Consider the following 144,179-nt stretch of genomic DNA (forward strand, 5'->3'; position numbering starts at 1 on the left):
CTCAACAAGCTTATGGGATGTGCTCCAAAAGTAATAGCTCTAGGGGATTATAACGCCAAACATCAAGTATGGGGTTGTAAAACATCTAACAAGAGTGGTCGCGTAATCCAAAAGTATACGAGTAGTAATCAACTAACTGTAGTAGCTCCACATCAATACACATTATATCCAACTAATGGCGGCCAAGCTAGTACAGTTGATTTCGCGATAGTAAAAAACTGTAATACAATCTCAAACATAGAAGCAATCAATGATCTTGACTCTGACCATCTACCTGTACACCTCGAACTAGGTACCACTAAAGACATAAGACACGAACCCAAATACATGATTGACTATAAAAACGCTGACTGGCAACTCTTCAAATCAACAATAAACGAAAAACTGACTGTTAACTATAGAATCAAAACAAAAGAGGAAGTTGACGATACTATTAACATGCTACAGACAATCATTATTAACGCAAAAAACCAAGCTATCCCTAATAAACTCCTACGTCCTGACAAAAGTGTACTACCAGACCATATACAAGAACTCATACGCAAGAGAAACAGGATAAGGAATATATATCAAAGAACAAAAGTAGACATATACAGACAACAGAAAAACAGCCTTTCTAATACAATAACCAGAGAAATACAAACGTGGAACAATGACAACTGGGAGAAAAAACTGCAAAATCTAAATGTTAAAGATAACTCAATCTGGAAAACAGCCAAATCTTTTACAAAAAAACTAGACAATAAAATCCCGACCTTACATGGACCAAACGGCTTAGTATTTACTGACACCGAAAAAGCTAACGTTTTAGCAGAAAACTTTGAGCAGGTACATCATTTGACTGAAAACGACGGCGACGTTGAGACAGAAACACTAATCAATAACACATACGAAGAAATTATAAACACATGCGTAGATAAAGACGACGTGAAGCTAACAACACCACATGAAATAGTTAAAGCCATTAAGAAAACAAAATCAAAAAAAGCACCGGGGCCGGATGGAATACAAAATATCTTGTTAAAAAACCTTCCTAAAAAAGCCATTGTACAGCTTATGTACGTCTTTAACACTTGTATGTTGATATCCTACTTTCCAAAAATATGGAAGAAAGCCAATATATTGGCCTTCCCCAAGCCTAACAAAGACAAGCTGTTCCCCCAAAACTATCGTCCTATTAGCTTGCTTCCTACTTTGAGCAAGATATTCGAAATAATTATTCTCAACAGAATTAAAAAATTTGAAGGAAATAATAATATCATGAGGGAGGAACAGTTTGGTTTTCGTGATAAAAGGAGCACAATCCATCAGCTTTCGAGAATTACTAATTACATAACAACTAATTTTAATCTCAATAAATCAACGGCTATGATCCTTCTCGATATCGAGAAGGCTTTCGATACGGTCTGGCATAGAGGTTTAATATATAAATTAAAGCTCATTGGAATGCCAATACACATAATTAAACTACTGCAAAGTTATCAGATAAAAAGAACTTTTAGCGTTGTAGTGAACGGTGCTGCATCAAAATTACAAACAGTTGTGGCAGGGGTGCCGCAAGGCTCTATCCTAGGGCCACAACTTTTCTCATATTATATCAATGATCTCCCCATAGATCCTAACACGAATACAGCACTGTTTGCTGAAGACACAGCAGTCTACATAGCTTCTTGGAATAAAAACAACGCAATCAAAAAGTTGCAAAAAACCCTCAATGGCTTCATGGAATATTATAATAAGTGGAAAATAAAAATAAATGCAGCCAAAACTGAAAGTATCATATTTAGTCACAAAAAGAAACTAAAAAGAGGGGAGAATGATCTCAATATTACAATTAACAATGAGGTAATTAAGCCTAAAAATAATGTAAAATACTTAGGAGTAACTCTAAGCAATAGGTTGAATCATAAACTACATATATCTAAAGCGTGCAATAAAGCATACGCCATGCGAAACCTCCTGTTTCCACTCATAAATAAAAAAAGCAAGTTATCTACAAAAAATAAAATTATACTGTACAAAGCATTAATTAAACCAATAATACTATATGCGGCACCCATATGGGGCAACGCCTCAAAAACATTAATATCAAAAATGCAAACTGTACAAAATAAAATACTAAGAGTGATAGCTAATGTGGGACCTGAAATATCTAATGTAAAAATAAAAAATAAGCTAAATATTAATGATATAACAAATGACATATATATGCAAACAAAAAAGTTCTATAAAACTAGTGTTAAGCAACATAAAATATTGAATGACATAGGGGCACTAAATAAGAACAACGCTCCGTTTCAAATAAAATACAAATTACCTTACAGCTTGCTGTGGGACAGCCCCTGTAAATAGTTTAGATATAAGTAGTTGTAAGATGTACATAGTAGTATGTAAGATAGTAAGTAAGAATAAAGAAATCTCATGGGCTTTTTTAATTTTTACCCTATCCAAATATATAAATACACAAGTATTATTACTTAATTACATAAAAATATAAACATTTAATGTAACAGAAAAATGTAACTGGTAAAACTGCGTAGGCAATAGGTACAGCCATAAAAATGTAAAACATACTCCTGTAAACTTGTAATGATAAATAAAAACAATACTTAAAATGCAAAAAAAAAAAATTCTGACACGAGCACTCCTCTGTTCTTTGATAGAGTGACAAGTGCCATTTTTGGTGGTAATATTTTATATCCTATATTACTTCATGACATAAAATCTAATTGTTAATATAGATTCAACGTAGATTTTAATATATTTGATTTTTTAATTTTTTACCATTTAATAATATATAAAATTATTTTTTTCCGGGAATCTTTTTCCGATGGACTTTTAATCAGTTTCAATCAGATTCAATCGGAAACTTCCGAATGATTCCGATTAAAACTGATTAAAAGTCCATCGGAAATTTTTGATTAACTTTCAATCGGAATCATTCGGAAGTTTCCGATTGAATCCGATTGAAACTGATTAAAAGTCAATCGAAAATTTCTCATTAACTTTCAATCAGAATCATTCGGAAGTTTCCGATTGAAACTGATTCAAAGTCAATCAGAAATTTCCAATTAAATCTGATAGGACGTTTTCAATCAGTTTCAATCGGAGTTTTTAATCAGGGCTCTTTGGATTTTAGTTATATTATTTTTGGTAGTATTGCTCCATATGGGGCTGGCATACATTAAAATAGATTTAATCATAGCTTTATATGATAATACTTTGTTTTTAACAGATAGTTTGCTTTTAGTTCTATTGAGCGGGTATAAAAGATTTTTAATTTGTTATGCTTTATTGCACGCCTTGATTATATGCTCATTATGTTTTAATTGAGTATCGAGGACCATGTCTAGATATTTAACTTGTTTTTTAGGTTTAATAGTTTTATAGTCTTTTCCAGGTTTTGGAAATGCTAGTACTTGTGCTTCTTTCCATTTAGCAGGGAAATACGAGGTTTTAAAACAGTTATTAAAAATATATGTTAGCTGGACCACTGCTTTTTTGGGTAAGTTTTTTAGGATAATATTCTGAATGCCATCTGGTCCGGGTGCCTTTGTAGATTCAGTATTTTTAATTGCTAATAGTATTTCAGCTGGAGAAGTTAGTTTCAAAGTGTTTTCATCTATGTGTTTATTTTTTATCGTAAAGGAAGCTTTTTTGATTGTCTTTTCAAAGTCTTCGTCACCGTCTGTATCGGTTAGAAAATGTACTCTCTCAAATGTATGGGCGAGGGCATCGGCTTTTTCCTTGTCGGAGAAAGCCAGTCCGTTTGGTCCGTGTAATGTGGGTATGTCCGAGTCATTTCTTTTCGCAAATCGTTTCGCTGTTATCCAAATTGAGTTGTCTTTGATTTTTAGGTTTTCTAGTTTTTTTTCCCACGTTTCGTTCAGGTGGCGGCTAATCTCACGATTGACTAGATTACTGAGTCTATTTTTCTCAATTTTGTATATGGACAGTAGAGTTCTTTGGTATTTACGTCTTACACTGTTTCTGGTTTGGATTAGTTGTTTTATATTATCTGGTAGTTGTGTCTCGCAGGATTTCATTTTGATTTTTGGTATGGCTTTTTCTTTTGCTTCGTTGATGATATCCGTTAGATTTTTAACACATTCGTCTATATCTGTCTTGGTGTTTATATTTTGATTGATTGTAAGCTTGTCGTTGATTATGTTTCTGAATTTTTTCCAGTTTGCCTTTATATAGTTTAGTATGTGCCGTATGTCATGTTGTATTTTGTCGTGGTTTCCTAGTTCAAGAAGTATAGGGAGATGGTCGGAGTTTAGATCGTTTATCGTTTCTACAGTTAAGGGAGTGCTGATGTTTTTAGCTATGGCAAAGTCTACAACACTGGGGAGTCCGTCGTTTGTGGGGTGTAGTGTAAAATTGTCTGGTGCTAATATAGCGTAACTATGGATGTAAACTATTTTGTGAATTATCTATCCGTTTTTGTTTGCTCTTTTACAGTTCCACGTTGAGTGTTTGGCGTTAAAATCTCCCATAACCAGCATTTTATTGGAGCTGCTTAGGATTTTTTCAAGTTCGGTAGGGTCAATAATGTTCGTTTTGTTGTCTTTAGTAGGTCTCACGTATATAGAATATACTGCAATTTGGTTACTTAATATGATACCTATTACTTCAATTGTTTGAAAGTCAAGATTAATGTTCGTTTCTTTATGTTTAATATCATTTTTAATTAAAATTAACAGGCCACCTCCCGGGTTAACGCCTGTCCTGTCTTTCCTATACGTTTTATACCCGCTCATAGCAAATTTTTTATCTTTTGGAAGTTTTGATTCATTGACTAGCATGATATCAATGTCTTTTTCAAATATAAAATTTTTTAATTCAGCCCACTTGTGCTGAAGCCCATTGGCATTCCAATAGGCTATTTTTAAATTATGAATAAAATTTGATCAAACGATTCTGGTGAAAAATAAAGTAATCTCTCTCAATGATCCGCGTAAAAGGGTTGGCTTTGTGTTCAGCGGTGGTGGCGCCACTATCTACTGACGTCAGTTTGTAGAAACTATTCTTACGTTTTTTTAAAGTATTAGTCACTCTAATATTCGTCAAGATGACTGAGACATCTGTATCTCCAGCTCCAGTTGAAGAGAAGGCTCCGGCCAAGGTCGATTCGCCTAAAAAAGCTGCTGCCAAAAAACCAGAACTCAAATAGCGTTATTTGCGGACGACACCGCTCTCTTCCTCGCCTCATGGTGTAAAACACTAGCAGTAGATTTAATATAAGAATATCTAAATGAAATAATTATATTTTTCAGTTAATGGAAAATCAAAATTAATGCTGGTAAAACAGAACTAATTATATTTAGTAAAAAAGTAAATAGCACTGACAAAAAGAAAATGAAAAATGTAGACTTACATATTAAAGTAAACAACGAAATAATTAGACCAAAAAATCACGTTAGATATCTAGGAGCGATTCTGAACAAAACATTAACATTTACGGAACTCTTCGAGCTCGAAAATGTTATCACATGCAATTGTTTTTTTATGATCTTTTCAAGCTCTAACAAGTTACCTGTTATGCTGAAGTTTAAAAATTTAAGAATCGAAAATCATCAATGAAGCGGTTTTTAAAATTTAGTTCCTGATTTTGTTCAGTAAAATAAGTGTATTGAGGCAGAAATCAATGTCGGGGATCAACCTCAAGATTTAAGTAAGTTTTGACTCATCTAAGAAACAATAAAATATGAAATATCCGATAAAAATATTAGAAACTACGTTTTATCGCTTTTTCTGTTGATAATATGATTTAAACTAAAAACCAAGTTCAATGACATTATATCATCAAAGGAAACCATAAAAAAGATGAGTTGGTATGATATCAGGCACATTTTAGTACGTTATATTATGATTTATCCGGAAAAAATAACATAAAATGTTATTTTTTTAACATTTCAACGCCGATATCTTTCGAAGTAATCAATCGATTTCGATAGTTGACGTAACAATCGGCGCGTTTTATTGAATTCTAGAGCTGATTAAAATTTGAAATCGATTGCGTCAGTCGTTTCGAAAATATTTAGAAAAAACCGTTTTTCACCTTTTTCTTTCTCCCGCGATAACTCTCGAACGAAATATCCGATTTTGATGTTTGAGGTGGCAATCGACGCGTTTTATCAAATTCTAGAGCTGATTGAATTTTGAAGTCGATCGTATAAGTCGTTTTCGAGAAATCAATAAAAAACTAAAAAAAAAAAAAATTTTTTTTTTCGTAATTGGCCAATATCTTCGAGTCTACTTGGTCAAATGATCTGAAATTTTCAGAAAAGTTGATGGCCAAAAAACTCTTTCGATTGCCGCCTTAACCATCCAAATCGGTTTAATAGTTAAAAAGTTATAAAGAGTTTACATACACACACACACACACACACACACACACACACACACACACACACACACACACACACACACACACACACATACAGACACTCGGACATCATTCTAAAAATAGTCAGAATAGCTTCCTAAGACCTCAAAACGTCGACATCTGATGAAAACTCGATTTTTGAAAATCGGGGCAAAAACGATAACTTCCCGAAATTTTTGAAAATCATCGATTTTCTAAGCGGGAAGTTAAAAAATATAAAACAAATAAACAATTGGTAAAGTCCCCCATCGGATAGGAACAATTAATAATTTATGTTAACATTTATGTATTACTAATTTCATAAATAAAGAGATTTTATAAACGTCAAACATAGATATCTCATTTAGTTCAAAGCACGAGCATAGTACCGCCGCGCTCATACTCACGTCTGAATGTTTTTGGTGTCTGGGAAATGTTTGGCCCTTATGATTGGTCTGGCTGAAAAAATATATGTTTAAAATAGTCCTTTAAATAACATATATAAGAACCAGACGTTAGAATTTAAATAAAGTTACTATATTTTAAACTTCCCGCTAAGAAAATCGACGATTTTCAAAAATTTCGGGAAGTTATTGTTTTCACCCCGATTTTCTAAAATCGAGTTTTCATCAGATGTCGACGTTTTGAGGTCCTAGGAAGCTATTCTGACTATTTTCAGAATGATGTCCGAGTGTGTGTATGTATGTGTGTGTGTGTGTGTATGTATGTAAACTCTTTGTAACTTTTGAACTAATGAATCGATTTGGATGGTTGAGGTGGCAATCGAAAGAGCTTGTTGGCCATCGACTTTCCTGAAAATTTCAGATTATTTGATAGAATAGACTCGAAAATATTGGCGAATTACGAAAAAAAAAAAAATTTTTTTTTTAGTTTTTTATTGATTTCTCAAAAACGACTTATACGATCAACTTCAAAATCTAATCAGCTCTAGTATTCAATAAAACGCGTCGATTCCCACCTCAAACATCAAGATAAGATAATTCGTTCGAGAGTTATCGCGGGAGAAAGAAATGGTGGAAAACGGTTTTTTCTAAATATTTTCGAAACGACTAAATAAAGTTACGATATTTTTTTAGAAGCTTTAAAGCGTCCAGTGAAGTTATGACCGACGGTAAGTGTCTGGCAACATTCAATATCATTTTATTATAATATATTATGTAACATGTATAAAAATCAACCATTAGAGTTAAAGTAAAGTTAGCCCTATTTTTAATAACCTTTCGCATCTGGTACCTAAGAATTAGCCGCCTAAACAACTTAGCAAATATACAGGTATTCAATGTACCTATAATCACTACTCAAATCTCTAGATTTTATCCTTTAAAAAATAAGTAGCGTCGAGGGGCACATTTGACAATAGGATTTATTGTACAGTCGAGTCACGTTATAAGTCCGGCTTGTATCTTTTCCTTTTAACCAGACTCGCGTTAATATGAGAGAGACACTAAAAGGACTTATAACGCGACTCGACTGTATTTATTTCAATTCACATCAACTTAAGTAAATTCAAGACATCAATAAATGATTGATTGTGTTATTAGCATTGCATTAAATTATATTATTATTCATAGAGTAAAGAGTCCATTAGCGGTATACCCACTTATATCCGGGCGATAATGACTTCTTCCGGTAAAATAAAAAAAATCAGAAGTTAAAATTTTTCAAACTTAACTAAAATTTTTTAAATTCTATATCTCAGTTTTTTATAACTTCCCAGATAGCAAAATGACGTCGTGATGAGTTCTAAATGAGTTCCTATTTATGATTTGGACGTCTCATCAACATCTTGAAGAAGTCTTTAAGAAGTTCTCAAGATGTCGAATGCCACCTAGCAAGCTCAGTAAGACGTCTTTAAAAAGAGTTCTCAAAGAGTTCTTTTTTCTGACTTCGTAAATAAGATTCCATTATGAATTTACCATGAGGTCTTTAAGGGGCTCCTAGTTTTCTTTTATCCTGGTTATCGGCAACTTCGTAACATCATTATCGTCGTTTCGTATTTCCCAGAGATGGTCTAGACCTACACTATTTTTCGCATTTAAACTTTTTTTATTCATTACATTTCTACAATATTCCCAGCTTGGTTCATTAGATTCGAAAGACAAATTTCTTAGAAATACATGCTCCTTGAGCACGAAAACATTGTTGTGAATACATTTTTGAGCTCTTCGAGCTGGAAAATACTCACGTATGCCATTGTTGTCGGAAGAAACTGTTTTTTTAGCATTTCTTTCTCCCACGATATCTTACGAATGAATTAACCGATTGAGATGGTTGTGGCGGCAATCAACGCGTTTTGTTAGATTCTTGTGCTGATTAGATTTTAGAACTGATCGATTGAGCTATTGCTGATAAATTCGAAAAAAACTAAAAAAAAAAATATTTTTTGTTTTACTTCTATATCTTAGAGTCCATTTGATCGATCGATTTGAAATTTTCAGAAAAGCTGACGGCCAACAAACTCTTTCGATTGTCACCTTAAATATTGTAATCAGCCACGTCATTAAAAAGATATTAAGAGTTTACATCTATACACACACACACACACACACACACAGACACACAAACATACATCAGTCGCGCATTTATAAATTTTATTATAAATTTATTATAACTATATCTTTAAATTTACATATTTTTATTATATTTTTTAAAATAATTATTTCGCCTAGACTTTATAATTTAAATTCATTTGCTTAAAATTATAGTCTAAATGTATGTTTAAAGATACACTTAAATTTTAGTTTTACTTAAGATTTTAAGCTGCTTATTTGTTTATTGCAGCCTTTGGCTTAAAAATTATATTGAGCTGTTACTAAATAACTGGATTTTTTCCCAGTCATTAAAATATTATAATTTTTAGAAAATATTCAAATATTTATACCAAAAGAGATGGGTATTCTCGCTTATCCTCTTATAGTCATAAAGTTTACATTTGGGCATTTTTTTTGTAATCTTTTAACAATCCTCCGGGTTTTTTGTAGTTTGCATATTATAAAATTCAGTAGACGTGCTAATATTTTTGGTAAACATTGCCATTAGGGTCCAGCCATGCCGTTACCTTAATTATCCTCAGGTATGTCGTTGGACCCAATGACGTCAAACTTTGCACCTGGCCTCTCCCGCCACCCACACCTTCCCAAAAACTGTCATCTTTTAATTACTTCTCCCTCTGGTCACCTGACCTACTTGCCATTCGTTGAAAACTCATCCTACTTCCTATTTGCCGATTCCCACTACTAAATATTGTAATGACCTCCGCCCTGGGTCAAGCTACCTTGGAACTTTGTAAATTTTTGTAATACTGGTAGCTTCAAATATATCATAGCGCACAGTCGCATAAAATAAACGACTGATTGACTTAAATTTTGAGTATATTTTTTTGATGCAAGATTTATTGCAAGTCTTGCACGTAACATTAATCACTTGCTATAAACCAACCGCGAGTCAATTCACCGATACACCCTCAAAATTTCAAGTAAATTGAAGAAAACCATAAAAGTAAGTCATTACTGCACATGCGAGTTAACCAACCAAGTAGTGGGAGAAAGCCCATTGACATACTATGTGAAGAACAGTCTATAATTTAATCTTCAAAGGAATGGGCTTTCTCCCACTACTTAGTTGGCTAACGCGCATGTGCAGTAATGACTTACCTATAAAGCAATGGTGGGAGAAAAGCCCATTCTTTTGCAGACTTAACTATACAGTATAACTATGCGGCCATATTTATCATTTCTTCGCGAAACTTGTTAACGTTTACATCGCAGTGTTAACTAATAAGCTCAAATATTTGTTGATATTGTGTAGATATTTTGGTTAAAGCTTTCACTTACTATGGTTGACTCAGCGTATTCATTTGTTTCAGTGCTTATCAATGATGAAGACATTGATATATCGAAACCACCACCAACTCCAGGGAAATCAATTGAACGGGATTTTCCTGATATCTACAAAAAATACGACCAGCCGACGAAGCCAATTGAATTGGAATCGACAGAGGTAAAACATTCTATACAGCATGTTAATCAAAAATATAATTTTAGTGTTTTAGATAAAAGAGGGAAAAAACAAGTCACGATCCGACAATTTCCAAACCAGAATAGGAGTCGTTGGATTGAGGAATTATATTCTACCAGTGGCTCCATGAATAGTGTGAGGAAAAATAGAAATGTGAAACGGGTTCAAAAACGAAAAGGGTGCTCGTTACAAGAAGATGCTCTTCCATACCAGAGTAAGAAGCACAAAAGTTCTTAATTGATAACAAAAAAAATTTACGTGATCGATATTTATTAGTTGTAGTTTATAAAGTTTCTTATGTTATATCACCTTTTTTGCATGTTCTTTAAGTAATTGAATTTTATATTCATTAATTAAAATTTTTCAGTTTATCGCATGTTAGTTTTAAGAAATAATGACAACCGGCCGGCTTGGCCACTGAAAATATTTTATTTTTTGAGATATATTTTATATTAATATGTTGCTAGAACACTGGGTTCTGAATATTTTTAAACACGCCAGTAGAAACTACTTCTGACTGCCAGTCCTAAGCCTGGGAAAAGTGTGAAGGGAAATATATTAAACCAAGTACACGTTCAAACACATATATATGTGTAAAGGGTCATAGCGCGAGTCTACTGTGTTTCTATATCGTAGACATAGTGGTATTTATCCTCTCATTTTCGAAAACTTTTTTAAAATAAAATTTTTTTTAAAAATTCTTTTTTTAGTCGAAAGATAATTAATTGTCCGTCTTAAAATGATAAAAATTTTCCCATTTTATATAGTTCTGAGCACTAATTTCAGTAAATAAATTTAGCTAGCATATACTATAGCACCCCCGATTTAGAAATATATATAAGCCAAATAAACTCAAGATTTAGATTCAACAGATTGAACTGCATAAAAATCATAATCGATCTATTAATCTAGCTCTATAAAATTTATTTTATCACAATAACTTCAATTTTTTGTTTTCTTTGTCAGATTTTGATAGTTTTTCAGTCTTGTAATTCTTTATTAAATGAAAATTTTAACAAGTTGTAAATTAATATAAATTTGAAGTTTATTTGGCCCGTTAGCCCTAAATTTTTTGCTATTTTCAGGGACTTTCTTGCAATTTACTTAGATTTTCAATGGCTTATAAACTTCAAATTTGGATACAGCGGACCAAAATACATAAAAATCATACTTAGTCTATAGTTCCATAATTTCTTTTCTTACCAAAACTGCTAATTTTTGGCAATTTTTATGGTTTTTTTCAATTGACTTGAAATTTTGAGAGTGTACGGGCAAAAATAACTTCAGATTCGGATTCAGCGCGTCGAAATACATTAAGATAGGTAGGTCCGGTCAAAAGTACAGACCACTTTTATATTTTGCAGGCCGGTTTTTATTTTATTCTAATGAAATGAAAACATTATTCCAGGATTAAAATGTAATCAACAGAAACTACATTTTTTAATACTGGTTAAATCCTTTTATATTCTAAAGAGATAATGAAATGAAACCATTATTTCAGGACTAAAAAGTATTTGACAGAAGCAAAAATTTTTAAGCACTGATTTAAATCTTTTCATGTCCTAAAAAGATTGAAAAAAAAAACATTATTCTAGTATTAAAAAGTATTCAGTAAAATCAGAAATTTCAAATACTACTTTAATTCTGTCATATCCTACTACTCCTTTCGATATCATTTTAGTATGAAAAAGTATTTAATATGATTAATCGTGAAATTCGAAACGGGATTTACAGTATTCAGCCGGATTTGAAAGCATTAACATTTGAATCCTTTTTAATCCTATCAAATACTTTTTGTCAATCAGGGGCACAGGTTTATGATTTTACAAATTATAATTGCATACTACTACTCTAATATATCCACTCTGCGCTCGGCTGATTAACCAAGCTCAATCGTACTACAAATATAATTTGTTATAATTTTTTTTCTGTAATTACTTAGTACAGAAATTCTCCAATCATATAATATTTATCGTTTATTGATAAATTTTGTTATGGAAATACAAATTTAAATAGTAAGAAATAAGTACTAGTTAAATGTGATATTTGTTTGTAAGACCCGAGTGTATACATTAAAAATATATGTAATGATGTATGCCATGATTGGTATGATATTTTTTTTAGCCTCGCCAAACATCGAGGCATCTTCCATAATTATTACTACAATGATTATGTTTATATTTTATTATTAATTTGAGTTGTTAAAGCGGTATTCATAGCTTCTAAACCCATAGTGCTCTGATAAAATACCAAATACACTTAATATATACTATCTTTTCAGTGAAATAAATTTTCGGAAATCACAATAAAACATTTTGTTAGAAGGAAAAAAAATATTTATTGTAAATTCAGAGAGATATATTTAAAAAAATGTAAATAAATCTGAGATTTGAACACCGTTGAGTAAAATTTAATCTTTTTTCGCTTTTGAAATTCTCTTTATTTATATCTTTTATAATAACATTACAAAAGTGTTGTACATTTATGTGCTAGTCATTAGGTTTCCATTTTCTATTGAAAATTTTACACATTTAGTTTGTTATGCCTTATTTATACTTATTTATGATAGCGTATTTATATTATTTATTAGTTATCTTTTGAGTAAAATTTTAAAAAATCTCATTAGTTTTTTAGGGTTTACCTTAAATTAAACTATATACTATACTTATAAGCTAAAGAATATATACAATATTTACAAAATTTACAAAGAGTATATCCATTATTTTTAATTTATCTTACAGTTAATATCTTAGTTTTATGTATTTAGTTATTTAGGAGTAGGCTATGAGGAAGTTTGTACTTTATTTTAAATGGTGCGGTGTCTTGAGTTAGAGTACCTACATCATTTAATATTTTATGCTGTTTGACTCTTATTTCATAAAATTTCTATGTTCTTTCAAAAATATCATCGTATAAATCAGTTACATTAAGTTTTTCTCTAATTTTTTTGTTAGTTATATTTAATACTTCATTATATATAAGTCTTAGCGTTTTATTTTGTACTCCCTGATTAAAAACTCCGATTGAATCCGATTGAAATGTTCGGGAGCGTTTGAGGCCTCCGATTGAATTTCAATCAGATTCAATCGGAAAAAAATATTTTTTATTTTCGATTATTTTCCGATTGAATCTGATTAAATCCGATTGAAATATCTCAATCAGTTTTAATCAGATTCAATCGAAAAATGATAATTTTTTTAAAATTATTTTCCGATTGAAACCGATTAAAACTGATTCAGAAAAATTCAATCAGATTCAATCGGAAAATAATAATTTTTTTTTAATTATTTTCCGATTGAAACCGATTAAAACTGATTGAAAAAAATTCAATCAGATTCAATCGGAAATTTTATCCCGATTGATCAATTTTTTATTTCTCCGTGTAGAATGTTCTAATTGATTTTAAACTATCTTCCTGATGAGCTAGATAAATAGCTAAAGTCCTTAGTAAAAATGAAACGAGGCACTGGCTAGCGTCGCTAGAATCAATGCTAACGGTAGATGACAAACGAGGCGGCCCTCGTTTATTTTTAATAGGGGTGTGCGTATTATCTATGAGATACGAGTAGTTTAACATTAGACAGTATGAAAATTGTCAGCTTAATATAGTATAATTTTTTTTTACTGTAGAATGTTCTACTGATTGTATCTTATAAACAGTGCACTCTAGCAAATCACCCTGTTTAGAAAATCTTATAGATTCTCATACATTCCCATAGAGATTTTATGAGAATGAATGAGTTCTATGAGAAGTGCTATATGGTTAAGTATAGGACCTTATACATACAGCTATAAGAATCTCTCGGATTTTTTTAGCAGGGAAGTATAATAAACAATTCCGTAGAGGACGAAATTTTCTAAAAAATGGGTGCTATGCATCTTTTTCGTACGATGAGCCGTTTTTTTTTTTACTATTAACAAAATTATATGAAACAAGTGAAAAATAGATTTTCGGAGCAGATAGAATCGACATAGATCGAGTTGGAGCAATTTGTTTTATAGACTTTCAAATTCAACAAATTCTCTGCAAATTAAAACTGGTTTCGAAAAGATAGCTTAAAATCTGGCTAAGTTATAGCAATTTAAAAAAAATGTTATTCAATTAATATACTTTTTAAATGGAAAAATGTGATACTCGAGAGAAAGTACTTTGAATTAAATTTAAGAGCTGAAATTTTCAGGGAATTTTTTTCTTAATATAAACAACAAAATTTTCTTGTGTCGGCTAGAAAAAAAAAATTTCGTTTCAAACGAAGCGGATTCAATTAGAAAATAATAATTCATCTATCGATTATTTTCCGATTGAATCCGATTAAATCCGACAGAAAATTTTCAATCAGTATCAATCGGATTCAATCGGAAAATAACAATTCAGATAGTATTGATAATTATTAAAATTTGGGCAGATATGAATTTCATTTATCACTAATTCAGCAGTTTTTTAAAAAACCGAGTATAGAATTTTATCTGTCTTTCCAATTTAATCAATTTTATAAAAAGTTAAAACAAGCATTTTTCAGGATTCTATAAAAACTTTTTTTAAAAAACTGTATTGATTGAGTTTAAAACTATCACGAAAATAAAAGGAAACATCAATAAAAAATTATATTATATATTAAGTTGGTTAAAAAAAAAATTTTTTTTTTTTTTGGTACCCAAAAATTGATAGTCTACCTAAAAATAAAAATTTCGGTACCAATCCAAGCTCTTAATAATAATACTACGGTTTGCGTCAATCAATTTTTCTATTTTCTATTTAAATAACACGGGAAAAAAACTTTTTATTTTTTAGAATTTTCTAACTTACAAGCCAATCAACGAATTATTATGCACGACAGATATTTTTGTAGGATATTGAATGCTCTACAACAAAAGTCTCATCATTTTTTGATAAATCTAACTGTTCAAAAGTTATTTGAGCTTAAACTCAAGTTTATAGAAAATTTTGAGATCTTCTTACTTTTCCGGCGAAACTATCAGTTTTATCAGAAAATCTCATAGAAACTTTTTTGTAGGTAATTTCATTTCTCAAAAATTATCATAAATAAAGTTTTTCAAAATTTCGTTTTTTTTTTCTAGTTATTTTCATTTCAATGTCAAGCTCTTAAAAAAATAGTTTTCTGATTGATTTTTTATAAATTCTAAAATATATTTTATGTATTTAAACTTATATTTTTTAAATAAATTTTTTTCATGGGGGTGTTTAACGCGAGGATTTTCGTATGCTCCAACTAATAGAAAAAAGAGTTGCTTGAACCAAGAGAAAAATTTCTTAGGAGAAAAGATATATGTAGAGGAGAGGAAATTCACCAGTCCTAGGCAATAGCAGTGGGAGTAGTTCGATGCTCGCCACTAGATAGGGCCTACCACTTGTGAAGTGTCCCTGGTAAGAAACGTAGTTCAGAAGTATTATATTCCAGACTTGAAAGCAATTCTGACACGAGCACTCCTCTGTTCTTTGATAGAGTGACAAGTGCCATTTTTGGTGGTAATATAGTATATCCTATATTACTTCATGACATAAAATCTAATTGTTAATATAGATTCAACGTAGATTTCAATATATTTGATATTTTAATTTTTTACCATTTAATAATATATAAAATTATTTTTTTCCGGGAATCGGTAATTTTTGATTAATTTACAATCGAAACCTTCCGGAAATCTGATTAAATCCGATTGAAACTGATTGAAAATCAAACAGAAATTTCCGATTGACTTTTAATCAGTTTCAATCAGATTCAATCGGAAACTTCCGAATGATTCCGATTAAAACTGATTAAAAGTCCATCGGAAATTTTTGATTAACTTTCAATCGGAATCATTCGGAAGTTTCCGATTGAATCCGATTGAAACTGATTAAAAGTCAATCGAAAATTTCTCATTAACTTTCAATCAGAATCATTCGGAAGTTTCCGATTGAAACTGATTGAAAGTCAATCAGAAATTTCCAATTAAATCTGATAGGACGTTTTCAATCAGTTTCAATCGGAGTTTTTAATCAGGGCTCTTTGGATTTTAGTTATATTATTTTTGGTAGTATTGCTCCATATGGGGCTGGCATACATTAAAATAGATTCAATCATAGCTTTATATGATAATACTTTGTTTCTAACAGATAGTTTGCTTTTAGTTCTATTGAGCGGGTATAAAAGATTTTTAATTTGGTATGCTTTATTGCACGCCTTGATTATATGCTCATTATGTTTTAATTGAGTATCGAGGACCATGCCTAGATATTTAACTTGTTTTTTAGGTTTAATAGTTTTATAGTCTTTTCCAGGTTTTGGAAATGCTAGTACTTGTGCTTCTTTCCATTTAGCAGGGAAATACGAGGTTTTAAAACAGTTATTAAAAATATATGTTAGCTGGACCACTGTTTTTTTGGGTAAGTTTTTTAGGATAATGTTCTGAATGCCATCTGGTCCGGGTGCCTTTGTAGATTCAGTATTTTTAATTGCTAATAGTATTTCAGCTGGAGAAGTTAGTTTCAAAGTGTTTTCATCTATGTGTTTATTTTTTATCGTAAAGGAAGCTTTTTTGATTGTCTTTTCAAAGTCTTCGTCACCGTCTGTATCGGTTAGAAAATGTACTCTCTCAAATGTATGGGCGAGGGCATCGGCTTTTTCCTTGTCGGAGAAAGCCAGTCCGTTTGGTCCGTGTAATGTGGGTATGTCCGAGTCATTTCTTTTCGCAAATCGTTTCGCTGTTATCCAAATTGAGTTGTCTTTGATTTTTAGGTTTTCTATTTTTTTTTCCCACGTTTCGTTCAGGTGGCGGCTAATCTCACGATTGACTAGATTACTGAGTCTATTTTTCTCAATTTTGTATATGGACAGTAGAGTTCTTTGGTATTTACGTCTTACACTGTTTCTGGTTTGGATTAGTTGTTTTATATTATCTGGTAGTTGTGTCTCGCAGGATTTCATTTTGATTTTTGGTATGGCTTTTTCTTTTGCTTCGTTGATGATATCCGTTAGATTTTTAACACATTCGTCTATATCTGTCTTGGTGTTTATATTTTGATTGATTGTAAGCTTGTCGTTGATTATGTTTCTGAATTTTTTCCAGTTTGCCTTTATATAGTTTAGTATGTGCCGTATGTCATGTTGTATTTTGTCGTGGTTTCCTAGTTCAAGAAGTATAGGGAGATGGTCGGAGTTTAGATCGTTTATCGTTTCTACAGTTAAGGGAGTGCTGATGTTTTTAGCTATGGCAAAGTCTACAACACTGGGGAGTCCGTCGTTTGTGGGGTGTAGTGTAAAATTGTCTGGTGCTAATATAGCGTAACTATGGATGTAAACTATTTTGTGAATTATCTATCCGTTTTTGTTTGCTCTTTTACAGTTCCACGTTGAGTGTTTGGCGTTAAAATCTCCCATAACCAGCATTTTATTGGAGCTGCTTAGGATTTTTTCAAGTTCGGTAGGGTCAATAATGTTCGTTTTGTTGTCTTTAGTAGGTCTCACGTATATAGAATATACTGCAATTTGGTTACTTAATATGATACCTATTACTTCAATTGTTTGAAAGTCAAGATTAATGTTCGTTTCTTTATGTTTAATATCATTTTTAATTAAAATTAACAGGCCACCTCCCGGGTTAACGCCTGTCCTGTCTTTCCTATACGTTTTATACCCGCTCATAGCAAATTTTTTATCTTTTGGAAGTTTTGATTCATTGACTAGCATGATATCAATGTCTTTTTCAAATATAAAATTTTTTAATTCAGCCCACTTGTGCTGAAGCCCATTGGCATTCCAATAGGCTATTTTTAAATTATGAATAAAATTTGATCAAACGATTCTGGTGAAAAATAAAGTAATCTCTCTCAATGATCCGCGTGAAAGGGTTGGCTTTGTGTTCAGCGGTGGTGGCGCCACTATCTACTGACGTCAGTTTGTAGAAACTATTCTTACGTTTTTTTAAAGTATTAGTCACTCTAATATTCGTCAAGATGACTGAGACATCTGTATCTCCAGCTCCAGTTAAAGAGAAGGCTCCGGCCAAGGTTGATTCGCCTAAAAAAGCTTCTCCATTTTTTTCGCGTTATTAAAAATTTGTTCATAAAAATAGATAATGTGAAAATAGATAGCTATCATATAGGGGAGGGTGGGGCAAAGTGGGTCCCTAATCGTTTGGGGACCCATTTTACCACCAAATCATTCGGGGAACTCAAAATTTTAGAGGACCCACTTTGCCCCACCCACTTCTATGATAGTATATAACTGCGCATTAAGAGTACCGGAATAGTTCGAACTTACGAATTATTTATTTCACATCGAATTAAGCTATTTATATTTGAAAATCATTCGAAACTTGTAGATGTTGTGTGCACCCTAAATTTTTGGAAATTATTATTGTTATTGTTAGTGATTGCCAAATTTGACCAAAAATTAGTTCACCTCATACCTTTTTCGTGAACTTTTAAAGATATCGAGCGTTCTTTAGCAATTTATATTTTGACTTTTAATTTTAGCAATTCGATTTCCCATTTATGTAACATGGGAAAATTCGTTTCGTATTTCAACTTGATTTTTTTGTGCTAGAAAAATTTTTTAGAAAAGAAGCATTCTAAACTTTTTGTTAAAAATTTTTATAAAAAATTTGTTTATCAAACAATAATCATCACCTATCAGCAGTGAAGGATATTCTAATTCAAATATTTTTAACTTCCCGCTAAGAAAATCGACGATTTTCAAAAATTTCGGGAAGTTATTGTATTCACCCCGATTTTCGAAAATCGAGTTTTCATCAGATGTCGACGTTTTGAGGTCCTAGGAAGCTATTCTGACTATTTTCAGAATGATGTCCGAGTGTGTGTATGTATGTGTGTGTGTGTGTATGTATGTAAACTCTTTGTAACTTTTGAACTAATGAATCGATTTGGATGGTTGAGGTGGCAATCGGAAGAGCTTGTTGGCCTTCAACTTTCCTGAAAATTTCAGATTATTTGATCTAATAGACTCGAAAATATTGGCGAATTACAAAAAAAAAAAATTTTTTTTTAGTTTTTTATTGATTTCTCAAAAACGACTGACGCGATCTATTTCAAATTTTAATCAGCTCTAGAACTCAATAAAACGCGCCGATTGCAACGTTAACTATCAAAATCGATTAATTAGTTCAAAAGATATCGGCGTTGAAAAGTTAAAAAAATAACATTTTATGTTATTTTTTCCGGATAAATCAGAATATAACGTACTAAAATGTGCCTGATATCATACCAACTCATCTTTTTTATGGTTTCTTTTGATCATATAATGTCATCGAACTTGGTTTTTAGTTTAAATCATAGTATCAACAAAAAAATCGATAAAACGTAGTTTTTAATATTTTTATCGGATATTTCATATTTTATTGTTTCTTACATGAGTCAAAACTTATTTAAATCTTGATTTTGACCCCCGATATTGATTTCTGCCTCAATACACTTATTTTACTGAACAAAATCAGGAACTAAATTTTAAAAACCGCTTCATTGATGATTTTCGATTCTTAAATTTTCAAACTTCAGCATAACAGGTAACTTGTTAGAGCTTGAAAAGATCATAAAAAAACAATTGCATGTGATAGCATTTTCGAGCTCTTTGAGGTCGAAAACAGCGGGAAGTTTTGGGGCTGGCCCGCAGGATCAACCGACAGACCGATTTTTTTTTTTGGTTTTTTGCGTATAACTTTGAAACCAGTTATTCGATTTGCTGAAAAATGTGATTAGTTTTAAGTCTTGTTAAGCCCTTTCGATTGCTACCAAGAACGTTCAAATCAGTTCGTGCGTTCAGAAGATATCGTCGGATATAAGTTATAATTTTTCAGTGAAGGCATGTTTTACCGGCCTAACAAATTTTTGAGCTCGAAGAGCTCAGAAAATCATAAGTCATAATGGTTCCGAGCTCCCTGAGCTCGGAAACAGCAAAAGTTTTGGGGCTGGCCTGCAGGGTCAGGCGGTTTTCAGATTTTTTTTTTCTGATGTCATCGACTGAGATCCTGGAATAGTATTATTTTATTTGATTATTTTCTAATTAAATCCGATGAAAACTTTTCTATCAGAATCAATCAAAAAAGTAATATTAATATTTAAATTTCAATCGTATTTGATTGGAGCATTAAATCAGAAAATGTAGTACAGATCATTATTTTCAATCGAAATTATTAAAAAAATGTTTTTAATTATTTAAATCAAATTTCAACGCGATGGAACGTATTTGAATTTTTTTTATTGAATTTTCTCGTCGGAACTGAAAAGCTGCGCCACGTGGTGAGCGAATTAAGATCTTGTAGATACAGTTTTTTTGTGATATTATTTTTTTACGATAGAGATGTTCCGAAACAGAATTTTTATTTAATTGAAAAATTTTTAGTGGACTCAAGCATGATACGAGATTATGCATAATTGAGATAATATAATAGACATTTATTTAAATACATAATTTCCAATTACTGAAATTTATTTGCCCATAGTTATAATTTTATATAAATATTATTTTAATGACATATTCCAAACGAGTTGTTCCATAATACAGTTGTATGACAATGATGATTTTTTTATAGAGAAATTTTTTATTGATATTACCTACCAATCGTTAAATAATTAATAGAGATCAATAAAAGTAAATAAATCAAATAGCAGAATTAATTTAATATTCATAAATTTCATTTTACTAACCTTATAAAATACTGTAGTGCATGAGTAGATTTATCAGATAATATTATTTTTGCATAATATAATTTTTTTCACAATAGAACAATTTAATATAGACAATAATTTTTACTCATATTTTCACCATACAGATGACTTCATGACAGCAAACATTTTATTCATTAGTTAATCAATAGAGATTTTCTCTTTTTCATTAATGAATAAAATCGAAATATGAAAAAATTGAAATTTATTTTTTCCACATTATTTTCATACATTTGTTTGATTTTACAGATAATTTATTTAACAGAAATTTAAATTGTGTCTTGTTTTAATAAATAGATTATCCTAGAGATATTAAATTTAGAATGAATTTATCAAATAAAAAACTAATTTGATACTAGAAGTATCTTTTATACAAATATTTTTATTACTGTTGTTTTGAAAGAGATGTACTGAAATAGAAAAGTTCATCAAGCCGGGGGCAACACAACCCGGGGCGAATTATTGTCGGCGATTGTACTTTAGAGGTTAGGATTCTTAATTATAAATGTGCAGTCATTTATTGGATTTTGATAAAATCAGAAGTTCCAATTGATGACCGAATGAATTTTTTACTGGGTAAATGATCTCTGACAGATCCAATACTTGACCGGTTTAAAAGTAATATTAAAATTTATAATTTTACTTCAACTATTTATAAAATTTGACATCTGATCATTAACTATAATACGATAACACAAAAATATTTAATATCTAATCAATTAATGTCATTAAATAAATAAATAAAATGCACTCACCTTTCAAGTGTACTCTAGTTATTTTTGACCGGTTTATGGTTAGATTCGTTGTAAATGAACACATAATTTTATTTGATTGCGGTTGTCAAGGCGTAATGCTCTCCGCAATTTTTTATTGTGAAGATCAAATACTACACTTTATATTTAAATTACATCTAAAACCAAAATACCTTTGTAAAATATTAATTACGTATTTTTTATACACATTGGTCAATTAACTGGTGTCCGGTCAATAATTGGTGCATTTACCCTATAAGTATTTTGAAATTAATACCTATGATTCGTAGAACGTAGAAAAGTTGAATAGTAGTTTAAAATATAAATTATTTGTCAAATTAAATATCAAATTCTTTCGCTTAGTCCAGAACAGCTCGTAAATTTAAATTTACTTAAGGTTTTGGTTAAGAATGACTGTATTTTCAAAAGCAAATTTCTTACTATTTTTTCATGTAATTATTATATTGTGAAATACTATAAGCTTGTAAAAGTCTAAAGAACTATGAAATTATTTGTTTATTCTGTATTTGATAAGTAATAACTTTAAAATATTGGGTGTCTATAGATAGAGCATTAATATTCTCCGGCATCAATTATTGACAGGTCAAAATGTGAGGTTGCCTAACCTCTCTTTGTATAAAAAAATTGTTTACATTTTACTATTTACATGCTGTTTAGTGTGTAGTAATCATAATATTATTTAGAATACTTTACATGAAGAAGTTGATGAATAATTATATAATTAATTACTAAATATTTTACAATAATAATATTTAAGTGCATATGTTAATGCAAAGTAAGTAATCAAATATCATTAATTCGTTGTAAATATATTTAAATTAGTTAATAATTAACCTCATCTAAGCAAATATTTAAATTTGATTTTAATTCATGACTAAAAAATTAAATAAATAAAATTGAGAATTAATCAAATGAATTCAGTTTCATAATATAAGGCATTTTGATGCGATAGATAACGTGACTAACGTTGATATTAAGATCAATGAAGTGGAATTAATTAATTTGATCGTATTTAAATGTTAGATTTTGAATTTAATTTTAATTTGCTGATGAAATTTAAAATGAATTCATTCTTAAAGCATATTTGATTGATTTTTATTCAATAAATTAATGCGCGTGCGCGCCAGACTTGACAATCATAGGATCAACAGCATGTCACTAATCGGGCCCGCAGGTTATTTGCGCTGTTAATAGTAGATGCAACTGAATGATTGGCTTCACATCATCATATTTATCATTAAATTTGAAAAAATTAACAATAAAAAATTATCTAAACGCAAACATCAATAGACGCAACAGACAAAAAATTATTTTAACTTTATGTGCGAAAAAAAAAATTAAAATGTTATCCACCTTCATTATAGTGAGTAATTCGGGCCTTTACTCTAACTCATATGGAAACGAAATATTCTTCGATTTATTTAAATATGATTGATATTAATATTTATTACAATAATAAATTAAACTGTTCAGGAGACATTACAAATTTTAGTACGTGGATAAGAATTATATTCACTATATATTATTATATTTGATGCTGGTAAAAATTTGTAATTGTAAAAATAGAATTTCAAGGAAGGAGTAGCATATTTGTTAATATAAGAATTTTATCTTGAATTGTCTTTCACGTATAAAAAATTTGGTGGCCCTGAAAAGGGCCGTTTTGTTTAATATTTGCTGAGTCGAATGATGAACTTAACCTCCAAAACCGTAAAGAGTACGGCCTTGACGTTTCAGAGCGTAGACAACGTCCATGGCGGTGACAGTCTTACGCTTGGCGTGCTCGGTGTAAGTAACTGCGTCACGAATAACGTTTTCAAGAAAGACCTTAAGAACTCCACGGGTTTCTTCGTAGATCAGACCGGAGATACGTTTGACTCCACCACGACGAGCCAGACGACGGATAGCTGGTTTAGTAATACCTTGGATGTTATCACGAAGAACTTTACGATGGCGCTTGGCTCCTCCTTTTCCCAATCCTTTTCCTCCCTTACCACGACCAGTCATGATTGCAAGTTAAGAACTTTAAACGAAGTGAACACTAACAAAGTTAGACTGAGATTGCTCCAGGACCGAATTTGATCCTGATTATAAACACATTCTTAGATTTACTCCCACTGCTCGAATTGGACGAATCAGAGCGGCGGTGCATTTTTCTCCCACTCTCAGAAATGAACCAATCGGTGTGATGCTAAATTACCCTTTCCACCGAGAAAACAAACGAATTACGCTCCAGCTGCTCTGCAAGTTGACAAAAAGGCGATTTTCGGCTCCGAAATTTCATTCCGCTCTAAGTTTCTGAACGTAATACTACGTTTATTCGGAGTTTAACTAGTTTATCATGGCTCGTACTAAGCAAACTGCGCGTAAGTCGACTGGTGGAAAGGCTCCGCGTAAACAACTGGCTACCAAGGCCGCCCGTAAGAGCGCGCCAGCCACTGGCGGAGTCAAGAAGCCACATCGTTACCGTCCCGGAACAGTCGCTCTTCGTGAGATCCGTCGTTACCAAAAAAGCACTGAGCTCCTCATCCGTAAATTACCATTCCAACGTCTGGTTCGTGAAATTGCTCAGGACTTCAAAACTGATCTCCGATTCCAGAGCTCAGCCGTGATGGCCCTCCAGGAAGCCAGCGAAGCCTACTTAGTTGGTCTCTTTGAAGACACCAATCTTTGTGCCATCCACGCCAAGCGTGTCACCATCATGCCTAAAGACATCCAGTTGGCCCGTCGTATCCGAGGAGAACGTGCTTAAGTTATTTCGACATCAATAACCAATAAACCAAACGGCCCTTTTCAGGGCCATCAAATTTATCACACTAAGAAAATTCAACAAGTCATTCTCCTGTTTATCACCTCTGATCAGTAAATAATTTTATTCCCCATACTAATACAAATTGCTTAGTAGATATTCTATTGAGAAAATCTAACAGAATCCAATAGATTCTCATAAATTCCCAAAGAGATTTTGTGAGAAATGCTATAGTTAAGTATAGACCTTATACATACAGCAATAAAAACCTATCGGATTTTTGAAACAGTTTACTTCAATCATCCCGATAGTAACATAGGATCCCATCTTCACTACTAAATAATTATTTACAATGAATAATATTTTTATATTGTAATTATTTACATCACTACCATTTAATAATGGAATGAACATTTTAATATATTAAAAACTAGCAGCTACTCCGATTGATTGAGTTCGATATTTAACAGAAGTGGTCCCTGTTTAAAATTAGTACTAAACTATGCCGATTAAATTATAACATTGCATGACGAATTGAGATATCACTACAGACTGCTTATCTATGTAGTTGAATTTCTTTTACCATTATTAAGGCTCATACACATTGCTTCTATATAAATGAATTTGTCAAATGATATGACTGACAAATTTGAAAGGTGTACTCTTATTAAAAACTCCATTTGATACTCAATTGGAAAATAATATATTACTTTTTATTATTTTCCAATCATATTCATTCTGAGTTTTTAGTCCGAGGCCAATAATGATCGGAACAGATTAAAAGTATATGATGTAAAAATCAATATTTACTGATCAAAGTATATTACAAAAGACTTGAAAAGAAAGAATTATTCTTTCATTTACACTAAAATATAAATGTTGAGAAACAAATTCATAATTAAAATTCACTTAAAATCTTGTAAGGCTTAATTGTGATAGATTATCACGATATATTCCCATGTATATGTGTAAGCATAAACACAAGCTTTACTGGTTTACAGTATTATTAAATGTAATTTTAAAAATGTGACCCAACTGTTACTTACATTATTGACAACAACAAACGGTGGTAATATGAAATAAAATATTTGAAATACTGAACCTAAATGATTATTTAGTGAAAATTATATAAACTTGAGATTATCTACGTAGTCCACTGACTTTACTCCTACCCGAGTTCGCAGCTAATTTATCACCTGATTATTATTAAAAAAAAAAAAAAGGATTTTGTTCTAAATTTTTTTATGCATAATATGACATGTCAAAATTAAATTATAGAACTTGATGGCATTGTTGTTAAAAAAAATGAATTCAAAATAAAAAATTGGTCATTGTTACAACAGGGGTTATCAGGTATATATGGTTGAGTGTTTCTCAGAAACAAAATCTCTTAATACAAACTATAGACTGCACATTAATGCACTAATACTGTCTAATTTAGCGGAATGCGCTTTTATCTTTTTGATAAGATTCGTTCTTTTAAGAGAGAAGCTTGGCCAAAGTTTCTGACGAGAGTGAGAGAAAAAAAAGAAAGAACGCCTGCTAAAATAGAAATAAAATTTAATAATTAGTGTTTTATTATTAATTTATTAATACTGTTTCGAAAGATTATAAATTAAGGAGTCAGAAAAGTCACTTAGACAATTTTAGAATACCCATTTGTTGATTGATTAATTTTTCAATAATTCTCAATTCTTATTTTTTCGCCTAACAGCTGATCAAGTTACCGACCGTGCATTTTTTTTACCTATGTCCAGTCTTTGTAGAGTATTAAAAATTCACCTTGCTTTGGAAAAACTGATTGGTAAACCAGGACTTTTCCCTGAAAAAAGACCCAACCTCTCTATTCTAGCAACTTAGCATTATAGAATATGTATGATACGTTTACTTTATAATATATTTTTATTCATCAGCTTTATATGTAACAATACATTGTTGTTTTATATTAACATTGCAGATCAGTGCTCCCGTAATAAAACATTGCACTGTGTTTATCTTTAATAGGATATATATTGTTTATACGTTTCCATATTTATTCATACAAGCATAGCTAGCTTTTTGAAGAACAAATTTGAAAACACCTCATTAGTTTCTATGTGTATGATGTGGTATGACGTATATGCCAAACAAACCAAGAAAAAAATGTCTCTTGCGCAGGCGTAAACAGTTCAGTTAATCACCGCTTGGATTACGCTTTCCAGTAGGCAACATCATTTTTGGTTTAAGTTTCTGCTACACATGCGCAATAATCGCCGAAAAGTATAGTAGGACTATTTATATTAAAGTAAAAGTTGCAATTAACTCTTCAGAGAGTATATCTAAATGTCGACTACTACAGCACTAAAAAAATATCACTATGAATACAGTCGAGTTTCCATTAGGTCCGAACTTCCCCTCAATCTTGTCTTTCAGAACGAGATGCTAAAGGGTGCGTTCTAATAAGCGTACACAACGCTCAAAATCCCATCTAAATACATGTGAGCGTGGCGTTGTGAACGTCAAGTGGAACGCACCCATAGTGTCGTATGTGTCAGTGGGTATCTGCATAATTCACATAGATGTAAAAGCGCGCATGCGTCTAGTGTACTCTTCAAAGAAGGAGCATTCAATAAGTTTGAATTTCTAGGAAATTTCTGTTCCTCTGTAGAACGACTATCAAAGTTAATGGAATTCGACTTTTTATAGAATTAATGACCTAGAATAGAATAATGGACGCGTCAGCAAAAAGACAGTTAGGATACTAAAGTTGAATATTATTTATCATTTTCATATCAACAATTGAAATTTTACGTAAGTAATATTTGCATCAAATGACGAGAATTTAATAACTAAAGAATTTCGTACGTTTTGAAAAATTTGGTGGCCCTGAAAAGGGCCGTTTTGTTTATGTAGAGATGGGATAGTAATTTAAGAACTGCTTTTTTCGGTTTTCTTGGGCAATAAGACAGCTTGGATGTTGGGCAGAACTCCACCTTGAGCGATGGTAACTCCAGAAAGAAGTTTATTTAACTCTTCATCGTTACGGATGGCCAGTTGGAGATGACGTGGGATGATACGAGTCTTCTTGTTGTCACGAGCAGCGTTACCTGCTAACTCGAGTACTTCAGCGGCAAGGTATTCCATAACAGCTGCTAAGTACACTGGAGCACCAGCACCAACACGTTCAGCGTAGTTGCCTTTGCGTAACATACGATGGATACGACCCACTGGGAATTGAAGACCAGCACGACTTGAACGGGTCTTTGACTTTCCCTTTACTTTACCACCTTTACCGCGACCAGACATAATTATAAGTTAGAGTGAACGGAACACGTATTTTACTCAAGAGCGTCAGAGACAAATTATGCTCTTCGCAGCAAAAGTCACTGTATTTCACAACTTTACGTTGGTTACTGCGAGCCACTCACAGTGAAGAAATTATCCCCTCCATCGATACTTTTTTTTGATTCGATCGCAGTTTCCGACGCAATTAATATTGTTATTATTTTGTTTCGGTACCTGCGATCCAATCGGATTACGGGTATCCCTTCCATCCGATAGTACGCAATATCATTGGTTCGGTCATACCAATGCGTCAGCTGTTAAAAACGAAACGAAAGGTTGGCCAATTCACATTTTGACTCCAGTCGTGTACTAGTGTTGAATCAGTTATCATCATGCCCCCTAAAACGAGCGGTAAAGCTGTGAAAAAGTCGGGCAAGGCCCAGAAGAACATCACCAAGTCCGATAAAAAAGGACGCAAGAAGAAGCGTAAGGAAAGTTACGCCATCTACATCTACAAAGTGTTGAAACAAGTTCATCCTGACACTGGAGTTTCCAGTAAAGCCATGAGCATCATGAACAGCTTTGTCAACGACATCTTTGAACGTATCGCAGCTGAGGCGTCCAGACTTGCGCACTACAATAAACGTTCGACCATCACCTCCCGGGAAATTCAAACTGCAGTGCGACTGTTATTACCCGGTGAATTGGCTAAGCACGCCGTCAGTGAAGGAACCAAGGCCGTCACCAAATACACCAGCTCTAAATAAACTTCCTAATCCCTCAATAAACCAAACGGCCCTTTTCAGGGCCACCAAATTTTTTAAAACGTACAAATGCTTCTCAATTTCGCTGTATCCTAGTTGAAATATTTATAATTACTTGATATATAATAGATCAACAATTTACGTGAAGGACTTGGAGTTTGCACTATATTTTACACCAGGATCGTTCTGGCTTAGATGCTAAAAAAGGCTATTTTTGTAAACTTTCCAAAAAATTAATTATGGGAGATATTGATATAAAATTCGTTCAACTTATTAAATGTACTCTCGAAATACATAACATAATTTTAGAAGTGATACTTCAGACACAGTAGGAAAAAATTTAAGTGGTACATTTGATGTCAAATGTAAGGTAGGTATGTATTTGTGTGTATGTATAAGCATGCATCAATGTCTGTCTGGATCTAATAGTTAAATGAGTAAATATATTCAAGTATTTATATTCACGGTCGAATAGGTAACTCGGAGCCTCAAAATCTAATCTAAGTATTTATACTTCAGGACTTCGTATATTATATAGTTTATGAGCATTCTCATATGATATACATATTGTGAATATATACTCATCTAAAATCACTCTGCATCCTTATAGTATAATTTAATCTTTTAAATCAATTAGCGTGTAAACAAGTAAAACTATATTCAACGATGTCTCGCAAGAAAAAAAATCTGGGCGTCGGTTGACCCTGCAGGCCAGACCCAAAACTTCCCGCTGTTTCCGACCTCAAAGAGCTCGAAAACATTAGTGTAGATATATTTTCGAGCTCGAAAATGCTATCACATGCAATTGTTTTTTTTATGATCTTTTCAAGCTCTAACAAGTTACCTGTTATGCTGAAGTTTGAAAATTTAAAAATCGAAAATCATCAATGAAGCGGTTTTTAAAATTTAGTTCCTGATTATGTTCAGTAAAATAAGTGTATTGAGGCAGAAATCAATATCGGGGGTCAAAATCAAGATTTAAATAAGTTTTGACTCATGTAAGAAACAATAAAATATGAAATATCCGATAAAAATATTAAAAACTACGTTTTATCGATTTTTTTGTTGATACTATGATTTAAACTAAAAACCAAGTTCGATGACATTATATGATCAAAAGAAACCATAAAAAAGATGAGTTGGTATGATATCAGGCACATTTTAGTACGTTATATTATGATTTATCCGGAAAAAATAACATAAAATGTTATTTTTTTAACTTTTCAACGCCGATATCTTTTGAACTAATCAATCGATTTTGATAGTTGATGTGGCAATCGGCGCGTTTTATTGAATTCTAGAGCTGATTAAAATTTGAAATCGATCGCGTCAGTCGTTTCGAAAATATTTCGAAAAAACCGTTTTTTACCATTTCTTTCTCCCGCGATAACTCTCGAACGAATTATCCGATTTTGATGTTTGAGGTGGCAATCGACGCGTTTTATTGAGTACTAGAGCTGATTAGATTTTGAAGTCGATCGTATAAGTCGTTTTTTGAGAAATCGATAAAAAAACTAAAAAAAAAATTTTTTTTTTTTTCGTAATTCGCCAATATTTTCGAGTCTGTTCGATCAAATAATCGGAAATTTTCAGGAAAGTTGATGGCCAACAAGCTCTTTCGATTGCCACCTCAATCATCCAAATCGATTCATTAGTTCAAAAGTTACAAAGAGTTTACATACATACATACATACATATACACACACACACACACACACACACACACACACACACACACACACACACACACACACACACACACACACACACACACATACACACACTCGGATATCATTCTGAAAATAGTCAGAATAGCTTCCTAGGACCTCAAAACGTCGACATCTGATGAAAACTCGATTTTCGAAAATCGGGGTGAAAACAATAACTTCCCGAAATTTTTGAAAATCGTCGATTTTCTTAGTGGGAAGTTAAAAAATCTATCTCGATAACTATACATATATATGTATACATATATACCTTAGGGTGCCTCAAAAAAAAACTTTAATTTTTTTTTTCTCTTACCCCCTGAAACGTTAATAGTTGCCGAAAAAAAAATCCTCCCAAAAGATGGGCTCTCTACCTCAACTCTAATAGCTCACTATTTTAATTTTAATTTCCCATATGATTAACATATAAAAATTTACTTCTTCATCAAAAGTGTAATTACTCGTAAGCTTCTCAATATTTTTCAAATTTATACACAGATCTTTAAAGCTGATTCCTCAAACTTTCCAAAACCCTATGATAAGTCAAAATTATCGCCAATGGAAGCTAACAGAAATAAAAATGAAAATAAAAAATTTCATTTTGAAATACAAAAACGATACATTTTAGATAACTTTAATTGGCGTTTCAATTATAAGAATTATGACTTATCGTCGGGTTTTTTAAGTTTGAGGAATCAGCTTTAGAGATCTATGCTTTAATTTTAAAAATATTGAGCAGCTTACAAGTATTTACAGTTTTAACGAAAAAATAAATTAATTCCATGTAAATCAGATGGGAAACTAAAGATAGCAGGCGTTTTGATCCCCGAACAAAATATTCCCGGACGAAATATCTCCAGAGAAAATATCACCAAGACAATATTTAAAAGTATAAATATAATAAATATATATATTAGGGTGTGTCAAAAAAATCGACTGTTTTTTTCGAATGGCCGTGGAATTCAGTCAGAGGATGTCAAAATAAAGTTTTTGTGAAAATATGAGCTCTTAATATTCATATTTAGAAGCCGCGAATCATAATTTTCTATTTTCTATATAAATAAATAAAAATTAAACGTTCGACAAAAAAAATCTCTTATCATTTTTTGATAAATCCGTCTGTTGAAAAGTTATTGGAGCTTGAAGTCGAATTTATAGTAAATTTCGAGTTCTTTTTAATTTTCCGGCGAAACTATCAGATTTATCACGAAATGTCATAGGATCTTTCTTGCAGAAAATTTGATTCCCGACAAATTATCTTGAATAAAATTTTCTTAAATTTCGCATAGATTCCTAGTTATTTACATTTTAATGTTAAGCTCTTAAAATCGATCAGAACACTATTTTTTTGGAAGCTTAGCATTAAAATGGAAATAACTAGAATAGAATGCAGAATTTAAAAAAAATTTATCAGACGTAATTTGTAGAAAATAAAAGTGTCTGCAAAAAAGATTGTATGACATTTTATGATTAGTCCGATAGTTTCGCCAGAAAAGTAAAAAGATGTCGAGATTTACTCTAACTTGACTTCAAGCTCCAATAACTTTTGAACAGATGGATTTATCAAAAAATAATAAGAGACTTTCTTTATAGAGCATTCAATTTCCTACAAAAAAATGTATTGAGAATTTTGGGATTCTCATTAGTTGCCATGGTATGAAATTCAGAACGAGCAAAAACAAGTTCTTCGAATTTTATCAAATTTTGACGTCGGATATCTTGTGAATAGTTGAATTTATGCAAAATTCATAAAATGCTTTTTTTTTAGATCAGTAAATTTGCTACAAAATGTGTGAGGAGAGATTTTTTGTATCTTGATTTTTTCAGAAGTTATGTATTTTTTACCATGTTACTAAATGAAAAACCGAAAATTATCAATAGCCACCTCTAAATATCAATATTAAGAGCTTAAATTTTAACTGTCACCATATTTTAAGATACCTTTTCGATTTTTCAATGTTCATTGAAAAAAAAAAAAAAAAAAAAATAGTCCCCTAATTTGAAACAGTTTAATATATATATTAGACTGAGCCAAAAAAATCGTCTATTTTTGCACGATTCATGATGCGAAGCATCAAAGAGTGCTTTACGATCGAAAAATTATTTTCGCCTCACTTCGGCAACTATTTTAATTATTATACCTTTGTTGATTCACGGAATTAAGATATGTTGCACACCATTTTGAAGATAATTTAATGGAGATTAATTCCATACTTTTCAAAAATTTATTTAGTTCAATAAAAACCGAAAAATCATCAAAATAGTTTAAAAAAAATTCCTGTGCGTCAAGTATGAATCTCGTATACACGATAACTTGCGAGAAAATCCAGTAATTGAATGAAATTTTTTTTTTTAAATTCTTTGAAAGATTTTTAGATCCCCTATTGAAAATGGCTAGGTAACTCAGTGTCGTTTAATCACAATTAATAAAAGAAGCAAAAGACTGTAAAACTATACATATGTATATATATCTATGTAAAATTAATATGGATGGTGATACATCTAGGGCGTGTTCAGAATTATACTCTGAAGGTGAAGAATTACCTATCCAGGTGTAATTGGTACCTTTGTAATGTTAAATCGCACCTCGGATTCGACTAAAGGATATTTCTGAACGCAGGATTTGAATATTTTCTCTTCCAGAGTGTGTTTCTGAACATGCCCCTATACATTATACGTACATTTATTCCACCAGGGGCGCTTGCACACTATTTACCGTCCTAGTACAGCTGTTTTTTTTGTGTTATTGCTAATTGGTAAGCCTGAATTTTTTCAATTCAATTTTTTTTTTAATTGATTTTATTTACATATATTTTTTTTTGTTATTAATCAAGATATTTTGAAAAAATTCTTTTATAATTTAAAAAAATTACTAATATAATTAAAAAAAAAAAAAAAAACAACAAATTTTAATGATAGAAAATTGTAAATATTTTAAATTTATTCGTACTTCCCGCCATTTTTTTATTTTTATTTTATTATTTCATAACAAATGAGCATTATGAGTCGTGCACTTTCGGATTTTTCAAATTTTGTTTTCTTTCGATACTGTGAAAATATTATTCCTGATGACCAAAAAAAATTATTGTGCAAGTTTGAGCCCTTAATATTGATATTAAGAGGTGTATCGTTACGACTATTCGTTTTTTGATAGAAATTTCATTTTTCACCTAAAACTCGTAAATCATCTATCTGAAAAATTTGAGCAATGTATATTCCTAAAGGAAATTGAATTCCCTACAAAAAATAGTAAATTTCGAGATCCTTTCACTTTTCCAGCGAAACTATCAGACTTATCGCAAAATGTCATCAGATCTTTTTTTGTACACGGAAAAAAAACTGTGGTTCTTCTAACCACAATATTGTACTAAAACATTCGGTTTTGGACTCTGTTCAATAAAAATCGTTAACTAGCTAATTATAAAAAAAAAAAAAAAAAAAAAAAATGGTCACTAAAAATATCCTAATCCTGTAATAATTAAATAAGATTTAATTTAATGAGACAAATAACTCTATCGACTAATAGTTTATGATTTGTCAAATAGTCATGCACGTAAAATAATTATTTGAATTGAATTCATAATTTAAATTGACGTTTTAAACATTGACATTCAGAGACTCAGTTTCTGACCTTCAGAATTTTTCAGGTCGCAGTTTCTGACCCTCAAACTTACACAAACCATGATTAAGTTATGAACTACTTACTAAGTTTCAATCAACTAAAATTATTATTAACATAAATGAATTCAATATTTATTATAACAAAAACATAGTTTTTCAATATTTAAAATATAAATAATTAAAGTCACTTTGGCTAGCGCTTGTTCTCATTATTTTCATCGTAACTCGTTGTCTTTTTTTTTTTAAACTCTTTAATAAAAAAACAATAAAAAAATTAATTTTGTCACAATAAATATGTTATTCAACCAAAAGAGTCATAACAATTTAATTACTATCGAAATTGACATTATTTTTACAATAATTTCATCACTCCAAGAATATGTGTTTTCAAAATCTAATTATGATCTTTTATTTTTAAAAATGAATATTAAATGTTAATTTATGACTGTATTATGAATAATAGTAGAAAATAATCTAAGAAAACTATAAATATTAATATTTTTACATTTTATAGACATGTAATTGAACAGATAAGCTCGCTCGCACAAGTTAGAATTATAGGGTCAACAACTCCATCATACTTTTAAAATTGAGTCTAGTTATTGGGCCTCAAATTTCAACAACAAAACTCATTTTAATATGTTCTATAAATGTGTAAAAATACATTTTAATTAAATATTCATTTATCCATCTATTTTTAGTTAAATATTTTTACTTACCTGATAATTAGTGCACGGATTCAATCGTCGTACCTCTTAACGTAAACTGTTTAGACTCTACTTAAAAAATGGATTCCTCAGCCACTTATGGCTAAAATATTTTTTTTTATTCAGTTGATATTTTCTAAATTGGCATTAATTAGGCTCAGAATAAATTACAATAAATAAAGAAAAAAATGATTTTTTTTTATGCACGCCTTAAACGCGAAGCGGAGAGGTTGTACTTTATAACGAACTTGTCACGGTCAAGCGATTTTCTCGCATTAAACTGTATGTATTATTTTCATATCACATTGACAGGTTAAAAAAATCACATTAATATAAAGAGGAAACACTAATTAATAAGACTGATACTTTCATTAAGTTGTCCGATACGTATTATAATAAATAAAATTCAATAAAAAATATGTATCGTGGACGTCAGTTAGTCCGTAGTCCAAAAAAAGTGTATGGCACAAATATCTCGTAAACGACTTGACAAAATAAGTTTATTTTTTTCACTGTCTTCAAAATTATGCAAAGAAGGTCCTTTTCGAAAATCACTACTGTAGTCCTTCTCGTTTTTTTATAACAAATCATTTCTGTTAAAACCGGCACCAAGTAAACAAATACACACTACATCCACTTTTTCATTTTATCGGAAATGTTTTTTTTTATCATCGAACTTTGCTGACATCATAAGGTTCTATCATAAGGTTCTACTTTACCATCAGATAATTTTTTTTATTGCTAACTGTCATAGAATTAAGAAAATTTGGTAGTCAAACCTCCAACAGTTAACCCTTACTTCAGTTTCAAAGATTATATTTTCAAGCCCTTAAAAACGAAAAACCAGAATTTTTTACCATACCGTTTAAGAAGTATAATTAATTACACTTTCGTAAAAATACAGGGCCTCTTATGGCTGTCTTTTATTCAACTTAACAGGAAGTTGATGATTTGTAAAAAAATGGCATAATTAATCTAGGCAAAAAGACTATTCAGTCTACGATATAATATCTAAAATATCTATCTACCAAATTTCGAAACAATTTACCTCATGGTTTTTTTTAAATTAATTTTTTTGTGTGACAGAAAGATTTCTGTCTTTGATTTGTAACTTATTCTGCGCCCCTCTTATTTATACTAGGGAAAGATGGTGGTTCTGCTGTGCGCGCAAAATTTAAATTATTGTTTACATTCAAAGAATAAACATATATTTATATGATGATCGTTAAATACTGGACTGGTAATAAATACAAACCAAAGAGTTAAATGAATAATAATCATGAATACTTATCATTAATAAGATAAGATGTGTAAAAATTACGGGAAAGTTCATATTTCAATTATTAAAATTAAACAAAAAATAATTAATGTTTTTTATAAATTAAAAAATTATTAGGTGTGAAGATTAGTACATTATTTATATTTATAAATAAAAATAAATATTTATTTGATGTATATGGGGTATTAGATTGATAAAAAAATACAAATTAAATAGTTGAAGAGGTAAACTATATATTAATAATTATCACTGTTCAAATGGTAACAATAAATTGTGTCAAATTAATTTTTTGTCATTAAAATAATAACAATTTATTAACTTGGCTGATCTGTGCCATACTATCACCGATTTCATTATTTATTTAACAATTTTTTTTCTTATTAAATTGTGTGTCAGTTACATTTACCGTATTATTATGAACTGTCAAAAATTTACCGGGATTATAAGGTATATTTACTACACATACACGTGATACACTTTAAACTGTCAAAGAAACTAGTGTAAACAGAAGTACCAATTTTCATAAAATAACAACTGTGGTACTGTTTAGTTGCAGTCGAAACAATTTATGTAATTAAAAAAAAATTATTACCATTTGTTTCTGCATATTAATTATAGCTTATAAAATATAATTATTAATTATCTTAAATTATTATGAACTTCATTGAATGATTGAAATCAAAAAAAAAAAAAATAATAATTTTGATACTGTTTTGACTTCGGAATGCGGCTACCAAATTACCTTAACTAAATTAAAAAAAAAAAAAAAAAAAAAAAAAAAAACAATTTTCTTGCTAGATGTTTATTAAAAAATTTTGTAATTAAAAATGAAAATTTATAATTTATAAATTTTATTGGAACATGAACGTTCGAGGCGTGCACTTATGGATTTTTCAAACTTTTTTTTTTTAATTATCGCTTTTTAAGTAAAAAAAAAAAAAATTGAAAAGGACAGTAACTGGGCCAGGGTCAATAACTGGGTCATTTACCTAAGTCGATTTTTTTGCGCCATTCTATTGTATTGGAAACTGACAAACTGGGTTACGCAGTCTAGTGGTCAAAAATGAAACTAATGATAGCTTACAACAGTCAAATAAATACACGGTAAATGCATACTGTTAACATCATCAATAAATTTTATACAACAAATTATTAAAAAATAACAATTTAAATAGAAGTTGGAATATTTAGAGAACGTAAAAAGTAAAAAAAAATTGAGTATTTTGTGCAATAAGAGATATCGAACTAAAGCAAATAAAAAATTTAAACGCGGTTTTCTATAAATTTCCGGAGGCTGGTGATCGTTCAGTGTCATAAGAAAATTTTTTTTTGATAATTTGGAAAAAGTTGATAAATAAAATGTTTGGAAGAAGTTATTGAAAATAAATTAAGTTACTCTTCAAATGAAAGTTTGCTCCGTACATTTAAAAAAGAACCGATTATATATTGTCAGATACGTTTGTAAAATTTAACTTAAAACTTAAAAACTAAAAATATTATTTTTGTTTTTTTAAGTAAATAAATATTAATTATAATAATAATTTAATATTCTTTAATTTTTGTAATTTTTGCAATAATATGATGGGGGTTTCTTTCACATGAAACATTTATACAAAAAGCGCGGTAAGTACGATTACATATTTATCATTCTTTTCGCTGATTATTCCTCATTTAACTAAATAGGCAACAAAAAAAATTCTTTCGGGATCATATATATTTTCTGGTTTAAGTTTTTACCGGTCCAAGATAATTTGTTTATGAAATTTAATAACTTTTCATTTGTTTACCCTACTATCACATGGGTTACGCATTTAAAAATGTAAGCTACTGTCCGACATGTTCAAGCAACGCCTCCGTGTCGGTTCCCAATACTACTATACATGCAGTTTGTTTATGTGTTTTTAAATCACATGAATTTCTCGGTTGAATCAACGTGTTCGTACTATTTAATTTAATAATCGTAAAAGTGTAGTAAAGTGGTTCATCAGTTCAAATTATAAAATTTTATTCTTATATTCAATGCATATGTGTAAATTATAAACATTAGCAGTGTAAGTTACTAGTTAAAAGATAAAAAACTATTTAGAGGAAAAAAATAACACATTGGTAAAATTTTAATTGATAGGTTATCTTAACCCATCAATATCATTGTTAGTATTCCTAAATTATAATTATTATATTGATATATACACACTGAAAGACTAATTTATCTTATACCAATAAGAATTAATCGTACTTAAAGTACCTAAACGTTTCTTGTAGTTTGAGTCTAATGTTATTTTACTATTCCCCGGCTAGCTCCATAAAAATCAGTTTTATAAAAAAAAATCTAGGAACCCTGCGGACCAGCCCTGGAACTTCCTACTATTTTCGAGCTCTTTGAACTCGAAAACATTATTGCCAATATATACTGGAGCTTGTATTTCTTAATATCTATAAGTATTTTTCTTTAAAGTATTAAATCAAATTTAAATTATTAGATTTTTTTAATCTATATTGTCGAATTGTAGGATTTCGGTTATTTACTTATCATCAATTTAATTATTTTATTTATTTTAATGACTTATTGGAAGATAAATATTTTTTCTTAACAGTATTTCAAGTTCAAGTTTCATAAAAAAGTATTATGATTAGACCCATATAGTTTAATATAATACACTTATGAATTTCCAGATTTTATGATGGCAGAATCTAGTGGAGATGCTATTCCAATCCAAAATTATCAGGAAGATGTTGTAGTTGTTCCAATCGATGTTCATCAACGTCATAATTGTCAAGTCAGTCAGATTTTTGATCCAGACAAGGCATTAAAAATTGCAGAAGCGCAGCCAAACAATCTTATTCCTAAAAAAACGCGAACTGAATATTTTCGAGAGTACAAAGCTCGGAAAAGAATTCGCATTCAATCCACTAGTGACACTCCTTCAATTGCCCTTAAAAAAGGTGATACTTTAAATGCTGGTGGTAATTTAAATAATCCGTTTGAATTTGTTGCATTACCTTGTCGAGACATCAATACGACACGTAGAAAAAACAATGCTGAGTATATGCGAGAGTACAGAGCCCGGCAAAAAATTCGCCGTCAATTAACTAATGGTACTTCTTCAGGTGTCCATCAAAAAGATAATGTTTTACAAGCTGATGACATTTTGAGTAATCCGTTTGAATTTGTCGGATTACCTTGTCGAAACGTCAGAGTGCAACGTAGAAAATCAACAGCTGAGTATATGCGAGTGTACAGAGCTCGGAAGAAAATTTGCATTCAATCCACTAGTGATACTCCTTCATTTGTCATTAAAGAAGATAGTATTTTACAAGCTGATAATGATTTAAATAATCCGATTGAAGGTGTCAAATCACCTTGTCAAGACATTAAAGCCCTACGTAGAAAAACACTGGCTATGTATATGCGAGAATACAGAGCCCGAAAAAAAAATCTTAATCAATCAACCAGTGATCCTTTAGTTATCCCTCAACAAGAAAATGATATTTTACAAGCTGATGATTCAAATAATGTACATAAATTTGTTGAATTACCTAAGCCCAACTCCAAAGTGACACGTAGGAAAATGCGAACTGAGTATATGCGAGGGTACAGAGCCCAGAAAAAAATTTGCATTCAACCCATGAGTGATACTTCTTCAGTTGCCCATCTTCAAGAAGATGATATTAGCTCTCAAACTTGTGATGACCCAAGTAATGCGCATGAATTAGTCGAATTATCTGACCAAGACATCAACGCAGTACGTCAGAAAAGAGCAACTGAGAGTATGCGAGAACACATTCCCGTTAAATTAGAACCATTTCAAGAATCGCAAAATCAAGTACCATATCTTGACGAGAGTGAAAATGCTACTCTGTTATTTAACAGCGATTTTCACCGTCATCAGCTTGCTCATGAAGAAATAAAAATGGAATTTGTGGAAAATCCATTTAATGGCGTTTGTTCAGCTTGTAACGGACTATGCTTTAAATATGATTTACAACCTCCATCTTCCGAACATGAAGATATTTTGAAAATTATAGTTCCACATCTTGATAAAGATGATATTTTAATATGTAATACATGCAGACAATCTTTGGACACGAAAAACATTCGAACCATGGCTGTTTATAACGGATTCGAATTTCCACGGAAACTTGAACATTTACCCTCGTTAGACTTAATTTCAGAAAGATTGATTTCTCCACGAATTCCATTCATGCAAATACGACGACTGAGGCAAGTTAATGGTCAATATGTCATTCATGGTCAAGTAATTAATGTTTCCGATTGTATCTATACGATGGTCAATAGTCTCCTTAAAAATATTGCTGATGATCACTGTATCAATGTGGATGTTAAACGAAAAAAAATTTATAAGTCGAGTTATTTACACGGTATAGTCAACAAAGGTACCATAAAACTTTGGTTGAAATTTTTAGTGAAATCTCCACGTTATACTACGTATTATATAAAAATTGATCAGTTTTCTTTCGATGGTGTTAACCTTGAACCAAAATCTTATAACTCATGCTGTAGATTTAAAAGATAGACCAATAACAATGATACTTTTTGTGAATGTATATAATAAAATAATTTTGAATCATGATTTAAAATAGGAATTTTGTTTATACTGATACCTTTTCGATTGTATCAATTTTTAATATACAGTTTAAAATAATAATAATAATAAATTAATAATAAATGTGTTACTCATATACAAGATTAATTTAAAATAAAAGTTTATTATAGCATTTAATAACTGCCAAAATAATCCACTTTTCTGCGTGTACACATTTAGCGATACCCGCACCGATTTTTTTTTATTTATTTCGGACTTTTTTTATACTCAAAAATAACTGGCAAATGTAACCCCTTGAAAAGTAGATATGTCGCTGGCAACGTTGATATCTCAATAACGGCTCACTTAAAATGAAAAAATAAAAAATACAAAGATAATTTTTTTTTTCACTGTTTATAGCAAAAAAAAATCGTAAAAATTAAAATTTTAATACGGTTACAGAATGCGCTGAAGCTATTACATGTAGAAGAAGTGGTTAAAATTGCATAGGAATCAGTTCAGTGGTTTCAGAGAAATCACCGTCGCCTACCCATAAAACGTTGTTTTGAAAATAGCCCGTTGAAAGGTTAATTTTTTTTAATGAAAATTTATGACTTTTACCTTAACCAGCGATACCTGCACCATATAAAATGCCTTATATCTCTTCGAAACCCGGGTCTAAAATAAAACTTTATTTAGACGTGGTTTACCAAGTCGAAATTTGGAGCTGTTTTTCACAAGACAAACTTGAATTTTTTTTTACGGAGACATGAAATGCAGTAAGTTTTTGCCTTGGTTTAGACTTAACTGGCTTACTTGGTCACGATTTCAGACGAAAAAGTCTAAATCAAGTCGAATTTGACTTGGTTTAGACTTATTCGACTTAAAATGTGAGGCAAAAAAGTCAAAATCTAGTCGAAACTGACTTGATGAAGACTTATTTGATTTAAATTATAAGGTGAAAAAGTCAAAACTAAGGTGAAAAAATTTGTATAGATTGAGGTGAAAGTAAGACGAATAAATAACTTTTTTTCAACTTGATTTAGCAAGTCAAAAGTAAGGTGAATGACTATCGTGCTCGAAGTAAAGACGAATAAGTTCAAACTAAGACCATAAAATACGAATGAGTTGAAATAAGTTGAAACTAATATGGAAAAAATTGAATTTAAGTCGAAAAAGTCGAGATATTATCGGAAAATCGTCAGCAAATCGAAAACTTCAAAAGAAAATAAGGCGAAGTGAGCCTGAATTAAGTATTATTTTTGACCCGGGAAATTTAATTTTTTTCACTGTAGCCTTCTTCTGAATTTTGTTCTGGCCTCTTTGAAGCAAGCAGCTGGTTAAATAAATAAAGGCAGAAAGGAAGGATTAAACAAAAGACAGGTTGGGTGAGCGCGCTCAGCTAGTAAAAGTCACGAAATAACATATTTAAACTGCTTCGATCGTTTTTACATTTTTGATACATTTACTGCCGAAAAATGTAAAAAAAAATCGATTTTTAAAAAGTTATAAACTATTATGATCCCTTACTTGTACAATTAACGAACTAATGCTATTATAATGTTAGTGTGAATTTTACGCAAGCGAAATGACAGCTCCAGCAATGAGCAGATTCGTTACTTTTCTTTGGACCTTTTGGGTATCTACGTATTTACACTCTTATTTATACGAACAAAATTTCTAGCCGATGCATCTGGAAGGATTGTTTTAATATTAATTTTCAATATCCAATCCCTGAGTATCATAATCTTCAAATCAATTTTCTGATGAGTACAAAAAAATTAAATACTACAGAATTTGATTTGAGTCTGATATAGATATGACCGTCGCGACTACGTTATTGAATAGTATTACTCAATCGGAGTTTCCGGCAATTATCAATGAGTCTAGTTTATTCAATACAACTGAAGAAAAGTCTCAGTCTGGCTCTTCAATCCTTTTTGAATTCGCTGACAATTCAAATGAGCCGGTTTCTATACAAATAATACAAATGTTCGGTATGATCTAGTGACGAGCACTGAACTACTTGCGCTGCTACTTAACACCTGTGTTTTTCTCCTCCTACATATATATCTTCTCCTAACAAATTTTTCTCTTATTGTCATTTACATTAAAAATTTAAGAAAATAAAAACCAAATTGACAAAATGTCGATACCTAATAAACGAATTTCCATCGTATCGTCCATCCATCGTCCAAAGACTTTATTTTTTTTTTTTGTTGTTAACTATAATGTTATAAACAAATCGATACGATGGAAATTCGTTTCAGAATAAATGCTGTCAATCAGTGGCTATGTATATGCGAGAATACAGAGCCCGAAAAAAAAATCTGAATCAATCAACCAGTCATCCTTTGGTTATCCCTCAACAAGAAAATGATATTTACAAGCTGGTGATGATTTAAATAATGTACATAAATTTGTTGAATTACCCAAGCCCAATACCTTTCTCATCGGTACTCTGGAGTTTGAAAAACCCCATTTGTTTCTAACATTAGTTAATGAAAAAAAAGGTCTTTGAACGATACGATAAAAATTCGATTGAAGAAAAATGCTGTCGATTCGACGTAAAAAGTAAAAAAAATTGAATATTTTGTGTAGGAAGAGATTGTTGGACTCAAGCAAATGAAAAATTTGAACGCGGTTTTCTATAAATTTCCGGAGGCTGGTGATCGTTCAGTGTCATAAGAAATTTTTTTTTGATAGTGTGAAAAAAGTTGATAAATTAAATGCTTGGAAGAAGTTATTGAAAATAAATTAAGTTACTTCTCTAATGAAAGTTTGCTCATCACCTTTGAAAAAAACCGATTCTATATTGCCAGATACGTTTCAAAAGTTACTTTAGCAAAAGTTTACATACAAAAGTTTCGTTGAGTTTTTCGTCAAATTTCCGTCAACTCCGGACTTTTCCATTTTTTACGACGATTTGTATGCAACTTACTATTGAATTTCACGTAAGTTTACGCGTAAACTACTGACTGAATTAGAATGCAAATTTACTTCAAAAGTTGACTAGAAAAAAGTTGTCATCAATTTTCAGGCAAATTTTATGCCGTTTTTTTGTTAATTTGACTTGAAAAATTGTGAAGTATCGTTTTATCGTCAAATTTTAGACATTTTCATGTATAAATTGAAGAAAAATTAATCGCAAATTTTTATTTTCAACTTTTACAGTCAAATTGTCGGAAAATTCGGACAGCAAATTTCGGGTGATTTCAACATCAATTTACCGTCAACTTCAAGCTAATGTGGCTATTAGGGTACAGCTTAGAGCATTAATGCCTGGTCACATTATTTCTCACTTGGAGTCAATCTATTGAAATGTATGGTAAGCGCTTGAAAAATAATGTTGGTTACTCTGGAGCGCAAGTAAAACGTGAATTTGGCATATTTGTGATGTTAATTAAAATGGCTAGTAGTGGAAGAATTTGACAGTTTTAGGTAAACAAATAAATATAAACAGTGGAAGAGGTTATCTTTAATGTGAATTAATTCGAATCAATAAAATTGTCGGATTTTATTTCATTAACATGTCGAATTTTTTTTTATAGATAATTCATTTAATTAATATTTAAGTTTTGAAATAAATTATAATTTTATAAATTATCAATTTATTTAGAATATTTTTCAACATATTCCTTCACAATGTCTAACATGTCCAGATTCACTTAAGCATCTGTCAATGTGAGCATTTAACGAATCACATGCTCCATATTACCCTGGATTTATTTCTCATGAGATTTATTTCTCATTAACAAGTATACTTGTTATCGGAAGGACACAGATTCCAAGCCCAGCAGATTAATTTTATAAATATTTATTTTGAAATCAAGTCTTTTGTGCAATTGTTTATTTATCTATATGTTTAAATATAGATAATTATATTCATCCAAATGTTTAAAAATTGGTGTTTTTTTTTACAATTATAAATTTATTCTTTTATTTATTTATCTATATTATATTTATTTTTATTTATATTTATCTGCAATTTTTTTTACTCAGGAAATTAATTATTTTTTTTTTTCATCTATATTTTTAATTATACTGAATTTTTTTTATCAATTTATATAATTATAAATTTTTGTTTTTGCAATTTTTTATAATTATTAGCTTAATCGAATAGATTAATGTATATTTATCTTTTTTTTTTATTTGTAAATTTTTTTTTTTTTTTTTAAATTAAATTATCCGTTTCTTTGTTCACCATATGTTTTTTTTTATTATGTATTTTTTATATAGTTTTTTTCATATATCAATATTTATAATTTTACAAATTTTTTGTTAGACGATTTTAAAAATGCGCGCAATTTTTTTTTTCTCAGTTTTAATTGGCTAATTTTTTTTTTAGAGTAGTTTTCATTTTTCTGTTATTTTTATTACCGATATATTTTTTTATCCATTTAAATTATTACCTAAGTATTTTTTTACTGTTTGTTTTTTTTTTTTATAAATTTTTTATATTATCTACTTTTTTATCTATTTAAATTTAATTTTCTAAATGTTTATTTATCTTTAGTTTATTTTACCGATTTGAACGTCACCCGTCGTGAATTTATGGCCAATATTGTACATTTCAATAGATTGACTACGAGTGAGAAATAATGTGACCAGGCATGAATGCTCCAAGCTGTACTATATCACATGGGTTACGCATTTAAAAATTTAAGCTACTGTCCGACATGTTCAAGCAACGCCTCCGTGTCAGTTCCCAATACTACTCTACATGCTGTTTATATGTTTTAAAATCGCATGAATGCCGCGGTCAAATCAACGTGTTTATAATATTCAATTTGATAATTGTAAAAGTGTAGTATAATGGTTCATCAGTTCAAATTATAAAATTATATTCTAATATTCAACGCATATTTGTAAATTATAAACGTTAGCAGTGTAAGTTACTAGTTAAAAGATAAAAAAACTATTTATAGTAAAAAAAACACGTCGGTTAAATTTTTATTTATAGGTTATCTTAACCCGTCAATATCATTGTAAGTATTCGTAAATTATAATTATCATAAGGTAAATGTCCCAATACCGGAACGACGAAGGGTATATGACTGATTTTTATCGTTTTAAAAATATTTAAATAAATTATAAACCAAAATAATTTATTACATCATATAGAATAGACATTTACCAATTCAAAAATAATCAAATTAGTTCATTTTTCTTAAATTTAATATAAAAAAAAATTTTTTTTCTATGACACCCAAAAGACCCAATACCGGAACCCTGAAATAACCTTGTCCCAATACGGGAATTCGGTTGTCCTAATACCGGAACAGTAAATAAAATGTTATTTTTTGCATTTATTCATGGTGAAAATATTAATGATTATTAAATAATATGAATGTAAAACGAGTATGAATGTAGCAGACATCAGAGAACTTTAAAATTATAAATAAATTAGATAAATAATTAAAAAAATAATATTTACACAAAAGCACTATTAATTTCAAAATTTTTTGAATTCGAATTTTTTTTAATTTTATATTATTAATTATTTACTCGATTTATTAATAATTTTAAATTTGTCTGATGTCTGCTATATCACACCCATAATGTAAAATGTATTCAAAATTTTAAAATGATTGAATATTCAATGAAAATAAATATTTTGAACTAAAGAATAGAAACAAAATAAATCATTTGAGGCTATACTAGAAAAATAATTGAAAAAAAAACTAAAAACAAAAATTTATTTTTTATGATTTAAATTAGAGTTTATCTATACTTAATCTATTTTTTATAACAATTATACATACTTGATTTAGCCAGTCAATAAAACTCACCGTTAATGTCTATCGATAACATTAATATGATTGGCTGTTCCGGTACTAGGCACGGGTTCATTTTGGTGTACCAATAGACGAACAGTAAAATTTATATAATAATACTATTTTTTTCATATTTTTAATATATTTTCTTGAATTTTATGTCATTCAAGATGCATATACAAAAAAAAGATTATTGAAAAGTAATTCTATGCATTTTCTATAAGCTTAAGACCATTGACTGATTTCTTAGCAAAACCATTAAGAGACCATGAAGCTTAAATAACTTTTGAACAGTGGGATTTATCGAAAAATGATAGGAGACGTTTTTGGTAGAGCGTTCAATATCCTACAAAAATATTTACTAGGCATAAAAATCCGTTGATTGGTTTGTAAGCTAGAAAATTATGAAAAAAAAAAAAAAAAAAAAAAATTTCCCTTGTTATTTAAATGAAAAATAGAAAAATGGATCGAGGCACCCCTTAATATCATTATTAAGAACCCGGATTGATACAAAAATTTTTATTTTTAGTTATACTTTCAATTTTTGGATACTACAAAAAAAAATTTGTTGTTTTTTTTAAACACCCTAATGTATATCTATATATTAGTCAATTCGAATTGTTTTAAATCATTTTAATTTGTTTTGAATTATTCCAAATCATTTTTTTAATCAGTGTTTCTTGTATTTTGAGAAAAATGTTATTTTACTATTTAATATGAACTAGTATTTTTTAAATGACTATATACTTGTTTTGATTATTGATATTAATGTCTTAGCATTAACCGTTTGTACATCGGTAAATATTCTTATTCTCCTGCACTTTTGTATAAAAAAAAATTACAAGTGGTAATAACGTAAGATAGAGTCAATTTTAGATACCCCGGCTAGCTCCATAAAAGTCAGTTTTATTAAAAAAAAAATCTGAAAACCCTGCAGACCAGCCCCGGAACTTTTCGCTTATATATATATATATATATATATATATATATATATATATATATATATATATATATATATATATATATATAGTTCACCACACATATTTTTATTAAACGTATTAAATTGAATTTAAATTATTAAATTTTTTTAATGTATATTGTCAAATTGTAGAATATCGGTTATTTACTTATCATCAATATAATTGTTTATTTATTTTAATGACTTATTTGAAAATAAAGATTTTTTCTTAACAGTATTTTAAGTTCAAGTTTCACAAAAAAGTATTATGATTAGACCCATATAATTTAATATAATACACTTATGAATTTCCAGATTTTATGATGGCAGAATCTAGTGGAGATGCTATTCCAATCCAAAATTATCAGGAAGATGTTGTAGTTGTTCCAATCGATGTTCATCAACGTCATAATTGTCAAGTCAGTCAGATTTTTGATCCAGACAAGGCATCAAAAATTGCAGAAGCACAGCCAAACAATGTTAAACCTAAAAAATCGCGAGCTGAGTATTTTCGAGAGTACAGAGCTCGGAAGAAAATTCGCCTTCAATCAACTAGTGGTACTTCTTCAATTATCCGTAAAGAAGGTAATATTTTAATAGCTGGTGGTAATTTAAATAATCCGTTTGAATTTATTGGATTACCTTCTCAAGACATCAAGACCACACGTAAAAAAAACAAGACTGAGTATATGCGAAAGTACAGAGCTCGGAAGAAAATTAGCATTCAATCCACTAGTGATACTTCTCCAATTGTCATTAAAGAAGATGGTATTTTACATGCTGATAATGATTCAAATGATCCGAATGAAGCTGTCGGATTACCTTGTCAAGACATGGACTCCGTACGCAGAAAAATACTAAATCAGTATACGCGAGAGTACAGAGCCCGAAAAAAAAATCTCAATCAATCAACCAGCGATCCTTTGGTTATCTCTCAACAAGGAAATGATATTTCACAAGATAGTGATGATTCAAACAATGTACATAAAGTTGTTGATTTACCTTACTCTGACTGGAAGGTAGCATGTAGGAAAATACGAGCTGAGTATATGCGAGGGTACAGAGCCCGGAAAAAAATTCACGTTCAATCAACTAGTGATACTTCTTCAGTTGTCCATCATCGTGGAGATGATATTAGCTTTCAAACTCATGATAATTCAAGTAATGCGAATGAATTAGTCAAATTATCTGACCAAGAGATCAACGCAATACGTCAAAAAAGAGCAACTGAGCGTACGCAAGAGCACATTTCCGTTAATTTAGAACCGGCTCAAGAATCGCAAAATCAAGCACCATATCTTGACGAAAGTGAAAATGCTACTTCGTTATTTAACAGCGATTTTCACCGTCATCAGCTTGCTCATAAAGAAATAAAAATGGAATTTGTGGAAAATCCATTTAGTAGCGTTTGTTCAGTTTGTGACGGACTATGCTATAAATATGATTTACAACCTCCATCTTCCGAACACGAAGATATTTTGAAAATTATAGTTCCACATGTCGATAAAGATGATATTTTAATATGTAATACATGCAGACAATCTTTGAACAAGAAAAACATTCGAACCATGGCTGTTTATAACGGATTGGAATTTCCCCGGAAACCTGAACATTTACCCTCAGTAGACTTAGTATCAGAAAGATTGATTACGCCACAAATTCCATTCATGCGAATACGACGACTGAGGCACGTTAGTATGTCATTCATGGTCAAGTAATTAATGTTCCAGATTGTATCTATCCGATGGTCAATAGTCTCCTCAGAAATATTGCTGATGATCACTGCATCAATGTGGATGTTAAACGAAAGAAAATTTATAATTCGAGTTATTTACACGGTATAGTTAACAAAGGTACCATAAAGTTTTGGTTGAAATTTTTAGTGAAATCTCCACGTTGTACTACGTATTATGTAAAAATTGATCAGTTTCCTTTCGATCTTGATAATCTAGAAGCAAAGTTTTATAACGCATACTCCAGATTCAAAAGATAGACCAGTAATAATGATACTTTTGTGAATGTGCATAATTAAATAATTTTAGATTACGATTTAAAATAAAAATTTTGTTTATATTGATACCTTTTTGATTCTATCAATATTTCAATATACAGTTTAAAATAATAATAATAATTTATTTTTATTTATTTAACGCTATCTGCAATTTACGATAGTTTAACATAATAATAATAATAATAATAATAATGTATAGTATATAACCGTAAAATTGCTCGATTATAATTATCTCAATGTGCTAATAACACAAAATACCAATTTCCATATTAGAGATCATTTAACATTTTGAAACTGCTTTTTTAACCCTTTAGAGTCAGAGGATCTTAAAACGTCTATGTGTGAGGCTAGTGGGGAGAACGCGAATCGTAGAGTCCCGTTGCGTTCATCGACAGAGCCGCAGTTAGTATTGTTGACGTGAGGAAATAGCCTCTGAAAGTAAGGTTAGAAAAATTTACAAAATTTCATACATTGCTATGTAATTGCAATATTACTTAACTATATTGATAATGAAGCTAAATGCTGTTCTTACTTTGAATTTAAGTCCTTTGATATTCATAATTTAATAAATTAAAAACAAAAAATAAAATTATTTTTTATTTCCCGCCCAGGTGAAATTTTTTCACTTGTAATACGGCCCTGTCACATTTGCTTCGCGCTCTTTCTAATTCTATCGGGCTCCGCCAGACCGAAGCGTGGGGTTTCAAGGTCAGGCTCTAAAGGGTTAATAAAATTGCATCTTATTTGATTTTCTTTCAAACGGTTGATAAGAAAAGAAAAAGAATCAATATTTATATTAGGTGAGCGACAAAAGTTAATAGTTAACAAATGTTTTTAGCCGATGCATCTGGAAGGATTGCTTTAATATTAATTTTCAATATCCAATCTCCAAGTATCAGAATTTTTAAATCATTTTTTTTATGAGTAAGGTAAAGTACCCAGTAGTTGAACAGGTTTCAAAGTAAAACGTATTTGACCTTACTTTTAATACATAAAGTTGTAATTATTAGTTCAAAGTGGTGATTTTCATGAAAATATAAAAAATTTTGAATCGATTAAAGCACAAAGTAACGCAGATAATTGAATATTTATATTTTGATAACGGTTTTAAGATAGACTATAAAAGGAGTAGTTCTTGAACAATCAACTCTGACAAGCCGCAGTAGTTGAACACTCCGGGAGTAGTAGTTGAACTAATAAAATATATGGCAACCAGGCACACCAAAATTTTTCAACGTTTTATTGAAATATTAAAAGAATTATAACATATTATTAAATAATATTAAAAATAATACTGTGAATACTTAATATGATCATTAAAAAATGAGAAATATTTGTATTAAATTATTTAATTACATTTTTTATTACTAATGAATTTATTTATTTAATATTTAACAAACTTGATTGTAAATTTTACCAATTGTAACTGATTATTTTTTATTAAAAAATAAATGTTACACGGAAAGAAAATTATGGGAAGTGTTCCTACGCATTATGGGATTAGTTCCCATAATGGTATAGGAACTGTAGCCATACTATTATAGGGATGGTTCCTATACATTATGGGAACCATCCCTATATTAGTCTGGGTACAATTCCCATACCATTATGGGAACCATTTCCATAATGGTATGGGAATAGTTCCTATACCAATATGGGAACCATTCCCATAATATTATAGGAATTATTCCCATAATGATATAGGAAATATTCCAATTGCATTATGGGAACCATTCCTATAATGTTATATGAATTGTTACTATAATTTATGGGAATGGATCGTATAATTTATAGGAATAGTTCCTATATATTATGGGAATGATTCCCATAATATTATAGGAAGTCTTCCTATAAGTTATAGAAACCATTCCTATAATTATAATGACCATTCCTATAATGGTATGGGTAGCATTCCCATAATTATAGGAACTATTTCTATAATTATGGGAAACATTCCTATAATAATAGGAACTGCTTTCATAATTTATGGTCGTAATTCCTATACTGGAATAGGAAAGAATTTCACATAATTATGGGAACCATCCCAATAATTTTCTTTCCATGTATTCATAATTTTCATCTTACCTATATGTTGTGAACTTTTTTTGGTTAGAAAATAATAAAAATTTATTTTGATGAGACAGATACGTTTTCACACGAAATCACTTAAAATTATTACACTAATTGTTGATGAATCACTCATACTTTATTTTCGTATATCTTTTTTAAAAAATAAATAATTAAATTTAATTATTTGTCATTGCACTAGAATACATTTCACGCTGTTCACCTACTGCTGCTATGAAAATTACATGGACCCAATACTTGAACATGTAATACCATCTTGTTCAAGTTTCGGGTACCGCTTTGAACATTGGGAGGTATAGTTAGACGCTAAAATTTAATATAAAAACTTTAGTTTATGTCTTTGCAAAAAATATATAGTATTTAGAAAAGACTATTTTATTGGGTGGTGCAATTTTGTTTACTTAAAATGATGATATGTCTTTTTTTTTACTGATTGTTCAGCTTACAGTATAGCATCTTTTTCATGCAAAAAATAGCATCTATCGGCTATTCTCGACATGGCAACTTCAAAGTTAAAAAATATATAATTTTTTTTATTTATAATTGGAACAACTTACAGAAATCAATTACTGTATCATTAAATAATTATAACATGCGCATATTACTCATAATATATATACGGATTTTGTACAATAACAATTCTAAAAGTCTGTTCAACTACTGGTCCCATTTTTAGAAGTGTTCAAGTACTGGGTACTTTACCTTACAAAAAAATTAAATACTACAGGATTAGATTTGACTTTGATATAGATATGACTTTCGCGACTACGTTATTAAATAAATTAAGCATAATCAATTGATGGCGTTTAAGTAAATTTTAAAAATACGTTGAACGCATTTCGGAATGCACCTAAAGTTATATGAACTTTAATAATGAAAAAATGAATTTTTTTTTCTTAATCATGAAAATTTTAAACAGCCACAACTTCTCAAGTAATTGCCCGATTCATCCCATCATAGAACTCAATCAAAGTAATAGCCTATAGAGAAAGTGTAGAAAATTTTATCGATCCGATAAGGATTGGAGGTGCTATTTTGGTGACAAAGCTGGTTGTTGTAATTACAACATTTGTTAACTATTAACTTTTGTCGCTCACCTAATATAAATATTGATTCTTTTTCTTTTCTTATCAACCGTTTGAAAGAAAATCAAATAAGATGCAATTTTATTAACCCTTTAGAGCCTGACCTTGAAACCCCACTCTTCGGTCTGGCGGAGCCCGATAGAATTAGAAAGAGCGCGAAGCAAATGTGACAGGGCCGTATTACAAGTGAAAAAATTTCACCTGGGCGGGAAATAAAAAATAATTTTATTTTTTGTTTTTAATTTATTAAATTATGAATATCAAAGAACTTAAATTCAAAGTAAGAACAGCATTTAGCTTCATTATCAATATAGTTAAGTAATATTGCAATTACATAGCAATGTATGAAATTTTGTAAATTTTTCTAACCTTACTTTCAGAGGCTATTTCCTCACGTCAACAATACTAACTGCGGCTCTGTCGATGAACGCAACGGGACTCTACGATTCGCGTTCTCCCCACTAGCCTCACACATAGACGTTTCAAGATCCTCTGACTCTAAAGGGTTAAATAGCCTGAACTGTATTAAGAAGTCTTATATGTATGCTGAGACCAAATTGTTATGAAATGAAACATTAAAACAGTTACTATAAAATTTTTAGCTTTTATGTAATAAGAATAGAGAATGTAAATTATATAGTTTGGAAACGACAATTAGTCGCGATAAAACAAATGATCTTAATCTATTCATTATATTCTTGATTTTGTAAACCATTTCAATAAAATCATATTTCTACAATTTAAATGTGAATCCTATACTTCCAGACTGAGATTATAGGAATTTAATATTAACAAGCCAGACAGTTATTATCAATAATTTAAATTTCTTTTCGACTTATCATTGTATTTACATTTTAGTATATCATAATCAAGTATAAAAATAAGATAAAATATCTTTTCAATACATTCGCAGACTCTTCAAATTAACGATTATATGTCACCTTTTACTGTGTACTGTCACTTTTAGTAAAATGGCGGGAAACAAGTGAAGTGCAGTTTTACCAAAACTAAAATTTTCCCAGTCAAAATTACTCTCCACATTGCAACTATAATTTTCATAAAAGCTACGATGCTCTATTGCAAAAGTGAAGTAATCTGTCGATTGTTTTTGGGTTGTCATTCAATTTGATTTCCAATTTATAAAATTTGTATTACTTAAATTTTGTTAATTATATATATATATATATATATATATATATATATATATATATATGTATATATTTACTACATGTACAGTTTTGGCGCTTTATATCTCCGGAAAACAGAACATTAAATGGCTGTTTACCCGCTGATGAAAAATATATAATTAATGAAAACACGATCAAAATGTTCCTATTATATACTAATCAATGCTATGAAATGGCTTAATACGTAACTTCTCTTTATCAGCAGTGAAGTCCCTTTTCAAAAGACCCCATAGAATCCACTCAAACGGATTAAAAACCGTATAGAAAACAATACAATCCTATTGCATTTTGCGGTTTTTGACCCATTTGAGTGGATTTTATGAGAACTTTTGGATAGGAATTCCAGTACCGAATATTTTTGCCATAGGACTAACGAATAAAACAGTAACTAGCTCCTCAAATCTTATTGCATTGCAAGTCTTACGTATTTTTTATGAAATAGTTGAAATTAAAATGAATAATTAATCTACTAAAATTTGATTGTAATGAAACGCGTCAACTAGACATGTGTTGAATTAAGTAAACGTGCTCAACACGCAGGCCAAATCATTATACCCATTAATTACAATGTTTTAGCACTCGTCTTCGGTGCAAACTAATTCCAATAGCCATCTTGACTTCAAGTTGACAGAACGATACGGTTGAAATTTGACGGTAAATTTAGTGCAAAGAGTTGATGTTCAAATTATAAGTTACGTTGTTTAGATTCTTTTCCATAACTTTTAAGCAACACTTTCTCTCACCTTATCTTGTTCAAAAAGCGAACATGGATTTACAACAACTTGCAGTTCATGTTATATACCCGAATCGTAGTCAAAAGTTGAAATAGCTCATAATCGGCAACAGCTCATTGTTAAATTGATAAAAATTTCTGTTGAACAAATGGGTATATCTGGGAAGCACTCACTGATGTTCGAAAATGTGCACCCTCAACTCATTAAAAACACTGTACTTGACAATTGATGACTAATTTAGCCTGCTTGAGTTATACGTCATAAAACTACTATACAGTAAAATAAGTTCATCTCGAAGTGACGATTTTTTTACCACAGTTTTACGAGCTTTCCGCCGTGGCCGAGAATTCGCAAGGGTATAGATGAAAAACCATAGTTCGCAAAATTTTAAGTATTTAACAACTAGTTATACATATAATGTATGAAAAAAAAACATTTCAATCTAAACTGTGATTTTGCATTTTAATTTTTATGATATTTATGACTTTGAAATTTAAAGTAATGTAAAAATAAAGTATGTAATATTTTTTTTATTGATTGTGAAGTCAATCACTTTTTTACTAAATACCTCGAAATATTAACTGAATGCGACGTAAAACTCATGTTTTAAATTACAAAAATATAAAAAAATGAAAATGCTCTTACATAATACACGTTTTGTAGTAATGTTATTTACAGAATTAGAGTAACGAAAATTTATACACCTAACAGTTTGCTTAAATTGACTAATGTTATGCATCACTTTTCCATAATTTTATAGTCTTATCATTATCCAGAGCAGCTGAAGCAATAATATTTTTCGTTGGATGGCATGCTGTACAAAGTACTACATCTGTATGACCCTGAAGTTTTTGAACTACTTCCTTTGTCTGTATATTCCAGATATATACCATATGATCTTCCGAACCAGAAACGATCCACTTTCCTCCTGTGATGGAAAAATTGGAGAATATGCAGTACTTTTCATTACGATGGCCTGTATAAGTTTTCAAACATTTTCCTTTACTGTAATCCCACAACTTAAAAGTGTTATTAAAAGTTGCTGCCAAAATATATTTGCCATTTGGAGAAAATTTAACGAATGATACAGGAGTATCATCATCAATAAGAGTTTTTAAGCATTGTCCAGACGCAGTATCCCATATGCGAAACAAACCATCATAACTGCTAGAAACAATTAAGGATCCATCCCTGTTGAAATGAACTGCACTTATAATGTCAGAGTGAGCTGGTAATATTCTCAAACACCTCCCTGTTATAACATCCCAAATTCTAACGCTCTCATCAAATGAGCCAGAAACGATAAGATTAGACTGAGGATTAAAATTGCAACAAAAAACATAATGACTATGGCCTCTCAAAGTTTTTAAACATTTACCCGAACTAAGCTCCCATATTTTGAGAGTTGTATCATCAGAAGCAGAAACTAGTAGCCTACTGTCACTTGACCATGCTACATCTGAAATTCCTAATTCATGCCCTTTAATAGTTTTTTCAAACTTTCCGTCATAAGATCCCCATATTTTAATGAGTTTATCGGCAGATGAACTTGCAAGCCATTCTCCATCAGGGCTAAATTTTACCGATGACACACCTTTAGTATGTCCGGTTAGTGTGTATTTCAAAGTATAGTTTGGTTTAACAGCAGAGCTTCCCCTAGCTGCAGTTGCTAGCGTTGAAGTAGTACTAGTTGATGGTTGATGAACTGGAGATAATCCGAGAGGTATCATTGTTGCCTATAAATGTAAAGTACACAAATTGTGACCAATGAAATAAATATTAATTTTGTTATAACAAAATATAATAACCTCACTTATTAGTTTCTGACTAGAAAATAATTATATTTTTCGATTAGAGTATTGTTGAGTTATTAAACACCTCGACTGTAAACAGTGTGAATGACTAACGTTTCCTGAGTATTCAAAAATTAAGTATATAAATAAGATAATATATTCCTGACTCATTTGGACTCGATACTAATTTTATGTAATTTGCTTTGTATTTGAAAGACATTTTGTGACACTTTATACAGTCGTCGAGTCGTTCCAACGAAAGTTTGGGATTTTGCCCTACCACAATTATTTCATATCTACCGCAACATTTGGATTCGCGCATGCGCAGAATATTTTTTCCAGAATATTATAATAGAGGGGGAAAGAATAATGGCGGGAAAAACCTGAGTTTTTTCCGGGACAACTACATAATATTTATGAGTACCATCCATGTAACACTATACATATATTTCAAAAAAGGAGTTATTAGTATTTTCAAATAAAATCGAAATCTTAACAACGACTGGACAAAAAAAAAGAAAAAAAAATTTGTTTTGAAACTGTCTGTTTTGGCGTTGAATGTTCCATAAAAATAAATAAATTTATGAAAAATCCTTAATAACAAAATTTTTTAAATAACTACTAACTTTCATCGCTTAGCTATACATTTTGAATTTTTTTTCTTCTGCAACATTTAAAAAAAATTAGTTGCGATTTCATTAAATAACATGAATTTTATATTATCGTCAATTGCTGTAATTAAAGTAAAGTATTAGAACTGTTACCAATACCTTTAACAAGTTGGTGAAGAATAAAGAATATAAACTAATTTAGAAAAGACAAAATTAGTCGGGCTTAAACATAATATCTTATTCTATTCATATTCTTGATTTTGTAAGCCATATTTTAATAATGTAAGATTTCTACAGCTTAAATAAAAATACTATGTCGATATTGAGGTTAGGAATTTAATACTAACATGCTAGACAGTTATTATCGATCACTTAATTTGGTTTTTTCGACGTATCATGGTATTTATTTTCAAATATACATCATTATTAAGTATAAAATAATAAGATAAATACCTTTACAATATATTCACAAACTCTTCAAAAAAAAAACGATTAAGGTTCTCCTTAAGAACAATAAGTCACCGTTGATTTTTATCCCGACTCTTTGAAAACCAGTCTAACCTCACACTCCATTACTACATTCCCTCGCGGTTTTGATTCACCCTGGAAACACCCCGGAAACACGATGGAATCACGGTGGATCCACGGCGGTTACACGGTGGGTTTTTTGTCATTTTGTCACCGTGATTACACGGTGTATTCACCGTGATTCCACGTACACCGCGTCATCACCGTGGATACACCGTGGAATCAGGGTGGGTACACCGTGTTACCATCGTGGAAACACCATGTAACCACCGTGTATACACGGTGATAAAATGGCACAAACCCACCCTGTAACCACCGTGATTCCACTGTGTTTCCACTCCCAGGGTGTTTCCAGGCTGATTTAAAACCGTCAGGGTTTCAAGATTAGTCTTCCTATAGAGTAAAAGTCGCCGTCGTTTCTTACCCCCATTATTAAAAAACAAGTCTAGTCTCACACCGTTACTGCACATTAACATTACAAACCGAAAATTCCCGATGGCGGATTGCTCTCTCTGGGAAGACTTATTAAGACTGGGCCGTACTAAACTAATTTTTGAATTTTACTTTTCTTTTAATTTATTAATCAATTGTTATTGTAGCAATGTTTATAGTTTGCTAAAAAATGTCTAAGACAAACTTTTTCAGAAGGTTTTCATCATTCGAGCAACGTAATAATTCAAAACTTAAATAGAAAAGTAAAATTCGAAAATTCGGTAAGTATACTGCCCATCCTCAAGACTGGGTGGGCTGGGCCTACCTAACGAATATTCGAATTTTACTTTTCTAATTACGTTTTGAATTACAAAATAAAATTGGCAAAAATATTAGGTTATAGTGTAGTGTACCTTATTTCTTAACAATATTAAAATAATTCCGAATAAATCAACATGCTGTACCTCGGAGAAAATTGGTCGTATATATAGAATATAAAAATATAAAAAGCAAGTTGTAGCTTCAAGTGTCTAGTTTTTAAATCTGGAGAATGTTTTATTATGCAAAGTTTCGGAGTAATCCTAAGAAAACCACTGCAGAAAAAAATTCCAAATTTTTGCTCGTCTTAAAAGCGGTCTAAAAGCTTCAATAAATTTTTTTTTGATAAATGTACCTCAAAATTTTTTAAATGATTTAATGCTTTTTAATTTGCCACCCTTAAAAAATCTGTAGGACGATTTGGCGAGGAGTTAACGTCGATCAAAGCAAAAAAGTCAATTTTGACTTGGACAATCAATAATTCGAGACCTATTGATTGTATAGAGAACGGAAGTAGGATTTTGAAAACTGCGAAATATTCTCTACTCTCAGAAAGTAAATTAGCGAAATTCACTAGCAAATAGTGAATAGTCACTAAATTCCACTAATTTAATTTTAAAGAGTAAAAGACAAAATTAGTGGCTTTTGATGAAAAAATTTTTTCGAAGCGATATTGTTGATTAAAAAAAAAGATATTTAAGGATATTTGGATAAATTGGTATAATTTTGGATATAATGGATGAACGAACGATATCATCGGTAATTTTCTCGAGTAAAAAAACAAATTGGATTTGATTTTCAAAGTTCTTAATGAGGTTTTTGAGGATCAATTTCGAATTTTAAGATTGACGACAATTATAGAAAGTTATCCTAGTTTAGTCCTCAAAGTAATAGTTACGACCCATTTTACAACTTTGAGGACTAAACTGGAATAACACAATCTGAATTAGAGCCTCAAAATACTTAGAACATACAGAAATAATTTTATCCACATTTGAACCTCAAAAGTCTCATTCGGTGTATTCTCTCCCCTCCCTTTTCTATATAAAATTTTTAAAAGCCCGAAGCATAACGTTTCATTCGTTGAGGATTTTAAGGTCTTTGTTTTGTAAAATCGATGAATTATTCGCATTTAGATCTGATGGTTTTCATTGAGGATTTTTAGAACTGAAGTAGAGTTACTTTCTGGGCGGCAAATAAAACATCAAAGGAATTGAGGCTTTTGAGAGCTAAAATAGAATTTGTTTTTTGACTCCCCGCACGAAAAAATATATATTTTGGCAAAATAGTATATATCCGGCTTATATCTTTAGTATCGTCGTATGTATGCTTTGTTGCTGGTATATATTCTCGGATATATCTTTTTCCGTGTGGGTCGTGCTTCATCATCGAAGTGTCCCAAAAAAATCCTGAAAATTTCAAGCCGCGATATTTTTTCTGAGTGCCCTGAAACTTTAAGTTTATCGTTTTCGCTAGAAATCGCGTAATAAGCAATTCTTTGGTATTTTTTTGGTTTTTCATTTTTTTCAATTTCAAAAGGATTTTTTTTAGTGATAATTTATATTTCTTCGATCAAAAACATTGATTAGTGACGAAAATGGATTTATTTTCATAATTTTTCTTCCTCATGTGTACAATTATTTTTTTTATAATCTTAAAGCATCCGGAACAATTTAAGGGAACAAAAAATTCGAAAACAAATCACTTCCTTATGATCCTGAAGCTCTTGAAGTTAGTAGACAATTAAAAATTTTCAGATTTTTTTTTTTTTTTTTTTGAATAAATCAATTGCAAAAAAGCATGCACTGGTAGAAAATTAAAAAAACTAGATGCAATTTCTTTTCAAATATTGTTTTTTATAATTTATCGTTTTGAAAAAAAAAAATCCAAAAATTATAAAACGTCGGCTAACTTCAGTATAATAATTTATTACACATTTTTTTAAAAGCTATAAGAATTGTTATAAGAGCAATCAGTTAATAAATTAAACGAAAAATGAAATTTCAAAATTTGAAATATTTCTTTTGAAACCGCCAATGAAAGTTTCATATTTTAATTTCATAGAAATCAGCCTTAAAACTAATAATCACAATAGTAACATAGACAACACAATAAATAAAAAAAAATGGCGGTAGTATTTGTTATTGTCAATATACACACGTGAGTGCTTGAAGGTGTGAATGAATTAACAAAACATTGTTATCTATACGTAGATTATGTATTGATGAATATAAGTAATCATTTGATCTTGAATTTTCTACAAAAAAAAAAAAAAAAAAAAAAAAAAAAAAAACAAATAATATCTGTTGATTCTCGAAGTTTATAGATATGTTTGTATTTTTAATACTCCTACACGATTAGTAATTCTCTTACATAAATAGTTCGATTTTATTGTCAGTTATCATTGGAATTAATTAGATAATTCAGTAAAAAAGGAAGTATAGTTAATTGACTTATATAAACTAACAATTTTCTAATACTGCGTAGTAAACGCAAGCAAATAATTTTAATAAACATTTGTGGTCTTGTAAAACCGAAATTATGGCGGGTTTTTTTGGCTCACATCAAAAAGTAAGTTAATTCATCTATTGAATAAATATAATTTTATTCTTTCTTTATATTGATAAAATAATTGATTTTAAATATTTAATTAATAAAACTTATTAACCAAAGTAACAATTTTTCGAGGTTAAAAATTCAAATTTTCTTAGTTACTTTTTTTTAAAGAACGATAATTTTTTGTCTGTATTTTGTTTTAATACTTGCATTCTAGTTTTATTTTTTTCCCGTACACAACCTGTGTATTATAAATAAAAATAAACATAGTAATTGTTTCGTAATGTTTAAAAATAAAATTTTTCATTGAACGCCTACTAGACATTATTTTTGATACATTTTATTGTGAAGTTAAAAATTTCAGAATTCACTGAACATTCTTTGTATTCATATTTTGTATTTTAATTGATTATTAATAATAATAATAATGAAGATAACTTGGAGGGATCGTGATCGAGTAATTTTTTTTATTTTAAAAAGTAAGTCTTTTTTTATTTTAATTATTAAATTATGTTTTTAGGATTTTTTGCAAACGTTGGAAGGTGGCGAGACGACATTTGCTTCATTATCACATGCATTAAGAGAGAACAAAGCTGATTTTTTCAAAGCAATACCGGGTTTCGAACATGAAGTTAATAACTACTCACAGGATATTGATTGTGATGAAGTTTATCCGAATATTTATATTGGAGATGCGTAAGTTTTTTACATATATAAAAAAAAAAATTTAACATGGAATTATTATTATTATTGAATTATCAAACGTATACCTCTAGAAAATTCTAGATTTCTTCAAAATATGAATAACTTTTAGTGACAATTACTCATTTGTAACTATTCTTATCTCAGGGCAATTTCAAAACAGTAAGAGCTAATTTAGCGCTTATTCAGTCTACGAAAGTTTTTGCATAGTATCTCTTTTTTTTTAATTGAACAATTTTTTACTAGAGCCTACACTGTAAAAAATTTGCAGAGTGATCACGGAGTAGATGACTTTTTATTTATTCACTCTCCTTCGGAATGAAATTCACTTCCAATGGGAGTCATCGATAGAGTGGATGATTTTTTATTTAATTAATTCCCTCGGGGTGAATTTTACTCCGAAGGAGAGTTTCGAAAAATATTAATTATAAAAAAAATTACCAATACATAGTGAGCTTAAGCCTTTGATATTTTGACATTTATATTGAGTACGGAAATAATTACGAGCTCTCTTTTCATATATTCACGTGAAATGATTCTTAAAAATTATAAGCAGCTGATAATTAAACTTTTACGACATAATTCCACTGATTCACGAACTGTTGTATGACTTACATCAACCATACTATGAAATAACATTTCATATTGTACCGAAGTATCAAATATTCCCATAAAAACTATGCCACTAAAGCTATTTAATAATTTAATATTTTCACTATGTATTATATATATGAAATTACAATTTAGTGAGTTGCTAAAAAATTTTATAAATTAAAAACATAATATTTTTAGTTTAATTACTAAAACCTAAATCAATTATTGATTGAAATATTTATGTTTCTAATTAAAAGCTGTCTCTATTAAATTAAAATGTATTTAAGTATTAAACTCTGGACCGGAGTGAATGTGGATTGAAATTAAATTCGCGTCACTCCGAAATCACTCCGCTGAAAAGACAAACTCATTATTTACTTCGTATGTGAAATAATTTTTTTTTAAACTCCGGAACTCCGAGTGACGGAATGAATTTAGATTAAAATAAAATCTATCTTCACTCCCGATTTTTTACAGTATAGCATGCAATTTTTTGTTGTAAGAAAATTTTAATATAAATATAGAATTAGCTCTTGTTTAATTGTGAAATTGAACAGTTGAATCATCGAGTTACAAATAAATATATATGAATCTTTATAAATATATTTACAAATTTTGTTAAATAAAATTTTGAAAGAAATATAATTTCATTATTTAGTAATTTCGTTGATTAGTTGAAAATTATGGGTACATATATTTATTGATTTTTGTTTTCATAATTTTAATTTTACAGAGCAACCGCAAAAAATAAACAATACCTACAAAAAATTGGTATAACACATGTTTTAAATGCTGCAGAAGGCAATCGCTTTGGACATGTCAACACAAATCAATATTATTATCGTGATACGGCGATTGAATATCTTGGAATACCAGTAACTGATTTACCAACGGTCGATATCAGTAAATACTTCAACGATGCCGCTAATTTTATTGATAATGCTTTGAAACGTAACGGTAAGTATCGTAGTATTTTTATTTAATAAAATAAATTAACTTTTGTGATTGAAATAAATGAAGTTCATAAACAAGATTTTGAAGGTATTTTCAATATCACTTTTGCTGCAAATTATAAATTTTTATGCATAATAATTTGTATTGATAACTTCAATAATAATCACTCATTTTTAAAAATACCCTGTACTGATATTTCGAAAATATTTTATAAAATTTTCTGAAAGTATAATAAATTAAAATAACGTTTGCAAAATACGTCTCTGGTCACCGCTCCTTTAAAAAAAAAAATTTGTTAAAAAAAGAAGTTGAAGAATCAATGGATTTTACGTTAAAACTTTCAATCGTTTGGAGGAGCGGGTAAGCTTTATTAAACTATAGGCTCAAACCTGGCAGGAATATTTTTTAACTTCTCGCTAAGAAAATTGGAAATTTTCAAAAATTCGGGAAGTTATTGGTTTCTTATCTGGATTTATTGAGTACGACGTACTGCTGGTATCGGGCGTCGCTGCATGGCGAATCCTCGGCGTATCTTACTGCTGGGCTGTTGATGGACTTGACACTGGGCAGATCACTCGGACAGAACTTCACAAAATATTTGGTTTTGTAAACCACTTTATAACAAAATTATTCACTAAGACGAATTTAGATTTTTTTCAATAGAACAATAGATTGGCTTAAGCATGACTGATTAGCCGAGCACTTGAACTTGAGTGAGTTCACTCGATCCTTGAACTTGAGTGTTGGACTCAATGACTAGATAGAACAAACTAATAGAGTAGATATCGTTAGGCCGACTCAAATAAATTGTTATGAGTCCTGGTGCTAGAGTGGGACCTCGCTAAGCGTCCTCAGTCCACTCTAGCTGATGGCCAGAGCCTAAGTCCTCGAGAAAGTGTTTGCTGGCCCTTTTATATCTTAATTTTGGAGGGGTGAAACTACCCCACTGTCGTCTAAGTTCAAATTCGATCTAGGTGGCCTCTGACATGGCCCCCAAGTGACTAAGGAAGTGTTAATTAAAATACAAATTATTCTAATAGATGGCCGTAGAATCAGTTAGACTTTGCGCTCGATTTTCAAATCGTAAATCCAAAACGCACGTTTACAATCTAAACACTTTTGGTTTCTATCCGGACTATTTTAATTATTTCATGCTATCACTAGATTACATTTGACGACGCATCCTCGGATAGAAACGTCTGTGAGTTTTGAGGGTGTTAGAACGTGCATTATACAGTAAGATTAGTTCGAGTATAAAAATTAAAAATGAGTGATTTCATAATAAATTGCTCATTACGTACTTTTTTAGAACTTCAATCGTTGTAAATTTTTTTTTCTAGGATTTTATATCGCGCTCTTCATAAATATTATGTCTTTTTGGCTTTCGAGTATCAAAAAGGCATATTGATTTTTTAAAATTTACCTGTCGCTTTGGAATCACGAAATTGATAAAAAATCAAAATTTTAAATATTAATTTCAAAACAGCCTATAATGGCATTAGAGCATCAAAATGCTTTTTTTTTTAATTGCCCATTGACCATTTTTTACTTGAATACAGCTCAAAAATCACCAAAAAATTTCAATGTCTTTTTTACTTCCATTTTTTCCAGAAGTGAATTTAAATTTGAATTATTAGAGAACTCTTAAGTTTTTGTTTACGATTATTCTTGATTAAACGCATACATTCATATGGAAATAAGTATAAGTAATTAAGATAAAAAGTATAAGGAGAATTGAAGTAGATTCTCATGTCAAAATATGAAATGTCCGTCAAAAATTTAAAAAACAATAATTTTTTGAATGTTTTGTTGATATTTTCTAAACTAACAAACCGATTACAATGAATTATGCACTGATAAAAAAATAACGTGAAGACAAGGATTTGGATAAATTTTTGTAATATTTAGTACATTACATTACGAGGTATCTAAAGAAAATAAGGTAAATTATTATTTTTGAAATTTTTGGTATCTATATCTCACGAATGAATTTTCCAGTTTTGATGTTTCGCCGGTTAATCAAGCAATCGACGCGTTTTGTCGAGTTTTAGAGCTGATGTATTTGAAAAAATTGCTTTTTATAATTTCTTTTTTCAACGATATCTCTCGAATGAACCAATTGATTGAGAAAGTTCTTACAGCAATCGACGCGTTCTGTTAAGTTCTAGAGCAGATTAGATTTTGGAATTGATCGATCAAGTCGTTTTTGAAAAATTAAAAAAAAAATGTTTATCTTTTGAATTTCCTAATTACCTCAGTATGTATTTGATCGAAAGATATGAAATTCACAGAAAAGTTAATAGCTGCACGGAAAGAAAAACATGGGAATTTTTCCAATTTTACTTAGGAGAAATTCCCTTGTTGACAAATTTTGCTTTATCGACATGATAAATTTTACCAAGGAAAAATGGAAATATAACCAAATTTTATAGGAATTTTACCCATATATTATAGGAATATCTTCCATGTTGCCATTGCAAAAATTTCCATGCAACATATCAATTTTTCCTATGCTGACATGGGAATTTTTCTCATGCCAAAATGGACATTTTTACCATGTCAGTATAGGAATTTTTCCCATGTTACTGGAGTAATTTCTTCCTTGTCAACATGGGAAAAATTCCCACGTCAACTTCATTATTGATATTTTTCAATGTTCCGTGCTATACTGCACCAAATGACATATTGTTCTTATTTTTCAATGTACTGACTCTTAAGTCAACCACCAAAACTCAAGGTATATGTCTATTGGCCATAATGTTTGTAGTTTCGTCCTAAGTACGTTAACGGACTCATCAGTAAGGCTATGTTAACGCACTCTTGCCTTAGATTACATCTCTTACTAGTACGCGCCGGCGTAAAACAGTGTTGTGGGCTTCAGCCAGACACTATACTAGCAAAAGGAGGCGGATACCGTCCAAACTACTTGTAAGAAAATGTTAGGTGAGCTGTTGTACACCTTAAAAATATTGAAATAACACAAATATGCTGATTTTCACTATTACAAGAGTTCAAAAATTATTTGTAACTCTTAGATAGACCTTCCTATCGCCACCGTCCATCTTACGGCTTTAAATAAATTTAATTATTATTATTAGAAAAAATTTTTATCTTTGAAAATCTACATGATTTTGTGTTATTTTTACCAATTTTGTACACATTAGTCACAAAGTTCGGATAGATATCACATGTTAGAGACAAAAACTCATACAGAAAATTTAATCCGCCATGTAGCTGAACACGTGGAAAAAATTTAATTATAGATATTTAAGGTATAAACACTTGAAACATTGAAAAATGTGGTGAGCCCTGAATATAGGCAATTACCAAAAGATTATATAATATCACATTATATAAATTAATATATTGTAAAAAATATATACTTGAATACATAGCAAGCATATGTATCTCCATGCAGATAATTTGGCTGCAATATAATGTCATATGTTTACTATATATTTTTCAATATATGGAAATTATATTGCTTTTTCATACGTAATAGTACAATAGCTATGATTAATAGGCACGAATCGATCAAAGATTTCAAAAAAGTTTTAAATATTCTAGATTATTCGAAAATTTATAAGTTGAATTAACATACAAATTATTTATTTTGCTAGTTTATAGTAAACAAATTTAAAAAATAAAATTAACAGCTTAGTATTGTAAATGCCTTCAATTTATTGATTTTTTTGTAAAAATTAATTGTTTATTACACAAACTTAATTTATTAGGTAAAGTATTTGTTCACTGCGTGATGGGTGTATCAAGAAGTGCAACATGCGTTATCGCATTTTTGATGATTAAACGTAATATGTTATGTGAAGATGCAATACGTTTGATTCGTAAAAGCCGTAGCATTCATCCTAATGACGGTTTTTTGCGTCAATTAGCGGCACTTGACAATCAATTACGCCGTCATCGCCTTTAATTTATTTCTAATAAAATATCCATTGTTGTTAGTCAATTAAAAAAACTAACAAAAAAAAAAATTAAATTGAAATATTAGTAAAGATAACAGAAAAAATTGAAAAACATTGATGGAAATTCCGTTTAGATATTAATCAACTTGTCCTATGAATTTTTACTATTAAAAATAGTAAAATAAATGTATTATTGATGATTTCAAAGCTTTTTAATTTTGAAGTTATGAAACATTTAAATTCAAATCATTTACTGTTATAACAAATCTTATATTTTCATAAATTTACAATCATTTGTTCGCGTAGTTAATTAATCGAATACAGTATTTTAACCATTTTTTTGTTTTTTGCTTTACAAATGTATTAATATACTTATTAAATCTATTAGTTAAACTATTTTTTTCAAATTATAAATTTTATATAAATTAATTAAACATAAGGAAATAAATAATTTATTTTTTATTTATTAGTAAAGCTAGTTAAAAAAAAATCTTACTTTTCTATTATTAAAAAATATAGCATTTTATTAAAATGTTTATTTACAAATAAAAATATTCACATTAAATTAATATGTTATATATAAACTTGATAACACTGGAGACCATAATTGCTTTTGTATGTGAATTCGAATAAACTAAAAAAATAAACAAATTTTTCATACGTATTTTTTTTTCTCCTACATAATAATTATTTTTTTAAATAAAAATATTAATCATAATTAAATAAACAACAAAATATTTATGGTTATTGCATAATTAGGTTTTTAAAAATTTTGTATGTCTAGATTTAAAAAAATTTTAATTCAGTTTTACAGCACTATCTTAATAGTGTGCAATTATTAAAATTTAAAAAAAATTTTCCCATTAAAAAAAGATTACGTACTTGCTAATAAAGGTCTGATTTATTGATATATAAACAACGTAAGCCTTCCGTTCGAATGTTCAATTTTCATTCTACAAGAAATCTTGTTGAATTTTTTTTTCTTTATCCGGTTATTGATAATATTCATAATCCAACCATTTAATAATAATAATAAAAAATAAAAAACATTAAATGTAAATTATTTTTATTTACAAATAAATTATTAATTTAAAAACTTAAGTAGCAAATATGTTAATAAATAAAAAAAAATGTAGTATAATAAAGATAGTGCGATCGTTTTACTAGGATGTTCTTTTTTATAATTAAAATTTCAGTACTTTCTCTTTTTTATAATACTAAATTCATATTTATATTTATACTATATTAAAAAATAATAAAGCTTCAAGCGTGATAGAACAGTCTATACAGACAGTGCGACCTTGAGAATGCCCGTACTTGAACATTTTAGCGTAACATCAATTAGCACTTTTTTTCATTTTGTAAAGATGATGATCGCAGTGAGAAGAACTGAAAAAAATATCAAAAGACTAATGTATATAAAAAAAAAAGAAATAGGTTAAATATAAAGATAATAATAACATTTTATGATGGTATTTAAAACTTTATATTATTATATACTTGTGCGTATATAAAATAAATAAATAAATAAATATTTAAAATTGTTGTACACAAGCCCTGACCTAACCTATTCTAGGCTATGTCTCTGTTTTTAAAGTACAGACAAAGCCTAGGAGAGGCTATATCAAGTGACTTTAATTTATATCCAGGTCACTTCAGTAAAACACTATTTTTTAATCTTTATCACCAACTCCGAATTTAGTAATATCTATTTTTAAAAATTTATGAGTCACAACTCGTTTCTTTTATGCTTTTTTTTTGTTTTCAATTCACATTTTTTTTTCTTTATTAATTTTTTAAAATTTAATTTTTAAACACTTCACTTCTATACCTAAATATTGCTTATGCAGTTTACTAATTGAACTCTCTCTCATTGAAGTCTCTTCATCACTTCCACTGACTTATTTTATTAAGGATAAATAATTATTTTAGTTATTATTATAAAAAATAAAATAAAATATATGGGGCATGTACACATCACGTGATTAAAAAAAAATTTTTTCTGGTTCTTTCGTATTTTTTTTTCTACTTTTCTTCTTCTTAGTAACAAGAAGGCAATAAAATTCGTATCACGCATTTGCTTCGTACAATATAAGAATCTAAAACAACAATAAAAAATATATACAAAAATATTATAATAAATTAAAAAATTTCTTGATAAATTTCAACTTCTGAAAGTTAATAATAATAATAACCATTTTATGAACGAAGATATAAAAACTAAATTTCAAAGCAATTGTGTTTAAAAGTTTATAAAAAATTTTTAAATATTTTCAAATAAAATAATCATATATATATATTTTTTTATTTATATAAATAATTAATAAATTTATTGATCAATTTTTAAATGAATTTAAACTGATTTTGAATTTATAAAAAGGGAATAATATCTATTATACGACCGAGGAATAAAAAAGTATAATAAAAATTTTAAACAAAATATGAAGTATACCTATAACGTTTCGCGTTTAAAATATGCAATGATAAATATAATTAAAATAAAATAACTTGGGATTTTAATTTAAAAAAATAATAAAAATCGACCTGTTGCACCGAGCACCCACTAACCACTGAACGCAACAACCGTGTCCGGAGATGGCCAAGGAGCCAATAAGCGAAGGTGCGCTCAAGAGACCATGGTAATATATGTATCTACATATATTAACCACGTGAGAGAACTTTCCGAACATACATATAGTATGACGACAACATCTCCACAGACCATAACTTGCTCTATACCTTTTATTTATATATAATATAAAGTAAGTAGTGGGGTTTATTAGTCATGCCGATTTTTGTCTCTTCAATTTTGTCTTTACTACAATTACTTCTTATCTTCACTTACAATTGCTTATCTTTGTAATTTAATCTTTATGTTCCTTATTAATTAAAAAAAAAAATAATAATAATAATGAAAATTACTTTTTCGCAATTAATATTTAAAAAAAAAAAATTTTTTCTTTTTTTCCATTTCACATCAACCAATTTACATTATTAAGTAAGTGCTCAATTGTAAGGATAATGTAAGCTATTTATAGTTGAGAATAAAATAAAGTAAGACTTTGGTATGCAATTTTTTATTTTGATCCCTGACCAGTTCTTACTAACGAGTAAACGAGTCACTCGTTGGCTTGTATCTTCTTTGGAGTCTGGACAATCGTTGGATCGACCGATCGCGGCTTTTTATGAAGGTCGCGGTCTAGTCTCGTGTTTGTCTCAGCTCTCTCATACTATCGTAATCATCATCATCATCATCAGCAACAAGCTCAGATGACTAAATAAAATAAATTACCGTTAATATGCGCGCATGCGTGAGCCCGCCATTCACGGATTTAATTTTTATTGTGAATCCCCTTATTTTCAGATCTTTATTGGATGAACTATAGATTGTAATCATTTATTTAGTAATTACAGCAAATTAATAATTAAAATGATAATGAATCGAGAAATTACTTTTAATGCGAATAGTTTGTTCTTTTTTATTCCTAACTGCACATTCTATTTTTTATTGGCTTTCATTACTTTTACTATGCTCAGATGAAATTTAGCTCAATTAAATTTATAAAGATTTTTTTCCCATAGAACTTCCTAGTCTTCTTGGTGCTTAAGTTTTGTAAAATAAGTGATTAAAAATGAAATGATTTTCTCATATTTAATCTTATTAATATATTGAACATATATTTTTGTAAATGAGCTGAAATATTTTAAATAATAAAATTAAAGTCATTTTTTGAATGAAATATTAAGAAATTTTTATTTCTTATAAAAAATTCATAGAATAAAATCAGGAAGTCTTTTAGATTTTTGTATAAAATTGAGAGAGCATATATTATTATCGAATGATCGTAGGTCGGTTATATTTGATGACCTAAAATAGGTCACAAATTTACGAATAGAGTAACAAGAAATAACATTGGAATTTTAAATTTGACACGTTTTTTTCTAGACAGCTTTCTCAACGATCTTAAAAAGTTCTACATCTACATACATGTTTACACTTATTTATTTAAAATTTTTCATTATTCATGTTATTTTTTTATTATATTTTTGCTACACTTTTAATAATGCACACCTGCAAAATATGCTTATCTCACTTTGTTTTTCTTTGTCGGTTTTCAATCTATTGTTCGATTTTGTAACACGAATGTGATAAAAATTATTTTAAGTTCGTGCGCTATCGCATTTACGTGATATATATGAATTTAATATGTATTATCGTACGTGTAATTTGGTGAAAGTAAAATGTCTAATAGAATATCGATTGCAATTTGTCATGCGTTATTAATTATACTCACGACAATTATAATCTATTAATTTTTTTATAGATATCGCTACAATTTCACTTTATTTTTATCATTTGTAATCTATAGTTATAAAATTAACTAACAATAAATTATTTTTCGTTATTACATGAAAATTAAGATCCAACTAGATGCAGACAAATTTTAAATGGCACTTTCTTTTTTATAGATTATAAGATATTTTTTTTTCTATTATATTAACAATATAATATATATTTTTACGAATTCGTAGTGTTTAAAAAATAACATAATTCATAGATCAAGCAAATTCTTAAAGATATTGACATTTATTTGGTATTTGTCTGAGAGTCTGACCGTGACATTTAAGTTGATGCATTTTGCATGCCAATATATATATATATATATATATATATATATATATATATATATATATATATATATATATATATATATATATATATATATATATATATATATACTTTAATACTTAGTTGAAAACAGATTTAAAATTTTAATTTGATTTATACCCTACATGTAAGAAGTTTTACGTAAATCAAGCTTTGTAGTGACGTTTGGAGTCTAACAAAATTATTTTATTTTAATTTTAAATTCGCAGATTCTACAGTTAGTTTTCTTCTGTGAAAAATTTGTCGTAAAATGAAGCCTTAATATTTTCTACTTTACTTTTCAATTTTAAGTAATTACGCCCTCAATTTGAATAAATAAAAATATATAAATTAAGATGATTTGAAATAAAAAAAATAAAACTTTATTTGTAAATAAATTTCTCTTAAGCATTGATACAAAGATACCGTTATATTTCCTTACCTTGTCTTCTCTGTCCTCTCTGTATCTTTCTTTTTCATTCTTGTTTTCTCTGTCTCGCTTTTTCAAGGCGTTCATACGCCAAAATAAGCGGGAAGGCTTCAAGGCATACTGAAAAGGTACGGTTAGAAGAGAAAAGAGGGCGAGAGTTAAGATTGGTTATGATCGTATGCGATCGTGCCGTGCTAAAAATAAATTCCACATGAATTTTTTTTATATTTGTGTCCTATATATGTCTGACAATCTTATTAAATAAAATAAATTCATTTATTTTATTAATTTAAGGCAATGTTAATGTATTCATTAAATGAATAATAAATTAGATATACTTATAAAAATGGTTAAATTATACTAATATATTGACTGCCTTTCAGATTCATTTTAATCTTCATTAACAAGGATATAATAAAAAATTTTCCGTTATAATTTAAACTTTTGTTGATTAAAAAAAAAAATGCATCTTTATTAAAAGTTAGATTGCGGTCATTATTCCTCGCTTTCAGTACTTAGTCGAAGTCTTGTAACACGTTTATCGGGATCAATGACACCCTCTGAAAGATTCTTATATGAGTATATCCTCATACGACCTACGCTTGCTATCATTGCAGTGAATTCCAACGATCTTTTTCTTCTTATTTCTTGGCTTCTTATTTGCCTTCTTCTTACTCGTCTTCAACTAATTTTTCTTCTTCTTATTCTTCGTCTACTTCTTCATCATGTTTTCTTCGTATTTTTTGTGTTATTTTATTATGCAGTTGAGAGCCAAACCCGCCAAGATCTACCGGTTTCTATTTATATACAGATTTCATATGTTCAAAAACCAAGATACGTTTGTAGTTTACCTGTGCATATATAATAACTTTAGAAGAAATTATTTTTTTTTTTTTAACGCAAGTTTTGACTTTAGTGTTCTGTAATATAACATTTACAAAATGACAAATATTTATAGGTTCCTAAGTAGCACACTTAGCTTTATGACATCCCGGGGAGAATTATCTATATAATAAATACTTGACGCGAGATACTACTATGTCTCCTGATTTTACTCGATAATTGTGAGTAAAACAGGGCCGGAATGAATAATTACTCTTCCTTTTTTGGATAGTGTTCAATTATGAGGTAAAAACACCAAATTTTGAGTAAATTTTAAATAAAAAAGAGTTAAATAAAAAATAAAAGGAATCTGTTTTATTCTTTCCGTATTTATTTTATTTTTGGCACAGGTTTATTCTTTATTGTAGGGTAAATTCTATCGAAAAATTCTCTCCATGTAAAGTAGAAGATTTTACGTTATTTTTTGATCTATCAATAAGGTACCAAAATGTTGACGTAACAATTAGAAATTCATATCACCGATAAAATATCTGTTAAAAAGACTTGACGACAAAAAGTAAATTACAAATACTGGTCAAATAAGTCGTCTAAACGATTTTTTAATTGAAATTACTTTTTTTTTAGGGCAGTAAAAAAAAAAACAAAAACTTCCTATGATTTCTAGGACCGACATCTGTATGTCTTATTTATATAAAAAAAACATGGCTTTGAGACAAAACAAACTTGTCTTGTCCTGGTACAAGGCATCTTTATGACATCTTAAAATTGTCTCTGTGCTATTTGGGTTTACAATAAACAAATGCGTCCGAGTCGAGATTCAAATCGTAGATTGAACGTATTAGACGTTAAAAACGGAAATAGCCGTAAAAACGTATTTTAGACGTAATTGACGTACGAAAACGTAAAGAAGACTTTCGTAATCGTAGATATAACCTTTCAAAACTTGCAATAAAAAAATTAAACTTTATCGGAAACATTTCGTTGCCAAAGAAAAAAAAAACTTATCTAGCAGCCAGAAGACGAGAAATATAAATTTTCAGCAGCTTTTGGAAAATATTTTGGGCCTTGCAAGAGATAATATAACTCTTTAAGACTCTATTCTCTTATTTAGCTTACGAGCCATCAGTAGTTATCTCTTACAAGGCTCAAAATATTTTTCAAAAGCTGCTGAAAATTTTTATTCCTTGTCTTCTGGCTGCTAGATAGGTTTTTTCGGGAACGACATATTTCTGATATAATTTAATTTTTTTATTGCAAGTTTTGAAAAGTTGTATCTACGATTACGAAAGTCTTATTTACGTTTTTAAACGTCAACTACTTACGGTTATTTACGTTTTAAAAGTTGGAATTTATGTGTTCAACGTCTAGTACGATCAATCTACGATTTAAATTTCGATTCGGGCGGTTCTGATAGGAACGAAATGAAATCAGAAAATAATTTAAGGCCAAAAACTCATAAGATTCTTCACTAGGGCAGAAGCTGATAAGTTTCTACCCGATAAATCACGTTGATTTAAAATTGGCTTGTTTCGATTGGGAAAACAGGCAATATTAAAGCTCGCAGTTTCAATGCAAGTGTTATGAAAAATGATTTTGTCGAATATCAACTTTGGTTTGTTTATTAGGGTGTATAGACGAAAACAATATCGTGCGAACTACTCAATGAATTTAGTTTACTTTCATTTTATTCTCTTCGGAATTTTGACTAGTTTAATCTTTTTCAATTCAATTATGGTAGTCCTTATCCTTTTTTTTTCTTTTAATTAATTAAAAGTGTTAACCGATATCACATTCCTTTATATAATCTACAAATAAATTTTTTTTTCTATATCTATATATATTTTGTTGTTGTTGACTTCCTAACGATGCTGCCCACGACGAATTTTTTTGTATATCTCAATCCCTCGGGGTTTTCATTCACCTTGGAAACACCCCGGAAACACGATGGAATCACGGTGGATCCACGGCGGTTACACGGTGGGTTTTTTTGTCATTTTATCACCGTGATTCCATGATGATTACACGGTGTACCCACCGTGATTCCACGTACACCGCGTAATCACCGTGGATACACTGTGGAATCTCGGTGAATACACCGTGGAATCAGGGTGGGTACACCGTGTTATCATCGTGGAAACACCATGTAACCACCGTGTATACACGGTGATAAAATGGCACAAACCCACCCTGTAACCACCCTGGATCCACCGTGATTCCACCGTGTTTCCAATCCCAGGGTGTTTCCAGGCTGATTTAAAACCGTCAGGGATATTTTTTATTCTTTTCATTTTTCCGTCGAACGTTGACATCTACAGTCGCGAGCCAGTAGCAAAAAGAGATATTTTTTTTTCTCCTTATTGGCTATCGTCCCAATTGGGCCACGTGCCAGTTACTGTTGTATTAAAAAAAAAAATCGGTCTGTCGGTTGACCCTGCGGGCCAGCCCCAAAACTTCCCGCTGTTTTCGACCTCAAAGAGCTCGAAAACATTAGTGTAGATATATTTTCGAGCTCTTCGAGCTCGAAAATGCTATCACATGCAATTGTTTTTTTATGATCTTTTCAAGCTCTAACAAGTTACCTGTTATGCTGAAGTTTAAAAATTTAAGAATCGAAAATCATCAATGAAGCGGTTTTTAAAATTTAGTTCCTGATTTTGTTCAGTAAAATAAGTGTATTAAGGCAGAAATCAATGTCGGGGATCAAACTCAAGATTTAAGTAAGTTTTGACTCATCTAAGAAACAATAAAATATGAAATATCCGATAAAAATATTAGAAACTACGTTTTATCGCTTTTTTTGTTGATAATATGATTTAAACTAAAAACCAAGTTCGATGACATTATGTGATCGAAAAAATCCATAAAAAAGATGAGTTGGTATGATATCAGGCACATTTTAGTACGTTATATTCTGATTTATCCGGAACAAATAACATAAAATGTTATTTTTTTAACTTTTCAACGTCGATATCTTTTGAACTAATCAATCGATTTTGATAGTTGACGTGGCAATCGGCGCGTTTTATTGAGTTCTAGAGCTGATTAAAATTTGAAATCGATCGCGTCAGTCGTTTCGAAAATATTTAGAAAAAACCGTTTTTCACCATTTCTTTCTCCCGCGATAACTCTCGAACGAATTATCCGATTTTGATGTTTGAGGTGGCAATCGACGCGTTTTATTGAGTACTAGAGCTGATTAGATTTTGAAGTCGATCGTATAAGTCGTTTTTGAGAAATCAATAAAAAACTAAAAAAAAAATTTTTTTTTTTTTCGTAATTCGCCAATATTTTCGAGTCTATTCGATCAAATAATTTGAAATTTTCAGGAAAGTTGAAGGCCAACAAGCTCTTTCGATTGCCATCTCAACCATCTAAATCGATTCATTAGTTCAAAAGTTACAAAGAGTTTACATACATACATACACACACACACACATACACACACACACACACACACACACACACACACACACACACACACACACACACACACACACACACACACACACACACACACACACACACACACACACACGCTCGGACACACGCTCGGACATCATTCTGAAAATGGTCAGAATAGCTTCCTAGGACCTCAAAACGTCGACATCTGATGAAAACTCGATTTTCAAAAATCGGGGTGAAAACAATAACTCCCCGAAATTTTTGAAAATCGTCGATTTTCTTAGCGGGAAGTTAAAAATATTAATACTAAACCCAAAAACCACAGAGGGTAGAGAGACCTCTACCCTCCATCCTCCATAACAAAAACTGTGGGTCAGATCTAGCAGAGCACTGCAATAAAGTAAAAATAAAAAAATTCATCTAGTTAGGTTAGTTTTTTTTAATTTTAGTTATTATTTGAAACATTTTTTTTCGGGAAAGTAAAGAAACATCACCGATATCAGACTTTCAAGAAATATTAATTTGAAAGTAAAGCAAATTTCAGCAATAAATTAAAAAGAAAAATAATGACAACGAGAAACGGGATGCTGCGTCTAGTTATCGGAATTAGTGTAATTCTTGGTTGCATTATAACTGAAGGAGAAACAGTAACAATAGAAGTACAAGAAAAATTAGAACATCTTAATAGATGTGAACCAATAAATATCAATTTATGCTTGGATTTGTCTTACAATGAAACAGTAATGCCAAATTTATTTAATCATCAAAACCAGGAAGATGCTGGTCAGGATATGCATATGTATGCACCGCTGATAAAATTACGCTGTAGTCCTGACATACGTGCTTTCTTGTGTTCGATGTATGTACCAGTTTGTACTGGTTTTAAAAAAGCAATACCACCTTGTCGTTCTGTTTGCAAACGTGCTAAAGCGGGGTGCAATCAGTTCTTTAGAAACTTTGGATTCCGTTGGCCATCAGATTTGAAGTGCTCGAAGTTTCCAGCTTATAATGATCCTGATAAATTGTGTATTGGTAATAAATCAGACATTATTATTATTATCATCATTATATTTAATCTTAATACAATAAATTTTGTTTAAAATAATTTATTCTTCAATTAATCGAGTGAAAATCACAAATATCTTTTCAGAGTTCACACCGAATTTAGGATTTCGTATAAATAAATCGCAGCCATGATTTAATTAATGATATCTTCAACAAGGTGGCATTATCACTTTTGAACATCAAGAATTTTGAACATCAGCAACAACTAATTTTAAATAAAACACTATAAATTGTAAATAATAATTTAATGCTATTATCACTTCTGTACAAAAGACGTTCAGCAGTCAAAATGGCAGCAAATTTCTTATTATACAAGCATTAACTAAATGTTAAAAGTTATTATAGTTTTAGGAATTCTACCTAAACTAAAAGATGTAACAAACTTTAATCAATGTAGTTTTGTAACTAATTCAATAATTTAAGAAGATTATTGTTTTTTTTAACAATTAACATGTTAAATTTTACAATAAATAATAAAATGAGATTATACTATAAACCTTGCGGCTTTTACAGTTTTTTATTAAACATTCCGTACAGATAAAGTTTTTTTTTCTAATAACGGAAATTTCTATATCCATTACATCAGAACTTATAGACCAATTTCGCTCACTTTTTAGCTCGATCAAAATATGTAAGCATTAAACGTGTAAAGGTATATAGCAATCTATTGAAAATTGGTGCTATAATCAATGTTAAAAAATGCGTAAAATAGTACACGTCCCAATCTGCGTGTTTTCCACCCTCGCCTTCGGCTCGGACAGGCAATTCCACACGAGGGTTGGGATATCTTACTTGGCTGCGTAACAAAATATCCGAAGACAAAATAATAAGTGCGACAAAATATCCGCGGACAAAACATTCTCACGACAAAATAACCGGAAAAGTAAGAATCAGTTGACAAAACAATCGTGACAAAATATCTGTGACAAAACTTGTGCTCTTTTTCACGACTTTGTCTGTGTGTAATTAAAAGAATATACTCATGCATAAAAAAGGGTGAAAAATTACACTAAAATCCTGAAAAACCCCGCAAATGATAACTAAAATTAACTTAATTTTTTCTCAGCAAATTAAATCCGAAGAGAAGTAAATCATTTTTTATTTTCTTAAACAACCAAAAATATTTAAAAAACCATAAAATTAAAGAAGTTTCGAGATTTTTTTTTCTACTAATTTTTTTACAGTATACCAAGTCAATAGAGATAGAAATACCTCGTTAAAAATATTTTTGAAACCATGATTAATATAGAAAAATCATTTTTTTGATTTATTAAATTTTTAAACAGCCATAACTAATAACAAAAATTGTTTTTTTTTTTTTTTTTTTTTTTTTTTTGGAAGTTATTTTATTTCATCACCAATCCGCCGAATAGTAGAACAATTGAAAAATTCCTAATACAAGTATTTTTATGGCCAAAAGTAGGTACAGCTCTACTTCTAGACCATTACCAATATGTTATAAATTTTTCTTAAGAATATTTTGTCGTGCGGTTATTTTGTCTGTGGATATGTAGTCGTAGCACTATTTTACTTTTCTGCCTTGGTGTGTAGTGTGCTATTACTTAAAAAAAGTAAACTACATATAAAGCATTTCATGTCAAATTTCATTGTTTGATATGTTGTAGTACCCATCAAAAAACACTTCCTGACAAGGTTTGAAATTTTTTCGAAAAAACTCAAATTTAATTGGCAAAAACGGTAAAAATTTTCGATTTTTCAAAAGTTCTCGACAGTATGAAAGTTCAAAAAAAGTTGAAAATTTTCCTTAAATTCCAAAATTCAACCGGTCCAACACTTTTTTTTGCACGGATACAAAAACTTTATGTCTATTTAAAATATTTTCGTGATAATCAAGCAGAAGAATAAATTTTTTACATACAAAATTTGAATAAAAAGTACTCTATATTTCATTACATTTTTCACATACAAAATTTGATATAAAATATATATTACCAAAAGATAAAATTTATTTTTAAAACATTTGGAATTTTAAATAACACATATTAAAAAAGTAGTAAAATATGGTCCAAGTTTTTTTAATACTACCACGTTTACATTTTGAATTGCTGTTACGCTTGCGCACAGTAAGTTTGCATTGTTTTTTTTTTTTTCAAATACACAAGAATACAACATATCGAAATTTATCAATTAATTGTCCCTAGATTTTAATGCGAATTCTAACCTGCAAATTTAAAAGCACTTACAAAACTAACAATCTCGGTAAATTTTCATGCATACCTGCGTGCTATGAAAAGTATTTGTTATTAAAAAAATAACACACAGAATTAAATAATAACATTGATAACTATATTAAAACATAAATAAATAACAATGGCAGAAGTTGCAAGAATATTTAATTCATTTCAAGATTATTTAAACTATGAACAAGAATTACGTGAGGTAAATATAATTTTTAATTTTTTGATACTATGAAAAATTAATTAATTAATAATTTGATAAAATTTTGTTTATTATTTGAAATTTAAAAAAATTGTCAACAAAGGAAATACGTGTTATCGTAAGAAAACTCGAAAAGTGTTCTCGAGATATTTTGATGGTTTTACAAAATATCCACAATGAAAATCCAATGGAAGAAGACATTAGTAAGTTATAAATTACATTCATTTAATAGTTTATGAATAAACTTTTAATGACATAAATTAATCATTATTTCTATTTGCCTAGTTGTATCACAGTATTGTGCAAAAGCAAGAGAACATTTTGAAACTGTTCGTCAGTATTATGGTGAATTAGAAAAATTGGTTCCAAATGATCAATATTATCGATTTCATGATCAATGGCGTTATGTTACACAAAGATTATGTTTTCTAGTATCTTTAATCATTTATCTAGAGGTCAAAACACTTGTTACCAAAGAGACAGTAGCTGAGTTTCTTGGAAGTAAGTTCATAAATGAAAATATAAAATGTATCTTATTATCTCTCAAGAATAATAAGCAATAAATTACTATGTAAAATACAAAATTTTAATAACTTTTTATTTTCCAGTCAAAAGCAACCGTGAAGAAGGTTTTCATTTAGATATCGAAGAATTTCTTATGGGTCTACTTGAATTATCTGCTGAATTAGTAAGTAAATAGAAATTTTTTTCATAATTTTTTGTAATTTATATTTAACTAAAACATAATTACTATTAAATTATCTTTTATTTTATTAATCTTATACCATAATGTAACTTATCATTTTATTCATCAACATAAATTCAAAAATATTTTATAAAAAAGAATTAAATCGAAATTCGAGTTTTATGATAAATTGTTAAAGAAAAACAAAAAAATATATGATAAAATAACTGCCAGTTAAGGGCATTCTTAGACAGTGTCCCCAATTTTAAAAATTTTCAATAATTTTTAACTGTCATAAGCGTATCAAAATTTTATCAATTAATTAAAAATTTCTAAGTATTACCGAAACATAGATTTAAAAAAAAATTACTTACAGTTGTTATCAATTAGAAGTTAAACAAATTTTAGCCCACAAAATTAAAAAATTCAAATTATAAAATTGACATAAAGATTTTACTGAAATTAACTTAACTTATTTCGTTTAAATTCCAATTGATAACAACTGTAAGTAATTTTTTTGAAAAACTATATCTCGGCGAAATTACGACTACGTTGTCTTTTATTCAATTAATGCTTTAATTTTTTTTAATCAATTGATAAAATTTTAATACGCTTATAACAGTTGAGTTATTGAAAATTTTTAAAAAATGGGAGACAATGTCTGAGAATGGTCTTTATAACTATATTTTTATTACGCTTTTTATTAAGTTTAAAATTTTACAAAAAATTTAATAATCTAATTAGCGACTTATAAATAATTTCTCTTATATTTGTACTTATTTTTGTGTTATAGACACGTTTTGCAGTAAACAGTGTAACATGTGGTGATTACAATCGACCAATTGAGATCGCTCGTTTTGTAAATGAGTTGAATGCTGGTTTTCGATTGTTAAATTTAAAGAACGACAATTTAAGAAAACGTTTCGATGCTTTGAAGTATGACGTCAAGAAAATTGAAGAAGTCGTTTATGATTTAAGTATTCGGGGATTGAAGCCAACTGGTCAACCAACTCCACAGGTTCAATAAGTTAAAAACTGTTCATTACATCGTTCTATTTTTCCATATTTTTCTTTACTTAATAACTTTCTTATATTATATTAATATTTATATTACAAAAATTTAATGAAATTTAATTTCTTATAATTATTTAATTTAAAAAAAAAAAAACAGATGATAAGATCATTACTTCATTTCAACTATACTTTTTACTTTTTCATAAGTAATATAAATATTTAAGTATATAATACTGATAAAATAAGTGATACAATATTTGATACATTAATAAAAAATAAAATTAATATTCAATAATTTTTTCCAAGTATAGCTTTTTGTTGAAATAATTTATAACAAACTTCTTATAGCCACTAAACTCGATGTAAAAAAGATTCGGCAGCATTTATCAATACCCGCGTTGAAAATCTAAAATATTTGGTAATGGTTCACCTTTGATATATTTCTCATAATTACTTTTAAACAATTTTGCTATACCCTCTGGTCTTACTGTGCACGCATTATGGGGTGTTATTGTCACCTAAAAAAAAAAAAAAACGGTAATCTCTACTTAAAAAAAAAAAACATTTTATATTTAAAATTAGAATTAAAATCTTTTGAAAAATGTTATAAAAAATTAGTTTTACTTGAGGCATTGTCCAGAGTTTACTTGTCGGCGGTAAAGGTTCAACTTCAAAAACATCTAAAATAGCTGCTGCTATCCATTTATTTTCAAGAGCATTAACCAAGTCATTTTCGTTAATTATATTTCCCCTACCAACGTTAATAAAAATTGCATTATTTTCTTTACAATTTTTTAAAACATCGCCGTTTAAGAATCCATCAGTTTCTGGAGTTGCTGGCATGATGTTTATAATATAGTCACAGTTGGATAAAAATTCTGGTAACAAATTTGTCGTTCGGTATTCATCAATGTAAGGCTCTTTTATCGTAGGAACTGTACGTTTCAAACCCCAAATTTTTGCACCGAAATTTTTTAATGTTCTTGCAACTAATAAAAAAAAATATAAACAATTAAAAATTTAACAAACATATTTCTCCTAAGGTAAAAGCCCCTATACCCGCTCACTTTTCATTAGAGTGAGATTAAATCACTCAATATAAATTGATAAATAAAATGAAAAACCATATTTTTTTTTACAGTTATTTTTTGAAGTTTCGAGTATTAGAATAAAATTTTAGTTTGAAGAATAATGTTGGTAATTTATTATTATTAATTTTTTAAATAAGGTCTTTGAGTGTACCCATAGTCGCTCACTAAAAGTTGTGATGCACCATTACTCGATCAACACATGGTCCTATAGTCGCTCAAAGACAAGATCAATTAAACTATGATAAGTTCATTGATTTGGAAAATAATTTATAAATTATACTACTTCATTCTTTCATAATATAAAATTTCATGAATGTAAAAAATGTATTTAATAAGATATAGTTATAACAATTCTTAAAAAATTTGACGTAACCTAAATTTAATCTAACGAATGAACGTTAAAGTAAAAAATGCCCGGCTGAGCGCAACTTTGAAATCAGTCATTTAATTTAAATTTATAATCTATTATAAAATAATGTGATACATTATATTTTAATATATTTAGATTCACAAATAATTATTTATCAATGATAATACTTTTAGTTGTAACTTTTTTTTTTATAAAAATTACAAAAGAAAACGCCTTAAACAGTTAAAGTGAGCTACTAATGGTACTGAGCGGGTATAGGGGCTTTTTACCTCAAAAAAAAATATTAATTAATAAATATTGAATCCATTTTCAGCTATTGTATAATTTACCTAAAAAGTAATTAATTGTTAGTTTCTATAGTTTTCAATTTGTTTCTTTGATCTCAAAAATACCCTTTTTTGGATTGGTGATTTAAAGAATCCGGGGTAAAAAATATTTTATTTGAATCGAAATAATTATATTTTATTTTCAAAGATAATTTTTTAATATTTACCAACTTTTCCAATGTTGCCAACACCCATAATCCCAATATTCATTTGCGAAATTAATCGGCGAGCAACGAACATCGAATTATTGGGCCAAACAGCACTTTTTAACGCTTCATATTCTTCTTTTTGTCGCCTCTCATGTGCAACAATTTGCATAACAATATATTCAGCCATATCTAAACCGTAAACATCATCAACAAACCTAGTGATCACAAAATTAATATTTTTATCGTCACGTAATTCAATTAATTGTTCAACCCCTGCTGATATTGACTGTATCCATTTTATATTGTTTAATTTATTTTTTATTTTCGATAAATATCGACAATCTGCTATCATTATCTCAACATTATCCAGTTCCAATGACTCGACACTGTTATCTATCAGGAAAATTATTTTAAAAATTATATTATTTCAAAGTCAAGGCTTTTCATCAGCATTATCGTTCGTTGAATAATGATAAACTATATACATTTAACATAATTAGATGATTTGAAGCATCGAATCACTTTGAATTTTTATGTAACGCAAATTTATTGTAATTTTATATAATTATAAATGAAGAAATTAAAAGTACAGAATTCAAAATTTCATTATTTTTAATGATTCTGAAATTGACAGTCAAAAATTTTCACATTTTTTTTTATCATATCAATTACAAAAAAGAAAAAAAAGAAAAATATGCACAGTTGAAAAATTAAAAAAGCTACAGGTACAATTTTTTAAAATATTTTTTTTATAATTAACCGTTTTGAAAAATAATCCAAAATTTATTAGACGTCGGCTAACTTCAGTATCATCTCTTTTTATTCAAAAATAAAATATATACTCAAATTTAAAATCGAATTATATTTTAAACTTTGTCGAATGACTAAAATTTATATGACTTATAGAATTTTTATAAAAAAAAAAAATAAATAAATAAACAATTATTTTATAATTTCTTTTTGAAAAATTTTTTAATGTAAGAAAAAGATAATAATTATACTCAATCTAATCATTAACTACAAACACTAGAAAATAATATGGAAAATAATAAAACACTTGATAAATTTAAAAAAAAGTGACATTAAATAATGACCTTGAATCATTTTTTTATTTATGCAAACTAATTATTATTTTTCAATTACCTGGATTAATATTTATAAATTCTAGCTCTGGCATAATTTTTTTAATATGTTGTGCTAATATTGACATTGTAGTATAAACAACAACACGATTCATTTTTTCGTAATTTTTTTTAAATAAGCTCTATTAGTACGTATATAATTCAGTGTCCGTTATTCAAACGTCAATTAAATACAACATAATGCATTATGTCAATATATTTATATCTTCTAATGCACTGCGATAGTCAAACAGCGTATCAGGAAATTTTAAATTTCGCGTCATGTTGATGTGAGGCACATATATCACAGTTTATGTAAACGAGCCTTTAATTTATTCACTGTAATAATAGGTATAAAATTATGATTTTTAAATTAAAAAATTATATTTGATAAAAAATATTTTTATTAAACATTCATTTGTAAGTACCAATATATAAAAGCTATTAGTAAATTTAATTTATCAAAATAAATAATTTCTGAATTAATCTAAAATTATAAATGAAAAAATAAATGCAATCGAGTAGCTACAATAAAGAGTAAATTACGCGGATAATTTCTAAACCCAAATTCGATTTTTCTTTGAAATTTAATCGAATTAAATTGATTTTTTTTTAATTAAAATTACCACCTTTGCAAAGTCTCTTAGAATTAGTCATTTTTTTTAAATTTTGAAATCTTTATCATTTAATTTTGCTATTATTTTATCGTGGATGATAAGAAAATAATATTATCAATATCCACGTCGGAAGTTTACGGTATTAGGCAATGGTTCACCATTGATATATTTTTTGTAATTATTCATGAATAATTTTGCCATACTTTCCGTTCGTGCGGAACATGAATTGTGTGGTGTTATTATTACCTATAATAAGTAAAGAATTAATCATATAACACACTTCAGTGTAAAATTATTACAAAAATTATTTTTACTTGAGGTATTGTCCAAAGTTTACTAGTTGGCGGTAAAGGTTCAACTTCAAAAACATCTAAAATAGCTGCTGCTATCCATTTATTTTCAAGAGCATTAACCAAATCATTTTCGTTAATTATATTTCCCCTACCAACGTTAATAAAAATTGCATTATTTTCTTTACAATTTTTTAAAACATCGCCGTTTAATAATCCATCAGTTTCTGGAGTTGCTGGCATGATGTTTATAATATAGTCACAGTTGGATAAAAATTCTGGTAACAAATTTGTCGTTCGGTATTCATCAATGTAAGGCTCTTTTATCGTAGGAACTGTACGTTTTAAACCCCAAATTTTTGCACCGAAATTTTTTAATATTCTTGCAACTAATAAAAAAAAAATATAAACAATTTAAAATTTAATAAAAATATTATTCGTAAGTAGAATAATTTAAATGTATATTGTAATTATTGCTCTTTGTTCTTAAAATTTTATTTTCTAGTTTAAGTAAATAATTGAATGATTTTTATTTCTATGTCGATAGTTTCTTAGTTCAAAAAAAAAAAATTAACAAATATTTTTACCGAAATTTTAAGAGTTTGTCGATAAGAAAATTTTGATGTATTTGCATATTATACTAGTTTAAATAAATTAAGTTTTGATGAAAGAATCTATCAATTTGTTGGAAAAATATTTTAATTGATAGTAAGTTAACTTTTTTTTTTTATAAAGAATTGCTAGAATAAAAATTGTGATTTATTCAATCTAGAAATGAATTTATTGAAACCTTCAATGAATTCATTTCTTAAATTAACAAAGTTTTTTTAATGACTGATTTTTCTCTCAGTGTAAAATGAAAAATAAATTTTTAAAATATAAAAAAAATATTTGAACAAAATAAGAGATAGTAAATAAAAAATTTCATATAAATTTATTGCTATGGGTCTTAGAAAATTCGAAGATATGATTCTGTATCTAGTATGTAAAGTTTTCAATTATTGAGTGAAAAAAATTTCTAATGCATTTATAAGCAAATTAAAGGTTTAGGAAAGGATAATTAATAAGTGATATAAAATTATATAATTGTCCAAAAATTTTTTTGATAAATCAAATATTCAATACTCTTTTTTGTGTTAATTATATTTGCTGGATAAATTTTCTGTCAACAAGGAAAAATAACAAGTTTATTTAAACAATTTTTCGCTATTGATTAATTTACTGGAATTGTATCTATTCTAACTTTTTAACTCTGCCTGGTTTATTAATTAATTAAATTTATATACTACAGTAATATACATATCTGATTTATTTACTAAGCACTTGCGGTAGCAAATTCAAAATCAAACAGTCAAATTAAGATTTCCATTGATTTTACTTACTTTATCTATGAATTTTATACAACGTCAACGATTTAAAAAAACTACTCCGCATACAGAGTAAATAGAGTTTTTTTTTCACCTGAGTAATTTCGGAGCGATGTTAATTTTAATTTAATTCTCATTCAACTTGATCTGGAGTTTTAATATTAAGTTAAACTCCCTTTTAGAGTTTCACTTCTAGGGGATTAAATAAATAAAAAAATCCTACGTTTCGCATTTAATTCACGTTCATTTCACAAATTTTTTAGTAAAGATAGATATCAATAAAAAAAAAAAGCCAAAGTAATTAACAGTTACAATTCTTATTTTATTGTTATTTTTATTAAAGTAGTTATTCAGAATTTTTGTCATTGAATAGTTAATTTAAGTATTCAATTTATATACACTGACGGTAAAAATACTCATATTTACTCTACAACTTCGAAATAAATGTAACTAATAAAAATTTAAAAAATTTTACCTAAATGTTTACTGCAATTATTTAAAACTTACCAGGCTTTCCAATATTACCAACACCCATAATCCCGATATTCATATCAGAAATCAATCTACGAGTTCCGAACAATGATTCATTGGACCAAACGGCTTTTTTTTGTGCCTCATATTCATTCCATTGTTTTCTTTCATGAGCAACTATTTGCATAACAACATATTCAGCCATTTCTTTACCAAAAGTATCATCAACGAACCTAGTGACTATAAAATTAATATTTTTATCGTCACGTAATTCCATTAATTTTTCAACTCCAGCGAATGTTGATTGGATCCATTTTATATTACTTAATTTATTTTTGATTTTAGGTAATAATGAACAATCTGCTACCATTATCTCAGCATTATTTAATTCCACCGGTTCACTATTATCTGTAAAAAAATACTTTTAAGTTCAAAGTACTTTCAAAATTATGTTTAAATTAAATTCATATGTTTTTTAACTTGTAATTTCAATTCTTGGAAAATAAGGAAAATTATATCACGGAAAACCGCAAAAAATTATATTTATCAGTGATAAGAAAAATATAAATGAAAAGTTATAAATTTTATCAATTAATTATAAATATTTTACTCAATAAACAAAATAACAATAAATTATTAAAAATATTTCATAACTGCAGTTCAAAAAACAATTTGAATTTTATCAACTTTTCAAAATTTAAATTAAGTAAAAAGTAATTAATAAGTTATATATTTATTTAGATTGAAGTATTTGTAGTCCATATTGCAAACAATAAGAGCTCTCTCGACATATAGATTTTTTTTTTCTCCACTTTCATTCTCGTAAATAATTATCAATAATTTACAATTAATATACCAATAATATTTCGAGTACTCGCGTATAATCTCCAATTAATTGACAGATATTACATACCTGGATTAATGTTGATAACATTCAATTGTGGCATAAGTTTTTTTATATGTTGTGCTAATTTTGATAAGCTAGAGTAGACAATAACATGATTCATTTTTTTTCTCCTACATCTATTGCACGTATCAGAATGTCAACAGATATTATTCTCTTCTTAACTGCATTGAATAATGAAACCTATGCATACCATTTACAATTACAATTAAACTGGCTAAAAGTTATCTTAGTATATTGACTACTTTACCTATTGAGTAATTGATATACAATCTTTTACTTATCACAGTAATATACATCGTCTTTTAATGCATGTACAAATACAGTATTAAAAATTTTTTAATTTTATTTTATGCTAAAATATGCAACTTTGTACATTTTACTTGTGAAAATTATAAATTTTTAATGATAAATTGTAATTATTTAATTTATACTATTTTATGTTAATAATTTCTTTAAATATTCTAGTATGAATAGATAAAAAAATACATACAAATATATTATTTGAAAAAATACATTCCATTTAATATTAATTATATTTCCAGTTAATTATTTATAATAATAATTATGAATATTAATTATCCTTATTATTAAATTTACCTGTTTAAAATTGAATTTTTTGAATGATACTAAATTTAGCCGACGTCTAATAATTTTTAGATTTTTTAAAAACGCTAAATTTAAAAAAAATATTTTAGAAAATTGCACCTATAACTTAAAACAATATAAAACCTAATGTGTTTATTTTTTTTTTAAATTGCTGAAAAAAAATCAGAAAATTGTTAGTTGTCTGCTAACTTCAGGACTATTTTTCTGAAACTAAAATAATGACGAATGTGAATGTTGCAGACACTAGTCAAATTTAAAATTATAAATAAATAGAGTAAATAATTAAAAAAATAATATTTATAAAAATGCACTTATTAATTTCAAAATGTTTTAAATAAGCATTTTTTTAAATTTTCTGACATAATGAACATTAATGACATAATTATTAAATAGTTAATTCATACAAAAAAAATTGATTAGAAATACAAGACCTTGATCATTAAGATCTGATGAAAACTCAGTTCTAGAAAATCGGACAAAAAACAATGAGTGTAAATGCAGCAGACATCAAACAAATTTAAAATTATTAATAAGTCGAGTAAATAATCAATAAAAGAATATTTAAAAAAAAATGAGCATTTAAAAATTTTGAAATTAAGAAGTGCAATTTTTTAAATTATTTACCATATTTATTTATAATTTTAAATTTGTCTAATGTCTACTACATTCACACTCGTACAAAACAATAAATTGTTTTTTTTTTTAATTTTCAATTTTCTTATCAAAAAATTAAAAATAACTGTAAATAAAAAATAAAAAATTAAATGTTAATATTGGTATTGATAAGACGAGTGTGAATGTAGCAAACATCGAACAAATTTAAAATTATAAATAAATAGATAAAATAATTTAGGAAATGCGGTTATTAATTTAAAAATTTTTCAAATGTGTATTTTTTAAAATTACTTACTCTATTTATTAATAATTTTAAATTTGTCTGATGTCTGCAACATTCACACTCATATCAAAAGGAACAAAATTTGAAAAACCCGCGAAAAAATAATGAGCGACAAAACACCCACCTAAGATTAAATCGGCTGTCGCTCGATGTAAACAAAAGTGAGTGATTGCGATTGAGCCTTAGCTGAGATTGTGTGTACCCGGGGTTGAATTTTAGCTAGTAAAATTAAGTGCCCGTGGTATAACTGCCTGGCTTTGAAGCAGCCCTAAAACATGAACGTTAAAAAAGAAGGCGAGTATAAGGAATAAGGATACCTTTAAAATAAATGGTTTGAGGTACGGTCCTGTTTTGCGACTGGTTCACCCGTAGATTAAATGGCTGTACGTCGGCCATGATGGCTTTGAGCAGGGACCGTGTAACGCAAACATGTATTAACAGTGAAATATTTAGTTTAGTGAATGAGTGAGGGTGATTAGATATAATGGCTGATGAACGATGAGACCCTGAAGAATTTATTGCGGTGGGTGTTGAGGCCTATGGTGGTGCCTCAAACTTCTAGGGCCCCGAAAAGGAACTCGAGGTTCCAAAGCACGCCCCGGACACCCCGCTCCCTCTCCTCAGTATCATTCACACACATTCATATTATATACAACGACAGTTTATACAATATACTATTTATTTCGAGGGAGGGAGAGGGATTAAAGGGGCCCTTGGTGTTACTTAAAAGTTTGGGCCCAATTTTAAGACCCTTATTTTAGTGACGCGAGTGTAAATAAATAGACGTCAATTTTTATTTTAAATATATACATATATATTTAGTTGAAGCTAGGTTATTACGTGCATCTACGATGAGCAAGCTGTCGTTCAGGGCGAAGCCCCTGGACGCTTCTAAACCAATGCCTATTTTTATGGCTGAAGATTTGCCTGATTTGCCGGATTATTCAGCAATTAATCGTGCAGTACCACAAATGCCAAGTGGTATGACTAAAGAGGAAGAATGTGTAAGTTATTAGAAATTATTTTTGTCAAACACGTTTTTGGATCACAGCATGTTTTCTGTATGGCAACCATTTTGAAATCGCTTTTTTACATTTAATTTTTGTAAACAACCGATAGATGGCACTTTATTAATATTTATTCTTTTTTTTTTATTATTTGTATATTTTGTTATTTGTTATTGTTAATCGGTATTATTATTAATATCAATAAATATATGTAAAGTTTCAGTAGAATTCATTTGGTTTTGAATATTACCGCGGTAAAAGTAAAAAATGTCTATTTTAAAATTGGCGCGAAATTTCATACTAATGTTAGTGTCATTTTTAAATTATTTTTTTATATTATTTATGAGTAATTCTTTTTAACGACTTGATTATCTATTACCTTAATATTTATGGGTATTTAGAATTTAAAGATAAAATTTGTAAACAAGTAAACAATTATTTATTATTGCTAAGTAATTTAATTTCAAATTAATAAACTGTTTGTATTTATTTTGAATTTTGTAGATTTAATAAACTATTTAAATTTGAAAATAAAAATAGATTAAATTAATTGAATAGTTGATTTTTCGGTACAAATTTTTTAATTATTTTAAAATTACTTAATTAATTTAGAAATCAATCGATGAATTTAATGATTTTAATTGATATCATTTATTAAATATAATTTTTGACTTTCAAAAAGAAAAATTAAAGTTTTTAAGTTATAAATTAACTAATTGTTATTTTACTATTCATAATTTAGGAACATCATCTTCAAAGAGCGATATGCGCGGGTTTAATTATTCCAACTCCCGAAGTTACGGATTTAACAGATGTAGAAGCTTACGATAAAATTTATCCTGCCGATTATAAATTACCACGACAATTAATACATATGCAACGTAAGTATTTACTATTTACAATAAATTGTTGATATATATCCAGTTATAATTATAATTTTTTCTTTTGTTTCAAATAAAAAAATAAATCAGCATTTGCAATGGAACAAGATATACCAGACTATGATATGGATTCCGAAGATGAAAAATGGGTTGGAATACAAAGTGAAAAAATGGACTTGACACCATTGCAATTTGAAGAAATGATGGATAGACTTGAAAAAAATTCAGCACAAAAAACAGTATCATTACAAGAAGCTAAAGCTTTATTAAAAGAAGACGATGATCTTATTATCGCTGTTTTTGATTATTGGTTAGATAAACGTCTTAGAAACGTAAGTCTAATAATATTTTTTGGTTCATTCATTAATTTAATAGTTTATTTTTTACTATTTTTTTCAAATATTTACTTGTATAGCCACAACATCCATTATTATTAACTGTAAAAACGGATAATCGTCTTGGATCTGCGGCCAACAATCCTTACTTAGCATTTCGTAGGATAACTGAAAAAATGCAAACACGTAAAAATCGTAAAAATGATGAAACTAGTTATGAAAAAATGCTTAAATTACGTAGGGATCTTAGTAAAGCGGTTACGCTACTTGAATTAGTTAAAAGACGTGAGAAAACAAAACGTGAACATCTTCATCTGACTATTGAAGTTTTTGAAAAAAGGTATGAAAAAAAAATCTATTTATTAATTTGATTATTTTTAATGAAATGTTAAAATTACTGAGCCACTGAGTGAATTTTATTTATTAACTTCCATAGTAGAATATTTTTTTCTGCATAAATATGAAAATTATGGTAATAATATTTGAAATTTTAATTATGTTCATTCCCTAGGCCGAGTACTATAATTATAAAGTTTTTAACTATTTAAAATAATTAGTATGTAATTAATTAAAACAAAATTTTTATTAATAAAATGAATATTAAAATGTTAAAGGTATCAAGCAGAAGATTTCAGTGGTCAAATATTAGCAGAAGTATCAGCATTAAAAACAACACGTCCAGCATTTGCTCCATTATTCACAAATCAATTTGGCGTACATCAAAATTGGTCAAATAAAGTTTGTAATAAAGATGATGGTTTACAAAGAAAAGAAAAACGACAGTATAAAAAGCGGAAACATAAATTAGACGGCCGTAGTGGATTAGACGATAGTGTATTACGTAGTGGTAGTGCTTGTGGTGGTGTTGGTGGTAGTAATCGTAATTCACGTACTGGTGTCCTTGGTAGTGGGCTGGACCCGCTTGTCAGCTCTGACGAAGATAATCCATTTCCTCATACGCAGTTATCAATTTCTAAAGAACGTGATGATGATGATACTGCTGATGAGGGTCCGTTTGCATTTAGGCGCAATCGGTACTGCAATTATTTACCTGTGAGTATTTACTTTATTTATCACCATCTTATATATTTGTTAAAACAATTTTTAAATTACAACTTAATTATTTTTCTACAGCCTGTACCAGGTGGTTTTGGTAATTGGCCTTGGTGTAATAAAGACGAAGGTGGTACAGCTGATAAAAAATACAGGTTTGCGTTAACAAGTATTAGTAAACCTACTCCAAGATGTATTGGTCTTGCAAGACGAAGATATGGTCGTGGCGGAAGGTAATTTTCATTCATTATCAAAATTTTTTTTCAAAATTTATTTATTACACTGTCAAAAATCGAGAGTAAAAACGGATTGTATTTTAATCCATATTCACTCCGTCACTCGGAGTTCCGGAATTTTAAAAAAATCACTCCACATGCGGAGTAAATAAGGAGTTTGTCTATTTAGCGGAGTGATTTCGGAGTGACACGGATTTTATTTCAATCCGCATTCACTCTAGTCCGGAGTTTTAATACTTAAATAAATTTTAATTTAATAGAAACAGCTGTTAATTAGAAACATAATTGTTTCAATAAATAATTGATTTAGGTATTAATAATTGGACTAAAAATATTATGTTTTTAATTTATAAAATTTTTTAGTAACTCACTAAATTGTAATTTCATATATATAATACACAGTGAAACTATTAAATTATTAAATAGCTTTAGTGGCATTGTTTTTATGGGAATATTTAATATTTCGGTATAATATGAAATGTTATCTCGTGATATGGTTGATATAAGTCATACAACAGTTCGTGAATCAGTGGAATTATGTCGTAAAAGTTTAATTATCAGCTGCTTATAATTTTTAAGAATCATTTCACGTGAATATATGAAAAGAGAGCTCGTAATTATTTCCGTACTCAATATAAATGTCAAAATATCAAAGGCTTAAGCTCACTATGTATTGGTAATTTTTTTTATAATTAATATTTTTCGAAACTCTCCTTCGGAGTAAAATTCACCCCGAGGGAATTAATTAAATAAAAAATCATCCACTCTATCGATGACTCCCATTGGAAGTGAATTTCATTCCGAAGGGGAGTGAATAAATGAAAAGTCATCCACTCCGCGTTCAATCTGAATTTAATTCGCATTCACTCTAAAAATTTTTTACAATGTAAAGTTCAGTATCCATATTATAATATTATAGATGATTTTTTATTTATTAATGTCAAAATGTTAATGAAATTATTTAAAAAGGAAATTATAAAAGAAAAAAAATATATGCTTGACAGTTCGATTTTTGATGAGCTTATGAGAAATAATTGTTTTAAATGATAAAAAGTCATTGAATTTATCAATAATTTTCTTTAACAATTACTTTGAAGGAGTTTTTTTTAGAGTTTAAATAATTTTCAGATAAAAATATTGTACTAATGTTATTTAATTCAATTAATAAATTTTAAATTCTTAAATCTTTTTATTACAGAGTCATATTAGATCGTTATCCAAGTGATATTGATGATATCTGGTCATCATTAGACTTTACAATACACGAATCATGTCAAAATAACGATTCAGTAACTACTGCCACACCAACAACAACAAACTCCGTTAAAAAAGAATGGTAAAAAAAATAATTTTATAATATAGTTAATTAAAATTATTATAAAAACAATTAACAAATCTAAAAAAAAATTATTCATAGGTTACATTTCCGGCCAAAAACTCCGTCAGGCACAGATGCAAACCAAAATGAAGAGGTAGCAACAGGTTGGAGTACATCAAGTAATAGTAGTAGTGAAGAATCTGAGTCTGAAATGGACAATTTTTACACGAATAGTTCAATAGGAACAAAAACTAAGAAGCCAGCATCATCGTATCCATTTCCAACGGAAGCAACGTCAATATGCGTTGATATAGAGCCCGATCGACCTAGCAGTGATGAAATATTTACAGCGGAATTCAATATCGCTGATTATTTTACAGTTGATGATGATGGACTGACGAGTTTTGACCTTGGTGTTTTAACAACATCATCGTCATCAACGTCAACAACAATAACAACGTCAGCAGTTTCGTTATTATCATCAACAGCACCTGTAATTTGTGAAGAACTCGGTAGTTCGCGCTTTCAAGTGACTCCAGTAAACAATAATGTGTTTAGTTGTCGTAATCAGTGTAATAGTGTCGGTAAAAGTGTAAATAATTCATCTGGTTCAACAACAACAACAATAACAACAACAACAACTTCCACATCATCATTATCTTCATCAACACAATCATTATTATCTTCATCTTCATCCTCTTCATTATCGTCCTCTTCATTATCGTCCTCATCATCATCATCCTCATCATCATCGTCATCGACGTCGTCTTCATCATCAATATCATTGTCATCTACCTCTAACGTTCAATCATTTTCCTTACCATTAACAACAGTAACTACTTCCTTGGTAACACAATCCGAAAGTGGAATAACGAAACACGTTAATCATTATAGACAATTAATGAACAATCAATTATCATCATTACCCTCGTCATCGTCGACGTCGGGAACGACGTCATCGGCAACTTCGTCGTCTATATTATCGAAATCATTGACTAGTCCAACGAGAAATTTACGAGTTACTAGTGTTACAAACTATGGTAATGGCCATCAAAATGGTCCAACTTCTCATATAATTAATAGTAATAGTGTTGTTGTTAGTGGATCGGCTGCTGTTGTGCAAAATAATACTGGAACTTATGTTAGTAATAATCAATCAACCATTATTATACCCCAAAAACATTCTTCACCGTCCGGTTTATTACCTGGGTTTATAGCTCAAACTAAACTTGCTAATTTAGCGAGGCAGCAACAACAACAACAACAGTTACAGCAACAACAACAAGGACAAATACAACAACAAATACCTACGTCCGGGGAAATTACGCTTACTAGTAATAATAGGTAAATTTTTAATTACTTTTCATTTATCATTTGTAGATATTTTTTATTTTTTTTATGTACCTGAAGATCGGAACGTTTTTCGCGCAACGAAAATGAAAAAAATTTTATGCTATTTGACTGCTTAAGGAGACAATGGGTAATTAGGGATAGTTGCAATTTTCGGCTGACATACTAGCGCCTATGCGAAATATTTCAGGAATCTAGATCTAGTAGATTTTTTGCTTTTCATCTTGTTTTTTTTTTTTTTTTATTTTCGTTCTGCAAAAAATGTTCTGATCTTCAGGTATATTTTTTTAAGGGGTGCGTAAATAATTTGTACTTACAAATTGTTATTATTGAATCCAGGCTGACCACAAATCGGGAAAACCGGGAATATCGGGAATTATCAGGGAATTTTGAAAAGTATCCGGGAATTAAATTGTGACAGTTTAAAATTTAAAAAATTTTCAATAATACACTAGTTATAAAAATTAAGGGATATTAAAAAAATTTCAAATTTTCAAGTGATTTTCAACAGGTTGTAATTCAAAGGTAAATGGTCGTACGATAAAAACAAAAAAGGCAAATTGTAGCTTTATGTGTCTGGTTTTCTGATCAGGTCTTTTAAATTTTTTTATTATGTGCGGTTCCGGAGTAATCCTAAGAAAACTATCGAAAAAGAAATTTACCAAACTTTTGCTCGTCTTAAAAATGGTCTTTGAGCTTCAGTAAATTTTTTTCGATAATCATAATTGATTTTTGATTGCTCCAGAACCGTGCATAATAAAAATATTTAAAGATCAGATCAGAAAACTAGACACTTGAAGCTACAATTTGTCTTTTTTATTTTTGTCGTACGACTATTTTCCATCGAGTTACAAACTGTTGACAATTACTAATAAATTTCAAATTTTTTTTAGTATCCATTAATTTTTGTAATCTGTGTATTTTGAATTTATTTGAATCATAAAACTTCTTATTAAATATTTCAACTTATACATTTTTAACATCAAATAATCAAAAATGGGCAATATTATTAATTTATTTTATTGTCATTTTTTATGGTTTTTCGCATGATTTAATTATCAAATTTAATTATTGAAAATGAAAATATAATAAAAACTTTGAATATCTAAATGATACGAGTAAAATTTCTAAATCAGAGAAAAATATGAAAAACTCTACTGGAAAACCGGGAAATATCAGGGAATTTTAAAATCATTTCTTTGTGGCCACCCTGTGAATCAAATATTGATAATTTTACGAATTATTCCTAAGTTGTCAAATTATTCGAAGTATTCGTACTGTTTTGTAAACATTTTTTTTATAATTTATTACACGTGAGGTAATAATTCAACATTCGAAATAACAATTAAAAACAAGTAATTCGAAAACTTATACAGAAAAAAAAGTTAACTTAAGTCAAGAAAATATTTTGGAAGACAACTATTTTCAGGAACCAACTAAAGATTTTTTTGAGTCAAGAAAATTTGTTTTAATCCGAGGAGATTTCTACTTTATCCGAGAAAATTAAGGTTTTCAAAAAAAATTTCTTGAATTCAGAATATTTACTTTCAGTCGAGAATTTTTTTTTTTCTGTGTAAGAATAATTCGAAAAAATTCATTTGAATATCAATATTCGATTCAAAAACTATTTGTACACTTATAAATTTTTTCTAACAGTTAAACAATATTTAAATTTCATTTTGGAAATCAATCAATTAGTCGTAAAATAATTTATTTATCGATGAATAATATCGACAAAAAAAAAAAATGATTTAATTTTATATATATTTGTAGTAGACATTGTAATTTTTACAATATATTTTGTAAATTACAGTATATGCTGCAACTTCTAAATTTTTTCGTTTGAAGAACTTGTTTTTAGTATTTACTGTAATTTTTCAAGTTTTTTAATGAATAATATCATAAATCTATACAACTTTATATAAACTATTTATTATTCATAGCTTCTTTATTATAAATACTCATAAATTTTAGTATATTTTATATTCTAATCACGATTTTTTTTAAATTATAAAATTAATCAACCAAAGAAATATTTATTTTTGAAATAATTAAATTATTTGCTATTTATGAGAGTTTTAATATATTTTAGATTAAAGTTTATAATAAATTAATTTAAAAAGTATTCATTATTTTTACAAATAATTCTTACATAAGAATAAAATAGAAGCATACTGTTGAACATTTTTTCGATTTTCACGAATTGTCAGCATGGGAATTTAATGAAATTCAATAATTTTACATTAATAACAACTTGTTTAAATAATTAGAAAAAAAATCTTTAATGAAAATATAATGTGGCTATTCAAAAATATGAGATCTATGTAATTAATCAAAATATTACGTTGAATTTTAATTTAAAAAGTTTAAAAAATACAGCACTCACTTTTTTAATAAAAACCCTAATTAGTTTTTGATAACTGTGAGTTTATTAAAGTTTTACTCTGAATTGTATCGTATTTAAAAACTAATTATACATTCATAAAAATATATTCGAATTAAAATTATGGTTCTTTGAATAACTATCATCTTTAAATTGATATTATTCAAAATTTATTGACTTGTAGACAATATAAAAATAATTATTTAAATGAAGTAAAACTAAATGCATTGTAATTTTAATTTTTATGATATTTATGACTTGAACATTCAAAATGAAGTATATAAACAAGTTATTTTATAATCATATTTACATTCCATATTTCTGACTGATTTAAACTTGTCAAACTTCAAGTAATTTGATTTGAATTTGAAGGAAAATTTTTAACAGTTCATTAATTTAAAATTAAATCTTATGATGAGGTAAAAACCCCTATACCCGCTCACTTTTCATTAGAGTGAAATTAAATCACTCAATATAAATTGATAAATAAAATGAAAAACCATATTTTTTTTTACAGTTATTTTTTAAAGTTTCGAGTATTAGAATAAAATTTAAGTTTGAAGAATAATGTTGGTAATTTATTATTATTAATTTTTTAAATAAGGTCTTTGAGTGTACCCATAGTCGCTCACTAAAAGTTGTGATGCACCATTACTCGATCAACACATGGTCCTATAGTCGCTCAAAGACAAGATCAATTAAACTATGATAAGTTTATTGATTTGGAAAATAATTTATAAATTATAGTACTTCATTCTTTCATAATATAAAATTTCATGAATGGAAAAAATGTATTTAATAAGATATAGTTATAACAATTCTCAAAAAATTTGATGTAACCTAAATTTAATCTAACGAATCAACGTTTAAGTAAAAAATGCCCGGCTGAGCGCAACTTTGAAATCAGTCATTTAATTTAAATTTATAATCTATTATAAAATAATGTGATACATTATATTTTAATATATTTAGATTTACAAATAATTATTTATCAATAATAATACTTCTAGTTGTATTTTTTTTCTATAAAAATTACAAAAAAACGCCTTAAACAATTGAAGTAAGCGACTAATGGTACTGAGCGTGTATAGGGGATTTTACCTTAAACTGATGTCAATAGTATTTTATATTTTTACAAATAATTTTTATATAACAATAGGGTAGTAGCATTCGATTTGGACACCATTATATTTTTTTTTATAGATGAATAATGTAAAATAGGCAGAAAAAAAAGGCCATTCGGCAGCCGAAATGGAAGTAGATTTCTCATTATTTGATTATTTCATCCTTTTAAATAAACATTAATAACAAAATAAATTTTTTTTTTTAACATTCTCGAATATTTTCAAGGTTATACAACAAAAAGTTTTAAGTTAAATGCAATAAAATTTAAGAATTGAAATTAAAAAATTGAAAAAATTATCGGAATGATAAGTTGAATCGCGAAAATTGAAGTTAAAGAAAAAAAAATTATCTACAAAAAAGTATACTGTGTTCTTTACTATAGAATTAATAGTGAATACGAAACTAAATAGAATAATTTAGGTTGGAATTTCAATTATGATAGATCTAAGTGTCATACTTGAAATCAGTAATATACACTGTAAATAAAACCAAATTGAATATAGACACTTGAATTAAAAGATTAGGATTTTATAAGTGTTACACAGTAATAATATAAATTCAATCAGTTTTGTAAATTTACTAAAGAATATAGTAGTTAGATTTCTATAAATTGTATTGAAAGTAGGAGAACCAATGCAATAGCAAAATTTCATTTAATGAGTGGTAAGATAAGAAGTTTCATTGATCTAGGCACATAAATAGGCATGAAAATAAAAGCTTATTTGAAGAGCTTTCAGATCAATTTTACAGAAAGTCGATAAGTTATAGCATTCAAAAAATATCTAAGAAAGAATAAGTAAGAATATGAATTTTTGACATTGTAAAAATTTTGGAATGCTATAACTTCTAAACTAATTGACCGATCGAGCTCATTTCTCGAACTCGATCAAGGTAATCACCCACAAAATACGTATACCAAGTTTCAAGGAGATCGGTTTGAAATTGTGGCTATAATCAAAGTGTAAACATAAATAAAATTATTTATTATAATATTTTATGAATGTTTAAAACTGTTTATCTATTAGATAAAATGGTTAAACCAATGAGTTGTATAGTGAAAATTGAAAACAACGAGCTTTCACATAGAACAAACTAAAATGAGCTATCTTTTTCCGTTTAAAAGTTACATCCAGTCAAATCAGTAAATAAATTTTTTTTTGAAAATTTTACAAAATTTAAATTAACCATAACTTCTAAACTTATTGGCCGAATTGGCTCATCTTCGAACTCATCCAAGGTAATGATCCATAGAAAAAGTATGCTAAGTTGCATTGAGATCGGTATAGAATTGTGGACGCTATCGTTGGAGAACCGCGCGTTATATATTATATATATATATATATATATATATATATATATATATATATATATATAAACTTTTGAACCAAATGTATTTTCTGACTCAGCTCGTCGAGCTGAGTTAAGAGGTAGCAACATTTTTCGAAAATTCCATTATGAGGCCAAATACAATAGTTAGATTTCTATGAAATCTACTAAAAATGCACACCTCAATACTATATTACAATACAAAATATTACATTTAAATTTTAAATTAAGTCCGTGAGGATTTAAATTTTCGATTTTAATAATTTTCCTCCATATAAATACGCGACACCTTTTAAACATTCTGTTAGGGTGGAATGGTGCAGGACCTCTTTCTCACAACCGGAGAAATGAACGGTAATATCTTTGTTGCACTTGTAGGGCCAATGAGAATTTCAAAACGATTATTCACGGAAAAGAATTTGATTTTTTGTACATAGGTAACACTCTCCATTTGAGGTTTCTAATCTTAATCAGTGAATTAAATTGCATCATAAATAGTTTAACGTTACTTCTTAACAGTAAAATAAAATTTTATGATATATGATAGAATTGATTAATATTATTAAATCTAATATCGTTAGAAAGGTCTTGACTTGAATTTGTGCCTTCTCATAGTTTAAACTCTTTTTTATTGCCAAGTATTGAGATTTATTCGATTTATCTATATCATTCGAATTACATTCAAATTACGCGGGAAAAAAGACGATCGTATTTATTTTCTTCAAATAAATGAATATTTTAATTATTCTGTCCCTGAATATGACTAAATATATATAACTATTGTATATAAGTAAGAGAAATTAAGAAAAATTTAGATTATGTCATGTCTTCTATAATTATAAAAATTGAACAGATTTAATTTGATAATAGTGAATAAAATAATATATATATTAGATGACTAAAAACAAAAAATTTGACCATGCGTAGATTTTTTATAAGAATCCCATGATTATACAACCATTGGAATCAATTAGTTTGCGAGTCAATGATGAAATTGGTCTCATTAAGTTTTAATGATAACGGAAGTAAACAAAAGATTCTAGAGTATAGATTTCAATAAACAGTTAAATTCAAATCATACTCAATAAATTTTTTAGTAACACTCGGACAGTTACATAGTGACTGTAGGTTACTCGTCTTTATTATTGAATAATTTAATATTTTCTGAACGTTAAAAGTCCTAATATCTGATCAGAGACTAGTACCGGATCACCTCATGTATTTATATATCTATATTATTTTTTATGAATATTTTTTCTCTATTTAGATACTTCTATTAGAAACCACATGCAGTTATTGGATCCTTTCGAAATTATTCGTATTTTATCATTTTTTTTTCATAATATTTTGTTTTTGAAACTTTTATTATTACGAATTCCAAATTTTATTTTAAATAAAATAAATTATATTTTTAAATAAAATTCTATGCTCGATGAGTTGTCATTTTATGAATACTGGATCTCGAACGAGTTTCTTTTAGACAATGCCTGGGCTCTTTTAACATGAATAAAATACCCGCGAATTTAGAAGTAACAGTAAAATTCATTCAGCGCATTTGCGTAAATAATAATAATAATAAATGTAATTAATTATTAAATACGATAGAATTTTCGTGACGTTTTCATCGCATGTTTATACACGGAGAAAAATAGACACAAAAAATGTACGAATTTTTATTATGCTGTTGACGAAACTTGAAACAGGAAGTTGATTCATCAAAAAATTATTATGCTGCACTATAATTATTATTGTGAGCCTCGGAAAATTTTTTTATTTTCTACTATAATTCCTAATTTAGACAGATGATATTAATTACAATTTATCGATGTTTTAAGTGTATAATATCTTTTGTAGTCTAGCATAATTTTTTGGCAACTCAACTTCCTGTTTCAAGTTTGGTCGACGGCATAATAAAAATTCGTAGATTTCTTAGCCCATTTTCCTTCGTGTAAATCATAAACAAATTATTTCAGTTCAAAATCGCTGTATAAAATTTTTGAACTGATAGTTATATCCTACCTATTTTTTATAAAAAATTAATAACTTAAATTATTGATGATTATTGATATGTTTTTATATAAGTAGTTTTAAATGATAGTAATTTTATTTAAAAAAATAAATTAATTGTATATTATTTAAATAAATGTTTTAGTGAAGGATTGAGCATGGAAGTAGATGGTGTCGAGGGATCATCATGCGAAAGTAAACAACAGCAGCAACAGCAACTTGTACGAACTAACAAAAATAATTCACTCGCGATGGAAGTGACATGATGCCTACTGTTGACATCCCCATTATTACTTGCGTCTTGTAATTGGGGGATTTGCTAATAAATAAAATTGCTCGAGACATTTGTCTTGAAAGTAAAAATAAAGAAAAAAAAATTATATAAAAAAAAAAAAATTAAATAATTAAGAATGAAACAAACAAGATAAAAGTAAAAATGAATGAAAGAGAAAAAATCTAATATAGTCAACTATATCATTTTCGAGGTTTTTTCTGTATTATATATAATTTATATAATTTCAAGCTAATAATATAATTATTAATTCATCATTAACATTATGACGAAATAATAAATTGATAGACGAAAAACATGTCAATTGTTTATATTATTTATTGTACATTGTAAAAAAAAAAGAAAAAAAAATTTAAAAAAAAATGCTTAAACATATTTTCTTCCTTTTTTCTAAGTCAAATTAATTTGTTTATTGTAATGTTATTATTATAGTTATAATGATTCAAATTTGTACAGAAAATAAAAAATAGTTGTAATGAACTTTTTTTTTTTCAAATTGAAAAGAAATCTACTTAATTAAAAAAAAAAAAATAGAATGACGCTAAGATATTAATTGTCGAATTCAAATAATAAATTTTGTTGTATGTTTAAACAATTAAAAAATGTATAAATAATACAATTTAATATTGATAGAGTTTAATAATTAAATTGTAATTAGCCTAATTTCATTTTAAGAAATAAATTTCGATTAATTTAAAAAAATGTAATTTTTTTTTTTTTATTAGCCGTTCAACAGAGAAACCTCGAAGAAAAATTAAATAAATGGACAAAAAGTGTAAATGAGAGTATGAGAAAAAGTGAAGAGTTTAGTTATAGATGACGATTTATTAAATAAAAAATATAAAATAATACAAATACAAATAAAAATAATAAAAATCGTTGTAAATATTAAAAAAAAATACATTACGCTTATTGTATCTCTTAACTTTAGGCAATTTAATTAATTATTGATTAATAAATAAATGTAATTAAATGTTGTGGTAGGTACACAGCGATGTGTAAAGAATAAAAAACAAAAATATGGACTAATTCCAAGTAAAAAAAAATATATACATTTAAAAAAAACTACAATTTTTAGGAGAAGTAATAAAGAAATTTTATCCTTCATAAACTAATTATTTTTTTCTTTCTTTATTTTATTTTTTGTTAAATTCATTTATTTTTTATACTTTTGTGTATTAAATATTTTTCAATTTCTTTAAATGCCTTGATTTTTTTCATTTCTAAATTGTTTTTTTTTTTTTTTTTTACATTTTTATTTTAGCAGCTCAAAATCAATTGTCTCTACTATTGTTTTATAATAATTATTTTTTAATACTAATGTTACTGGTAATGCGCAATAAAAAGAAATGAATTATTTTCACTTTTTTTTTTTTTATAAAACACATTTTATCTATTCAATTGGACTGTAACAAAAGAAGATAGTAAATACGAGAAGAAACTAAAAAAATAAATTAGACAAACAAGTTTTCGTAAATTATTAGTTATAAAAATAATCAACTTTAGATTATTACGATTACAATAATATTAATAATAATAATAATAATAATAATAATAATAATAATAATAATAATAATAATAATAATAATAATAGTACTAATAATAATAAATGATAAAGAATGTGAAAAAATAAATAAATAAACAAGACTGATTGTGAGTTTAAATAAACATCTAATATTTATTTATTATTGAGCAGTAACAAAAAAAACTAACAATACTAACAAAAAATTATTCAAGCAATTTAAAATTTTGCGCTCTAATTTCATCGACAGTAGCGCCAATAAAATACTCAATGTTTTTTTTTTAAATTTAAATTTAGGGTATTCCTCTTTTTTATGGACTTTTTGCCTTGATTAATTTTGTTCATGTGAGCTTTACTAATTATGATTATGAGTAACAAATAAAATGATTATTATTATACTAAAATTGAAAAAATTATAATAATAATATATGAAATTAGTAAATTTAGATAATAAAACTAAATAAAGGTAATGTAAATAGTGAGCCAACTACGGGTCGAATTTTGACATTAAATTAATTATGATAAATAAACTTATTAATTGGATTATTTAATATACATATAAACTTATAATGTGCAAAAAAAAAACATATTAAACAAAACAAAAAAAAAACACTTCCTATAGAATTATTCGAAGTTGAAAATCTAATTGATTAATGAAAATTTAAATTAATTTATATAAAATAATTGCAATGATTGTATATAATTATATATACACATATATTATAATAATAAATTATAAAATATAAGAAAATATTTGCAACATTCCGATGTGAATAAATTACAAAAAAAAGTAATAGAATGAAATAAATAAATAAAGAATATTCAACAATACATAACCAAGGGTAGAGGTCAAATAAAATAACGTTATAATTAAATTAACGTTATAAATTAAATAAATAAATAACAAAAGAAAAACTCAAATTTTTTTTCTCATGTGATAATTAATATGTAATAAATAAAATAATAAAACAATAATCACCATAATAATTAATTGATTAATTAATTATTCGTTAATAACCCTGATTAAGAAGTCTAATTTGAAATGATTTGAAAAATCTAAATTATTTCATAATGTTTCATATCACAAATGATTCAATTTAATTTGAAATGATTCGAGCGTTTAAATTATTTCAAATAATTTTAAATCATAAAATAATATTTCGTTATTTTTTAATTCATTAAGTTTTAAAAAGATTCATTCGAAAATTTATACTCGATGCAAAATAATTTAGACAATTTGGAATGATTTAAAATGATTAAGATTTACGTAATCTCAAATCATTCCAAATTAGATTTCTTAAACAGGGAATAAATCATTAGACGAGTAAACAATCGTGTGATGTAACTTTAAATAATTTTGTTTTATTTTCTATTGAATGTTAGCTGTAGCGCTTAAAACATTTTTTCCCTTTAGTATAATAAAAAAAAAATTATTTTAAAACAGCATGAATTTTATCTTTTATCTTATTCTAAATTAAAATGATTTGATCGTAAAGCACTCTTTAATGCTTCGCATCATGAGTCGTACAAAATTTATTGGTAAATATTTGGAATTGGGGCTAACTTTAGATGCGCGATTGAGGAAAAAAAATTCTTGTTACTTTAAGGATTACTTTAGATAAAAAAGAACAAAAAGTAAAAAAATCTTAATTTCTTAATGAATTACAGGATCTTAGAAATTAAAAAATGCTTTACTTCCTTTGAAGTTCTAAAGTATTTAATAAACGCACAATTTATTTCTGATAATAAAACTTCCATATCGTGCTTGAAAATTAATTTTTGTGCGCGGATCAACTGCAATTCTAAAAAGTTACCAATATATTTATTCATTTGTTATATATAGGGTAGAAGTACCGTTTTATAAGGCTAGATTTTATAAATTAAAATAAATTATTAAATGTCTAAACATCTCTATGTTTGGACATTTAATGGCAGAGCAGCGGCTACAAATGGTACTTCTACTCTATATAACGAATTTTATAATAAAATTGAGTAAAAAAATAATTTTCAGCATAAATATTTAAATTTTGATGTAAAATATTACAGTATTAATCATATTGTCATCTCTCAACAAAGTTTTAAAATACTACGTCAAAATATTAAATATTATTTTAATAATTTTTATCTCATAGTTTAAAAGAATTCTGGTTTTAATATTTTGACTTAAGTAGAAGTTGTTTATTGAAAGTAATTTTTATTTAATAGGAAAGAAAAAAAAATTGCATATGTTTTTTCTTTGTTGTATTATTTTAACACATATGTTATGATTGATTTGTTTTTATTATTGATAATCACGTTTGATATTTTTTCTGGTTTATTAAATTAATTATACTCAGATAAATACGCTTGTCAATAGTGTATTTATGAACACATTTTATTGGGTTGTATATATATATTTATTTATTTATTTAACGCCAATCGGCAATGCTCATTAACAATTTACATATGTAATGAAAGGAGAGTAACAGGCGAAATAACGCTTTAAGCGATGGATTGTAATATAGATATATAAAAATAATGAAGACATCAGATTGCACGTGGAGGGGTTCGTGGTTGGTCGTTGTAGTTCAGTACCAGCTTTTTGACAGACATCCGAAAGGATGGGTAGGGACAACCAGAGATGTTCACATCCGAGCAGATAGCATTGACCGAATATTTTGTTGGTAGGCTCAAAACGGATATAGTTTTTGGAGGAGTTTGAAGTATTTAGTAGCCAGCTACGTCGTAGGTCCGTTTTGGGGCAGATAAATTCAAAGCGTTCAAGTATTTCTGGAGAGTCAATGTACCCGTTGATTACATTGTAGAAGAACGAAATTTCGTTAAGTTGTCTTAAATTTTCTAAATAATTGATATGAAGGTACTCATATACTGTGTTGGTGTCCAAGTCATGGCATGTCTGTCGTAAGGAGTAAGATAGGAACTTGCAGAATCTGCGTTGGAATTTTCCAAGCCTAGTAACCAGTATTTCGGTATGGAGTGCACAGATGACCGAGTTATACTTCATAATAGGTCTCACCAATGAGGAGTAAAGACTAAGTAATGTAGTAACGTTTCTGAACTCTTTGCCTTCCCTAACGATGAATCTGAGGGTGCGATAGGCCTTTTGAGTGATGTTGTCTATATGGTGTCTAAATGATAACTCGCTGTCGATGATAATTCCGAGGCCTTTGATAGCAGAGACTGCTTTGATGGACTCATTACTAAGGTTGTATGCGGCAGGCAGAGAGAAGGGCGATCTAGTTATCACCATGATTAAAAAATGTGCTATCACCATGATAGTACATTTTTTAATTTTAAGGTTGGGTTTGTTGGTCTTTTCGATTCGAATACTGTTCGCACACCTCTAGTTTAATTAATGACTACGGAAGTTAGGCCTAAATCCGAAAGTCCCGTCGATGTGTATCGCTGACTCTTGATCAATAAAATTAACCACGTCATTGCTCCAAAATCTTAAACGAGTACTTTTGCCACTACTAATCACTTGAATTTGATGTCGAGTTATTGGTCCTGAATGTTCCAATTGAGTCGTGTAGGACAACAAATTTTGGCCATGAGATGTTTGAAGAAACTCACAGTAGGCCATAAAACTTTTTGGGTTTTTTGGGATGTTTTTACGAAAATTTCGTCACACTGACTTCGTATTTTTATATACGGAGCTCTTGAAGCTCCTAAAAAGTTCCTTAAAAAGAAAACAATAGAGAAATTAAGAAGGGCGAAATATTAATGATAAGCTATCGCACTATTATGAAAAAATCGGCATTAAACAGACAAGAAAAATGTTAGGGTGCTTACTTTAAAACTAGATGCTGATACGCAATATTTAATTGCCCTCCGATTAGCATATTTTTAGCAGCTTACTTTAAGTTCACTTTTAATTGACCACGATCGACCAGTCGTATGATGTTTTAACATTTACGAAAATAGAATTTCAAAGTTTCCGAAAAAATTTTGTGTAATTTAATTAAAATTTTTTTGTAGCACCTACGAATTAATTAATTTTAATCGTACTTAACAAATAACAAATTAAAAGCAGATGAACTTCGAACAGATTACATCCAAGAGCTACAAAATATTTTTACTATTATCGTAATTCACTTTAATTAAAACGGTGCCATAATTATTGATGTTCTGCAATTACATTTTTTTGAAATTTATACATTTGACTTGCCATTAAATACGGTTTGTACATCAACGAATGACCCATATTTAATGTTATGAAAATTTGAAACCATTAGTTTACAAATATTTTACTTTTATATACATGGTAATTTCTACGTTGTTAACATGGAAATTTTTCCCATGTTGACATAGGAACAGTTCCAATGTTAACATTGGAATCGTTCCTATGTAACATAGTTATTTTTTCAATGTTGATATAGGAAAATTTACATTGTCAATATAGGAATAATTCCTATGTTACAAAGAAAAATTTACCATGTGACATAGCAACAATTTACATGTTGGCATAGTAAAAGTTAGAATGCCAACAAAGGAATTTTCCCCATGTAAAATTGGGAAAATTCCCATTTTTTTCTTTCCGCGTATTGATCAATTTTCCTTATAATTTTTCACAGCAAACTTTCACCTATTCTACAACTTTTCCAGCAATGTTCATAATATGACAACTATGGGATCTATTTTTTTTAGATTCTTCAAATTTCTTATTTCAGTTTTTTTTCTTTTATATGTCTTAAAATAATAGCTTGCTCAAGATTCACTGTTAATAATTATCTGACACACAACAAAAAATATTAATTTTAATTATTAATAATAATTAATTATAATTTTACTGCGGAAATAAAATTAGAAAATTTTGATGATATTTGTGTGTCAGATAATTATATTATTAATAGTAAATCCTGAGCATGATATTTTTTTAAACATTTTTCTTTAAAAAAAATTGGAATGTGAAATTTAAAAAATCGAAAAAAAAAAATAGATCCCATCGTTATACCATTAAGGGCATAGCTGGGTAAGTTGTGGAATAGGTGACAGTTTGCTGTGAAAAATTATGACGAAAATCGATTAGTACGTGTTTTTTGTAAATCGACAATTTAGACTTAGAAGTTTAAATTTCAATAGAAGCGTGGTTCAAAAAAATTTTTTGATATTTTTTACTGAAAAGATGTCTAATAACAAACATATTTTGACTCTTTGAAAATTTTATTTAAACTACTTTTCGCGAAGTTACAGGCGTTTGAAAACAAAATCTCTTCTTTTTCAAAATTCGATATTTTGAAAAAGGGTCGGAGGAAAAAATTAAAAAAAATCATGAAGGCCTCTTTCAACCTATGCTAAAAGGTAAAAAAGTTTCAAAAAAATCCAAGGTTCAAAAGCTAAATGGTGTCCGATTTGGCGGGGAATCCCTGATTCAGAAATCTAATTTGGAATGATTCAATCCATGCTAGAGTGTATACCTATGTATAGTCAATTTTACCAACTTTGGATCGCGTGTGAATTATTCTAAATTAAATTTCTGAATCAGGGATGCCCCCTGTGTATTCTCAAAATTTGAATATGATCCACCGCCTAGTTTTTTAGAAAAAAAGATTTAAATATAAAGTTTTTAAAGTTCTTATACACAGGATCTTTTGGCGGACAAGCTTCTGTCATGACTTATTAGATTTTTTTCATTACTAACATACCAAGTTTTAGAAATAAAAAACCACATGTCATAAACTTGAATATTGTTAGAATATAAGATTTAAACAACATAGCGTTACTGTTGTAATTATTTAAATAATTGAAGTTAAATTTTATTTTTTAATCTCGTTCATCGGCAGGGATACATACTATTGAGGGCTTGGCAACGTTGCGGAAGCAGCTGAGAGAAAAAACAAAGATAGAAATACATTGAAAAGAGAGACGAGATTAGAAATAAATTTTTCCCGCTTTAATTTGAATATCGATGTTTCAGAAGTTAGAATGCGCTGTTGCCACATCTTTTTATAGAACCATATGAGTCAAAATAAAAATAACCAAGTCATTTTATTACTTTTTTTCATTAAATAACTAATAATTATTCATTTATGATTTCGTTATGTTATTGTAAATTAGAATAATTAATTTTTATAACTATTAGGAGAATTTAGAAAACAAAAAAAACTCAAACACTACTTTGACTCACTAATTTCGATCGGACCTCCTTAACATGGAATCGATTTTATTTTTTTTCATGCACGGGAAAAAAATATTGTTCGTCGAACGATCTAAAGTATAGGAACTCGTAAATTGTTACCACAACGATACGTATACTTAAGGTAAAAATATCGTATCGTTCTTGTAACTATCTATTAGATAGCTGTGAGTCCTATACGACTTTCTGTAATCATCTCACACGCGACCGTCTAACCTAATTAAACATCCATTTTGGCGCCTATTTTCAAATTTAACAATTCGAGTTCATTTTTTTTTTAATTTGTTAACTATCTATAACCTCACTGATTATTTACCTAATGATCAATCTAATAAAACTGCTATATATTTTAATTGTGATAATTATGTAAAAATCAATTTATATTAATTTAATTAATTGAATTTATGTTATATTTAAACATTTATATATATATAACCTCAAAAATTAAAAGATATATTTATATTTATATTTTTAGTTTATTTAGACTGCAAATGATAAATCAGTTTTATAAATTATTTTATTTAATCAAAATTATTTATTAATGATAAAGATTTCCAAACGTGTGTCAGATAAGGCTCAGAGCGATACGGTATAGGTCTCAGAGCTATCTACCGTATTGTTGTCAGAACGATGCAGTAGATCGTTGCAGTAACAATCTAGCAGATAACTATTGCGTATTGTTACTGTACGCTTATTTAAAATAAAAAGATTTCAATTTTTTCTGCTTTCAATATTATTTTAAAATCATAAAATATTAATGTAATAAATTTCATGTTTATTTTCAGGAACAAAAAATATAAAATATCAGCAAATTTATTTCCTTTGATGGATGGTTTTGTTGACCTTCCGCAGACAAAAGTTTAATTTTTAAACGTACACTTAACTGAATATTTTTCTATTTGATAATATACTCGAAATATATAAACATTTATTATTTTCATACTTTAATAAAAATATAAATATCAAGGAAATAACTACGTCTATTTTTTTTTTTATGAGATGTATTTCTTGCAAATATGATGGCATATATTTTTCGAAGATGATACCGTTCTTTTTAAATATGATATGAGAAGGATACATTCAAGTCGTGATCTTTAAATTAATTATAATTATAACGGCTGTAAATTTTAAAATAATGATTTCATAAAGATTCGATTGAATGATTTAATTGAAATAAATATCGTGATTGACATAAAGTATTTTGAAACTCTTAATTTATCTTATCTGCTTATTCATAATCGTAATATATATATGCGAAGCAGTTTATAAAGAATTGAAGATGAAATATATAAACTGAAACTGACAGTATTATATTAAAGCAAATAAACATAAATTCCTAATTAAATAAGGAATATTATTTCTATAAAAATTATGAGTATTTAAAATTCATTTCTGAGCAAATAAATGTGTCACATTGGTTTATTGATAAATTAATATTTGGCAGAGCTGAGGAATTAGTGCTTCTAGTATATGGTGAATAGTATAAAATATATTGAGGGCAAGCTTCAAGGCCCCAGTACTATGTGATTTGCTGTATGCTAAGCAAATTAATATTTTAATTTGGATTTGACAAACTTGATAAGCATAAATACGTTTTGAAAAATTTGGTGGCCCTGAAAAGGGCCGTTTGGTTTATTGAGGGATTGGGAAATTTATTTAGAGCTGGTGTACTTGGTGACAGCTTTCGTTCCTTCACTGACGGCGTGCTTGGCCAATTCACCGGGTAATAACAGTCGCACTGCAGTTTGAATTTCCCGGGAGGTAATGGTGGAACGTTTGTTGTAATGCGCAAGTCTAGACGCCTCAGCTGCGATACGTTCGAAGATGTCGTTTACAAAACTGTTCATGATGCTCATGGCTTTACTGGAAACTCCAGTGTCAGGATGAACTTGTTTCAACACTTTGTAGATGTAGATGGCGTAACTTTCCTTACGCTTCTTCTTGCGTCCTTTTTTATCGGACTTGGTGATGTTCTTCTGGGCCTTGCCCGACTTTTTCACAGCTTTACCGCTCGTTTTAGGAGGCATGATGATAACTGAGTCAACACTAGTACAAGACTGGAGTCAAAATGTGAATTTGCCAACTTTTTGTTTCTTTTTTAACAGCTACCGCATCGATATGATAGAACCAATGATATCGCATTCCATCGAGTGGAGGGGTTACACGTAATATTATTGGATCGCAGGTACCGAAAAGGAATAATAACAATAGTAACCCTTCCCGAATCTGCGATCCAATGAAATCGTCACATTTATAAAGGGGGGTATTTCTCAGATTATGAGTGGCTCGCAGTAACCGATAAAAAATAATAACAATATGAATCGCATCGGGACCTGCGATCGAATTAAAAAAGAATATCAATGGAGGGGATAATTTCTTCACTGTGAGTGGTTCGCAGTAACCGACGTAAAGTTGGGAAATACAGTGACTTTTGCTGCCGAAAACATAATTCGTCTCTGACGCTTTTGAGTAAATTACGTGTTCCGTTCACTCTAACTTATAATAATGTCTGGTCGCGGTAAAGGTGGTAAAGTAAAGGGAAAGTCAAAGACCCGTTCAAGTCGTGCTGGACTTCAGTTCCCAGTGGGTCGTATCCATCGTATGTTGCGCAAAGGCAACTACGCTGAACGTGTTGGTGCTGGTGCTCCAGTATACTTGGCAGCTGTTATGGAATACCTCGCTGCTGAAGTACTCGAGTTGGCAGGTAACGCTGCTCGTGACAACAAGAAGACTCGTATCATCCCACGTCATCTCCAACTGGCCATCCGTAACGATGAAGAGTTAAACAAACTTCTTTCTGGAGTCACCATCGCTCAAGGTGGAGTTCTACCTAACATCCAAGCTGTCTTATTGCCCAAGAAAACTGAAAAAAGCAGTTCTTAAATTACTATTCATTTTCCTGATAAACCAAACGGCCCTTCTCAGGGCCACCAAATATTTCAAAACGTATGAACTTCTCTAGTTCCTAAATTCCTTATATAATTATAGACATGAGTATAGTATATGCTGAAAAAAAGTAGTAATACTTGCCATCTTAATGAAGTAACTATTCCTATTCTTACATTTTAATGATTCTTATTCTTTTATGTTAACTATTACTATCGAAGATGGTAAGCATTCGTATCTAGATAGTAACCATTCCTATCCGTGATGATAACCATTACTATTTTAGAAGATAAAATTAAAAATTTTTCTTTAAAAAGTTTGGAGAAAATAATCTGCATGGAATTTTAGCCAACTAATGCGCATGTATTACGATGAAATTAAACCTAGAATGTTTTGAGTATAATTTTAAAGTGACTCAAACTGTGTTGATCTGAACCACTTATGCCTGCGCAAATAACAGTTTCTTGCTTGGTGTATTTCCTATGTACGCTATCAGCGGTGTCACTCAGATGGAAGAATTCATTCGGGAACATCTTTTAACTATTTTTATTCAAGATATATGCTATCAAATTAATGAATAGTTTGAAAAGACTGAACGAGACAACACCAGTACAAAGAAACTAGTCTGACTTAAAGGAGTAGCTAAATAGTAAGTGTATCAGTTTCTAATTCTTGGAATTTTTAAATTCGTACATTACTCTAATATTGTTTGTTTTATTTCAGAATTCCACTTAAATGTTACGAACATAGAATAAATATTTGAGATTTCGATGTAATATTTATGAGTTAGATTGAATCTTCGAGATTTCGAGTTAATGCACTGAGAGTAGTCTTGGGCCTAATCGGTCACCACTGAGAGCGCTCAATTTAGTTCATAATCCAATGGCGAACTAGTTCGCTCTTTTAGTTCATTAGTTCTTTTTTTTAAATAATTTGATAAAAACAATAAATAGAGAAAAAAATATATTTATGATTATTGCGGGTTCTGTTTATTTATGGAACATAACATTTTTTTATTTAAATAAGAGTGAGAAAATAAAAGAATTTATACTAATAATTAGTCAACAGCTAGTCTCGTTTCTAGTATAATGCGTAATTATATTACAATATTTAAAAAATGCTAATTATTACAATTAAAGTTGACATTTTTTTATAGCACATCAAATCTTTTACTTAAGTAAAAATGAAAAAATTAAATAATTTATATTAATCATTAGTCAACAGCTAGTTTCGTTGAGTAATGATCTAATATATAAATAGTCCCTCGAAATATCAAGGCGCGCACAGAAAAAGTAAATAACTCGGTTGGTCACATAGTGCCAGTGTCTAGTAAAACCGACGCTAAAAAAAATTTAAAAAGAACTATAAGAGCGAGATCATCGATGAACTAGTTCGCATAGTTCACCTAAAGGAGCGCTCTTCCGACCTAGGTCGTTCGCGAACTACCCGACTAACTGAGAGAACAATTTATTTGAGCCAAATAAATAGAATTATTTGACTGTACAAAATCATTCTTTTCATTCAAATATATATTTATTTATACTTAATAAATCTTTTTTGAAAAAAATTTCCAATACCGATTTGTTAACTATAAGCAAATCATTATTTCATTCAAATGAACCATATCTTTGTCTCAAATAAATACTAATTGGGTCTACTGAAGTATGGAATTTATTTACCTGAAATAAATTTTATTTGTCTCAAATAAATTGTTTTCTTATAGTGTGGATACACACAATCTTTGTGATTTAGAACTAATGGGCATGAATAAGATTCAATGTTCGAGACTATGGGCCCAAATATGAACAAAGTTACACACATGAATTTTTAGCAAGATTTTCACTCTCAGAAATAGTGAATTACATTCTGATGTAGTAAGTAATAACGTACTTATTAATTTCATATGAATACATTTTAGAAATTTTTTCATGAAGAAAATATATACTTAAGAAGATTCAGAAATCAGAATAGCTTCCTAGGATCTCAAAACGTCAACATCTGATGAAAACTTAATTTTCGAAAATCGGACCAAAAACAATAACTCCCCGAATTTTTGGAAATTTTCAATTTCCTTAGCGGGAAGTTGAAAAAATTTTTCCCTACCAAACTAATACAAAGGTCGTATAAATTCGAGTTATAGAAATCTAATAAGTAAGAACATTAATGTATTAAAAATCTGTCACTTAGATGTGAAAAAAATCGTAATTAGTAATTAAAAAATTATACTTATTATTATTTGATTATAAATCAGGATTTAGAACCAAATGTAGGATCAAAGGGATATTTAATCTAGTCTTCTATGATCAGATTGAAATGATCTAGGTCCAGGTTTAAATTGGTTATCATTAAATAAAGAGAAGTTTAAACTAGTTTTCTATGATCAGGCTTAAATGATCTAAAATTAGATGCAGGTTCTCAATAATAAAGTTCGAATACTATAAATAAGTTTCAAGTTTTTTTATTGCTTCATTTTGGCCATTGAATTTAAGACAGACCTACAATATTTTTAATGTGCAGAATTCATATTTCGAGTTCTAACATATATCAGACCATTAGCTTGCCATGCACAAAGTTCTGTATTAGGTTTTATACTACTAGGAACAATATATATAGCCTTCGTATCAGATCCAGTGTACTCTAAGTCAGAAGGTGGAGGTGGGCTATTTACGTACTGATTATTTGGAACATTACGCTGTGATACATATAGTTTATTATTCCTGAAATTTATCGATACCAATTTGTTTAATTGAAAATGCGATCTGCCAAAACAAAATGCATACTGATGTCCCCACGGCCAATGATCAGATCCTCCTGAATTGTCATTATCTGGTGGTTGAGGTACATAATTTCTGTCACTTCCAGGTTTACTACCTTGATAAACGTAAATGTATCCATTATCGTGGTAAATATATATCAATTTTGATGGATTTATTTCTGATGGATCCAGTGTAATCATCCTATTATCAGCCACACGAATTTGAAGGTCTTGCTTGTAGCCAGTTGATGTTGACGAATAGTCGGTGTCCCGTTGGGTTATCACTAGTTTATTATGCTGGTAGTAAATCTCTATTTTGCGGTTCTGTGAAAAATCTTTCAAACCAACAGTTAACTGGTCTCTATCGTCGGTGATTTCGACGTGGAACACTGTTGGTGCTTGATTGTTGTTATTATTAGGATCATGAGGTATCGGAGTGTTGATGGTTGGTGGATTGTTGTTACCATTACCAGCACCATTATCAAAAGCAGGTTGATTGTACATGCATGAAAAATCTCGATCTCTGTAATTTAAGATAATGAATAGCTATAGATTATCTGTAATTTTTTTCATAGATTATGGACATGATAATTATTTTGCTACCTAAGGTTATTATGAAAATCATTTATTGAACATTGTGACCATACTTCATTGGATGGAGACTCAATAGGTGCCATTATCGAACGAGTAGAACAAGGCCCACTTTCATCGTGATTTGCACCAAAGCTACAGACATGATTTGTAAAAACAATCGATGTTTTGAGCATTAGTGATGAGACAAGTTTTCATATCAGTAATAGTGTGGTTGAAATAAAATTTTTGAAGAAATAATGATAAAAAAAAAAACTTACACGTGACCTAACTCATGAACAGCAGTAAGGATACCATGTAAATTACCGGTTTCGTAAACAGCTCCTCCTTGTGGTTCGTATCCATTTACATTAGTACAAGCACTGGATACATATGCCAATCCAACTACTCCAGTTTGGACCTCATAGCCATCACGATGACTTATTAGTGCAACAATATAAAATTAATTCATCAATTTAAATATTTCGGATTTGAAGTTGTGAATTCATATATTTATAAAATACTTACGGTGTCATAACAATATGAGTGTCGTAGCTATTAAGGGGGATTGAATTTCCAGCATTTCGTAACCAAGGACCCATTTGAGATATTACCGAATCATATCTAATTAAACCCTGTCCCCCCCACGAGGATGATGGAGATAATACCCTCCAGACATTTTGATCCTTTATTTTTGAAAAAAATATTGATATTAAAATTCTTAAATTTATGTTGTGAAGGCATCAAAATAACTTTTTTTTTGTTTCATTTTTTCAAAACTTGAGCTTCATTTTTCCAATGTTGACATAGGAATTTTGACATTTTGCATTTTTCAACGTAAGAATAATTCCTATATCACCATTAAAAAATCCTTATGGGGAAATAGTTCAAATAGCCATTTTTTTCTCCGCGTAGTAGTCTAATATTTGAATTTTATTAAAAGTTTTTGGTGTTTTCTCTTATAATTTATTTTAATTGCTATTTGCTTAAATTTTCAGAAGATTTGATAGAAATCTATCTATTGCATTTTCGTTCATGGAGGAATTTTCAAAGAATTTCACCATAGTTTACTATTTTAATCCGTTGAGTAAGTTTCAAAAATACCATTGATTCAAAAGTTTATATATGTACATATATACACATATATATGTAACGTATCGTGTTGCGACGATAGCACTTACACGGAAAGATTGTAACCCGACTGGTTAATGTTCTGCACCGTACTAAGTCGGGTACAGAACAGTAACCAGTCGGGTTACAATCTTTCTGCGTACATTCTCTAGTAGAAATAATCGAGGGCCGCCTAGATTACAAACTAGGCCCTCGCTAGCGATATCGAGGCAAAACTATAAATCGCGCTACCTACAACTCATGCGTAAATATTGATGAACCAATATCCGTGTACGCTAGTATGTGTGTATTTTATTGTATACAGTAAATAACCTACTAGAAGAATAAAAAATATGTTTATAAATATTATGAGTAGTTTAAAAAATATTAAAATGTAAATTAATTGTGTAGTTATGTTGTTAATATCTCAGTGTATAAGTAAATAATTAATTTTAATAATGGATATAATTAAAAGACTTGATACAATAACCAAACTCCGACTTTGGGCAATAAAATCCAATATTGCAGATTGCCATTTAGATGATTTGTTAAAATATTACAATATAGTGTGCGTCCAGAAAAATACGTAATATTAAATCATTAAATATTAATGATAGTTAATAATTGATATTAATGATGTGAAGAAATAATAATTTTAATGTTACCATAATTAATAAATGTTAAAATATTCAAATTTTAAAATATTAAAAAAATAAATAAATTATGTTGTATTGTTTTTTATAATATTCGTTTTATAAAAAAGTTTGACTAAAAGAATGTTAAATAAAAAAGTTTTTAAATTATTCAGATTATTAATAATTATTAGATTTTAAATTAGTAATTTAATTGTTACAAATAATCTCTATTTCAATTTTTTAAAATAATAATTTATAATACAGTCGAGTCTCGTTATGAACCCGCATAAAGGGGTGTAGGGGAATATAATTCTAAGAATTTGTGTACCCCCACTCTGTCAGCGCAGGCGACAGTCGTGAGTTGAACTTCCCCTACTTTTTAAGCGTGTGAGTGTGTACGTGATTGTTTCCAGTATCTCGTTATGAGTCCGTTTGACTTGAGTGTTATGTTTCTTATAGTAATACAGCTATACAGTGTCTTGCTTATAAACAAATAATAGGACTAATATGATAAATAAACTCTTAATTTCTTTTCATGAATATACGGTCTCATATCGAGACTCTGAAATTAATTTTTTTTTCACGTTGTGGAGGGGGAAGGTCTTCCGTGGAAATCCTGGTTCACGGACTCATAACGAGCGGACTCATAACGAGACTCGACTATAGTTTATTTGTATTTAATCAATATTTAACCTATAATTGGGAATCATGGGATTTATAGTATCGCCATTTTTTATTTCATTTCTAGGCAAACTAGCCAGCGTCTCGATATTATACTAGCTAGCGCCTGGCTAGAATCTAGTAAAACTAGCCAGCGCCTCGAATTCATTTCTACTAGAGTTCCCAAACGGATCTTAATGAAACTCGTCAAACTTATTCTATGAATGGTAAGCTCGGTTAAGCTCAAAGATGAGGAAAATCGGTCAATTAATTTAGATATGGTGGCGAATTGAAATTTTCAAATTACCAAAAAAGTTACGTTCTCCACTTTTTTCTTAGATAACTTTTTAACGAATACATGTAGCCTCATTCGATAAAAAGGACGTCATAGTTGATAAAATAAAGTATATTTGATTGTTTTCTATTTTTAACTGTACGATAATTTTTTGAATTTTAATAAAGGTTCAAAGTTACATGATTGATTTTTGTGTTATGGTAAAAAAGTCTTTATTATATCTTTGAAAGTTTTTAACGAAAGATTATAAAGATTTATATAGTTATTGTTTAGACAATTATCTTGATCAAGTTTTTTCAGTTCGAAATTCATAAAGATGTCAAAAAATTAATATTTATTTCAATTTTAACTAGAAACTTTAAAATAAAGGAATAATGTGAAATCTACTTCCATTTCGGGTGCCGAACGGACTTTTTCGGTTATTTTCACTACCGTTTTATTGTGTTCAACGTTAACTACACTCACAATTAATAATTTATAATTGAAAAATAGTATAGTTGTGTTCATGTACCTGAGCTATTGCTACTGCTGCGACACTCAATTTGTATCGTGGATTTTGTAATGGACGATAATACAAATCAACTCCGTTCCAAAATTGTATCAAATATGGAATTATTCCTTGTTCATTAAAATTTTTGTAAAGGGCATAATCGACGAGTATCAATACCTCAGGATAGATTGTCTCGGGAATTCTTGTAGCTGCTTTCGCTGGGTTTCGACGATTTACTCCAACTCCAAGAACTGATCAATAAAAAAATTCTAATCAGTATCATTATTTAGTAATTTATTTGAAGTTATTTTTTTTTTTTGAACAAAAATACTGACAGTCCGTTACAGCATGAAATATTTTATTAGCGATGGATGTAGCTATATAATGATCTTGATTGTAAGTAATATCTGAATCTCTGTCTATCGATGCATTGGGGTTTAATTGGTCAATTATTAGATTCTCAGAGCCGATAAATCCGTACTAGATGATGTATAAAATGATTCATAATTATTTAAAGCTATCAATTATAAATGTCGATAAATTATAATTTTACTTTAATTTTTGTCGATCCGTCTATGGGATCAGTTGTTAGAGTAAATGCCGCTTTTTTTTCTTCGTCGACATAAAGCTTTGATAGTAAGTTTGAACTGAACATCTAAATAAAAATTTTTGTTTGAGTATTTTTTTTTTCATGCGGTATTATAAAAAAAACATTTTCATACGTACATTGTATTTTTTTTCAATTAACGTTTGTGACTGTCCCGTTCTTAGAAAGTAAACTGGAGTTTTGGAACTGAAGAGAATGCCGGTCGTTTGGCGTAGATTTAAATTTATATCTCGACCAAACGCTCTAAGTGGAAAACTAATTGAAGAATCAACTGATCGTTTATGTCTTCGTGGAATTGTTATTTTGATGATTTCACGTTTTCCTAAGGCAAAATAAATTTTTATAAGTTACATATAGGTATATAAAAATATCAAAATAGTTTTAATTTTTATTTTCCATGCCTATTATAGGAAACTATAGTTTCAATTTTTTTTTTTCAGATAAATGATATCATCATATACCCTTTTAAAGATTCGTATCGTTTTTATTAACGTATGAGTAAAGTTATTCATCAAGAAATTAAATTTACCAAAAAAATTATTACTTTTTTTACACTGCAAAAATTTGGGAGCGAACTCGAAGTGATTACGGATTTAATTTAAATCCGAATTCACTTTGTTCCTTGGAGTTCCGGAGCTGAAAAAAAAAACCACTCCGCATACAGAGTAAATAAGGAGTATGTTTGTACAGAGTAATGATTTCAGATTGATCTGGATTTAATTACAATCTGCATTCACTCTGATTTGGAGTTTTAATATTAAAGTAAACACTTTTTAGAAATAAATTTCACTCCAAACCGGGTCTTCAATAGTAAATTAAACTCCTTTTCGGAGTGAATTCCACTCCGAGGGGATTGAATCAATAAGCAATCATCCGCTTCTTATTCACTAATGACTTACTCCGTGTTCACTCTACTAATTTTTTACAGTGTATAAATGAAAACAATCAAGTATTTTTTTTTAATTACTACTTGTAATTTATTAATAATCACCTTGAGAGTCAGCATGCCGATGTATGTTTTCAAACTTATCTTCAGTCTTCAACTATTAATTAATTCAATTCATTAATTACAATAGTATATTACACACCTAGGGCAGTAAAGTAAGAAATGTCTCAGGTCACATGTAATTGTTGGCTGAGGCGAAGCCGAGCTCAACAAACATATGATCTGAGGCTTTCTTATTTATTGCCCAAGGGGCGTATACTATTTTTCTCCTCGACGGAGGCAGAAAGCGCAACTTCGTTTTGCACAGCGGGACAAAAGTTGACGCTTTCTACTCAGAGGCGAGAAATAGTCTATTAATTTATTTATATTACTCACTGAATTGGAGACAACAAAAAGCATGGTACTCAATAATACCCATGATATTATTACTTTGGTATTCAAATTATCTAATCAAAAGAAAAATTTATTAAATTTTTTTGCTTATTTCAAATAAGACACTGAATAATCTGGAGTAAATCCGGATTGCATGAAGATTTTTATTTCAATCCAGATTAAATCCTTGTTAACTCAGTAAATTTTTTACAGTGTAATATATTATAAGAAAAGTAATGTAACTAGGTATATATCTAGTCAATGTAGTGTATAAAAAAATATATTTACCCATATTTAATTGAATGAATACTTTGGAATCCACGTTGATATTTTCGCCAATCGTTCAATTTAATGTTTATGATTGAAAAAAATCATCCGTGCTTTATATATCTATTGTACTAATGATCTACAAAGAATCATTGTCAACTCAAAACAAAGAAAAATAATAATAATAATAAAATAAAAAATAATAATAATAATAATCACTTGCCACGAACAAAAAAAATGTAATCAATAAAAATTAAGATAGTCGAGAATAATAAAGTGGGGTTTTTTTTATTAATTAATTTAATTACTTAGTAAAGTCGAATTACGAAATGACTCCAACATAAAAAAAAACTTGTAAAGATGAATTTAGTTCTTAACGTATCGAAGGAATTAATTTTTTAAATATTTCTTAAGCACCAAGGTTGTGACTCTGAGCTTCCCTTTGATCTGAAAATATTCGCTGATTCCAACTTTCTAAGAGGCTGAAAAACAAAAAAAAGAAAGAAATATTTAACAATGAAAACTCAAACAAGGAAGTTCTAGTTAACAAACAACTTTTTTTTCACTTTTTACATATATAATAATATAATAATAAATTGTTTAGATCAGGATTTCTACGCCTAAGAAATTTTGATTAGATAGTGGAAAAAATATAAGATGATGCAGAGCAGACGTGGAATATTTTATCTCGCTATTCAATTTGTGGTAGGTAACATTTATTCTGGGAAAAATCATTTTTTTGTAGATTCGAGAATAGTTTTACCAAATTGACCGATTCACAATCTATTTTTTTAATAGCCTAAAGAAAAAATATCTTTAATTTATTTTAATGACATAATAACGATAGAATAATAATAATATTTAATCTATGAACAGACAAAAGATATTATGATATAGTGGAGGGAGAGACAAAACAGAGTACCCAAGGAAATACCAAGTTTTCAAGGACTCAAATACACTAAATCTTTGATTTTTTTTTTATATTCAAAATAAGTAGAAAAAATTTTTAGTTACGATTAAAAAAAAAATATTTCATTTTTGCGGGAAAAATGGAGTACCCTCTAAAACAAGTAAAAAAAAAATCTGGATTTTAAATGAATTTGATTTAGCTAAATTTTTTTGCAAGTAATTTATGTAAAGAAAAATGATATGTGTTTGTACAGGTGCGTGTGTGCGAGTGAGTGTGTGTATATGAAATTAATCATTTCCACAGTTAAACAAATTACACATGCCCATACAAAGTTTGGAAACCGGCCCTTGGATGGCCCATCGCCGGGCGAAGTATTATGATTAACGGCCGGTCATTGACAATTTCTAATGTCCCATGAACGGCTGAATATACAAATGATGACCCCGGCCCGTTAATGGCGCTCGACTATCGGCCGATTAATGGCAGCCGGCAATCAGCCAACCATGCAAATGAATTTAATTTAAAAAAAGTTTTTTTTTTATTAACCTAATAGAATTCATGGTCATTAACGTTTAAACTATTTAAGTGGGGTAAATGATGTGAAAAAAACTCGGTGAAAATTCTGCTGGGCTCTGGGCGCGAATTGCCGTCCGTCTGATTTCTGGATCCGAACGATGGCTACTAGACGAAACTGCTAATATTGAACTGACACTTTTGAATGATCTAGATATTCATTCTACTACAACCAATCGATTTTATAAAAGATAAAGAGCAATTTAATTAATATTTTCGATTATTTGGAAAAAAAAATAAGAATGTCGTACTATTTTTTTATAATTACATAATTGTTTAAATTTAAACTTATTAAATTAAATTGATTATTTATCAAGAACCCAGTTGAATTATCTTGCTCTACCATCATTATTAAAAATGTCATTTATTATAAAAATGTATCTATTATTTTTTTATTAAATTAATTTTTATAAATAAAGTTAAAAAATTGCGGTTGTTGGTTGCAAATAATAACGAACTAAAAAATATTTTAATTGTTAGTTGTAATTAACTTTAATCGGAAAATTAAAATATATTATTGATTAAAAATTAGTTTAAATCCAGAAAAAAATTATTATTAATTAAAGAAAACGATAATAATAAGTTATTTGTATAATTAATAATTAATTAGTAGATTTTTTTATTTGACAAAGTCATGGACCACTGATTCACTAACAGTATCCCATTGTTGCGAAACGATAATCGGCCAGTCATAAGTAGCCATTCATTGGCCAGCCATCGGCAGCGTCGTTTAAAATATTAAACAGCTGCTGGTAATTAACCATGCTTGGGCCATTACTAATTGCCAATGCTTGGCCGAGTGACGGCAGTCAGACATCGGCCGATCTACGGCATTTTTTTCATTAACGGCGACTTTGTATGGGTAGACGAGCGTCAGACTTTACGCTGATATTAAAGTGCTTTATGAGCTTAGATAGTAATGATTATAAAGGCTGATAGTAACTCTTACCATTATCCGCACGAAAAAATATATATCCTGGCAAAATAGTATATATCCGTCATATCTTTAGTATTGTCGTATGTATGCTTTTTTGCCGGCATATATTCTCGGATATATCTTTTTCCGTGTAGGTTATTAAGAATTACGATTGTTTATAATAGCAGTAATTATTTAAGATAATAAAAGTTATAATTTCTGATTATCATAAATAATGGTAAATTTTACCATATAGTTAGTAGATACTACCATTCAGATTGTTTATTTAACTTTTAACGGCCACACCTCACCCAGGCCACATAACGGCCACATGGGGTGACTTTTTTTTAAAGTTTGATGACCAATTTATTTGAATGGTATAAGACCTCTAATACCATTTTTTTTAAGCCTGGGGTTACTAGTCACCCCATGTGGTCGTTAAGGGTTAATAATTTAAATCATATTTTCTATCATAAAATTCTGTTTAAAAATTGTACTATAACTTGATGATAACTTTCATCATAAAATTCTCTCCGTCTCGGTTGCTCGGAGTGAAAATCTACTATACATTGATTAATAAGATGGGGATTGAAATTATTTATTGTGATTAATAGGAGTTGATAAACAAATGAATGACATTGAATTTTCTTAGTGTGAAAATTTTGATGGCCCTGAAAAGGGCCGTTTGGTTTATTAGTTGTTGATGTCGGAATAACTCAAGCACGTTCTCCTCGGATACGATGTGGCTTCTTGACTCCACCAGTGGCTGGCGCGCTCTTACGGGCGGTCTTAGTGGCTAGTTGTTTTCTTGGAGCCTTTCCACCAGTCGACTTACGAGCAGTTTGCTTAGTACGAGCCATGATGAGCTAGTTAATCTCCGAATCAACGTAGTATTACGTTCAGAAACAGGGGCCCCAATCCACAATGCTTTCCATGTGAACCTTAGTGGCTCCGTGTATCTAGTTTGAGAACTAAAATCACATGGACACACACATACGCGTTAAATGTATAAGTGTATCCGTATAATGTATAATTTTGACATTGTCCGTTGCTTACTCTTGGCTACTCGGAGTACATTTATTTACTCTGTATTTATGTTTTTATTTATTTGTTCTGAACTATGCTCTAAAATAATTTAATACATAGAGATTTACGTACTCTGAGAAAGCAAATTATTTTAAATAAAAATAAAAAACAAATAACCAAGTAACATTTAAATACAAGATTCTTAAGCTATTATTAAATTATATTACATTAGAGAATAATTTAAAAAAATTAAAATGATCATGACTTCAATTCTATAGTACTTGAATATATAAGATACATTAACTCTAATCAATATGTAATAATGTCTGCTTGTATAATAATTAATTATTTATATTTTTAGCATTATTTTGGCTGACATTTTGATTTGTAAGAAAATAAGAATGTTTATTATTCACTTATAATATTTTTTTAACTATATATAATAACACACATTTCACTTTTCATTAACTTTGATCTGTGCATTTTTATGTATTATACTTTCTAGTTCTTTTCCCTTATTTCTTGTTTTTAATGTCACATATACCCTTATTAAAAGAAGTGATTTAAAACGATTAGAAAAAAAAAATGTAAATACTTTTTAATGCTTTTAAATACTTTGAATATTTTTGAATCGCCTTTCTTATGGGTATTTAACATTGCAAATCGTTTCGAATCGTTTCTCTTAATCAGGGTATATAAATATATATATATATATATATATATATATATATATATATATATATATATATATATATATATATATATATATATATATATATATATATATATATATATATATATATATATATATATAAACTTTTTCACCAATAGTATTTTTGGAACCTACTTGACTCAAATAGATAGAAAATGTTAAAATTTTTGTAAAGTTGCATCATGAGGACAAATACAGCAGTTAGATTTTTATAAAATCTACTAATAAATAGCCATGTATAGTCGAAAGAGCAATAGTTAAGTTATTTTTGAATATTTACGAGATCACGAAAAAGTATCTTCATACGAGTATAGGAGAAAAATTCTGAAGACCTGTTTTTTTTTTTTGACACAAACAAAAAAAAACAAAGCGTTCTGTTAATTAGCCTGAGCACCTTGGTCCTATGATTAACTAGCCTCGCTTTACTCTACCTATCTATTCGAGGACGATGCCTAAGTCAATTGTGTGGAAATATAATTTTGGCATTTTTAGACAAAAAATCTTATAATTTTTCATGCCCATTACGAATAAGGACAAAGTATACTTTCGGGCAACCTCATGAGAATGTACTTAGACCTACATGGAAGTTCGAACGAATGATATCCCGGGTCGAAATATTTGGACTGATTTTAGTCTAAGTGCACTGCATTTGGACTAATTGGTCTGTATTTAAACTAGTTGATCTGTTTTTGGTCTTTTATAAAAATTTTAAGCTGTATTAATCTGCTGTTTTAAAAAAACAATTGCGATACAGAAGGACAAAACTAGATTAATTCTGGAACTTAGAAAAATTTTTGTTCTGAAATTGGGCAAGGACAAAACTAGATTAAATCGTGGACTTAAAATAATTTCATTTATGTCTAGAAAAAATTTATAAAAAGTATTTTAAGGTCTAGAATGGATTTTTTTTTTGTTTACTATTTATTTAGTGTCTTTTGTTTAAAAATGGCGGCAGTTAATGATTATCTGACAGCTATATTTTTTAGTTGTCTTGATAGAATATTAATAATATTTAACGAAAGTAGTAAAATTGGCGTTAAAATCTCAACAAAAATTTCTTTAATTCACTGAATAAAATCGAAAAATATTCTGACATTAAAAACCGTATCGAAATATTCCTCTGTGATATTGTAATACGAAATAGCAACAGCACGTTTCAAATATCAAGAAAATTTAAATAATCCTCTATATCTAGATAATCCCGAATCACTTTCCATGAGCAGTAAGTTTAATTGAACTTTATTCATTCTTGTTATTTTTAATAAATCATGTAGTAATTAATTTTGTCCATAAATGGAAATGATAATTTTTTTTCTTAATTATTTTTCGAATTCAAATTTATTGCTTTTATATAACGCTTTTAATGAAGCAAAGAATTGAAAAAAAATTTTGTCATGTAATTTTTTTTTTTTTTAATTAAGATTACTCAGTGTCGCACAATCTTTGAGTTCCTTAGAATAATTCATTTTTTAATGGCAAGGTTTTTCACCAATTATTCTTTAAATTAAGATTTGCTTTCATTTTGAATATAAACTTATAATAATAAATTTCTGTATTTATAAAAATATCTAACAGATGATGACAAGGAATTGAATAAGTTGGAGGTAAAAGAAGCTAGAGAAAAATAGTTGATCATTCTCAGAATGTATGTTCAAAGAGAGTCTCAGTTACTAGGGTGCACTATCAGAAGAAAAGAAGGAGGATAAAGTTAAATTTTTTTAAAGTAATATCTATATGTTAATTGAGGCTAATTTATTTATTAAATAAATATTATTTTATTTCAATGTGTAAAAAAATATCAAACTTTCATTAATTTTTTTCTTTATATTATTTATCATTATAATTATAACAAAAAAATTTTAATCTGTTTTTGATCGAATATAGATCAAAATCAGACTAAAAATAATTGACAGAAAAAGTCTGATTTTGATCTAGATTAAAACAAAAACAGACTAAAAACAATTGACAGAAAAAGTCTGATTTTGATCTAAATAAGAATAAAAACAGACCAAAAATTATTGAAAATAAATCTGAAAATAGTCTAAATAAGGAATAGTAAGGGCAAAACTAGATTAAAATTCACATATTAATTAAATATAAATAAAAAATAAAATTGAATAAAAATAACTTAAAATTTTTAGTTGATTAAAAACAGATCAAATTTTTCGACCCGGGTAATTGGTGAGAAAGCGTTGAGTGAAGGAGTTGAAAATTACAGTAAACATCAAGCGCAAATGTACAGTCAAGAATTTAAACGTCTTCCTCCAATATTGTTGAAACAAAACATTACACGACAATGTAAAAATGAATATCTCCATGAAAAATTTGGAGTGAAAGTTGGAGACGGACGTAATGTTGTTAGCACTATAGAAAACATGAAATATAATCCTCTTTATCCATGCAGAATCATGCACAATCTTGCATACCAATGCGTAACCGTTTTCCCTCCGGCAAACGTAATCATGTATGCCCATGCATGATTGACGATGAGTTTGCATGAATCATGCGTGATCAAGCATACCTTTATATGAATCATACATGCCCCTGTACGACCATGCAAAGCTATACTCAATCATGTATGACCATTATTTTTCCGCAAATCATAATCATTCATTATCATGCATGATTGAGTATGGCTCTGATAAATTAGGCATGGTCATGTATGCTCATGTAAAACCATACGGAGTCATACAAGTTCATGTATAAACGTTCATTGCCCTTCATATATGGTCAGGCATGATTTTCCATGAATCATAAGTACTCATGTACGATCGTTCATGCTCATGCATGTTTTTGCACGAATCATGCATGACCATTCATTCCTCGTCGTGCATGATTGAATATAACTTTGCATGAATCATGCATGACCATTCATTCCTCGTCGTGCATGATTGAATATAACTTTGCATGAATCATGTATGAGCATGCTTAATCATGCATGCTGATTTTTCCCGGGCAAGATTTATTCAATATGTGAAAAAAGATAAATTTTATGTGATCTACGGCACTTCTAATCAATTAGTTGCATACAAACGTTACTGCAAGCTTACTAATGCATCTTCTAAGATATTGATGGTATTGACAGTATCATAAAACCGATAATTCATTCAAACGGACGCAAATCTGGTGATATACTTTTGTATACCATTGTTATGAATTACAACAACGAATCACACTCAGTTCATCAATTACTCACGGAAAATCAAAATACGCAAATGTTAATATGGTGGCTAAAACAGTGGTTCTTTATGAGAGCATCAAAACTGAAAATTTACATATATATATTAATCATGAATTTTGAACATTGGTATAATGTCAATTGCAAATTACTTGGCATTAATATTTATCGAACTATAGATAGAATACATGAAAAAAGTAATATACATATTTATAAATATATCAAGGGTGATACAAATATAAGCAACTTTTTTTCCAATCGTATCAAAATTGCTAGTTTTACAAATTGAAATAATCCTTCTGGAATTTTGATTTTTTTGAGTTCACTATGAGGTAAAACTTTCGTTAAGTTCAAAAACATATGAACAAGAATTTTTTCAAACTTCATAAGTTTAAAAATAGTGAGAAGTTTTGGGACTGACTCGTAAAATCAATCCTGCATTTTTTTCACCCTTTCAAATGTAAGGGTTTGATAAAAAAAATCCAAAAAACGGGCTGTCATGCCCAAGTATGTAAAAAGTTGCTTTTTGAATTTGAATATGAACCCGAAGTTTCCAACGTTGGATGCCAAAAAATTTTCACATTCCTAGAAAGCAGAAAAAAATATTCCTGCCGGTTGTAAAAATTAGAAAAAAACTCCCTCTAGATATCGGAGACCAAGTCCCTTCCACACAAATCAAGGTTTCAAATTTAAACATCCAAAAAAATACTCGTACGCTTTTGTTCACTGCGAAAAAATTATAGAAAGTCTATTGCTCTTATATTGACTCAGTAAAAAATCCATGGGAAAATTTCACTTTCTGCTAAAATAAAATATCCAAACTATTAAATTTTTGTTGAATCAATAGTTAGATTTTTGAAGCTGATTCTTTAAGTTTACAACACAGAAAAAAATAATAATTTGGTACACGAATACTTTTTGCAAATTTTTGGAAAAAAGTCCAAATTTCCTTAGTCAAAGAAAAAATTTCTTTCTTTGTTCAAAAAAATTTTCTGCCTCTAAAAGAATTTTTTTTTTTAATAAAATTTTGACTTTTCTTCTAGATCGCAACAAATTTTTTTGGGTCGAGAAAAATTCTCATTCTAAGGTATACTTTTTTTGTGTAGACTGATTTTTCATAATTAGAACACATATTAGATCCATTTTTTGCTAAGTAATTTTTGTTGAAAGTTGTTGTATGAAAAATTTAAAATTTTAAATAATAGAACTGAAACGGACTATGAACATGACAGTTTTTTTGGAATTATAATACACAAAGATATAAGTTTTTAAATTAATAATATAACAGGAAAATTATAAACAAATAATTAGTTTAATTTATGCATATAAATTACTAAGATTTATATACATAGAAAAAAAGGATTTTTTGGCACAAAAAATATTTTTAGCATACAAAAGTATTTTCGAGCTCGAAAATGTATCTACAACAATTTTTCGAGCTCAAGGAGCTCGAAATGGGCGGGAAGTTTTGGGGCTGGCCCGCAGGGTTAACCGACAAATCGATTTTTAATTTTTGAAAATAGGTTAAATTCGGGAAAAAATAATAAAAATAAAAATTATATCGAAAAAAATATTACTTTTATTGAAAATTTTTCATTGCTAAATGTCTCACGTATATATTTCACAAATGTTTACTTTTTTTAAATTAAGAACAGTCACACTTAATACTTTTTCTCTGCAATCGAAGTCATTGTTATAAAATAAAATTCAGACATATATAATTAATATTTATTAATATGTAGTGGTGTTTTGGAAAAAATTTTAGTACGCGTCTTTATTCCTGGCGAATAAATTTGTTTCTCAGTGTATTAGGAGCGATGTGAAGCCGACAAAAATCAGTAAGATTTAGTACCTCTTGCAAGCACGTAATCGATGACTGACCCTTCAAGTTGCCATCTTGAAATATACCACCAGTGGAAAGTGATCTGGAATAAAAATTATAAGTTATCAGAAAATGATTAATATAGGAAAATCATATTATTTTAAACAAAAAAAGAAATTATTCAACTTACCCGATGGGATGTACCGATTAGGACAGCCCACTATCCTATTCTCTTGGAACCATTGATCATCTATGGGACCATAGAATCCTATTGGTTTCATATTTAATGTTCCATAAAAAACAAAATCGATCATCGCCTTGAAGTCATACCTGGAATAAAAAAAAATTATTTTATTTATTTAAAATAATTAACATAGTGATAATTTTATTGATTTACTCACGTATAATTTGTATACGGCATATATTCTTCAGGACAGGCCGATAAAAGATTCAGCGAGTGGTGGACTACTTCGGCAGATTCCGGATTTCCAAAAATTGTATTAATGGCTTTTTTGTAATCCAAATTTCGAAAATCCGGATGATCCATAGCGAGCTGACCTTTCGTTAAAAACTCATACACACCTAAAAAAAGCAAAACCGTATAAATATTAATAATTTACTATACCCTAATTAATATTGAATTCTTACTATTTTTGAAATTGAACTTACCAGAATCTGTTTTGGAGTTGAAATCTCCACAGAGCAATAGTTTTATGTCAGACGAAGTGAATCTCTTATTATCTTCCTGTTCGGATAAGGAACTCACTGCTTCCAACATTCTTGCTATTTCTCTGGCGAGCATCATTGACTGCAAAACTTTGACGTCGCAAAACTCCGGATTCCAGTGCAAATGTGTATTTGCCACTAAGATCAGCTGCTCCACATCTGATGAGTTTTTTGGAAGACCTAAGGAATAAATTAGAGTTTTATCAATTTAAAATAATAGTGAATTAATTGTCAATGCTAAAAATTTCAAAAATTGCAAAAACTTACCGTCTTGCCATGCTGCGGCTGTGGTTTTCAGCACGGCAAACAGCCCAATGTTGTCACGAGGCATCACCCGATTGAGCATGTCTTTACAACCCGCGTTGTTCTTGATAGCCAATTGGTTGAACTCGATCAATTGTTGGGATACCAGTGTGAACCTGGAAAAAAAATGTATAAATGATTAATAAATATAAATATAAGCTAAAATAACATTATTAATTGTATAAATTAAAATTATAAATTTAAAGCATACTTTCCGGTCTTCCAAAAAATCGCGCAACCGTCTACAAGCCGCCGTTTGGCATCTGACATTGTATTTGCCCGAGATTTCGGGGCAAAAACGCCGTCATACCCTTTAACCTCCAGCGTCGGCGAAAAGAATCGAAGAAACACCTCGAGCTCGACTTCTTGAAGGCAGATCACATCGCATTCATAGTGATTGATTTCATCTATGATGCTCTGTCCACGGGTTTCCCAATCAAGGTATTCTTTGGGGCAATACGGATACATCTCCGGTGCTGCGTACGAGCTACTAAGAACGTTGTAACTCATCACCGAAAATATACCTGAAACAGATAGAAAAATTCATTATTTATTTGATATAATAGTAATTATTTTGCTATTCTAAAGAAATAATATTTTGTTTATTTTTACTTACACGATGGCTCCGATTCTGTTGGCGCTGTATTATAGCACATCCATGGCCTATGAGCAGGTGGAGAAGTATATTCTGAAAGTTAGTAAAAAAATATGAAAAATGGTGCAAGATTATACTTTCTGTAGGTATGAAACAATTAAAAAATTTTTTTTTGAATTCTCAAAATATAAAAAACAAAAATTGGACCTTAATTTAGTGGTCGCTTTAACTGTTTTTCATAAAAAAATTAGATGTAAAATGAAATAGCTCGAAAACGATTAAGAAATTATCAAAAACAAATAAGTATCTTCGTTTTAAAGATTTAATAACCAATAAAATTAATTCTGGCGGATATTTCTACAACGAATAGTTGCTAATATTAAAATTATTGAAGCGCAAAAAACGAAAAAGTGCATCATTTTGCGCGCGTGTGGATAAACAAAGGCTGTAATCCAGCAACAAATCGATTTAAAAATTTTTTTTTCTTTCTGTAAATAAATCATACATTTATACCAGAAAAAAATTTACTTTCCGAAAAAAATTTTTTCGAATTTCAATTTGAAAAAAGAAATTGCTCTATCGGTTAACCCTACGAGCTAGGTTCAAAACTTCGCGCTGTTTTCGAGCTCCCTAAGCTTGAAAAAGTTGTTGTGAATACATTTTCGAGCTTTTCAAGTTCGAAAATACTTTTGTATGCTGTTGTTTTTGAAAAAAAATATATTTCACCATTTTTATTCGAACGATTTCTCTCAAACGAATTGACCGATTGAGACGATTGAAGTGGCAATAGATGCGTTTTATTGAGTTCTAAAGCTGATCAGATTTTGAAATTGATTAATGTAGTCGTTTTTTGAGTAATTTCAAAAAAAAATTTTTGTTTTAATTCTTTCGTTAACGGTTTATCTTGATCGAATGAATCGATTTTGATGGTTGAGGTTAAAAATTATTAAAAAAAAAAATTTTTTTTTTTCATAATAAAAGAGAAAAAATGATAAATAATGATTAATAAAAAAAAAAAAAGTTCCTTAATATTCATATTTCGACACAAACAAAAATTTATTAATTTAGCAAAAGCTATTTTTAGCAATAAAAAAATTTTTTTAAGAAACGATTTGTTTCATAAAAATCATTATTTTTATTAAGCATCTTATTCCCAAAAAAAAATTTTTTTCAATCTTATTAACAATGCATTTGATTATAACAATTATTTAAACAATGCAAGTGAAAATTTTAAAAAAATTATTGTAATATAGCTTTTAGCAATAAAAAAAAAAATAAAATTTCTCTTTATTTACGTTTCTTTGTTTCAATGTCTTAAAATGTTAATAAAAAAGTGAAAAATCAAAATTTTTCAATTTTTCCAACGGCGATTTTTGTTGAACCCTTTCAAGAATAGTTGCAAGGAGTGAAAAAAATCCTGAGTTTTTAGTTTAGAAATAATCATGGTTTTTATGTAAACTTTCAACAAATAAAAATTAACTAATTAACAAAAGCATAGTTAATTAAAAATTTGGGATAAAAATTTCTTTTTGGTAGATTATCATTTACTCATGTGTTTAGAAAGGACTAAATTTTTTTTATTCTTTAATATTTAGATTTAATCGGTTAAAATAATTTTTTTTGATTATGCTATTGATCCGATCGACGCGCATCTACCCATTTTTTGTTCCATTTTCACCACTACATTAAAATTATAAACATTATCGGTACAGTTCGGAGAGGCAGTATTTTATTTTTAGGAAATTTTCTGCTCTTTAAGGATCTTATTTCAAATTTTGGATACCTCCAATAGTTCTTTAAATATTTGCAAAATAGCAAAATATTTTTTTTTTCTAAATTGTTTATAACTTTTATATTATTTGCCAGCTCTAAATTTCCGCTTTAACATTTTTTATAGATACTATTTCGAATCGAATGAGACCTTAATCATTTTTTTCGGTGGTCTTGAACAGGTTTTCATCAAAAAAACATTCATTGACTAGAGTATAAAGGAACAGAAAAAGTTTCGAAATTTTTTTGTAATTTTTGAAAGGCTGAATCTTCGTGAAAAATTGTCGTATCGAAACTTGAAAATTTTTTTTAAAGCTACAGCTATTGCGCATTCATTCACTGTAAAAAGAGCGGTGTTGAAAATGGACTCATTTTAACTCCATGTGGTATTGAAATGAAGTAACGCCGGTGTAGAAGGCGTAATTCAACGGTGTTAAAATACCGGTGAGATAATATACTCAAACACAGATGCACACAGACGCGTGCGAACTCGCATTCAGACACACATACATGCACACTGTTAAATTGTAGTGAACGAGTAGGTAAATCGGCAAAATAACTTCTTATGTGAAGAGCTTTTTTCAAAAAATTAATGTCATGGATTTTTCAAAAATTTGTTACTTTTTAAATCCGAAACAGTGTATATACTCTAATTTTCAGTGGTTTTCATTGTTTCAGATTTGGAGAGTAATTAATTTTTTAAAAACAATAGCGTTAAATTTTTGCAAAAAGTTCACGATAAGATAAGTAATTCTTCTGAATCATAAAATTTGCAATCGTTCGATTCCTACATCTTTAGATCTTAAAATGGTTTGAAAATTGGTTTACTAATTTTTCTATCAACATTGACATTAACTTTAAAAAAAAAAGTCCTCCATACGATTAATTACTTTTTCAAATCATGATATTATTTAGCAATCGTTTGATTCCTACACCTTAAAAACGGTTTTTTTTTTCTTTAATTTGTTAACTAATTTTATATAAACAATAACGTAGACTTTTCTAAAAAAATTCTCTGCACGATAAGTTCTTTTTCGAATCATAAAATTTTCGATTGTTTGATACTTAAATTATAGGAACGATTTTTTAAATATAGTAACTGATTTTGTATAAACAATGGCGCTAAGGTTTTGAAAAATATTCTCGACAGGGTACGTTATTCTTTTGAATTATAAAATTTGCGATCGCTCGATTCTTACATCTCAAAGACGGTTTTTTTTTTTTTTTATAATTTGTTAACTATTTTTTCATAAAGAATGACGTGAACTTTTTGAAAAATATTTTTTATACGATAACATATTTTTCCGATTCAGAAAATTTGTAATTGTCCAAAAAATGTGAAAAAAATTATGATAGTATTTCAATAGAGGTGTATATTTTTAAATAAATAATAGGTTCTGGGTGGACATGACAGAATCATTAATTTAATATAAAAATTTTTGAACACATACCTGTATTTTCTAGTTGTTGATTGCAGAACATTTTTTTGACGTTTTCTTCGATGAGCTGATCGATTGTTTTCATAGAAGGATTCATTTTTTCACACTATTTTTGCACCACGACTTTACACACTGATGTCACAAAATGAAATAACATATCTGATACTTTTGAAAATATTTGAGGGTTTTCTATCCCTACTATTTAATGAGAAGCTCATTATAGAGCAGGCAAAATAATTGTATAGTAAATGCCCAATCCATTCAATTATAATGACAAAATATTAGTATAGACAACACTTTGTATGGAAAGACTTAGGTGCTCTTAAATTAAAAATTTTCGGTATAATAACCGTATAGATTTAAATGAGTAGTCGAATAGAAGTACAATAGTACGATACTCTTAAGTGTTATTTATTTTTGTCGTTTTACCTAAATTTGTAAATCCGATCCGGAGGGTAAATGAACGGTCGAGCTCAATGGACAGTAGTCTCAATTGTCCCTTCAGAAAGCTGATACCTGACGTAATGTTCTTACAGTCGGTGATTTAATAGTAAGTATTTAAAATGTAACCAAACTCAAAAGTATTATCACGATATTATTGATGCATAAATTAGAAATAAAGATCTATGTTCAATTCTAGTAACAAGACTCAATTTCTGTTAAGATTAATTTTAGGCTTGGAGTATTAATTTAAGTCATAATGCTAATTTGTAATGCGCAAGAAATAAGTAAAATCCTTGAATTTTCTAAATTTTTACATGCTGTTCATTATGATTATGTGAATGTGGGCAAAGTGGGACACGGAAAAAATTATATTTTCACAAAAACAAATATCTGGCCGTTATACCAAAGAAAAGCAGAAAGCTCACACTTTTTATTTATAATGCCAGGATTTTTTTTTCGTCTAATTACTACAAATCCGATATATTTGCGCATTTTTAGCTCTACGCAGGACATCTGGGGCAAAACGGACCAGCCGAAAATCCTGAAAAAATGACTTTTTCATTGTTTTATCGTCCAATTAAAAAAAAAAAAAAATAAATACATTAATTCATTTTTCGGCTGATTTTCTATAGCTGGGGCAAGGTCGGCTGCTAAAAGTATTTGAAAATAATATTTCATTTTTTAATTGATAAACTTTTTAAAATAATGCAAAATAATCGGTAATCTAAAAAATAAAAAAAAATGTGTTTTGAGTGCAAAAGTAACAAATAAGTAAAATAGAATTGTTTTTTTTTTATTAAATAACAATTACCCGAGAAAAAATGTTTATATATAATCATACATAATTATATATAACTATATATGATCGTTTATCATATATAATTATATATGATCATATATAATACAATACTTAAACGGAGAAATTCATATACAGCTCCATATATAATTATATATGATTATATATAATACTATTCCGAGAAATTTTTTTTATATATCACCATATATATATCTATATATGACTGTATACAATTATATATGATTACACATAATTGTATATGATTATATATCATGCAATATTTAAACGGAGTCATATCGAGGGTTTTCTGACGCAACCTCGTATCTCAAAAATTACTACTTTTCAGGAGAGACAAAAACCGATTTATAATGAACTTCTGACTTTTTTTTATTAATTCTTTATACAACTCTAAAAAGTAATCAAACTTCCTATAAATTTTCAAGATAACTGTAATATCAAATATTACATATTAAAAAATGTAACATACGTGTTTGCGGTATTCTTAATTGAAATAAGAGCACAGACATAAATGGATGCTTTTTGGATCATTTTATTCAGGAATATATTATTAACTTTTCAATTATTATTAACTAAGTAACAATATTATTGTTAAACTTATTAGAGCTATTATTTATTGATTATGACAACACAGTATTTTTTTCAAATTTTTCGTTAGATATATGATTTTTTAAATTATAGCTAATATTAGTTTCAATGATACTTCGAATCATTTCAAATAAAAACTTTTAATTAAAATTGAGAAATCAAATGAATATAAAATATTATATTTCAACACCGCTTGTAGATAATATAACCTGTTACAGAAAAACATACGTTTATTTTTCACGAATGTATTCCAAATTATCACAAAAAGCATTACTCTGATTAAAAAAATGTATTTGACAGGATTAAAAAGGATTAAAATGTTAATACTTTCAAATCCTGCTAAATACTGTAAATCCTTTTTCAAAATTCGCGGTTAATAATAACAAATACTTTTTAATACTAAAATGTTCGAAAGGAGTAGTAGGATATAAAAGGATTCGACTAGCATATAAAATTTCTAATCCTATTATTGAATCCTTTTTAATCCTCAAAAATACTTTCTCATTATCATTTTATTAGGATATAAAAGGATTTAACCAGTATCATAAATTTTTATTTCTGTTGAATATTTTTCAGTCCTGAAATAATTTTATTTCTTTATTTTTTTAGGATATAAAAGGATTCGACTAGCATTTAAAATTTCTGATTCTATTGAATACTTTTTAAATTCCCTTTAAGAACATTTTTTTTAGTATTTTCGAAATTTCTCAAAAACCACTAAATAAATCAATTTAAAAATTAGATTAGTTCTAGAACTCAATAAAACGCGTCGATTGCCATCTCAATTGTCTCAATCGGTCTATTCGTTCGAGAGATATTGTTGGAGAAAAAATGGTAAAGAACATTTTTTTTCGAAAACAAAGGAATACAAAACTATTTTCGAGCTTGAAGAGTTCGAAAATGCATTCACATTAATGTTTTCGAGCTCAAGGAGCTCGAAAACAGCGGAAAGTTTTGGGACTGGCCCGCAGGGTCAACTGACAGACCGATTTTAATCCTGAAACAATAATTTTATTTCATTATATTATTTTAAGATATAAAAGGATTCGATAAGCATGTAAAATTTCTAATCCTATTGAATACTTTTTAATCCTGAAATAATATTTTGTTTTTATTATTTTTCTGGGATGTAAAAGGATTTAAACAGTATTTCAAATTTTTATTTTTGTTGAATACTTTTTAATCCTGAAAGAATAATTTTATTACATTATCTTTTTAGGATATTTTTCGGATAATTTAATGATCCCTAAACTAACTTTTACATCTTCAGCATTTATTACTACACTTTTTGCTTTCCAATACTTGGCTATACACTTGATGAAAAGATTCTGGACAGCCTCCAGTCTTTCAACGTGTACCGCATAATACTATAACCATATCGCCCTGCCATATTCCAGTATGGGTCTAACTAACGTCATATACAGTCGTCTTAAGGTTAACAACTGCTTGAAATCTTTTTCCAGCCTTATTATACAACTTATTCCACTTTTCGGTCTAGTTATCACATTATCCACTTAACTTATAAAGTTTGATTTATTTAAAGTTGAATTTATTTCAATAAAAATTAGGAAAATTACTGACCCTAAAGACCATCCCTGCAACTTCCCGCTAATTTCATACTTAAGCTCTCAGAATTGCACTTATTACGTTTTTGAGCTCTTCGAGCTCAAAAATATAATTTTTATGCCATTTTGAGTTCTCCGAGCTCAAAGGTCTGATAAAAGTTTAATAAACAACTATTTCTTGAATTTTTAAGCCGCCGTAACTTTTGAAGGAATGAACCGATTATCACGCGATTGGCGGGATTCGACGTAGTTTTTTTTTAGACGCCATCGTGGAAATAGTCAGGGAAGCTCCCTAGAACCTCAAAACGTCGAGATTTGATGAAAACTCGATTTTCGAAAAACGGGGTAAAAGCAATAACCTCCCAATTTTCGAAAATTTTTAATTTTCTTAGCGGGAAGTTAAAAATTTTTCATCACTAATATGTATTTTTAATCGCAATTTTATAAAATAAAAAAAGTATTTGAGCCTGGGAAAAAAATATATATAATTAGATATAATCATATATAATTATATAAAATTCTGTATCTTTTTATATAACTTTGTATTATCATATATGATTACATCCAATTTTCTTTTAAATTTTATGTTTAATTGTATACAAAAATATATAATTATATAAATCTTTTTAATAATTATATGTTATATCCAGAGTCATTATATGCTGTATATATATTATAGTTTATAGAAATGGAAATAGGAAATATATGTATGGTGCTATCCAAGTCCTATTTCTGGGCCTGATAGGCTGAAATAAAAACAAAAAACAAATCTTTTTAATTTAATTATATAAAAATATATATAATCATATATTGATATATATATATCTATAATTTTATATAATTATATGTAAGGTTATTCGGAATAACTGATTGTATAATGATTAATGAAATCTTATAAAGCCTATAAAATTTTTTGATTTACCGCATTAATAAATGTCAGAAAGTATACAAACTATTTTTAAATTTCCCAGAAATACATTAACGAGACCAAAAGATGGATGACAGCAAAAAAATTTTGAAGATTCAACAATGAATTAAGTTATAAAAAAACTGAGATATAAAATTAAAAAAATTTTAGTTAAACTAAAAAAATTTAAACTTCTGATTTTTTTTAATTTACCAAAAGTAGTCATTATCGTCCCGATATTAGTGAGTACTCTGCTAATGGTCTCTACTCTATGAACAATAATATAATTTACTACAATGCTAATAACAGAATTAATCATTTATTGATGTCTTTAATTTTCTTAAGCTCATTTGAATTCAAATCAATACAATTAGCTCTTATTGTCAAGCGTGTGATACAGCACTGTGATGAGTCAGCAGATTATTTTTATTATTGTTATTATTATTTTTTTTTTTTTTTTCATGACAATTATTGTATTTATTACTTTTTAAAGTTATTTATAATTATTTATAACTTAACTATAATTAACTGTAATTTTATAAATAACTATATAAAATTAGATGAAACCAAAACTCATATCTAATTTTATCTAAGCATTTATATAAAATTTTGTAAAATTATCTATAAACTTATTTTCCCAGGTAGAGTATTTCGAATTTTTAATTATCATAAATCTATTTGCATCTCATTTTTAGAATGAAAAATTACTGATTAGTATTCAAAATTTTGAGTCGTCTTATATCATTATGAATTATATTTTTAGGATTTAGGAGTATTTGAAAGTATTCGAAATTTTCAATCATCTTAAATCCTTATGAATCATATTTTTAGGATTTAAAAGTATTTGGTAGTATTTAAAATTTTCAATTATCTTAAATCCTAGTTAATCATATTTTTGGGATTTAAAAGCATTTAACAGTACTTAACAGTTTAAATCATTTCAAATCCTATTAAATCATATTTTTAGGATTAAATAGTATTTAACAGAATGAAAAAATTTCAATCACGTTAAATCCTTCTGAATCATATTTTCAGGATTTGATAGGATTCAAGAGGATATAAATTTTTTTAATCCTTTCAAATATTTCTTTTTAATCAGGGTTATAATCTTTTAGTATCAAAGATTTTAAAGCCAAAAGGTCCATGTACTTTTAACTATCCTATCGAAAAAATCCTTGAGGGATCGCATGCTGTTAATTCGTTTCTCTTGAAAGAATTAACCGATTTTGATGTTTGAGGTGGCATTCGACACGGCTTATGAAGCTTCAGAGTCCAGTTGATTTTTTAATAAATCCATCGAGAACATCAAAAATTATCAAAAAAAAAATTTTTGAAAAAAGTTTATTTTTTGAATATCTCTGAACGAACCCTACCGATCAAGCTCATTTTTTTCGCCTTCTAGATATTTGCAAGCTGCGTCGAATGACACCTTGACGATCAAAATCGGTGTATCTATTCAAAAGTTATAGGTATTTACATGCGTACGTCCATACACTCGGACATCATCGTGAAATTAGTCAGGATCCCATAAAAAGTCGCCGTTAATGGAAAAAATGCCGTAGATCGGCCGATGTCTGACTGCCGTCACTCGGCCAAGCATTGGCCATTAGTAATGGCCCAAGCATGGTTAATTACCAGCAGCCGTTTAATATTTTAAGCGACGCTGCCGATGGCTGGCCAATAAATGGCTACTTATGACTGATTATCGTTTCGCAACAATGGGATACTGTTAGTGAATCAGTGGTCCATGACTTTGTCAAATAAAAAAATCTACTAATCAATTATTAATCATACAAATAACTTATTATTATAGTTTTCTTTAATTAATAATGATTTTTTTTTTGGATTTCGATTAATTTTTAATCAATAATACATTTTAATTTTCCGATTAAAGTTATTTACAACTAACAATTAAAATATTTTTTAGTTCGTTCTTATTTGCAACCAACAACCGCAATTTTTTAACTTTATTTATAAAAACTAATTTAATAAAAAAATAATACATACATTTTTATAATAAATGACATTTTTAATAATGATGGTAGAGCAAGATAATTCAACTGGGTTCTTGATAAATAATCAATTTAATTTAATAAGTTTAAATTTAAACAATTATGTAATTATAAAAAAATTGTACAAAATTCTAAAGCGGCTGAGGCAGCCCGAACGGCACGCGCGTGGCTCGGACGATCACCGAAGTTAAGTAGCATCGAGCATGATCACTACTTGGCTGGGTGACCGTTTAGCCACACGTCGGGTTCGAACGAAGGTCTCTGATCGCTAGGCGCGGGATGAAGATCCAGTGATCGGTAAAATGGGAATTTTATCGATCACTGGAGCTTCACCCAAACCGAACTGTACTGGCTAGGTTTTCTCTGTGGTTTCCCTAGCCACTGCACCTCCATTGCACAAGGGAGGTTGCAGGGCATCACCGTAATGATGCAGTACAGTATAAGCACAAGTCGGGCCACAGCCGCACTACGGAAGGCAGAGGAGAAGAAGTAAAGCAGTTTGCGATATAAAGGCAAAAAGTGTAAAAGGCCGTAATTGCGGCTATACACTAGAAAACAATTAAAATTAAAAAAAATTAGTACGAAATTCTTATTTTTTTTTTCTAAATAATCGAAAATATTAATTAAATTGCTCTTTATGTTTTATAAAATCGATTGGTTGTAGTAGAATGAATATCTAGATCATTCCAAAGTATCAGTTCAACATTAGCAGTTTCGTCTAGTAGCCATCGTTCGGATCCAGTAATCAGAAGGACGGCAATTCGCGACCAGAGCCCAGCAGCATTTTCATCGAGTTTTTTTCACATCATTTACTCCACTTAAATAGCTTAAAAGTTAATGATCATGAATTCTATTAGGTTAATAAGAAAAAACCTTTTTTTAAATTAAATTCATTTGCATGCTTGACTGATTGCCGGCTGCCATTAATCAGACGATAGTCGAGCGCCATCAATGGGCCGGAGTTATCATTTCTATATTCAGCCGTTAATGGGCCATTAGAAATTGTCAATGATCGGCCGTTAGTCATCATACTCCGCCCGGCGATGGGCCATCCAAGGGCCAGTTTCCAAACTTTGTATGGGATATACCCGCTGTTTTCGAATTCCTTGAGCTCAAAAACATTGTTGTGAATACATTTTCGAGCTCGAAAATACTGTTGTATGCCATTGTTTTCAGAAACACCGTTTTTTAGCATTTCTTTCTCCCACGATATCTCTCGAACGAATTAACCAATTTCGGTGGTTGAGGCGGCCATCGACGCGTATTATTGAGTTCCAGAGCTGTTTAAATTTTGGAATTGATCCATCCAGCTGTTTCTGAAAAATTTGAAAAAAACTGAAAATAAAAAAATTTTTTTTTTGTTTTTCTTCCATATCTTAGAGTCTATTTGATCGATCGATTTGAAATTTTCAGAAAAGTTGACAACCAACCAACTCTTTTGATTGCCACCTCAAACATTTTAATCGGTCAGTGCATTAAAAAGATATTAAGAGTTTACATCCACACACACACACACACACACACACACACACACACACACACACACACACACACACACACACACACGCGCGCGCGCGCGCGCGCACAGACACTAGGGCATCCTTCTGAAAATAGTCAGAATAGTTTCCTAGGACACCTCAAAACGTCGACATCTGATAAAAACTCGATTTTCGAAAATCGGGGTGAAACCAATAACTTCCCAAATTTTGGAAAATTTATAATTTTCTTAGCGGAAAGTTAAAAAAATTTAATTTTTGAAAATTAGTATGATTTTATGTTATTTTTATTAATTTTGTACACTTTAGTTACAAGGTTCGGACATATATTTAGTGTTAGAGACCTAAACACATACAGAAAATTCTTTC

At 28.7% G+C, this 144,179-nt stretch overlaps 17 protein-coding genes across 23 annotated transcripts; 9 read left to right on the forward strand and 8 right to left on the reverse strand.

The window, feature by feature from the left end:
- Window positions 1–22,944: 22,944 nt before the first annotated feature.
- LOC103577705 (histone H4) lies at window positions 22,945–23,926 on the reverse strand. Its single transcript, XM_008558477.1, has one exon. The coding sequence runs from the start codon at window positions 23,870–23,872 to the stop codon at window positions 23,561–23,563; it is 312 nt and encodes a 103-aa protein (XP_008556699.1). The 5' UTR covers window positions 23,873–23,926; the 3' UTR covers window positions 22,945–23,560.
- Window positions 23,927–24,185: 259 nt separating this feature from the next.
- LOC103577704 (histone H3) lies at window positions 24,186–25,747 on the forward strand. The gene has a single exon (XM_008558476.3). It carries the CDS (start codon window positions 24,207–24,209, stop codon window positions 24,615–24,617), a length of 411 nt encoding a protein of 136 aa, XP_008556698.1. The 5' UTR covers window positions 24,186–24,206; the 3' UTR covers window positions 24,618–25,747.
- A 791-nt stretch (window positions 25,748–26,538) lies between these two features.
- On the reverse strand, window positions 26,539–27,934 carry LOC103577703 (histone H2A). The gene has a single exon (XM_008558475.2). The coding sequence runs from the start codon at window positions 27,897–27,899 to the stop codon at window positions 27,522–27,524; it is 378 nt and encodes a 125-aa protein (XP_008556697.2). The 5' UTR covers window positions 27,900–27,934; the 3' UTR covers window positions 26,539–27,521.
- A 324-nt stretch (window positions 27,935–28,258) lies between these two features.
- Window positions 28,259–29,139, forward strand: LOC128669000 (histone H2B-like). Its single transcript, XM_053742955.1, has one exon. The coding sequence runs from the start codon at window positions 28,271–28,273 to the stop codon at window positions 28,643–28,645; it is 375 nt and encodes a 124-aa protein (XP_053598930.1). The 5' UTR covers window positions 28,259–28,270; the 3' UTR covers window positions 28,646–29,139.
- Window positions 29,140–37,860: 8,721 nt separating this feature from the next.
- Window positions 37,861–40,562, forward strand: LOC103577701 (uncharacterized). Of its 2 annotated transcripts, none has more exons than XM_014442329.2 (2): window positions 37,861–38,105; window positions 38,629–40,562. In XM_014442329.2, the coding sequence occupies exon 2, from the start codon at window positions 38,634–38,636 to the stop codon at window positions 40,488–40,490; it is 1,857 nt and encodes a 618-aa protein (XP_014297815.1). In that variant the 5' UTR covers window positions 37,861–38,105; window positions 38,629–38,633; the 3' UTR covers window positions 40,491–40,562. The 2 variants fall into 2 exon arrangements, with proteins under 2 accessions (XP_014297815.1, XP_014297816.1); XM_014442330.1 differs by having other exon boundaries at window positions 37,861–38,006.
- Window positions 40,563–45,199: 4,637 nt separating this feature from the next.
- On the forward strand, window positions 45,200–50,760 carry LOC103577706 (uncharacterized). Of its 3 annotated transcripts, XM_008558479.3 has the most exons (3): window positions 45,201–45,487; window positions 47,550–47,819; window positions 47,886–50,760. In XM_008558479.3, the coding sequence occupies exons 2-3, from the start codon at window positions 47,555–47,557 to the stop codon at window positions 48,950–48,952; spliced, it is 1,332 nt and encodes a 443-aa protein (XP_008556701.2). In that variant the 5' UTR covers window positions 45,201–45,487; window positions 47,550–47,554; the 3' UTR covers window positions 48,953–50,760. The 3 variants fall into 3 exon arrangements, with proteins under 3 accessions (XP_053598924.1, XP_008556701.2, XP_014297814.1); XM_053742949.1 differs by having other exon boundaries at window positions 45,200–45,389; window positions 47,550–50,759; XM_014442328.2 differs by having other exon boundaries at window positions 47,550–50,759.
- A 2,927-nt stretch (window positions 50,761–53,687) lies between these two features.
- On the reverse strand, window positions 53,688–57,344 carry LOC103577700 (protein will die slowly). 3 transcript variants are annotated; one of them, XM_008558471.3, is made up of 2 exons: window positions 57,197–57,344; window positions 53,688–56,075 (listed from the first exon to the last, which is right to left on the reverse strand). In XM_008558471.3, the coding sequence occupies exon 2, from the start codon at window positions 56,067–56,069 to the stop codon at window positions 55,071–55,073; it is 999 nt and encodes a 332-aa protein (XP_008556693.1). In that variant the 5' UTR covers window positions 56,070–56,075; window positions 57,197–57,344; the 3' UTR covers window positions 53,688–55,070. The 3 variants fall into 3 exon arrangements, with proteins under 3 accessions (XP_008556693.1, XP_008556691.1, XP_008556690.1); XM_008558469.3 differs by lacking the exon at window positions 57,197–57,344 and adding an exon at window positions 56,153–56,399; XM_008558468.3 differs by lacking the exon at window positions 57,197–57,344 and adding an exon at window positions 56,148–56,399 and having other exon boundaries at window positions 53,689–56,075.
- A 2,811-nt stretch (window positions 57,345–60,155) lies between these two features.
- Window positions 60,156–67,206, forward strand: LOC103577699 (dual specificity protein phosphatase 3). 2 transcript variants are annotated; one of them, XM_008558466.3, is made up of 4 exons: window positions 60,156–60,592; window positions 61,098–61,273; window positions 62,607–62,830; window positions 66,562–67,203. In XM_008558466.3, exons 1-4 carry the CDS (start codon window positions 60,563–60,565, stop codon window positions 66,756–66,758), a joined length of 627 nt encoding a protein of 208 aa, XP_008556688.1. In that variant the 5' UTR covers window positions 60,156–60,562; the 3' UTR covers window positions 66,759–67,203. The 2 variants fall into 2 exon arrangements, with proteins under 2 accessions (XP_008556688.1, XP_008556689.1); XM_008558467.3 differs by lacking the exon at window positions 60,156–60,592 and adding an exon at window positions 60,827–61,034 and having other exon boundaries at window positions 66,562–67,206.
- A 9,233-nt stretch (window positions 67,207–76,439) lies between these two features.
- LOC103574064 (frizzled-1) lies at window positions 76,440–78,454 on the forward strand. The gene is made up of 2 exons (XM_008553399.2): window positions 76,440–77,105; window positions 77,224–78,454. Exons 1-2 carry the CDS (start codon window positions 76,640–76,642, stop codon window positions 77,268–77,270), a joined length of 513 nt encoding a protein of 170 aa, XP_008551621.1. The 5' UTR covers window positions 76,440–76,639; the 3' UTR covers window positions 77,271–78,454.
- A 33-nt stretch (window positions 78,455–78,487) lies between these two features.
- Window positions 78,488–81,532, forward strand: LOC106693049 (translin). Its single transcript, XM_008553395.3, has 6 exons — window positions 78,488–79,222; window positions 79,301–79,538; window positions 79,642–79,741; window positions 79,824–80,039; window positions 80,147–80,226; window positions 81,017–81,532. The coding sequence occupies exons 2-6, from the start codon at window positions 79,470–79,472 to the stop codon at window positions 81,248–81,250; spliced, it is 699 nt and encodes a 232-aa protein (XP_008551617.1). The 5' UTR covers window positions 78,488–79,222; window positions 79,301–79,469; the 3' UTR covers window positions 81,251–81,532.
- LOC103574062 (glyoxylate/hydroxypyruvate reductase A) lies at window positions 81,528–84,588 on the reverse strand. Its single transcript, XM_008553396.3, has 4 exons — window positions 84,317–84,588; window positions 83,192–83,566; window positions 81,862–82,226; window positions 81,528–81,755 (listed from the first exon to the last, which is right to left on the reverse strand). The coding sequence occupies exons 1-4, from the start codon at window positions 84,408–84,410 to the stop codon at window positions 81,624–81,626; spliced, it is 966 nt and encodes a 321-aa protein (XP_008551618.1). The 5' UTR covers window positions 84,411–84,588; the 3' UTR covers window positions 81,528–81,623.
- A 233-nt stretch (window positions 84,589–84,821) lies between these two features.
- On the reverse strand, window positions 84,822–88,210 carry LOC103574063 (glyoxylate/hydroxypyruvate reductase A). The gene is made up of 5 exons (XM_053742819.1): window positions 88,194–88,210; window positions 87,953–88,126; window positions 87,076–87,447; window positions 85,226–85,590; window positions 84,822–85,157 (listed from the first exon to the last, which is right to left on the reverse strand). The coding sequence occupies exons 2-5, from the start codon at window positions 88,044–88,046 to the stop codon at window positions 85,026–85,028; spliced, it is 963 nt and encodes a 320-aa protein (XP_053598794.1). The 5' UTR covers window positions 88,047–88,126; window positions 88,194–88,210; the 3' UTR covers window positions 84,822–85,025.
- A 1,397-nt stretch (window positions 88,211–89,607) lies between these two features.
- On the forward strand, window positions 89,608–103,065 carry LOC103574061 (enhancer of polycomb homolog 1). The gene is made up of 9 exons (XM_008553394.3): window positions 89,608–90,454; window positions 91,200–91,338; window positions 91,429–91,670; window positions 91,754–92,013; window positions 92,288–92,726; window positions 92,808–92,959; window positions 94,161–94,298; window positions 94,380–95,624; window positions 102,617–103,065. The coding sequence occupies exons 1-9, from the start codon at window positions 90,302–90,304 to the stop codon at window positions 102,735–102,737; spliced, it is 2,889 nt and encodes a 962-aa protein (XP_008551616.1). The 5' UTR covers window positions 89,608–90,301; the 3' UTR covers window positions 102,738–103,065.
- An 8,616-nt stretch (window positions 103,066–111,681) lies between these two features.
- LOC103576476 (histone H2B) lies at window positions 111,682–112,473 on the reverse strand. The gene has a single exon (XM_008556695.2). The coding sequence runs from the start codon at window positions 112,446–112,448 to the stop codon at window positions 112,074–112,076; it is 375 nt and encodes a 124-aa protein (XP_008554917.1). The 5' UTR covers window positions 112,449–112,473; the 3' UTR covers window positions 111,682–112,073.
- A 427-nt stretch (window positions 112,474–112,900) lies between these two features.
- Window positions 112,901–113,323, forward strand: LOC103576475 (histone H2A). The gene has a single exon (XM_008553391.3). The coding sequence runs from the start codon at window positions 112,927–112,929 to the stop codon at window positions 113,302–113,304; it is 378 nt and encodes a 125-aa protein (XP_008551613.1). The 5' UTR covers window positions 112,901–112,926; the 3' UTR covers window positions 113,305–113,323.
- Window positions 113,324–115,798: 2,475 nt separating this feature from the next.
- Window positions 115,799–116,988, reverse strand: LOC103574057 (uncharacterized). The gene is made up of 3 exons (XM_008553390.1): window positions 116,914–116,988; window positions 116,666–116,788; window positions 115,799–116,585 (listed from the first exon to the last, which is right to left on the reverse strand). Exons 2-3 carry the CDS (start codon window positions 116,737–116,739, stop codon window positions 115,814–115,816), a joined length of 846 nt encoding a protein of 281 aa, XP_008551612.1. The 5' UTR covers window positions 116,740–116,788; window positions 116,914–116,988; the 3' UTR covers window positions 115,799–115,813.
- Window positions 116,989–131,117: 14,129 nt separating this feature from the next.
- On the reverse strand, window positions 131,118–131,929 carry LOC103574067 (CCR4-NOT transcription complex subunit 6-like). Its single transcript, XM_008553401.2, has 4 exons — window positions 131,821–131,929; window positions 131,553–131,733; window positions 131,342–131,481; window positions 131,118–131,254 (listed from the first exon to the last, which is right to left on the reverse strand). The coding sequence occupies exons 1-4, from the start codon at window positions 131,927–131,929 to the stop codon at window positions 131,214–131,216; spliced, it is 471 nt and encodes a 156-aa protein (XP_008551623.2). The 3' UTR covers window positions 131,118–131,213.
- Between the last annotated feature and the right edge of the window lie 12,250 nt (window positions 131,930–144,179).

Source organism: Microplitis demolitor, chromosome 2, assembly GCF_026212275.2.
Source record: "Microplitis demolitor isolate Queensland-Clemson2020A chromosome 2, iyMicDemo2.1a, whole genome shotgun sequence".
In the NCBI taxonomy this organism is placed as follows: Eukaryota; Metazoa; Arthropoda; class Insecta; order Hymenoptera; family Braconidae; genus Microplitis; species Microplitis demolitor.

Coding starts and splice junctions, on each gene's coding strand:
- LOC103577699 (XM_008558466.3), top strand. CDS start 60,563: ATGGCGGGTTTTTTTGGCTCACATCAAAAA. Junction 61,274..62,606: donor AATATTTATATTGGAGATGC/GTAAGTTTTTTA, acceptor TTAATTTTACAG/AGCAACCGCAAAAAATAAAC. Junction 62,831..66,561: donor TAATGCTTTGAAACGTAACG/GTAAGTATCGTA, acceptor TTAATTTATTAG/GTAAAGTATTTGTTCACTGC.
- LOC103576475 (XM_008553391.3), top strand. CDS start 112,927: ATGTCTGGTCGCGGTAAAGGTGGTAAAGTAAAGGGAAAGTCAAAGACC.
- LOC103577706 (XM_053742949.1), top strand. CDS start 47,555: ATGATGGCAGAATCTAGTGGAGATGCTATTCCAATCCAAAATTATCAG.
- LOC103576476 (XM_008556695.2), bottom strand. CDS start 112,448: ATGCCTCCTAAAACGAGCGGTAAAGCTGTGAAAAAGTCGGGCAAGGCC.
- LOC103577700 (XM_008558471.3), bottom strand. CDS start 56,069: ATGATACCTCTCGGATTATCTCCAGTTCATCAACCATCAACTAGTACT.
- LOC103574062 (XM_008553396.3), bottom strand. CDS start 84,410: ATGAATCGTGTTGTTGTTTATACTACAATGTCAATATTAGCACAACAT. Junction 83,567..84,316: donor ATTTATAAATATTAATCCAG/GTAATTGAAAAA, acceptor TTTTCCTGATAG/ATAACAGTGTCGAGTCATTG. Junction 82,227..83,191: donor TGGCAACATTGGAAAAGTTG/GTAAATATTAAA, acceptor TTTTTTTATTAG/TTGCAAGAACATTAAAAAAT.
- LOC106693049 (XM_008553395.3), top strand. CDS start 79,470: ATGGCAGAAGTTGCAAGAATATTTAATTCATTTCAAGATTATTTAAAC. Junction 79,742..79,823: donor TCCAATGGAAGAAGACATTA/GTAAGTTATAAA, acceptor CTATTTGCCTAG/TTGTATCACAGTATTGTGCA. Junction 80,227..81,016: donor TTGAATTATCTGCTGAATTA/GTAAGTAAATAG, acceptor TTTGTGTTATAG/ACACGTTTTGCAGTAAACAG.
- LOC103574061 (XM_008553394.3), top strand. CDS start 90,302: ATGAGCAAGCTGTCGTTCAGGGCGAAGCCCCTGGACGCTTCTAAACCA. Junction 91,339..91,428: donor ACAATTAATACATATGCAAC/GTAAGTATTTAC, acceptor AAAATAAATCAG/CATTTGCAATGGAACAAGAT. Junction 95,625..102,616: donor ACGCTTACTAGTAATAATAG/GTAAATTTTTAA, acceptor TAAATGTTTTAG/TGAAGGATTGAGCATGGAAG.
- LOC103577701 (XM_014442329.2), top strand. CDS start 38,634: ATGATGGCAGAATCTAGTGGAGATGCTATTCCAATCCAAAATTATCAG.
- LOC103574057 (XM_008553390.1), bottom strand. CDS start 116,739: ATGGCACCTATTGAGTCTCCATCCAATGAAGTATGGTCACAATGTTCA. Junction 116,586..116,665: donor GATTTTCATAATAACCTTAG/GTAGCAAAATAA, acceptor CTTAAATTACAG/AGATCGAGATTTTTCATGCA.
- LOC128669000 (XM_053742955.1), top strand. CDS start 28,271: ATGCCCCCTAAAACGAGCGGTAAAGCTGTGAAAAAGTCGGGCAAGGCC.
- LOC103574063 (XM_053742819.1), bottom strand. CDS start 88,046: ATGAATCATGTTATTGTCTACTCTAGCTTATCAAAATTAGCACAACAT. Junction 87,448..87,952: donor TGTTATCAACATTAATCCAG/GTATGTAATATC, acceptor ATTTTTTTACAG/ATAATAGTGAACCGGTGGAA. Junction 85,158..85,225: donor AACTTTGGACAATACCTCAA/GTAAAAATAATT, acceptor TACTTATTATAG/GTAATAATAACACCACACAA.
- LOC103574067 (XM_008553401.2), bottom strand. CDS start 131,929: ATGTTGGAAGCAGTGAGTTCCTTATCCGAACAGGAAGATAATAAGAGA. Junction 131,734..131,820: donor CAACTCCAAAACAGATTCTG/GTAAGTTCAATT, acceptor TGCTTTTTTTAG/GTGTGTATGAGTTTTTAACG. Junction 131,255..131,341: donor TAATCGGTACATCCCATCGG/GTAAGTTGAATA, acceptor TTTTTATTCCAG/ATCACTTTCCACTGGTGGTA.
- LOC103577704 (XM_008558476.3), top strand. CDS start 24,207: ATGGCTCGTACTAAGCAAACTGCGCGTAAGTCGACTGGTGGAAAGGCT.
- LOC103574064 (XM_008553399.2), top strand. CDS start 76,640: ATGACAACGAGAAACGGGATGCTGCGTCTAGTTATCGGAATTAGTGTA. Junction 77,106..77,223: donor TCCTGATAAATTGTGTATTG/GTAATAAATCAG, acceptor ATATCTTTTCAG/AGTTCACACCGAATTTAGGA.
- LOC103577703 (XM_008558475.2), bottom strand. CDS start 27,899: ATGTCTGGTCGCGGTAAAGGTGGTAAAGTAAAGGGAAAGTCAAAGACC.
- LOC103577705 (XM_008558477.1), bottom strand. CDS start 23,872: ATGACTGGTCGTGGTAAGGGAGGAAAAGGATTGGGAAAAGGAGGAGCC.